The sequence below is a fragment of the Malus domestica genome, chromosome 12, assembly GCF_042453785.1.
Source record: "Malus domestica chromosome 12, GDT2T_hap1".
In the NCBI taxonomy this organism is placed as follows: Eukaryota; Viridiplantae; Streptophyta; class Magnoliopsida; order Rosales; family Rosaceae; genus Malus; species Malus domestica.
The window spans coordinates 4,761,474-4,901,380 of NC_091672.1; the positions used below are offsets into that span (position 1 = coordinate 4,761,474).

The window sequence follows — 139,907 nt, forward strand, 5'->3', positions numbered from 1 at the left end:
AGTGGTATTTTGGAGACTGTTTGCATGAGTCTGACATAAGAAGAAGACAAATAGTTTTTATTTAGTGCATACGCTGGCATCCACATCTAGTAGGATTGGTTCTTTTGCAACTAAAGCTTTTAAGGAGTATGATGTTCACTTGCTACCATGGGGATTAGTTGCAGCTTGCATATCCGATGATTATATAGTGTACATACAAGAGATTGATTATGATATTAGTAATGTAGATGATCCACTGACTTACAAAAATGGTAAATGAAGGGGAGTCACTCATCTTTTTGGAAAGTTGCTATGGATGATTAATGGACTTAAATGGACATAAACAATGTGTGGAATTTGGTTGCAGGAACCGCCGATATTAAAGCTATAGATTGTATTGCTACAATGATCTTCATGGCATCAAATGCAAGTTAGTGCCTCTGCTGCTCAAGCGGTGGATTCTACAAATATAAACCTTTTATGTAAGTTATTAGGGTTAATGAATGGTCATTTAATGTCCATGCACATATTAGGGTTTGATGGTCATGATCCTTGATTAAGCCTACAACTAAGTGCACAATTTAACTCGAAACTTCATCAAATGGAAGTTAAAAGAGCATTCTTGAATGGAGGATTAGATGAACATATTTTCATGAAACAACCACTTGGATTCATTGAAAGGGGGAAGGAAAATTGGTTATGTAAGCTTAACAAGTCAATTTATAGACTGCAACAGGCTTCAAGACAATCGTACAAGAAGTCTGATCAAGTTGTGACTGATTTTGGATTCATTGAGAATAAGATGGACAATTGCATTTACAAAAAGGGTAAAGTCTCATTTCATTTTCATGGTACTTTATGTGGATGATACATTACTTGCTAGCACAAATGTTCAAATGCTTACAGAAACCGAAAGTCATGTTATCAATTAGTTTTGACATGAAAGACTTGGGAGTGGCTCACTATGTATTAGGGACTGTGATTCGAAGAAAGAGACACCAAAGAGTTCTTGGTCTAGCATAAAATAATTATATCAGTAGAATGTTAAAGAGGTTTAATATAAAGAATGGTAGTGTTGGAGATGTTTCAATTAGAAAAGAAGATAAACTCTCTACCAAACAATGTCCCATAACTGAATTTGAAGTGCAACAAATGAGAGACAACCTTATGCTTCCTTGGTTGACAGTGTAAGGTATACTCAGGTATGCACTAGGCCTGACTTAAAATTTTCACTTAGTGTTTTGGGAAGGTTTCAATCGAATCAAGGGTTATCTCACTGAAATGTTGGAAAGAAAGTATTAGGTATTTAAAGAAGACACAATCTCATGTATTGTGCTACCACTATGTTGGTAATCTAGGGTTGACATGTTACACTGATGATGATCTTAGATGATGTATTGATGATAGAATGTCAACTAGTGCTTAAATTTTTATGCTAGCTAGAGTGCAGTTTCATGGATAAGCAAGAATTAACAAACAAAGGCAGTGTCAACTATGGAGTATGAGTATATTAGATGTTTTGAAGCAACAAGACAAGTAAAAGTAGTAAGAAGCGTTGAAAGACTAGTGAAGATTTTTTTTGTGATAACACATCTGCAGTGTTCTTTGCTAAGAACAATGAGAGGTCGAAGCATCAAGGTTGATGGACATTAAGTATTTAAAGGTGCAAGATAAAATGAAGGAAAGTATCATAGATAATGAGCGCATCAGCACTCATGATATGATAGCCGATCCTTTTACATGAGCCTTTTACACGAGTTTTAATAAACATGTTACAAGAATGGGTTTACATGATTCATTTGATTATGTTTGAATGTGGGAGTGAGGCAATCATGATCAATGTCTTACTGTTATTTTGATGTCTTATGAATTACTGAATTGATCCAATAATCATTCATTATGAAGGGTACAACATCGAAATATGTAAATTATGTATGTTAATCTTTGCAAAATTAACATGTTAAGATACTTATATGTTAAAGTGTTTTAGGACCAAAGAAATGTGGGAGTACTGGTAGTATACTATAATGATCCCAAAATAATGATCCCTCGAGGATAATACTTATATTTTGATATGATTAGTTAGTGATTCTAGAGGACTGATGCAATTATTGATGTCAAGGTCTCTAAAGTTCAACTGACGTATCAACTTGATAAGCTATCAAGAGTCATTTTGATATATAACTTAGTGATCACATTTACTTATGTTATTGTAATGAAGATTAAATGTTTGATGTCACTCATGTGGGAGAATCTAAGAAATTTTTAGGTGATTATTATCAAACATCAATAGGATGCAATAATATAAGTATAATGAGTTGTATTTAAGTTGGACTCGATTAAGGTTTTGTAACCGGATTAAAACCATCTTGGAGGGAAACTTAATTACTACAATTAAGTTTGAAATAGAGCAGTTATAATTTGAGCAATAACTGTTAACAACCACTTCCTTAATGGGTGGAAGCAGTTGCAATGCATAAACACTGATGCTTGGTCCCTTTTCTCGGTAACACATGGTTCTCCAATATGTGTTGGCTTGTCCCATTGAAAGTCTGGAAACCTTATAGTAGTTTCAAGAGAAGAGAAGGCTAACATCTTATTACAACACCATGTCTTCAAGTGCAGGTTAGTCTAAAGTCTACTATATAAATGATATTAAGGTTCATGTTCTTCATGCATTGTCATTAATGATAAACGTAGTCTAGGATTTGGTTGATTCGATTTCTGGAATGGCTTACATGTTTAACCCAACAAGCTCTCATGTGTCATTGATTATTAGATTGACTACCGTCTGCAAGTTTCCTCCAATGGCAAATGAGAGTTTGAAGGGTGCAATCTCTAAACTGCTGGGTAGATACAAATGCCTCAACATTTTCATGTTTGAAAAAATATTCCACATTCTCATCGATGTCTCACCATGAAGATCCAAAGTTTCCAAGCATACCAAATTAGCGAAAGATGACGACAACTTGGAAAAATGAGTACCCTTTAAACTCAAAAACTGCAAGTGCATTAGCTCACCAACATTGCTTGTCACTTTGAGTTTTTGACACATGTATTCTAGCTTTTACACCCTTAGCATTTTTAACTTCTTGGCCAATGACGAAAACAATGTTCTATTGACATCACAGTAACGTTTGCATTTACGGACACGGTCACGGTCGTGAAAGTAAAACAACGACCTAACATGCTTTTCACTTTTGGTAGAAGCATACATATAGTTTGCCTCGTCCCAATAAATGGTGAGTCTTCGAACTTTGCCCCCTGTTGCTGGCTTGGTATATGTGTCTCTAGAAAAATTGGAAGTATGCATGAAGTTAACCTCTGTCGCTTTTAATATGCACATGTCTCGCATTAGATCATGCAAATGACAAGTCTTGACCTTCATGCCAAAGGAATCCATCTGACCGACTTGAACCAAACACAAGCATTCCAACTAAATCAAGCACTCGTATGCGACGTCTTCCACCGTTTTACCCGCAGACACCTTCAGCAATCCATAACTGAGTCAATGGTTCCTCCAATATTTCACAATGCTCGGGGAAAAGAGGCCAAATACAGAAAGTAAGGCTTTAAATGGTGTGGTAAGCTGTCATAACTCAGCCCCATGACCCATGAGACACCCGCATAGTGATGGTCGCCCTTGTAAGCTCGTTCTTCATACATGCCTCTCCCAACAAATACATCAACGTGCTTGTTCACAATAGTCCACTCCTCAAATGAGATTTTTTTTAGATAGGAGCCCTGCAAGCATGGTAATGGCTAAGGGCAAAACCTCACATTGCGCAAGTATCTGCTTCCCTAGTTTTTGCTTCATCGAATTGAGATTGGACTTTGAAAATATTACAAACTATGTTAACCATAACTCTTAGTCCTAAGACATTATATGTTGGCAGTGCACTTTGCTTTATTCATTTTGACACTAGAATTCAAAAAACAAAAAAATAAAACAAAATGATACATAAGCTTTATAGTCTAGTAACCTATCTCTCTTTCAATCAATAAAACCCGTCACTAAGAAACGCATCTACATCGATTTCAGTTTGAAGCCCTCATTCATGAGTAACACAATAAATATATAGTTGATGAAATAGAAGAAGGGGAAAATTGTAAAGATTTTATAACAACATGGTGTGTGCTATTATTGCAAAACTTTTACACACAAGAGTATCTAGTCTCTCTAGGTATAAGACTGTATTCTAAGTTTATCCATAACCTGGTTCAACAAAGCATTTATAACATTGGCTTAAATGCAATATGAGGAATCGTTTAGCGTAATTTTTCAAACACAAAAAATAATGGGTTGGCAAACCCCTCATACTGCAACAAATAAGAGAACATGGTAAATTTTACAAAGCATCAGACCATACTAAGGCTGGGTTCGGTTGGCAAATCGTGCCAAATTCCTTATGCCACATACCAACCACATATACATAATTACCGAAAATCAGTTACCGTTAGTCAATCGTCTTCTTGCGGTTACCAAAAATTGATTCAGCCAAAATTATTGGTTGGTTCGGTTGGTAAATGGCATAACCGATGGTTTGCAAATAAGCTACAAAAACAACAGCTCAAGACCATGCACCAACCCGTAAACAACAAACCAGAAAAGAGAAAAAGAAGTTGTTGCTGCAATTTTTCAATTGATGATAAGCCAACACAATCATGACTTAATAAGCCAACAACAATGTCAACAAACATAATCCAAATAGTTATAAGTTCACATACTCAAAAGTCTAACTAATATAATTGTCTAAGTTCAATTGTAGCAACTAATGCATAAACAAAAAAAATTCAAAACTCAAAAGTATGGTTTTGGTTATAAGATCCCCTTATTATAATCCCAAAACAAATAACTTGTTGTCTTGATAATGCAACATCACTAAAGTAGCATCAACCAATGCATGTGAAATGTTCCATGAATCAATTCTTTGAAGCACTTGGAATTGATGTTCCTGCTTGAGATGTAGAACCATAAACTATTTCAATTCAAATGTTACAAAAAGAAAAGTATGATTAAAATAAGAAGTAATATTGAATAATAAATTAAAAATATCAATAAATATTGGATTGAAGTACTATAATTAGAATTAGAAAAAATATAGCAATACTTACATTTTTCCAGTTCTTCACATGTCAAGCATGTAAAAAATACTAAAAATATCGAAATATAATATATATTGGTAGGTATGGCATACTGCCGGTATATAAAATCCAAAACCAAAGCCATACCATTAATTGTTGGTTCGGTATAATGCCAACCAATTATGAAAAAATGCCAAAACTATATCATACCATTATGAACCAACATGTATGGTTCGGTCAGTAAATCGGTTTATCATAAAATTTCCCCCCCTAGACCATACATGTCACTTTTATCTACTCTTTATCAAGAAAAATCCATTGCCAAAATGGAATGTGGGAATGTTTATTGATAAGGTTAAATTGATTCTAGACCCAAAAACAACCTTACTTATAAGAAAACTAAGCATATTCCACAAACAAAAACCAAAATAATGATAAAACCAGAAAGCACAGTAGAGCTGAGTGAGGAATTACTTGTACACTCCGTTACTATCCTCTAAAAAAAACTCCTAGCTTTCATCTTCACTTAACAGACGAGATTTGTGATTCAAACCATTTATGTCAACATAGGGAGCCACTTCTGAGCAACAAGTGGTGAGTAGTGTTTGGCTTTTTATTTTTGCACTTACTGGAAATCTAGATTTCAAAGACTTCTATGCATCACAACTCCATACGTCATCAAGCAACACCAAGCATTTCCTTTATAGTTGGATGGTGCAAAGCTTCCAAACTATTTCAGCATTTGTTATTTTCAAAATGTCTTGTTTTAGCTCATTAGTCCCAGAAGTGAGCCCAATCAGAACATCTTCCCAAACTTTCCTACTTTGACAATGTTGAGTTACACACACCCAAGCAAACCTATCAAAGTAGCCTCTAACCTTAGCATGATAATAAACACGTTTTGCAAGAGTGGTATTGCCAGACCGTCCCATGCCATAAATGGATACAACTCAGTTGAGTTTTTCTTTTTTCACCAAATACTCAACCAATGTCTCTTCATCTTTCCCTAATCCAACAAATCCATGTTCAATGACGTGAGGATAAGTTTGCCTCATTTCTGGAGCCAAGTTGCACCTTTGTACTCCATGCCATTTACTTCCTTTATGCTATAATTTTGCAGGTGCAACCTCATTGCAGAAAGGTCTTCCGTAATCTTCACAGAGTGCTGCATACATTTTCCCCTCTTAGCGGCAACTTCCATTGCAAAACTTGCAATGACGTCCTCCAAATCATAAGCCATATCTCTTACCTTTGCAACCTAAATCTGTACTGATTCGTGCTTTTCTTGTCTTGCATCTGCGTCTTTCAAGAATGCCTTTATAAATAATAGTTTAGTTTTTGCAACTTGAACTTGATGGCTGACATCACTCAAGAACTTCACTTCCCTAAGCATGGGGCCTTTGAGTACTTCGACGACCCTTAAAACGACTACCTCTACCATATTTCTGATCTTCTTGCCAAAAGAAGGGGAAAACAGACAAAACAAATAAAATCCTTGGGTTAGAAACTGAGAAAGACTAAAATAAAACACACCACAAAAAACAACTTATTCAAGAATTGTACTTGTTGAACTCTAAATCAACTCAACTACACTGAGTCTAAAACCAGAGGGAGTCCAACAACGAAGAAGAGAAAGCATATCAAATCGTCATTGTGCACACATAACCAGTGGCAAAGCCAGAAATTTAAGACAATGGGGTCAAAAAATAGCTTTCACAAATCGATCATACTTTCATTTATAATTGTCCACAACATGTTCTCATATTTTGAAAACATCGTATTACAACATCATTATTAATAGAATCATATACCTCTTTCTCAAAGTCCACAACCAAACTATCATTCAACTATTGATCACTCATCCTATTACAATGTGGATTCTTCACAATTTTCATCACCGAAAAAGCTCTTTCAATTGAAACAGTCACAACAGGTAAAATTAATGTCAATTTCACTAGCAAGTACACCAAGGGATACTGTCCATCTCTATTGGTCTCCACCAACTTTTGTGAAGGGCTATTAATTGCTTTCTTCATTATGCAAATGCATATCAAAAGTATAATTCTTTAGTTCATCTGCAAGAAGTGTGAGCTCCATATCAGAAAAATCTTTTGGATAAAATTGAGCAAGTTGAGCTAACTTTTCAATGTCAAAAATTGAGAATGAGTCATCTGGGCTTAAGCATGCAACACAAAGAAGCAACTATGTACTTGTCTCATAAAAATGACCGTTCAACTCTTAAAGTTGCTTATCAATAACATCAATAAAGAGATCAACACAGTAGTGATGAAGGTTTGTCAAATTTTGAACTCTACGTCGTGACCTCCCTCGAGTTACAAAGATATCATTCCTATCAGAAATATCAATATCATGCTTGCCACAAAAACAATAAACTTTATCAAGCCAAGTATCCCATCCATTATCCATCATTACTTGTAGTTGTTGCTTACATGCTTTGACTAAGGTCATAGCACTCATTATATTGAGATCTTCATTTTGCAATGCATGTGACAACATATTTGTGATTCCAAATATTTCTTTCATAAAAAAAGACTAGAGACAAAATCAAAAGATTCAACAAAACATCTGCTTCACCTCTTTGATCAAGACTTACATCATCATCTACAATCATCTCAAGCATCTCAATTACAGAATAAAACATATTAATCAAGCTTACCAAGGTACCATAGTGTGAGCCCCAACGTGTATCACTTGCACGTTTAAGACTAGTTTCTTGGTTTAAGCCTTGCCCACTTGGAAGCTCATAATTTTGAATAGCTTCCATAACTTTGGCTTGTTGTCGTTCTCTAACCATGTTTCGACGTTTACATGATGCTCCGATAATAGTAACAACATTATTAACCAAGTACAAAAAAAAAACCAATTTGAATATGATTTTTCGCCACGGCTACAAGAGCAAGTTGAAGTTGATGTGCAAAGCAATGAATATAAAATGCACTTTCATTTTCTTTCAAAATAAGTGTCTTAAGGCCATTAAACTCACCTTGCATATTGCTAGCCCCATCATTGTACACACAATCTAGATATGCTTAATCCGTTTATAAAGAAGAACTGATCAATTGCCTCTTTAAGTGAAAAAAACAGTGGTATTAGGAACATACTTTATGCCCACAAATCTTTCAACTACTTGTCCGTTGGTATTCACATAGCGAAGTACAACTACCAATTGCTCCTTGACTGATATATCACGCGATTCATCAACCAAAACAGAAAAGAAAGCATCATCACCAATATCAAACATGATAGCATTGGTGGTTTCACATGTTCCTGCATACACAAGATCTTTTTGAATATCATGTGATGTTAACTTGAGATTTTTAGGAGCTTTTTTAAACACCACATCTTTAATACCCTCATTATGTTATGCAAGAAACTTCAAAAGCTCAAGAAAATTACCCTTATTGCTTGAATCTTCACTTTCATCATGACCGCAAAAAGCAAGACCTTGTCGCAATAAAAAGCGAATGCAATCAAGTGATGCATTCAAATGAGTGCGATAATCAATATGTGTTTGATCCGACTGCTTGTGGACAATTGTTTGAATCTGTTGATTCTGATTCATTAAAGCTTCACAATGAAGTAAAGCTTGGTTGTGAGCACTATTAGGACCTCTAACATGAACTCGAAGTCGACATTTTTTCTTTCAATTATGAAAACCTTTGCTAGTAAAATTGTCATTACCTGCATGGTCTGGAATCTCTAGCTTGAAGAGATAACAACTTCGACAAAAAACAGCATTTTTGGATATGTTATACTCCAACTAAGTAAGATCGGACCATTTCAGATTGAAATGGCATTGTACTCCTACAAATGACGTATATGGAAATTGATGGGTTCGAGGTTGAACCAATTCCCTTTGTAAATAAGCTCTACGGACCTGATCTCTAATATTTGGATCATATTTTGATATTTGGAATCGAAGCCCAGGATCTCCTGGAAGATTTGCTAGTATACTTTCTATGTTATTTTCATTTGAACTTTCAGGAATATCCGTTGTAGAGGGTGAGAGGTTATCTTTAGTTGATTTTCTCTTAAAATACCTTTTCATAATTGTTTTAAATAATACCAAAGAGAATCAACAATATAATATAAATTTAATCAAATTAACAACAATTGAGAAGCAGAGTTCATAGATCAATACAAACCCCACAAACCTTAAGATAAACCCCATTTAACTTTCACATAGCAATAGAAACCCCACAATTTTTTTTTTGCCGGCACCCAGGGTCCCAAACCTCATTCCCCAAATCTTTTTGTCCACAAACCTTAAGATAAACCCCACAATTTTTTTTGCCGACACCCAGGGTCCCAGACTTCCTTCCCCAATTCTTTTTGTCGACACTATCCCTCCAATCCTCATCCTTTCACTGTTAGATTATACCCACGAATTCAAACCCATAAACATGTCTCACAGAGTCATAGTCATTGCAAACCTCATCCTTCACTCTTCCCAATTGTCCCTCCCCTTTCCCGTTTGTTTTGTTTCTCTTTTGGGTTCAGTTATAAATCCATTCAATTATGCAATTCATATTTCATTTTACATGTGATTGAATTTGTCTTATTCCTTTACACTATGTTTGGATGAAGAAATTGATTACTAAGGAATTTTAAAATGATGGAATTTTATTCTATAGAATTTGTGAATTTTCTTGTTTGGCTAACCTAAAAGAACAATGGAATTGAATACGGAATTTGTTGTTTTTAAACTCTCAATCATAGAAATTGGAAAATGACACCTATTTACATGGAATTTAAACTTGGGAATTGGAGGTCCCAAATTCCAAGGTTTTTTTCATTCGGAAATTCTAAATTTCTATGTTTATGAATCCAAACAAGGGAATTGGTGCATGTCAATTTATAAATTATGTCTTTAATCCAAATTCCAAGTTTATTTCCCTCATCCAAACATAGTGTTTATTTTCCATTTGATTGCCTTATCTTTTTCCTGCTACAACTTCATCGTATGTTAAAATCTTATATTGTTATCATTCATTTTGGTTTAGAATTACAATACAGGAATTAACATGAGTGAATTAATTCAATTTTTCTTATGATGGTTTCAAATTTCCCACCCCTCTTTCACTCAGATTCTCCCCTCCCCAAATTTAAAAACCCAAACATATAAATAATGAAATTTCAGACAAGAGAAGCTTACCAGAGGAAGGATGCCGAGCCAGAAGAACGCAAGCTGAAGAACAAGAGAGATCGCTGGGTTCTGGTGTGGATTGGGTTCTGGAAAAAGTCACTTTTCTAATTGCGTGAGAAATGGGTTCTGGGAAAAGTCACTTTTCTGATAGCGTGAGAAAGGAAGAGGGCAGGACTGGCAACTTGAAAAGTTTATTAAAGGGGTAAAATATTTTTTAAAGGGATAAGTTATAAATCTATTGGGCTCAACGGAGCCCAATGCCCCCACATTGGCTTTGCTAGTGCACATAACAAGTTACAAAACTGAAGATCTAACTAGAAACGAAGAGCAATTTCAAACCATTAGCAGACCCAAAACTTCAAGGGTCAACTTTAGACCTCCCTAGATGATTTTAGGAACTTGTACAGGAAACAAAAAACAAAGAAAGAAGAAGCATATCACTATGAAACATACCCTAATAATCAGTTAAGAAGGGAGAAAAGATGAAAGTGATAGGGTTTTTTTTTTTTTTTTTTTGGTTGGAAATCGTGATAGGGTTTAGGTTTAAGCCAAAACCCCAGACAAAATGTCAAAACAAAAACCACAATCAGTTAAGTTCCAGGGAAACATTATCCATATACCAGTCAAGTACAGATCATTTTATGAAATTGGAGCAAAAGGGACCAACGTATTGGGCTTCCCATAGTTCTTTCAAACTAATCACTTTCAGTAAGAAAAAAAAAGACTAAACAACCACGAGTGTACAAACACAAACAATAACAAAAATTTGAACCTGCTATAGAACTGGAATGAGATCGAAACTTACTAAGTTGTCCGGACACCTCATGTATTTGTTATGAATGCTAAAAACCCTTTAAACTAAAATTCAACCCAAACTGTCTACAGTAACAGGGGCATGATCATTGACTGATAAGGAACATATTGAATGTCCAGAAGGGTATACAGCAGCACAGCAGATTTTAGATTATCCTCGGGATAAAAGTTCCATCTATCAATTAGTGTACAAACAATACAAGATTAACTGATAATAAAATGGGTTAATGGACCATGCAAAGGTAATGTGCATTGAAGTAAAGCTTATGCAAACGGTTTGACATCTCTGATAAAGATTTAATTATTCTTTTCTCATACATAGGATAGGGATTTAGTACAAACAATGCCAAAAGAAGAAAGAAAAAACATGCATCTTTGTATGGGTGTGTGTCTATACTATATAGATTGTGTGAATGAAATAAGAACTGAATTTACTTTGAGGCAATACATACCAATTCCCAGGGTGACAGAAGCTGCTGACGCAAGATTGAGAACAAAAGATAAGTTTTATAGTAGTTGATCTAAAAACCATAAACCCTAAACCCTTATTATTTTACGAACCAACTCCTCTTGCTCTATAAATAGGACAACCCAGTAAGTGAAGTTGGTCTCCTTGAGCAAACGGCTTAAGATAAGAAAAATAAAATCACCCTTATTCCTAAATATTCAAAAAAAAATAAAAATAAAAAAAGAAAACAAGTAAGAAATGTGTGAGAGAGAGAGAGAGAGAGAGAGAGAGAGAGAGAGTACCGTCTAAACTTCCTCCAGCAGCAGCAAAGGGCCGAGAGAGTACCCTCTAAACTTCCTCCAGCAGCAGCAAAGGCCGGCGAGAATGGATGGAATTGTGGGCGAAAAGGAATTTTACAATACAACCTTCATCCTCATGAGCTAAAGACAAGAACTTGATAAAGCTACTTCTTACCCCCAACGACAAGTACAAGCCAACGACAACTTAGTACTTCTAAAACTTAGAGAATATTGAGAATGGGCTCTCAAGGATTCAGGCTGTTCAAATGATTTGAGTATGTGCATGTGGTACAATACTTTAGTGGATTTAGTATTGGGTTCTACCCATGTATTTTGAGTTCGAAATTCTCCCTACTCTTAAAATATTGTAATACTTTCAAATCTTCCTTCCACCTCTCAATAATAATAAATTATTTGAGTACGTGCATTACTTGGAGGGAAAAAATTGAGTCAAAAGTCAAATTTGAGCTTTAATGACTTTGGTCATTCAAAATTTTATGTTTTAGGATCTAGACACATCTATGTCCGTAAATTAATGACCCAATGAATCTCAAACAAGAAATAATGCAAATAAATGTATATTTGACAAACACACTCCATTTTCTCCTCCTCCTACGCATTTTTGTTTTGTTTTGTCCGTTATATTTTTCGATCGTATCAATACAAATTAAAGTTGGAGGGAATGTTTTGTTTGTTTTGTTTTGTTTTGTCCATGATGATGGTGACGATCCGGGGTCTCCACTTCAACAGGAATCTCAACCAAGGTAGCATCCGAACACCTGATCAATAAATGTATTATTAATATATAATCAAGATACTGAAGATCAAAAACCGTTCAGGTATATACTCGAATGACGACACTGAGACAGCTTGAATGAGAAACATGGCTTTTGAATAAAAAAATATATATATTTACAATACATACAGAGATTGAATGATTCTCGTCCGTGATCGTATTAATCACCATTCACTGAGTTTATTGAATGCCAACCACCCGTCCAATATTTCAGATGTTTATTATTGCAGGCTAAAGTTTGAATTTGTAGATGTTCAACAGATAAGTCACTGGACGATAGTGGAACTTTAAGTTTGCATGCAATCTACTATTAACCTTGACGAATGAATAAAGAAACTGGGCAGTCCACAGAGAAGGTCTCATGTCCATGCCCAAGATATTTGAAGGGAAGTCATGCTATGGAACCGGTTATCTGTGGCAGAAAAGGGTAACCTGAACTGGGTTGAGGATAAAGAAACTGGAAACCACGTAAAGGAATAGAGGCGATAAATAGATCATTGACAAGCGGATACTTCTATAAAAGACTAACCAACTAAACCTAGAATTTTTGTGATCTAGAAATTTCTTTGTTTGAGTATCTATTATTAGAGCATCCTAATCAACTGTTTGAAATATCCCGTAAACCCTTCCTATTCAGTAGCTGAATTTGGCACCGAATACAGCATATGAAACTGTTATCTGTAAGACTAAACTTATCATAAATATAAGTTAAGAGATTAAGCTCATGAACCACAAATTTATACAAGTATTAAAATCACAATTCGATAAACACAATGACAAACTAACCCGTAAAAACAGTAGAAGAAGAAGCCAAAGCAGACTTCTAAACAGTGCACCTTCTTCTCTCTTGCAAAACCAAAAGTACTCAAACTAACAATAGGTCTTAATTCAATATTGAGCGTATGTTTTGTGAGAGCAGTGACCACTATTTATAATAGATTAATCCAATAATTCACCTATTAGAATCACCATAGGATACCAACTATGAATCCAAACATATTATGAGTGCATCAACAAAATAGACTTTCAGTCTCACAAAGACTGATAATCTGAATTAAATCCTACAAGAATTAGGATAGTTTTAAGTTTTATAGCAAGACTTTTCTATGTCAATTAAAGCATTACGACCGACCATAATATTTAGTTTCATACTCATATTCTAACATTATCATCTTTCTTGACCAAATGCATCAGATTTTCTTCCTATAAATGTGGCTATATTAAGCTAAAATTACTTTTCCCGTAATAGTGCCAGTAGATATATCCAGTAAGAGGCAGAAATAGAACATTGTTACATCCCCCGCAGCGAAAAGAAAACTTGAAAAGCAAGAAAAGCAATACCAAACAATTACCTTTATTTCATTTTTTTTTTCTTTTATAGGTCACAGATAAGATGACCTTGAAATTTATATAGAAAGGAAAATATAACTTTTATGCAATGTCAACTTTGACTTAGTTCATTATTCCAACAACTATTATAACAAAAAAGTTCAGTGCTAACGGAAGCGGGGGGAGGAAGTGTCTTGTGTATATAAACAGTAACAATGTTCACCTGTGATTGATAAATCTTGCAACATTTCCATAAGCAGTAGCGTCCAAGCAAAGTGCCTCTTCATCTTCCAAGATACCCTTCGAACCCCAGGCCGCATCTAGTTGCACTGCGTAGTATGCATGCTTCTTACCAGTACTCGACACATTTCGCTCATGTCGTTCTGTGTTGGTTAATATCTCTCCAACATGCTCACAAACAAAAGATCCTCTTGGCAAGTCCTCCAGTGTTCTAAGACCCCATCCTTTCCCTTCAGGTGTCAAAAATACCTGAAACATATCAACAACCACTCAAATGACTCTAGCATTTAAAACTGATTTAGCTCTAGCTACGTTATTAAGTAGGGTTACAACTTACAACTGAAATTTACAGAGGATAACCTAACCTGCAACTTCACGCTGATGCCTTGCTGAACAATCCGGTTTCCACAGTTCATGTTGCATCCACATTAATGTCAGCACTCCTTTATAAATTTTGGTAACAAATGGCCTTTACATGCCACAGAACTCTTCTCGTACTTGGACTTTTCGGGAGGGCACTCTCTGCAACAGAAGTAGTGGTGTTGTTCAGGTTCCCGCTTCCACGCTATACATTCTTCCAGAAACTTCTCTTTGACCAATCCTCCTGGTGTGTAAGCAAACTGACCCTCAGTTTCAGAAGCGCAGACACAAGGCATGGGTGATGTCAGACAAGCCCCATAACAACGTGAACAGAAACCATCATGAGACATACGGCCTAGTGAAAATTTCACACAGGCATTCCTACAAACGAAACTCTGACGGATGTAAAGAAAGTTTAGCAGATCTTCAGCGTTTTTTCCATCCTCCAAGGGAATTTTCACTCTCTCCTCACCTCTAGTTATGTCTTCAATATAAATACCGGATTTTATATAACTCCAATGGAAGAATGTAGTCATGAGCAGCCTCCTCCACCTTGCGTAATTTTGAAGATTACTGGCCTTGGAAAACCATTAATCTCTTTGCAGATTCACCACAGATGCTCCTAACATCCGTAATTGAAAAACCAATTGAGCGGTGAAGACCGTTAAAACAACCAAAAGCTATATGCTTGGGTATATGGGGAATAACCTTGATAAGATTCTGAAATACAAATAATGCGCTCGGGGAACTTAGAGCATTGAAATAATTGCCTTGATAATGATATCCAAGAACATCTTGTGCAGCGGAATTCTTTAACGCTGCTACATCTCTGGAAATTGTACTTTCATCAAAAGTTGAATCAAATCCTGTTTCCGCTAAGCATTCTCCTCCCCCGTACGATTTCATGCGTGTCTCTTCCAATAATTCTAGAGCTTCATCAAAATATGGAAGGCAGAAATCAGAGTGTAGAGAAGGGTGACAAATCAAAGACATTTTGAGCTCTCCCTTTGGAGGAGATGATTCGACATCAAACAGCGACAAATCTAAAACGGTACCTCTACTGTCCACAGTGGATGATTTCACTTCTAAGAACTTCAAGCCATCGTCACCAAAATCAGGAAAAAAAAAAAAAAAAAAAAAATCTTCACACATCAGATTGAGACTTTCTTCCAGCTGTGCTTCGCAATGACACACAGAGTCGAAGTTACTACCAGTGTCCAAAACCTCTCCTTCTTGGAGTCTCTGCGACTTCTTCTCACTAGTGGCAGAGAATCTTCAGAGTCTTCAGATTCCTCATTCTGATGTGCCCTTTTCGATGGAGTTTCTTCAAGGCAAGATGTGGCACATTTCAAAGGGGACGATGATTGTTTTGTCTGTTGCCTTGTGCAATATCCCTTCATTGGAAGTTGAACATCTTCAGTTTTATCATGAGATGGAGCTGCTTTGTTCTTACATTTCACAGCCTGGCACAAAAGTATACGACTCTATAAATGCCATCTGCATTGTCAACGAGAGCGCCATGACATGAAACTTCACAACCACTTATAACATATCGAAACTCCTCTGCCCTTGTGCTCCGCTGTCTAATTAATGAAGCATGAGGACCAAGCGTAAGCATAATTAAAGACGAAATGTAATTAAAGAAATAATTTAGTTGAAATATTTTCATAGTTCCCTTCCATGACACATATACTAGATGAGCGTAATTAAAGACGAAATGTAATAAGAATTACAAGCATTCAACAAGGCAATCACGCCATGACAAAATTCGATAAGGCAGACAATACTACCTCTTCCTCTGCCTCTTCCTTGTTGTTGTTGTCATTGTCCAATAAAAACTCAAGTAGTACTCTGTACAGTCCTCCACAATAAGCTTCCAGTTGTTCTCATACAATTGCAGAAGTTCCTTAGCAGCCGCCTTCGTTCGAACTTCCGAAATGCCAAACTGCTTCATTGCATCACAGGCATCAGCCGCCATATCTTCCAATTTTTCTTCCGCATTGGCGGCATCGGTACTGAATTTCTTTAAGCTGTAACTGTCACACCCAAAAGACCCCTGATTAAATTATTAATCCTCAATGTATTATGCAGGAACGAGTGACTGGCAGATGCAACTAAATCACCAAAATTTGATCCGAAAATGGCAAATAAATTTGTGAAAAATGACCTGAAATACTTTGTAACGCCAACAAATTGAGCTAAAGCAAAAAAATCAAACTTTTAACTCCCAGAAGAGAAACAAATTAAACGACGGAGCAGCGAACTGCCAAAAAAATAAAAAATAAAATAAAAATATGATATGAAATTCTAAGCACTAGCGGAGCCAATGCGGGGGCATTGGGCTTTGTTGACCCCAATAGATTTATAACTTATCCCTTTAAAAAAAATAATTGACTTCTTTAATAAATTTTTCAAGTTGCGAGTCCTACCCTCTTCCTTTCTTACGCTATCAAAAAGGTGACTTTTCCCCGAACCCATTTCTCACGCAATCAGAAAAGTGACTTTTCCTAGAACCCAATCCACACCAGAAGCCAGCGATCTCTCTTGTTCTTTAGGTTGCGTTCTTCCGGCTCGGCGTCCTTCCTCTAGTAAGCTTCTCTTGTCTGAAATTTCATTATTTATTTGTTTGGGTTTTTAAATTTGGGGAAGGGAGAATCTGAGCGAAAGAGGGGTGGGAAATTTGAAACCATCATAAGAAAAATTGAATCAATTCACTCATGTTAATTCCTGTATTGTAATTCTAAACCAAAATGAATGATAACAATATAAGATTTTAACATACGATGAAGTTGTAGCAGGAAAAAGATAAGGCAATCAAATGGAAAATAAAGGAATAAGACAAATTCAATCACATGTAAAATGAAATTTGAATTGCATAATTGAATGGATTTATAACTGAACCCAAAGGAGAAACAAAACAAACGGGAAAGGGGAGGGACAACTGGGAAGAGCAAAGGGATGAGGTTTGCAGTGACTGTGACTCTGTGTGACATGTTTATGGGTTTGATTCAATGGGTATATTCTAACAATGAATGGATAATGACTTAAGGGATGGTGTCGACAAAAAGAATTGGGGAAGGAGGTCTGGGACCCTGGTTGTCGACAAAAAAAAATTGTGGGGTTTGTATTGCTCTGTGAAAGTTAGATTGTGGGCTTTATCTCAAGGTTTGTGGACAAAAAGATTTAGGGAAGGAGGTATGGGACCCTGGGTGTCGGCAAAAAAAATTGTGGGGTTTCTATTGCTCTGTGAAAGTTAAATTGTGGGGTTTATCTTAAGGTTTGTAGGGTTTGTATTGATCTATGAACTCTGCTTCTTAATTGTTTTTAATTTGATTAAATTTATATTATATTGTTGATTCTTTTTTGTATTATTTAAAACCGTTATGGAGAGGTATTTTAAGATAAAATCAACTAAAGATAACCTCTCACCCTCTACAATGGATATTCCTGAAAGTTCAAAGGAAAATAACATAGAAAGTATACTGGCATATCTTCCAGGAGATCCTGGGCTTCGACTCTGGATCATATGATCCAAATATTAGAGATCAGGTTCGAAGAACTTATTTACAAAGGGAATTGGTTCAACCTGGAACCCATCAATTTCCATATACGTCATTTGCAGGAGTACAATGTCATTTCAATCCGAAATGGTTCGATGACTTTCCTACTTGGTTGGAGTATAGCATATCCAAAAATGTTGTTTTTTGTCGAAGTTGTTATCTCTTCAAGCTAGAGATTCCGGACCAAACAGGTAATGACAATTTTACTAGCAAAGGTTTTCATAATTGGAAGAAAAAATGTCGACTTCGAGTTCATGTAAGAGGTCCTAATAGTGCTCACAACCAAGCTTTACTTCATTGTGAAGCTTTAATGAATCAGAATCAACATATTCAAACAATTGTCCATAAGTAGTTGGATCAAGTACGTATTGATTATCGCACTTGTTTGAATGCATCACTTGATTGCATTCGTTATTTATTGCGATAAGGTCTTGCTTTTCACGGTCATGATGAAAGTGAAGATTCAAGCAATAAAGGTAATTTTCTTGAGCTTTTGAAGTTTCTTACATATCATAATGAGGGTATTAAAGATGTGGTGTTTAAAAATTCTCCTGAAAATCTCAAGTTAACATCACCTGATATTCAAAAAGATCTTGTGTAAACAGCAGCATGTGAAACCACTAATGCTATCATGTTTGATATTGGTGATGATGCTTTCTTTTCTTTTTTGGTTGATGAATCGCGTGATATATCAGTCAAGGAGCAAATGGCAGTTGTACTTCGCAATGTGAATACCAACGGACAAGTAGTTGAAAGATTTGTGGGCATAAAACATGTTCCTAATACCACTGCTTTTTCACTTAAAGAGGCAATTGATCAATTCTTCTCTATAAACAGATTAAGCATATCTAGATTGCGTGGACAATGTTATGATGGGGCTAGCAATATGCAAGGTGAGTTTAATGGCCTTAAGACATTTATTTTGAAAGAAAATGAAAGTGCATTTTATATTCATTGCTTTGCACATCAACTTCAACTTGCTCTTGTAGCCATGGCGAAAAATCATATTCAAATTGGCTCTTTTTTCTACTTGGTTAATAATGTTGTTACTATTGTCAGAGCATCATGTAAACGTCGAGACATAGTTAGAGAAAGACAACAAGCCAAAGTTATGGAAGTATTCAAAATTATAAGCTTCCAAGTGGGCAAGGCTTGAACCAAGAAACTAGTCTTAAACATGCAAGTGATACACGTTGGGGCTCACACTATGGTACCTTGGTAAACTTGATTAATATGTTCTTTTCTATAATTGAGGTGCTTGAGATGATTTTAGATGATGGTGTACGTCTTGATCAAAAAGGTGAAGCATATGTTTTGTTGAATCTTTTGCAATCTTTTCATTTGTCTCTACTCTTTTTTTAATGAAAGAAATATTGGGAATATCAAATGTGTTGTCACATGCATTGCAAAAGAAAGATCTCGATATAGTGAGTGTTATGGCTTTAGTCAAAGCATGTAAGCAACAATTACAAGCAATGAGGGATAATGGATGGGATGCTTGGCTTGATAAAGTTTCTTGTTTTTGTGGCAAGCATGATATGGATATTCCTGATATGAATGATATCTTTGTAGCTCGAGGGAGGTCAGGGCGTAGAGTTCAAAAATTGACAAACCTTCATCACTACTATGTTGATCTCTTTATTGTTGTTATTGATAAGCAACTTCAAGAGTTGAACAATCATTTTAATGAGACAAGTATAGAGTTGCTTCTTTGTGTTGCATGCTTAAGCACAGATGACTGATTCTTAGTTTTATCCAAAAGATTTTTCTGACATGGAGCTCACACTTCTTGAAGATGAACTGAAGAATTATATTTTTATATATGTTTGCATAATGAATTTTCTGCGTTGAAAGGAATTAATAGCCTTGCACAAAAGTTGGTGGAGACAAAGAGGGATAGACAGTATCCCTTGGTGCACTTGCTAGTGAAATTAGCATTAATTTTACCTGTTGCGACTGCTTCAGTTGAAAGAGCTTTTTCAGTGATGAAAATTGTGAAAAATCCACATTGTAATAGGATGGTGATCAATGGTTGAATGATAGTTTGGTTGTGTAAATTGAAAAAGAGGTATATGATTATATTAATAATGATGTTGTAATACGACGTTTCCAAAATATAAGAACACATCGTGGACAATTATAAATGATAGTATGATCGATTTTTGAAAGCTATTTTTTGACCCCATTGTCTTAAATTCATGGCTCCTCCACTGCTTTTAAGTGACTGTCACTGTCATCAAATCATTACGAACGATACCCTAATAATCAATTAAGGGGAAAGAGAGAGATAGAGAGAGAGAGAGAGAGAAAGTACCTTCCAAACTTCCTCCATCAGCAACGTGGGCGAAAGGAGTTTGACAATACAACCGTCATCGTAATGAGCTAAAGACAAGAACTTGATAAAGCTGCTTCTTACCTCTAACTACAAGTACAAGCCAACGACAACCTAGTACTTTTAAAACTTAAGGAATATTGAGAATGGGCTCTTAGGGATTCGGGCTGTTCAAATGATTTAAGTATGTGCATGTGGTACAATACTTTAGTGGATTTAAGTATGGGCTCTTAGGGATTCGGGTTGTTCAAACGACAACCTAGTACTTTTAAAATCGATCATATTTTCATTTATAATTGTCCACGACGTGTTCTCATATTTTGGAAACATCGTATTACAACATCATTATTAATAGAATCATATACCTCTTTCTTAATGTACACAACCAAACTATCATTCAACCATTGATCACCTATCCTAACTTTTCAATGTCAAAAGCTGAGAATGAGTCATATGGGCTTAAGTATGCAACACAAAGAAGCAACTTTGTACTTGTCTCATTAAAACGATTGTTCAACTCTTGAAGTTGCTTATCAATAACATCAATAAAAAGATCAACACGGTAGTGATGAAGGTTTGTCAATTTTTGAACTCTACGCCGTGACCTCCCTCGAGCTACAAGGATATCATTCATATCAGGAATATCAATATCATGCTTGCCACAAAAACAAGAAACTTTATCAAGCCAAGCATCCCATCCATTATCCATCATTACTTGTAGTTGTTGCTTACAAGCTTTGACTAAAGCCATAGCACTCACTATATAGAGATCTTCCTTTTGCAATGCATGTGACAATACATTTGTGATTGCTAATATTTCTTTCATAAAAAAAAGACTAGAGACAAAATCAAAAGATTGCAAAAGATTCAATAAAACATCTGCTTCACCACTTTGATCAAGACTTACATCATCATCTACAATCATCTCAAGCACCTCAATTACAAAAGATAACATATTAATCAAGCTTACCAAGGTACCATAGTGTGAGCCCCAACGTGTATCACTTGCACGTTTAAGACTAGTTTCTTGATTCAAGCCTTGTCCACTTGGAAGCTCATAATTTTGAATAGCTTCCATAACTTTGGCTTGTTGTCTTTCTCTAACCATGTCTCGACATTTACATATGCTCCGACAATAGTAACAACATTATTCACCAAGTAGAAAAAAAAAAAGCCAATTTGAATATGATTTTTCGCCACGGCTATGAGAGCAAGTTAAAGTTGATGTGCAAAGCAATGAATATAAAATGCACTTTCATTTTCTTTCAAAATAAGTGTCTTAAGGCCATTAAACTCACCTTGCATATTGCTAGCCCCATCATGACCTTGTCCACGCAATCTAGATATGCTTAATCCGTTTATGGAGAAGAACTAATCAATTGCCTCTTTAAGTGAAAAAGCAGTGGTATTAGGAACATGCTTTATGCCCACAAATCTTTCAACTACTTGTCTGTTGGTATTCACATAACAAAGTACAATTGCCATTTGCTCCTTGACTGATATATCACGCGATTCATCAACCAAAACAGAAAAGAAAGCATCATCACCAATATCAAACATGATAGCATTGGTGGTTTCACATGCTGCTACATACACAAGATCTTTTTTAATATCAGGTGATGTTAACTTGAGATTTTCAGGAGCATTTTTAAACACCACACCTTTAATACCCTTATTATGATATGCAAGAAACTTTAAATGCTCAAGAAAATTACCCTTATTGCTTGAATCTTCACTTTCATCATGATCACGAAAAGCAAGACCTTGTCGCAATAAAAAGTGAATGCAATCAAGTGATGCATTCAAACGAGTGGGATAATCAATACGTGATTGATCCAACTGCTTGTGGGCAATTGTTTGAATATGTTGATTCTGATTCATTAAAGCTTCACAATGAAGTAAAGCTTGGTTGTGAGCACTATTAGGACCTCTAACATGAACTCGAAGTCAACATTTTTTCTTCCAATTATGAAAACCTTTGCTAGTAAAATTGTCATTACATGCTTGATCCGGAATCTCTAGCTTGAAGAGATAACAATTTCGACAAAAAACATTTTTGGATATGCTATACTCCAACCAAGTAGGAAAGTCATCGAACCATTTCGGATTGAAACGACGTTGTACTCCTGCAAATGACGTATATGGAAATTGATGGGTTCGAGGTTGAACCAATTCCCTTTGTAAATAAGCACTTTGGACTTGATCTCTAATATTTGGATCATATTTTGATATCCGGAGTCGAAACCCAGGATCTCTTGGAAGATTTGTCAGTATACTTTCTATGTTATTTTCATTTGAACTTTCAAGAATATCCGTTGTAGAGGGTAAGAGGTTATCTTCGATTGATTTTCTCTTAAAATACCTCTCCTTAACTGTTTTAAATAATACCAAAAAGAATCAACAATATCTTTAAATTTAATCAAATTAACAACAATTGAGAAGCAGGGTTCACAGACCAATACAAACCCCACAATTTAAGTTTCACAGAGCAATAGAAACCCTACAATTTTTTTTGCCGACACCTAGGGTCCCATACCTCCTTCCCCAAATCTTTTTGTCCACAAACCTTGAGATAAACCCCACAATCTAACTTTCACAGAGCAATACAAACCCCACAATTGTTTTTTACGACACCCAGGGTCCCAGACATCCTTCCCCAATTCTTTTTGTCGACACCATCCCTCCAATCCTCATCCCTTCACTGTTAGAATATACCCACTGAATCAAACCCATAAACATGTCTCACAGAGTCACAATCACTGCAAACCTCATCCCTTCACTCTTCTCAGTTGTCCCTCCCCTTTCCCGTTTGTTTTGTTTCTCCTTTGGGTTCAATTATAAATCCATTCAATTATGCAATTCATATTTCATTTTACATGTGATTGAATTTGTCTTATTCCTTTATTTTCCATTTGATTGCCTTATCTTTTTCCTGCTACAACTTCATCGTATGTTAAAATCTTATATTGTTATCATTCATTTTGGTTTAGAATTACAATACAGGAATTAACATGGGTGAATTGATTCAATTTTTCTTATGATGGTTTCAAATTTCCCACCCCTCTTTCGCTCAAATTCTCCCCTCCCCAAATTTAAAAACCTAAACAAATAAATAATGAAATTTTAGATAAGAGAAGCTTAACAGAGGAAGGAAGCCAGGCCAGAAGAACGCAACCTGAAGAACAAGAGAGATCGCTGGCTTCTAGTGTGGACTGGGTTCTGGAAAAATTCACTTTCGTAATTGCGTGAAAAATGGTTTCTGGGAAAAGTCACTTTTCTGATAGCGTGAGAAAGGAAGAGGGTAGGACTCGCAACTTGAAAAGTTTATTAAAGGGATCAAATATTTTTTTAAAGGGATAAGTTATAAATCTATTGAGGTCAACGCAGCCTAATGCCCCCGCATTGGCTCCGCTAGTGCGTGTATATATATCCCACTCTAGGGCTCTCCAATCTCTTCCTTTATATCCTCTTCTCCAAGCACAAACCTACCGAAGATCGCAAACTCCATAAACTCGCTCCATTTTTGCTAGAGATATGCCAGGCATTATCAGTACCGCTCTTCCAAATCAAAAACATGTTTAAAGAAGACTTGTTATCAAGAAAATAGAGAAACCAAATTCCCGGCTGGTCTCGTTTATGAAGCGGAGGGGCGGTCTTTTCAGAAAGGCTTGTCAACTCAGCGGTCTGTGTGGCGCTGAGGTGGCCGTCAGTGTCTTTTCTCCGTATGGCAGGCTGTACGTCTTTGGCCACCCATCGGTGGATTCTGTCCTCTCTCGCCTTGAACGCGTAAACACTGCCTTGCATGGCCGCCAATACATCTCTATGCATGATAGTTCTGAGGCTGAAGATCATGATACAGATAGCAGTAGTATAATCGAGTCCAATTCAATGGAATCTTGTATGGTGTCCAAAACGAGCATAGATCTTGAAAATCTTGGCTTAGATCTTGAAAAAGACACAGAGGAGATGGAGGAGGACGAGGCGAGCAAATTTTGGTGGGATCAGCCAATCGAGAATGTGAAAAAGGTAGATGAACTGAAGCAGTTCAAGAGTTCATTAGAAAAATTGAAGGCTAAGGTAATTACGCAATTGGATGAGATGGAAATGCGTGAATCGGTTGTGAGGCATTATTTGATGTGAGACCATGGCGTCGTGATGCATTACTTATTTTGTTACAATTGTTATCGAGTTCTACATTTATTTTCTCAAGGAGGAAAAGGAGAGCTTTCATTGACTAGGGCTACCTTTTGTACAAGTGTCGTTATTAAACGTTTGATTCTTTTTACTGCATATATAGAGTATTTAATCTTTTGTAAACTAATTAGATTAAGGGATTAAGTAAGAAATTGCATGTGTATGTAAAACCCTAATCGCAATCGTACCTTGGAATCCTACAGATAGCAATAATATTACGGCAGTCGAATTCTCGGGCAATTCCAACACCAAAAAAGAAGGGAAAACTTCGCTTTCTCTTTATACAAGGGAATACAGGCCGAGAGTATTTGTAAGACACACGAAATTGATATACCACTTGATGCACATTATAACCCATGTACAATATTAGATTCCTCTATTATTGTAGCCAATTCTTAATAAGTGTGTTAGTTTTTCATATGCATACTTATCAATCAAATAAAAAACCAATAAATGATCTCTTCCGGGTGTGCTTTTCTTTTACTAATTAATTAATGAAGTTTAAGCGATGTTCTTTTTTGGTGTCTATTTTGCTTGTTTACCGTAAAAATGTAAATTAACGTTTGTTTTTTTTTTAAATACTCGTAGTTGACCTATTTTTCGTTTACATACATGAACGTAATATCGGTACCGTATAAATTAACAAGTACAATAGGGCCAATAAATAAGAACTTTTTTTATAAGTACTAAATAAAATCTCAACATTGTTAATAAAATGACCTACTTGACATCAATTTGGCGCCCTATGACCAAAGAGTTCCCGTAAATGAATAATTGTTAACTTGATAATTTAATACACGTAAGGACAACTAGTGTAATAATTTGTAAAATTACAGATTATTTCTAACAATTTTAAAGGACGGACATAAATGTTGTGCTACGACTTAGACCTATTGTTCAAATCGTTCAGAGAGGAGAGTAATACACAAACTACGACGGAGACGATGGCGGCGGCTGAGGAGGACCGAATTGAAGAAGGGAATTGGGATGCTCTTAAAAAAGTGGTTCGGTCCCTTAGGATGCTCTACGTGGTTGTTGTACTAGCGAAGGCCAGGGGCGAGACTAGGATGTTTGAGCACACCTTCGGAGATCTCGAAAACACACTAGACAAGTTCAAATCGTGCAAACCGTTCACACCATTCGCGGAAGAATCAGTAACTCAAATGAGGAATTAGAGAATCTCAGAGCACAACTGGAGACGGGTTTAGAGCTCGTCGAAAAATGCTCTAAGGTTCATTGGTGGGCTATCTTCAAATGGTTTGACTACGCCAGAAAACTTGACGCAGTGTATCGGTTTTTATTTGACACAATGCTGAATAAACTGAGAGAGTGGAATGAAAGAACGCGCATGGAGAGACGTGGAATATAAGTGTGGCAACGGTGTTGACAATAAGGATTAGCGCGCATTTGCTTTGGTTTTCTCGGATTGAGGATTGTTTGTATTCGTTATTTTACAATCAGTCTGACAATTAGATGTAGTAGTTATATAGTTTTCTTGGCATTTTTTCTTTCAGGTTCGCATTCGTAATTTTGGGATCAGTTTTATTTATTGCAGACTCTGATTTTTAACCTGTAATTCTTACACAAATTATAAACATTCATCTAAACATCATATTGTTCGGTGCAATTTTAACCCAAACTGGTATTTAATTTGGCATGGTTGATCGTTTTCTTGGTTTAACTCGTTAACTGTCTCCATGGATTACTTGAGTCACTCGGAAAGAGTGTAACGCTTGTTACTGATGCTTAAAGTAATATGGAGATCGGTGCTGCAGAGAGAGTTTTAATGAACTAAAGAGGAGCTAAAGGCATGATATAAAGAAAACTTCTGCAAGTTGAAGTGGCTGATCGATGTCTTGTTTCATTAAGGCTCTGGAGTTTGGTGTTCAAGTTGGAAAGAAAAATCGCGTCTTCCAATTTCCATCAACGACAGAAGCGAATTTTTTTTAGTCAAGTCTCAATCTCGTTGAAAATATCCATCAGGAGAAGCAAAATTTCTTTGTTGACCTCCCAATTTTTTGCGACAACATATGCTATTTCCGGCCTTGCAAACAATGGGCTGCACCAAGACCTGTGTGGCTATTTTGTTAGAAGATTTTATTAGTGGCGTAATTAGGCTGCATGATGTCTCTGTAAGTTCTAAAGAGAGCTAAACACTTGGATGGATCTTATTATAGACACGTGAGACTATTAGAGATTAACAGTAACTATGTTTGTAAGCTGATAAGGAATATGTATTAAGGTTTGTAGCTTAAACAGTCATGATAGAATTACAACTCTTATATAGAATATGAATAATAAGTGATAACAGTGATAAAGTTAGATTAATAAGGAGTCACACAATGGGTAGTGTCCTTATTGATTACTGCTGTTGATATTATAAATACTTGGGGTCCCTGCACTCTCTTCTTACGCAAACAACCCTAAAGCTCAGGCCCCATTCACTGAGATAATTACATACAGCAGAAGAAGAGTCGCAGAAGATCCTTTGTACTCTTCGACATGTCTCCAACAGGTTAGTAGTTATATTGGTTATGTGTTTGTATTATTCCGCTGCCATATGTTATACTTGATTATGAATCTTACAGTCTCTGTGTTCATTGGACTTCAGAGAAAACTCCTCCCCCTCCCCATCTGCTAATATCCCATTTGTGGATAGGCCTCTTCCGAGTCTGTGTACCCGTCACAATGGAAAAGAATTCGTCCCAAGGACACACTGAAAGAACACAAGGGAATGGAATTGTGGAAGAAAAAGGATTGACAGTACTAGCATAGAGACTAGAATTTTGCTTGATTCACGACTTTTACTTGAAGAAAAAGCAAGTATAATTGTATAGCAAGGAGCTCTTTCTACAAATATTGCTAGCATTGTTCAATGTGCCCAATTTACGACTTACGAGATATACAAAACTATACCTTGTAAAGGTAATGGGAGGAGGAAGAAAGATAGATCACTATGGACGAAGCTTTCTCCACAACCACTTCTTTCGCAGGGCGGGGTGCAATGCTAAAAACATCCTGGCTCTCTTCTCATCCTTCAAAATGTCAATAGCATTTAGGACATCAATAACTTTCTCTAGGGATACAGATGCCTCTTTCTTCAGTTTCTTCTTCAACGGTTACTCTGCAACTGCCATATCTCCTAGAGCATTGGCCGCAACTCCATCCATACTTTATGGTTTCTTAGACTGTTGTAAGGTTTGTGTGCTTACAGGACGTGCCTTTCCTTTTGATCTGAAAAATTCTTGACATCACTTCAACCCATTGACTTCTTCTGAGCATCTCCGTAAATTTTCTTGGCAATGGTTCCCTTGTAAAGAGCTCGATTGCAGCTTGATGGAACTTTTTCAAAAATCTAGCGTCATTTCCACGCATGATACACAAATCGGAATAATATGACATAACTTTATTTCTGTCCATGTGCAAACTGGGATGTGCCTGCATTTATAACAAAGTAAGGTACGAGCAATAGAATGTCTCCATTAAATCACTAATCAAGAACAATTCAAATATACCTGGATATACTTGTTCCAGACCGGATCATCAGCCACCACCTTCTGTTGTGTTTCATCCCAAGTAAAACCCTTTTGATCAAGCGGAATGTTAACGCTACTGTAATGTTTCCTGAACACATTGTACCGATTTTTCAATACCGCCCTACCATGCTGAAACCCGAATTTCTCATTAAAGCATGTGATCATGGTAATCCATGATTTTTTCTTGAAAGTGCGACCAACCTTATTTCCTTTGCGCACTTCATCTAACATTAGTTCAACGAAAAATTGGTCCATAGTCTGTGACCAGTCAATTTTTTTAGGATCACATCTTTCTTTCTCACACATTACATCACCATCATCATGTTTACTCTGTCTCCGTCTCTATTCCCCCCTCCGTAGACAGAACTGCTACGACTCCACAGCTGCCACCACTGTCATCACCGTGCCGCCCGGCACCACAAGGTCCACAACCAAATTTTCAAACGAGCTCCACCATTTCCTTGTTACATTGCTCCTTTCCCCACCGAGACTGTCTTAACATAACCTTCTTCACCATTTTCTTCTGAACTGCTCCTTTCCTTTCGACTAAATTCTCATTTTTTTTCCATCTTACGTAATTTTCGCACACTTCTTTTCTCTTGTTGCGCACCACAGTTTATTAATTTCTATCCCTCAATTCTCATTTGGTATGTGCAGGAAAAGAAAAATGATGCACGGATATCACTTCTCATTTCTTTCATTGTCAATGCTCTCTTTAATCTTATCAAAAGGAGGACACAACTAAGCATATAAGAAATGTGAGTGCGCATATCCTCAAATTATTTTACAGATTCTTTTCATCTAATTATCCAGTGATTCCAGTCACATGCTCAACATCCAAATCTTTTATTCTATCCGACATATGGAATAATATTCGAAAAATCCATCTGTTTTGTGTTTTTATTATTTATTTTTATGCGAGTGAGAAAGAAATCGATTTGTTTTTCTCACCGACTCACAACGACAACATTCTTTTGGTTTTATGTACACACCAGGAAACATTCACGTGTATTAGGTAAGAACTTCACCTTATTCACAACATTCTATTCCAACATGTTGAGGCCCTTAGATTTCAAATGCCTTATTAGGTAAGAATATCATCTACGGTACAATGATGTATTTCTTCCGCAATACTATAACATGTTCAATAGAGTTTAGGATAATATTTATCTCCGCCTTATATTCAGCTCTTGCGAATAACGTACGTTTATTGTAGATGCAAAATCATTTTCCTCATGAATTGGAGATTTATTTTCAACACTCCCCGCGTGTGGCGATTTTCAAGCCAAACGTGTGGACAATACAAACAGAGGTAATGTGGAGCATGCATCGCCTTTGGACTTCCTACATACAACTTGCTCTGATATCATAAAAAAAGTTGAGGTTCAAAAACATAATCAAAATTGTTCGATTTATTAATCTTTTTTGGAAGATCCTCTCTACAAAGCATCATTCGAGCCAAATGTTGTTTAGTCATATACACTTATGCAACAAATTGATAATATAAATAGCAAGTAACATATGCATAGTAAACTGCCGATTTATTTAAAACCTTAAATAACTAAATGATTTTTCAAAAATGATAATTAAATAATAGTTGAAAAAAATTAAACAATTATAAAAATTTATACAATAAAAATACGTTATTACCTAACTTAACTAGTAGGCAATGCAAAATGTTCCAATTGAATACACCCATGGTTTGCTTCAATTGCGCGTAGGGGACCGAATCTAGTAGTGGCTTCCTATTCCGTCCAACCGCACCTCACCGCCACGTCAATGAATGTCTTACGTCCATAACTAGTTGACGAATAAATCAACGTGTCAAACACCCTCTCGGCTCTTGCTAAAATCACCGGAGATGGATTGTCTGCTCCCCCCATTTTCATACCCTTCTCATCTCTTCCTGTTTTATGTGATCACGGGTTAAGTCACGTCAACATTTTATATCCCTATTACTTTTTATTTTATTATTTTTATAAAAAATCAATATAAAATGTTGACGTGACTTAACCATGACTACACCGGATAAGATGGGAAAAGTATAGAAATAGGAGCGCACACAATCCACCTCCAACATCACCATGTCAACTGTATTTTATGCATTGCACCCCACGGATTTTGAATATTGACATAAATATTGATAATTGTTACCTTAAAATTATTATTTTTCACTGCAAAAAATTAATATTTGAAGGAAAAATATATTTGTAAACAGTAAATAATGAGCTTTTTGAAATTTTAATAGCAATTTTTTAAATATATGCCAAATAGTTTGCTCTATTTAGGTGAACTGACAAAAGAAAAAAATACTATAGAGTTTGTTTACTTACTAAGTAATGAGAAACTAAAGAATCAATTCACTTTGGAATAGACAAGGTGAAGAAAGAGAATTGGATTAACACCTCCCCCTGGTTAATCAAATTGCTGAAATTAATTTATTTAATTACGGGTTTTAAGTAATATCATTGTCGGTTATATATAAGTAAAGGACGGAATCCATTCCCTTTCTTTTCATTTTGCATTACTAATAAGTAAATGAGCCCCAAGTGTATTTAGATGTGAATGTGATGCGACAATCTCTAAAATAGTTCAACCATACATGTAACCATTTATTTCTTTTCTCCTTTTATCTACTACGCTTGTTTGTCTCCCCTAATTCACTTTTTATTTTCTTAGTTTGTCTAAAAAGTGCTTTTAAAATAATTGAAAACGTTTTTGATGAAATTATTTTTGGAACCAATTCTTAGTAAAAATACAAATGAATCCCAAAAAAACGCTTAACGTACTGCATGCAAAAGACACATAGTTGATGCTTCTTCTCGATAACATTTAAATTTTAAAGTACTTTGAAACCTAAAAACATATTTTTTTTTAAACACTTTCGATTATTTTGAATGCAATTCTAAACGAGCTCTTAAGAAAATAAATTCGATAAAATTGTTACGGATCAAAAACCCTCTACCCAGTATCATTTTATAAAAAGAAAAACAAATATGATTTCTAATTTATGATATGTTTTTTAGCATGTAGTTTTAGACTTTTAGCTATCTGCTATGCGTCTGCAATCCGGTACGCCCGAGGACCTATTTTTTCCATGTTTGAAATCCGTCCGGGGGTATAAAAAATCAGCTGGCCTTCTCTCCTTTTCAGTGCTCCGAATTATTACTTTTCCATTGAGATCTGCACAAAATCCTCAAGATTTCAGTATTCGAATTCTGGGTTCTCTTCAGACTTCACAGTTGTGAACTGGGCAGCCACTGCATCTGGTTACAGAGCTTCCTGTGAGTTAAAGTCTCAAACTTTTGATTGAAATTTCTTATGGGTTTTTATCGTTTTTTTTTTTATCTCTGCTGCTGTTTTGGTTTGTTCTTTTGTTGATTTTCATCCGATGTTTATATGTGTAGGCACTCGAATTAGAGTTTTGTGTTTTTATTTCGATCCCCCGGCTGCTCAAAACTGAATTTGTTGTTGTTGTGAATATTGGAATTTGTTGATACGAGCGATAATCTACGCTAAATTCATCTAAACTACGGAAAAGAGAGAGTGAACATTGTTCTATGCAATAAGAAAAACCGGTATTGGTATTGAACCTGAATACCCAATATGGAATACTCAAAAGAAGTATTGGAGTTGAATGTTTGTGGTTGCTCAATATGCTTATAAATTTCAATATATAACAGTTTGTTTAATGAAAGGTTAAGTGATTGTCTTTTTTTTTTTGGCACGTGTGATATTTGAAGCTTTTTCTTGATTATTACAGACTCTAATTTTTGTTTTTGTATATAATTATATGTTAAGGGAATGAAGTTGCAAAATATTGGGAATATCTGGCTTGATTGATAGCATAACTTTCTTAGCGAGGGATCTTCGCATTTTTTTGGAGATTCGAAGATGAAGAAACCGCAAAAGATCACTCAGTACAGGGAGAGGCTGGACAGGACACTGGCATCTCCTAGTCTAAGTGATGAGGAAGCATTAAAAACCCTTGTCAAGAATCAGCTGATTCGTTCTTTGGAAAATGAAAATGAAGGTTGCTAGTTCTTAACAAATTCCTTTTTGAGTTTGACATATTTAATCCGGCACCAATCATGCGCCACTGATGTCTTAAAGTGATGTAAGAAATATGTGAACACTTAATAATTTTAGATTTATGGCTCCTGTAGGATGCAATGAGAATATGGTTGAAGAAAAGACGGCTGAAGTATCCAATTTACTGGATATGTTAAGGAGCGCTTCCCTTATTAATGACAAGGGATTGAAAACCTGTGAGACCACAACCCAACCCGAATGGAAAGTATGTTATCGAATCTGCATTATGTTCTTCAAATCCTGCTTTGCTCTGTAACTGTTTTCGTAGTTATAATACTTTTCTCCATCCCTTATATGTATATATGTGTGTGTGTATGTGTATGTGTATGTGCGCGCCTCTCCCTCATGGCCTCAACTATAAATTTGCTTCTGTAGAATCAATTCTCTTCGTTTTAATAAGTGAGAGAATTAAGGCTGCTGAGTTTTGTTGTTATCATGCACAAAGGGAAAGTGGTTCTGACTCTCTCTTTTCAATACGCACAACTTCTAAAACTTAACATCGTCATGAACATTGTAAAGTTCTAATTTTTGACCTTCGCTTGTTTGGAAAATGGTTTTTATTGTTGTTGAAATTTAATGCTATTCATTTACATCAATATATTTGAAATTTTAAGGGGGTTTATTCAATTGGGATGTTGATCAGTAGTCATTAAATGTTATTTCATTTATATTAATGATTATTAGGTTTTTCTATTCTTTAATCAACAAGGCGTGGTGACCCCTGTGTGATGACACTGACGTTCAAAATATACTTCTGCTTACAGTTAAAACACGATAATGAAGAGTTCCGTGTGATGTATCGTGAGGGAATTGAAGGCAGTCCCTTTCATACATTACTTGCTGAAGGCTATGTAGACGGGCCTGTAGATGTCTGTAAGTGAAACCAAAATACTTGAAAGTTCATACGCCTCATTAACAAATATTGAACTTTAAAAGAGTGTTTTTGAGACAAACAAGGTTCCTTTTGTTGTAGGTTTATGCATCTCGTGGGAGTCAGACCTTTACAAGAAATGGTAAGTCATTTCAATCACTGCATGTGCACTTGATTTATGCATATATTTTGTAATGAGATATGGTCTGCTTGATGGAATTTATACTGAAAAATTTGTTTTCTGTGAGAAATGGGCTACAAGTTTGCAACAACGGTGTCGTTAAGGAGCTAAAAGACCTGTACTGAAGGAATTTAACTCATTTAGACAATAATTGGGTTTATTTTAACTTCCTCCAGGTGGCCTGAGTCTACAGTTCCAACTTTCAAAATCCTCTCTAGCAAATGTTTGAAGAAGGTCAGGATCGGTGAACAGATATCTTTAGTGAGGTTTGTCTAAGATAAAACATAAAACTATATCATGTGTTAAAAATTTTCTTATTTGATTTCTCACTGCCGAGAATATTTCCATATGGAATGCTGAGTTTTGTTTATATTTTTGGAAGAAAGGATGAAAATTCCATGGCCACTTTCAGCTAGGGAGGCAGCTGTACACTATTTTATGTTTGAGTACTTCCAAGATGATCTGATTGTTGTGCTCTTTAAATCGGTTGGTAACCAAAATAATCATTTGGCTTCAATATTTATTTTGGTTTCCATATTCCCTATACTCCTGCAATTCAAAAATAGAAACCTGAATAAACTGATTTATTGCAAATGTCGTCTCAGATCTCCGACTTGGAAAGCATTGATGATACTCATTGTCCCACCAATGAGGCTACTGCTGGAGCAAAGGATGCTGTAAGGATAGATATGGTGGGTGGCTTTGCTTTGCAGAAGGTTACCAACGAAAGAAGTTACTTTCGGTAAGCTATGGCAACTTGAATATAATACCTGTTGAATTTGTTCTGTGGTTTGTAATTAAAGCTTTGAAGAACGTCTATTATTGTAGGACAATATCAAGTACGGATATAAAGATGGATTTCGTCCCGCCATCCCTTTTAAATTTTATCTCGAGGCAGCTCATTGGCAATGGTCTCAAACTCTACCAAAAGGTTATATGTTTCGTATTTAGTATAAACGATGCAGCTAAAGATACATAGACGTGCAAAAAATTATATACTCAAAAGAGATATTTCGAAAGGGAAGGGGAGGGTAGGGAAATTTCTTGAGGTTGCATGTTGGGCGTTCTGCCGAAACTGCATGCAAGCATCCCTTCATTCTAATGTATGGGATTCTATTTTTTTTTATTTTATGTTTCTTCACATTTTCTAATGCTAACACTCCTACGAACTTACAGGTAGTGTCTTCTAAGCTTAACTGCAATGACGATTACAGTAAGGCCTTGAGTGGCCCACTGTACTCTCATATACGTGAAGCTCTTTTTTCACATAATAAATCAAATGGGGCTTTGGAAGAAAAGAAGCTACATAATGATACATTCAGTCTCTCGGAAGAACATCTGGTAAAAGATAAGACGGATGAGAGTTTGGTAGATGTGGATCAGAAAGTCGATAATGATCACCCTGCAAGTGGAGTGGCTCCAGAAGTTGCAAAAGTTATACGAGGAGGCTCATTTGATGAGATTGAGGAGGTAGAGAGCGACGAAAGCAGGCGACATGAGGTTCAAACACCCAACAGAGTTGTTGAAAGGGAACGTGTAAATGGAAAGGGAAATGTTTTGGTCAGTTCTGAAGTGGAGCAAGCTCTAGGAACATTAGAAAAGGTAATTTATAAGGTTCGGCAAAATAGATTGAATGCTCAAAAGCGGTCGTCTTCTGGCTTCACCAATGGAATCCCGCCAAAGGAAAATAATGCAGGTAACCCAAAATCTTTAGAAGGTGGAGTTTGTGGAAGTGGTGAACATGTTCTTGAAGCATCTAAAGAAGAGTTTGTCAAGACGACTCAGCCCGAGTCTGCAAGGAATGGCTCTGTCATTCACAACTCAAGGTAATTGTGTCAATAATACTGATCATACTTTCTTCTTGGCGGTGCAAATCATATACGTCAAAATTAGCTCATAAACTTATAAAAGGTCGTACCCAGTGCACAAGGCTCCCGCTTTACGCAGGGTCTGGGAGAGGTGAATGTCGGCTAGCCTTACCCCCATTTTATGGAGAGGCTGCTCCCAAGTCTGGAACCCGAGACCTACCGCTCATGGGCGAAGGCACTTGCCATCGCACCAAGTGCGACCTCTTTCTCATAAACTTATCCTTGAACATATTTTATCGCTTCATTTAGCATTACGATAAGACACCATGATCAATCTTTTACTTCCTCTCTTGATTTTATCTCGGAGCCAAAAGGGTTAACGTTTTCATTTATTCATCTTACGTTGCAGCAATGCAGGTTCGAATTCCTTGTCCAAGGATGTTAACCCTAACAGAGCACTACCTACTTCCCTGGAGCAGGAACTTTCGGTTTCTCATGACAGTAACCAGGTTGCATTGCTTTCCTCCAATGACGGAACTACAGAGACACCTGCTGTCGATCATACTATGCATCGTTCCGACCGCATGAACTCCGAGATCAACGGCGATCAAGAAAGTCGCCCTAGTAGAACAAAAAAGCCGAGGCAGCAAAAAGCGCTTCGGTTCTGTTGCTTCAGCATCAGTTAAAGACAGATTTTTAAGAGGTGGGAAGAGGCTGAACTGTAACTGTAACTGTAACATGTTACCCATGAGAAAAACTTATATGATGCTTAAAGATATATTATACTGCTTTAGGAGACATTAAGGATGTACGATATTCTGGAATAATAATCTACAATAATAAAGTAAATCTATTTGTCACATATTGCGTTTTCGAAAAATAACTTCAACGACAACGAGAATTCACGCCCTTGACAAGTAAGTTCCCCTCCACGAAGGGTGCATACGTCCGTGATGTGTAAGTTTCCCTCCACATTACTTCATCCTTGAGGAAACCTATGCCAAGTGACTTGTTCTCCTTCATTGTAGGAGTTGCTTTGGCCCCCAAGCCTTTTAAACTCTTGTTTGATACATACATGTATATCGTGATATACAGATGGTAATATAAGATGAAATCTGATTTTCACACGTATCTTCGTTAGCCTCTCAAACATTCATCTTCATTTTGGGCAATCAAATTGAATAAATAAAACGGAAACAACGGACATGGCTAAGCATAAATGTGTAGTAGAAAAAATTGGTGTGCGTTTATCATTTCTCTATAAATGAATGTTCTTTTACTGGTTTGTGTAGCAACATAAGATATTTGCCTAATATATATGTTGAGAGTGTTACAAAATATTTATGTTATTGTCGAATTGTAATATGATCAAGTTGATTCTTTCAAATTATATGATTACTAGCCTCTTGCCACACACGCTCACGCGTCTGACAATCTACTCTTGTTATTAGAATCTCCTACATTTTTCCAACTTTTTTAGACTAAACATATGTTCATTTACAAAATTTGATTAAGACGCTTTGAACAATTGTCAATTTAGCATTTATTTACCCTAAACCTTAAAAGAAATAAATATTTAATCAATGAAATTGAAAACCGAAGTATCCATTTCAAAACGCCCTTTTTTTACTTATGATTTTATTCCTTTGATTTTTTTTATTCTTTTACTTTGATTGTCTGTTAATTTTTTTTTTATTTTAAAATATTAATTAAAAAGAGGTACTTGCGAATTATAAATAATTTATTTTTTTTGGCCTTTGTCGAATTTGTTGAAAATATCGTAAAGACTTTATGTATGAAAAACGTGTCAACCTTAAAAACACCAGGGCCTAGACTCATCTCCAAAACCGAGATTACCCTTTTTACCCTTTTCCTTGAGCCAAATTCCTCCTGTGTCCCAATGACCAGCAACTTCTCACTCCAACGGTTAGACCCTTGGAAGTTGCATTTGAACAAGTCTATATGCTCCAACAATGTCGACGAAGAAGCTGCTCACTCCTCTCTCCGCCATTCTCCGGCGAACCCTAACTCCGACTACCGCTCTTTTCACCTTCAACTCCTCAAGAAATTTCCAATCTCCCGCTTTTTTTTCGTCCAGTGTAGAAGCGGACCGCCGCCTTTTCCCGTTCGGCGGATTTGGTTTTCCCGGGAATCACAGAATTCCCGGGAAATGCTTCGTCAGCTCCCAATCGGCGGAGAAAGCCGACGCTAAGTGCTGGAACTGTAGTGCCTCGCCCGAAGCGGTGCCGTTTCTGTTGTGTTCGTCTTGTCGGTGCATTCAGCCGGTGGATCAGTCAGTGGATTACTTTCAGATATTTGGACTGTAAGTAATTAAGGCTTTAACAATAATGTTTTCTCTCCCTTTGTTATTTCTGTCTGTTTGGTTGCTGAGAAAATGAGAGAGAGGTAGAAAGAAGGTGAAAGTTTTGAACTTTTTATTGTTTCTTTTTGGTATAATATATATTGGGGGTGGGGGAAAAAGTCGAATTCGGGATCTCAGGTGTATGCGCGAATGCTCTTAACCAAACGAGCTACAATTCCTAGGGAAAAATTTGAATCTTTAATTAGTCACTGTCTGCGTGGTTATGGGAAAACAAAGCTAGTTTCTGTTATACTTATTTGAGCATTTCTCACAAACTAGAAGGATTTGTTTTCAATTTTTTTCAAATTAATATTAACAGGGAGAGAAAGTACGATACCAAAGTGGACGATTTGGAGGGGAAGTATAAAGCCTGGCAGAAAAAACTGCACCCTGATCTTGTTCATACTAAATCAGAGGTATTTGTGATACATATCTTCATTTTCAACATATGGGAAATGTAAAAGATAACACTTTTCGGATATAGTAAATGTTTTTTTTTTAAATGTTTACCATGGTTATAGAAAGAAAGAGAGTATGCAGCTGAACAGTCTGCTCGGGTGATTGATGCATACCGCACACTAAGCCAGCCCTTGGCAAGGGCAATTTACATTGTAAGTGTGATTTTTGCCTATGAGGTTATCGTTTGATGCATTTTTATTGCGTTCAAACCAATGTTCTGAGAACTGGACTAGTTTGGCAGAAAAGGGTCTTATTGAATGTGATTACTTGGTAAATAACTAAAAATATTTGTATGATACATATCAATCCTGACCCTAATACTTATTTATTTACAAAGGCTTCTATGTGTGTGTGTGTGGGTGTTGTGACCATGATACAGAGGTTCTTGACACGCATAGTTCATGTTGAGAATGAGTCCCACATTGATGGGAGGAGGGACCTTGCATGGGCTTATAAAAGGTTGAGCTACTCCTCATATTGCCAATTGGTTTTATGGAGGTTGGGCTACTACTTATATTTCCAATTGATTTTATAGTGGAACCTCAACTTTCTTTAGTTAAAACATGGATGACTTCACATTCTTCATTTGCAACAACAGCATCATGATGAATAAGCCTATCATTCAATAGTTCACGATGTGAATTTGTGTGTATATTATCATTTCCCTCTATGAGTAGGTTTCCGTAACTGCATTTAGTTTCAGGGTCCCATGATTAAAAAGATAAGGGCGAGAAGATCATCTAGGCAAAGTTTCTTGATCATCCAATTTATTAGTGTTTGCTATTCATATTCTACAAGTTTTGAAATTAAACTGTTATTTATTTATTTATTTATTTCAGCTGAAGCTTGAAGGTGTGGACGTTGATGAAGAAGAGACGCTTTCAGAATCAGAGTTGCTAACTGAGGTGATTTGAAGAAGTTGAAATCCTGTTGTATTTATACAACCTATTATCTCCTTGCAATTTTACCCATAATCTGAGTGTAGTGAAATATTGACTGAAAAAATGGTAAAGATCTTATTGCTGTAAGCTTGATGGATATTTGACATATTTGGAGTGCACATATTTGAGACGAATATCATCCATCAGAAAATTTTGTAATCTAGTTGAAGCTTATGTCGTAAAATTTTCAATTGGGATGGTTTCTTAAATTTCTTATTCTAGAATTCTTTTCCTTCAAGAAATGAATTTTTGTTATTAATATTGGAGGAAACATTTCCCGTAGACGTTTGGAGTCACTGAGTTGTTTTTCTTTTGTTTTGATGGATATGCTGAAGTTGATGGGTCATTGAGTGAGTATTAATTTGATTTTCTTATACCTTCTGGCTTGGAAAGTTCAGATTTTGGAAATCAGGGAAGCTGTTGAAGAGGCTGCTGACTCTCAGGCTTTGAATGAGATTCAATCTCAGGTATGAACCAAGACTTTTTACATACATGTGGGAATAATTAGGAAGGAACACGACAATTCTTGTCACATATCGCTTGCAGTCTAATTTGTAGAGTAATTTCCTAGAGGTTCATGGTTCTCAAAACTATCGCACATAGAAAATGCCAAAAGATAAAAAGTTAAGTGGACTAAGGTTAATTAGTGTTTTGTGATCTTCTGTTCTATTGTAACAGTTCTGATTCCTCAAGTTCCATGAAGAAGAGCTTGCATATTTACCTTTTTAGTTCACCTCTTTTGTCAATAAAAATATGCGTAATGTCGACCTTATTGCCCTTTTATTCGTTTTATTTTTTATCAACTCATCTCTGTTCTTGCTCATCTAGATGAAAGAGAAACTAAAGCATTGGTCCGACATTTTTACAAACGCATTTCGTAGCCGCAACTTTGGAGAGGCTCTAAAAGCTATCCGGAGAATGACTTACTATGAGCGTGTAAATGAAAGTGTTGTAAAGAAGCACTAATAAAGGTAAGACGATGCAACTATTTAGCTAAATCATCAATCTTCAATAGAAAAAAATGAGTGTACGAGTCAACATATAGGGCAGAAGGTGCATAATCATATCTGTGTTCACGACCATGCCCCTGGGGAAAGGGCATGGTTTTCTCTTTGGCATGGTAATGTACGAGAGCACACACACAGACAGAGACCTCATGGATATGGACCCGTAAACCTCACTTCCGACGGGATTATGGGAGAATGGAGGGTACCATTTGCTTTATATGGTTATGCTGTCATCCTGTAATGTCAAGTAGTAAAGTGAATATTTATTTGAAAAGATTGGATCTATATGTTTTCATGGTTAACATATTAACAGATGGATAATGCTAATGAGGCCATCATCCGGCAACTTTCAGGCTCTTAGGATCTCAAACAGTATGGTTCTTGAGCAAACAAAGTTTAACTGCACCATTGACAAGAAGATTTCGCAACAAAGTGTGAGTACGTTAAATTTTTGAAATGCTTGATTTTTTTTTCGGCCTATTTCTTTTGAATGAAATCTGTAAACTGAGCCTAGATTGTTCGTCTTTACAGCCAGGTTTTAATTGAAGACCTGGGTTGAAATTTTTCCCGCGTCGTTTGGATATAAATTAAACATTGGAAATACGAAGATTGAGCTGAGATTTGTTGGAGCTGCGAATATTTTTCCATCGTATGATTCTGTAATCTTATGAAGATGGTTCAGAGGCAGCTCTTAATAATCACTCATGTTTGTTACATTTCGTGTCTGTCGAATTACTTGAATTCAGTGGCTGTAAGCGTTGTTGCCTGATTCGGCTGGACGATAGAGTTGATTGCTTCGGGATTAATTTTTCATTTCGAAAATTCGTTTGATCCTCAACGTCTATGAGCCAAAACAATGTACAGAATACGAATCTTGTCCGTGCGAGGAATTTACCTGCAGTTCTTGAATCTTAACGATATGAATTCGAGGAAAATTCATGCAGAAACCAGAAGGACAAAATGTCGTTCCTGCGGGTATCCCTTTGAAGTAGGAAAGTAAATTTCTTGTTGCCCAAGCAAGCAGCCGAGTCTATAATTCTCCGACAGAAATTCAATTACATTGGAACCCTTGGAACCACATCGGTCAAGCCTCAGGACCCAATTTCAATTTGTACAGGTATGGAGACACAACCAGTTCTCCAGCAGCAGCAGCAACCGCAACTGCAACTGCATTACGTGAGGGCGATTTTTCCTTTTTTCCCCATGTAAGTTTTCATATCTGTAGCACACAAGCAATGGTTAAGCTTAAGCATATACTAGTGGATACATACATGTATCAGATAAACAAACATAGATGAAGCATGATTTTGTAATCAACTACTGATGGAAGTACCTTGCAAATCTGTCTGCATCTTTGTCATCCACGTCGTCGTCGTTTGTCATCATCATCTTCACCACCGTTCTTATTTTCTTGTTTTCAGTCTTTCTAGCCCATTTTCCCTTGCTTTCACTTTCCTCCAAAGACTTTCAAATCCTTTATCTTGAAAAACCGATCCTCTGTCGCATCATTAGCTTCACCTTCACTTTTGGTTTCCTTGGCCACAGAAGAGCTAGAGAGAATGAGAAATCTTGAAAGCTAATGTAGTCAGATCTGAAGCAACGGAGGGAAGAGTGTCACCCTGCTACTCCTATATCAACGCTGCCAGCACCTCCAAATTTGAAGTAAGGAATAGGAGGAATTATGTTAGCACCTTGCGGCTTCTTATTAAGGATAACTTTTGCTCCATTACAGTGCGAGCCAAATCTTGCTTACCTTCCCTGTTAAGCCCGTAAAATATGGTTCGAAAATTCACCACACTCGGAACAATCCCACTTTCCAACATTTCAGTTATAAGCTGCATTGCTTCTTCAGATTTGCCCACCTTACAAAGACAAGTGATGAACATCGAATACGTTCTAAAATCTGGCAATGTTCCTTTAAGTTTCATGTTGTGAAAGACATCCCAAGCTTCGGAAACCATTTCCATGTTCATGTACCCTCGAATAAGTGCAGAATAGGTAATGACTGTTGGTCTACAACCCTTCTGTTGCATTTCCTTAAAAATTTCTAAAGCCTTTCCTATCTGCTTCTCTCTCAAGTAGTGAACTATTAAGGATGTATAAACATGGACGGTTGGATTTACACCCGCCTGCTTCATTGAATCCACCTTGGCCAGTGCTGCTTCTAATTGTCCACTCCGCAGAAGTCCATGTACAAGGCTCCCATAAGTATACTGATCCAGTTTTGACCGGTCTTCCCCAACATCATCCATCAATGCTGAAGCTTCTTGTAACCTCCCGGCTCGACATAGAGCCCTAATGTACAAGGAATAACTAAGAGGAATCGAAAAACCAACTTTAGGAAGAGAATCTATGCACCTTCTGGCATCTGAGAGCTTACCAACTTCACATAAACAACCAATATACGTTTCAACCAACTCTTTGTCAGGTACATGACTGGCACGGATCATCTCCTTGAAAATTCTAATTGCTTCGTCTACCTTTCTACCTTTTCTCCCACAAAGAGATATGACTAAATACTTGTAGGTACTGAGAGTTGGGTGGCAATTACTAGACTTCATCTCACCAAAAATCCGCAGAGCAATCTCTGTCATACCTGTTCGACCATATTGCATTATCATTATTGTCCATGTATCTGGTGTGATTAAGAAACCTTTTCTTCTCATTTCATAAAAGAGGTTTCTCATGTGCTTGAAATCTTTCCCGCGCCCTGCGGTTTTGATAGCCATGTTGTAAGTGTCAGTAGTGTGGCTATAACCAGTTTGCTTTCCTACCCATGCAAAAAAATGTAATGCTACGAAACCATGCATGCTGCTATTCCTCAAAATTTCCACAACGAGTCCTGGAGTAAAATCAACAGCAGAATTCTTCAAAGCTTCCTGAACTAAGGGCCAATCTGTTGAAGAGGACAGAATTTTACAAATTTCTTGCAAACGATGCTCATCATAATCCTTTAAAAGTGGCTCCACTAATGTACAATCCATCTTTGCTGGTTGTAAGTAATTAAAGTCCGTCCCTGTACTGAGCTCCTCACCCCTAGATGCTTCATTATTAGATACCTCTTCTCTTTCTCGGGGATGAAGTTTATAGATCCTCTGCAACTGCTTTACTTTTTCAAGGTTATCAATCTCTCCCTTTTTCTCCATATGATACATAGCCATATTAAATATGTCATCTTGAATTACTATATCAGATGCTCGCATGTCATCAAAGACCTTGAGAATCTCATCTGTCCTTGAAATTCTACAAAGCTCCTTAATGAATATAGAATACGACTTCAATGTGGGCTTGATGCCTTTGTCCTTCATACTATTAAATATTTTCCATGCTTCAGATATATGGTTTTGACGAACCTGACCTGCAACCATGGCTGTGATCGCCACAATATCTGGCTCAACTCCTCTTTCCAGCATCTCATTATACAGATCACCGCCTCTTTGGAATTCATTCAACTTGAAGAGGTGTTGCATCAGTTCTGTGTAGGTAGAAGTTGTGGGCACGTATCCAGATTCTTTCATGCTATGAAACAGATCTAGCGCTTTATCAGCATCATTATTTCTTAAGTACCCATTGATGATGATCCCATAAACCTTCCCATCAACAATATTTCTCCTCTTCATGATTTCCAAAATTTCCAAAGCGTCTGTAATTCTGTCAGCCATGCACAGTCCTTTCACCAAAGTCTCAAAATACTCGGGGCCAAGCATAACCTCTTTATTCTTGAGTTCACGAATAAATTCCAAAGCTTCTCTGATTCTTCCAGATATGCAGAAACTCTTCAACACACAACCATAAACAATGTGTTCTGGAATCTGTGAAACTCTAATCATGTCATCTGAAACCAAGGCAATAGAAGCAGTATCGCCGGAGCTCGCTATACCATTTAATAACAACTTGTATAAATTTATGTCAAGTCCCATGTCCTTCTGTACCATCTCCTTGTAAAATTCCATCGCAACTTCAGGTTTTCCAGTATTACACAGTGCACGTATCATCGACCTGTAAACCACTACATCCGGTTCAAAACCTTCTTTCCTCATCTTTTCGTAGAAGAACAATGCTTTGCCCATAAACTTAGCATTTCCATACTGTGAGATGAGAATAGTCCAAGTCTTAACATCTTTCCCGCACAGATGTTTTTCCATTTCCTCCATCAACTTCTCCACCATCCCGAACTCTTTTGCATCCCCAGCTATAAACAGCATGGTATTATAGGTCTTAGTTGTATGACAAAACCCTTCTTTGAGCTTCACCCAATTGAAGAACCTCCAAGCCAAATGTGGCACTTTAAAGCACCTCTTCAACACTTTGTCAACAATATCTGAATCCAACGGAAAACCCAATTTTTCTAACATCTCCTCCATTGAAACCAAACCACTCTCCGCCCTGACAATCTTCATAACCTCCTGAACCACGGGGCTAACATCACTTTCAGCCAAATTTTCCACCTGTGCATCCTCCAAACCTGTTATATCTTTCTTTTCTTGCAGTACACTCTCCTCGGCATTTTTACAAACAGTTTGCGTGCAAGGTTGGCAATCTTCCCCAGCCTCACCAACCCTCCCCGGGGTTTCCTCCGAAATAAAAAACCCAGATGGGGTTTTATCCGCAGTAACGTTTTCAGCTCCCAAAATCTCAGTAATTTCAGCAAAGAGCGAGCCAAATCCGCCGTTTTCTGGTGCTGGTTTGGAGTGGGTTTTCTTATTAGGCTTTGATGGCTGAGCAACAGTTGCAAAACGATCAATCTTGTACACGTTTGAGAAGCGGAAATGGATAATCTTGCAGGTTGAGCTCGAACACAAGCGTTGTAGTTTGATTAAGCTTCTCATGCTTCCCCTTCAAATTGTATTCTGCGCGGGATTTCAGTCTTAAACTCTTAATTAGCATAGATCGACACGAAAATAAGGAGGAAGAAAGCAGCGGATACGATGATAACTAAGAGCTTAATAAATTAATATTTTACATACTAAACAAAGGCGCTCGTGGCCTAATGGATAAGGCATTTGACTTCTAATCAAAGGATTGTGGGTTCGAGTCCCACCGAGCGTGCGGGAATTTTGATTTTTTTTTTTATACTGTTACGGTTTCGCTGCATTATTAATGTGATATATTACGTGTTGTTTTATTATTAATGTACGTTATTTTTTAAATTATTGTACATACTTATATTAAAAGAAAGTATAATAATAACGGTTTTACAACATCGTCATTGCGGTATACGTACATACCGTTAATGATAATTACGTGTCATTTCATTATTAATGTACATTGTTTTTGAAATTACTGTACGTACTTATCTTTTTTTAGTATATTGATATTTGTATAATGAGGAGGGGGAGTTCGGTTAAGCCACACAATAGGTAACTTAATTTGGTATCGAATTCATCATCCATGAGATTCGAACCTAGATCCTCTCACTTTCGATTAAAGAAGAATACTACCATATCGTAGTACTAAGTGACATGTACTTACATTTCTTAAAAGAAAATATAAGAATAACGGCTTGACTGTATCACCAATGAGATATTGTCATTCTACATGGCATCCATTTTTGGCGGGCCGAAAACCTCTTCTCCAACAAAGCCCACAACCGCCCAATTAAAGCCCAACAAGCAGCCTTGGAGCCGAAGTGAATCGATCTTCCCAAACCTTCCACCGACTTAAGCAAAAATCGCAGAGATTTTCTGGAGTTGGCGCGAACAGAGAGGTACAGAAGAAAGATGGGATGGGTGTGGAGGGACGACGAAGAAGGCGACAGCAATTCTTCGGCGATTGACATAAACCCTAGATCGGATGGGGAGCGATGCTCGACGAGAAAGGTGGTGAAGACGCAGTGCAAGACTGAGGAGGTGGAGCCTGGAAAGTTCATGAGGAAGTGCGAGAAGACTGAGCAGCTTCTCAGGGACTGCGCCGGCCGGTAAATCCCAATCTCTTTCTTCATCGATTTCTCCATTCCCCTAAAACCCAATGACAAATTGGGAATATTTTTATCTAGGGTTTCTGTGAATTGATAGAAATTGTCTGATGATGTCACTTTGATTTAGTCTGGATTTAATTGTTCAGCAGAATTTTGTCATATCTATGTCAATTTTAGTTTTTTATTTTTTATTTTTTATTTTTTATTTTTTTGAGGATTTTGTGGGGTGTTATTGTTGGGATTTATGCCTTAGGATAGAAAAATGTTGAACTTTATGATATTTGTTGGATTATAGGAATGTTGGTTTTTCTGTAGTTTTATGACAACGCAGTACGAAATTGAATCCAATTTGTATGTTGTTTATAATTAAGAAAAATATATATGGAAATATGAGACGAGAGATTAGAATGGGCCTGTCTTTAATCTTTATGCCTTCGTGTATAGCTTGTTCGAGTGCCCGAGGTTTATAGGTTAGTGAAGTATAAATAGCGCGTGGTTATTTGCAGGGTTGGTTGAATCTTACTCTTGTTAATAAGAGTGCACATAAGACTTCTGATTTGATTGTATTGATTCTGCATACAGAAAGAGTTGTGGCGTTCATTAGATTATGTCAGATGAATATGCTTTGAGGTCATTTTACGGTTATGCAAAATAGGTCTTTGCGGTTCTTGTTAGAGAATGGTATCAGTTTCAGCAGTTCTTTGTGCTGTTTGTTCCGTGATAAATTGTCCGAGTTTAATTTGAAGCGAGTAGAATTGGTTTAGCAGTGGATAAAACATTTTATGCTTGTGCGAAAACAGTTACATTGACATTAAAGATGAACACTATAATATATTGGTACGAGGATGAGCTACCTCTGTAGTGAAACATTTATGAGCACCATGTCTCCAACTGTCTTTTGCAGCCTCCGGGACGTAATTGGAGCTATCTAGCACATACAAAAAACTTTTCTTTTTCTTCCCTTGTTTGAGTATGGGCGGTTTTTACGTTGCTATAACATTGACCAATGTAGAACCAATTGCTGAGTACTATGTTTTTGTTAGGCCTGTTGAAGTGGTGCAATCCAACAAAGAGTGCACAGAAGATAACGTCACCGATGAGATGCTAAAACGGTCTGTCACCTTTGGGTCATCACAGCATGGAGCGTTTGACTTCCCAGGGTTACAAAGTGACATTGAAGACATTGAACGCAACTTTATGGGTGGCCTCAACCGTTTCTTTGAAGCAGCGGAGGAGTTGAAGAGTGGCTTCTTGAGTGCTTTTGGGACTCCACACATCTTTGATGAGGGACCTTCCTGCCCACTACCATCTAGGAGGCGAGAGGTGCCCATTGAAGGTCATCGTCAGCAGGAAGCTTTTCCTAAAGCAAGTGACGGCGATTCAGGACAAGTTGATCTCTCTGGGTTGGTGAGAGATGTTTGAAGAAGAGTTGTCCATTGTCCGTGATGTGTTTGAAGAATGACTACATCCGTTTCCCTGTTAGTATCGTATTTTCCGTTTCTCCTTAATATAGAATACAACATGAAATTTCTCGTTTATAGTAGAGAAGATCCTATGAAGGATTGTGTCCTGCAAGCCCATCTAAAGAATAATGTGTCCATCTTTATAAAGCAATGGTTTTGCTAATTGGTTTTAGTTTTAGCATGAATCATCTTCCTGTAATGTTAGAGCAGTTCCACCGGGAGGTGGTTAGGCCGGCACTCAGCCAAAAAACAAGGTTGGCACTCAGCCAATCCACTCCAACCCGTTCCATTGCCTGGCACCCAGCCCAAGCTGGTCTCCAGGCTAGTCCAAAATTGACAGACCTTGGGACCGGTCCATTTGACGTAAAGCTTGGTGTCGAGGGGCATATGACATCCGGATGAAGCGACGGAGGGAGAAGGACAAGAGGGAAGGAGCTACGAAGGGAGAAGGACGGGAGGATGAAGCGACGGCGTTGGAGGTGTGGAGATGTAGGAGGACGAAGCAACGGCGTTGAAGGACATGAGGTGTGGAGATGCATGAGCTGTAGAGGAGCTTGTTGTTGAGGTCGGCTTGGGATTTGAAGGATAGGAGGGCAACGGTATCGGAGGATGGGAGGAGGAGGTTTGGAGACGGCGGTGGGAATGGATTATCTGTGCTGGGGTGGATGGCGTGCAGGAATGGAAGGGAAGGGAAGTGTGGAAGATGAGAAAATAAAATATTTTAACAATATTATTATTATTTTATTTTTTTATAAAGTCAAAAATTAAAAATAAAATTATTATTTTTTATTATTTTATAATAAAAAATAATAATATTTTAATAAATTTACTAGGCTATTTTTTTAGGGGTGGAGATGCTTTGGTCTATTATTGTTCACTAGAGTCTATTACTGTTCACTTGAGTGGATAAATGCGTTGGGTGCTGGCGCAAAGTCTTTAGGGGTGAACTTGCTCTTAGAGAAATCTTATTTGCTGATTGCATTAGCTGATCATATCGTATATTTTGAAACCATGTGTCTACCTCTTTCATCGATGATGGGAGAGATAGACACGTGGTTGTATACAAATTGGTTGTGATAGGGCACATTTTCTCGATTCAAGTACATAATTTTATGACATCTGAGTCTAAGGACAATGACATATTATGCTTTTCTTGTTTCCTTTTCACACGCTTCACATTAAATATACATATTCATGTTGAATGAGAATCCTCTGTTTATTTATAGACAGGGCCGTATCTGAGATTTTAGGGGTCCTATGTGAAATTTATAAAAACACCCTTCCTTAAGATAATCTTAAAAAATGTAGGACAATATATTGACGCTATAAAACAATCACTTAAATCAAAACAAAGTTTAGCACTCACTGATTGCAAGTTTAAAAATGTCATTAATAATAAGTAAAAAGAGTTACAAACATAACGTTCACTAAATAATCAAAAGCAGTTCAATCTTAAACAACCAAACAAGAAAACAAACTTCAAAAACTCTTTAAAGTTTCACTTGAATATGTCACATTATTATATGATAATATTGAAAAAATACCATCTTTTATGGTGTATTATTGGCACTCAAACTATCTTATTGTACTCTAAATTTTTATATTTAGAAAGGAAAAAAATTACACTTAAGATGAGATTAAAGTGCTAACAAAATCAATTTTTGAATATAGAATATTATTTCATAACAAAAGCAATTTTAAATATATAATATTATTACATATAAATATTAGGTGACAAAAATTTTGGGGGTCCCTTCAAATTTAGGGTCCTGTGCGACTGCACCTTTCACACCCCCTCAACGTCCCCTTTGTTCCTAGAATGCGTCAATGCATGCAAAACATTGTCGCATGAGCAACTAGATTTAAATATTTTAGATGAAACCATTATATCTGACTGTCTATTGGACAACAAAACACAATTTAATGTTACTGGTTGCATACAACTACGTGTCTATCTTCCTCTCGTCACATCAATAGGTCGACGTCTGACGTTTTAATGTTTCGTTGATTCATTTCACAAGATAAATAAACTTTCATGTTGATTTGTTTCACATTATAAATAAACTTTCATATTGATTCGTTTCACATTATAAATAAACTTTCATGTGGAATGAGATTGGGGGAGTCCTCTGATTGGTAGATGCAACTATGCAAGTCTTGTACGAAGTTTCCATATACCCTACCAACCAATACCAGTACCAGAAGGCTGATAGTGGTGCAACACAACTTTGTAATCCATGATTGACCAACGAAAAGCAGCCGACCTCGTGGAGTCGGTCAAACATGTTCCTACGACTACGAGATTAAGTATGCCTATTGCTTATACTATACTCTTCCTCCCCTAAACCCATGTAATTAAGTTATATGGTATCCGCAATCGTGATTTCTTTGGAGTAAGTATGGACCAGTTCAACATGTCACGCGGTGAGTTGGGCAACATATACCATCCAATGAAAGCCTATGACGTGTAATAAGCTCTTATTGCGATTAAAATTTACGCAACTCAATCTGCCACGTGAAAGGAAATCATCACTCAATTTGTGGCTGGTCTGACGAGCAAAAGTGGTAATTAAATTAATTTTTCTCTACCGGATAGAAGAAATCTCACCGGCTACGGCCTGCTGCCGGCGGTGGAGTGCCCAGCCCACGCAATGACCCCCCGAGATGACCAAATCGGCTGCCAGGCGTACTTACAGTTGTCAGACCCCATTGTGGCGTGCCGGTCATATCCTACCAACCTTAAACCCTCCAAAGCGCAAAGATCCCAGCCGTCCATTCCACTTCAGTGGCCATCGGGAAGGTGAAAATTTCTGTGTGTTTTAGTCAAAATTGTTAAAAATTAACAACAAAAAAAAAAAAAAGAGAAGAAACGCGTCTTGAAACATTCCAACAGAAAAACCTACCCCCTCTCTCTCTCATACCACAATTTCCTTCCTTCTCCGTTCGTGTGCGGACTGCGATTATATAGTATGGAAAAGGGTAGAGAAAATCCAAATACTCTCTCTCCACTATCTAAATAACCACACGAAACGACTGTTTTTTGTCACTCTCTCTCTCTCTCTCTCTCTCTCTCTCTCTCTCTCTCTTCATAATCTGAAACTTTCTTCCTTGTTGACGCGGAACTTATCAATATTTTCAGCCCAAAATATTGGGTTTTTGTTGAATTTTCGGTTACGGTCTCGGGCAGTCGTCTTCTCTGTTGTGTATACATTGGAGGGTTGATTGGTTCTGAGGAAATATCATACTCTTTCTCCTTTTGGTTAGTTCATTTTGGAGTTTCTGTCTATTTTGAGGCTCTTCCTGGGGTTAAAAGGTTGCACCTTTTTCCCAGAGAACCTCGACGGTACGAGGGAATTACAACTTTTGTTTGAGAAGATGGTGATATTTCTTTGATTCAAGTATTTATTGTTCTTAAAGTGATTGGAATTAATGCTCCATTTTTGGTCCTTCCATTTTAATATCCATTTCCTTTTTGGGAGAAAAGAGAGGGGATTTTGCCCCTTGTATGATATGTGTCTGCATTTGGAATTCTGATGAGAATTGAGACATCGCTATCCAGATGGGGAACAACTGCGTCGGATCAACGAAGAACACACTCATCCATTCAGTCTCGAATTCACTCTGGTGGTCTCGATCAACGGGCGGTTTTTCCAGTAGGGGAATCAATAGTACTGATGAAATGCCGCAATTGAGTAAGAATCCGTCAGAAGCTACTCTTTATGTTCAAAACAAGGCCCCAGAAGCAGTTAAGATAGCGGAGGAAGAGTATAAATCCGTGCAGGCTACAAGTCGGAAGGAGAAGGTTCATCCAGACAAGCCTAAGGAACCGGCACTGCCTCGGAAACACAAGGAGGAGACGTTACTTGTGAGGCAAGTAACACTTCCCAAGGTAGAGGTTAAACTAGCACCACCAACAATTCACATGGGAGAGGCTAGACCGGTCCAAGTAGTAGCGAAAAAGGAAGAGACTAACATGGGAGAGGCTAGACCGGTACAAGTAGTAGCGAAAAAGGAAAAGACTAAGCCAGCAGTGCCAGCGAAACCCAAGAAGCCCTATAATGTCAAGAGGGTAGCAAGTGCAGGGCTTCAGGCCGAGTCTGTCTTGCAAACAAAAACAGGGCACTTGAAGGAGTACTACAATTTGGGCCAAAAGCTCGGACACGGGCAGTTTGGAACGACTTTTCTGTGTGTGGAGAAAGCGACTGGAAAGGAGTATGCTTGTAAATCCATCGCTAAAAGGAAACTCCTGACTACAGAAGATGTGGAGGATGTGAGGAGAGAAATTCAGATTATGCATCACTTGGCGGGGAATCAAAATGTAATCACAATTAAAGCAACATATGAGGATGCTGTTGCAGTTCATGTTGTCATGGAATTATGTGCAGGGGGTGAGCTTTTCGATAGGATTATCCAGCGAGGGCATTACACCGAAAGAAAGGCAGCTCAACTGACGAGGACTATAGTTGGAGTTGTAGAAGCTTGCCATTCTTTGGGTGTCATGCATCGTGATCTTAAGCCGGAGAACTTTCTTTTTGTCAACGAGCAGGAGGATTCACCGCTTAAGGCTATCGATTTTGGACTATCAATATTCTTTAAGCCAGGTACGTCTTACAATTTGCTTTTTCTCACCTTACTGATCCATCTTATGTTCATTGTTTTTCTTTCGATCCATCTCATTTCCATTTATGATTTTGCCTATAGTAACTTAGATCATTTTAAAATCGATACCTTTGACATTTCGGGAATTTATCATGCGAAACTCCAATCAGATTGGTATTAGTATCTGAATGATGTCAAGCACGTCCTGTTATGTATATAATATTTCTTTTACTTTGTCAAACCATTTCCAGCTCTCAGTTATTAGTTGACTTTTAGGTAATTTTCTGGTGCTACATACAAATTTTCTGTGTCTTTTATGTTACTGATACAATTAATTTACAGGGGAGATATTCGGTGATGTGGTTGGAAGCCCCTATTATGTTGCCCCAGAAGTCCTGCGCAAGCACTATGGTCCCGAAGCAGATGTTTGGAGTGCCGGTGTTATCATTTACATCCTCTTAAGTGGGGTGCCTCCGTTTTGGGGTGGTAAGAGTTTTAATCTGCCTACCGGACAAACTTTTTTCTTCTTGTCTGGACTATGTGTGTAATTTTCACAAAGCACTCTTGCTCTTTCCCCTCTTCTTATTCTTTCTATTCATTTCAAACAGAAACTGAGCAAGAGATATTTGAAGAGGTGCTGCATGGCGATCTTGACTTCTCATCGGATCCCTGGCCTAGAATTTCTGAAAGTGCCAAAGATCTAGTTAAGAGAATGCTCGTAAGAAACCCAAAAAAGCGGCTAACTGCTCATCAAGTTCTCTGTAAGTTTATATGAATGTACATAGTATTAAGAAAGTGACACTGTAATCCCCTTGTCAATAGTATGCTTGACGCACGCATTTGCTCTTGATTTTATGCATTCACTTACATTTCTCTTATAATCAGATCCTCCGTGCAATACGTTTAACTTAGAACATGGAATGAATTGCACCATTGACATGATTGATTAAAATTAAACTTTGGGGGTGAAACTTTTATAAGTGAAAAGAATTGGTTTCATTCTGTTGGAGGATTACATCAGCAGTGCAAACCAATAATGTATGTTCTGATTTCTTGCAGGCCACCCATGGGTTCAGGTTGATGGAGTGGCTCCAGACAAGGCTCTTGATTCCGCTGTTTTAAGTCGCTTGAAGCAGTTTTCTGCAATGAACAAAATTAAGAAAATGGCTCTTAGAGTAAGTCTTGCATTTACCATTTATACTTAAAACTTTATTATAAATCATTGTGAGTACTCTCCTCTAAAATCGACTTTATTGTGTGCAGGTCATTGCAGAGAACCTCTCGGAAGAAGAAATTGCTGGTTTAACAGAAATGTTCAAGATGATAGATACTGACAATAGTGGTCAAATTACTTTTGATGAACTCAGAGATGGACTCAAAAGATTTGGAGCTAATCTAAATGAGTCCGAAATATATGATCTTATGCAAGCTGTAAGTATTATATCAGGACTATTGTTCACTGCCTTTAGGTCTTCGGAAAACGATCCTTTCAGGCATGAGGAAAACTTAAAAATTCTAGACAGTCTATGACCCATCTTGTTAGTAGATTACGAGAATGCTTGCATTATTTTTCCTAGAATCTGTTCGCTATTCTATGATTGCTTATGTGGCCTACGGTGTTAATCCTTAAGTAATGCGAGAGTAAACTAGCATATCAATTTCCTTTCTTCGATTGAAGCAGATTATTTTTGTAACTTATGAGGATTTATCTCTTGCTATTCTTGTTTTGTTGTTCTTATATGAACGCTACTTGTTCTGAAATGCAGGCAGATATTGATAATAGTGGCACAATTGATTACGGAGAGTTTATAGCAGCAACATTGCATCTAAACAAGATAGAGAGAGAAGACCACTTATTTGCAGCTTTCTCATATTTTGACAAGGACGGCAGTGGCTACATCACTCAAGACGAACTTCAACAAGCCTGCGAGGAGTTTGGCATTGTCGATATTCACTTGGAAGAATTGATCCGAGAAGTAGATCAGGACAATGTAAGTACACGACGTTCCCAAATCATAGGATTGATGCTAAAAACAAAATGGAAACTTGTTCAAGTACTTACTGTACTTGTTTGTTTTTTCAGGACGGGCAAATAGACTACAACGAGTTCGTTGCCATGATGAAGAAAGGCAATGCAGATTTTGATAAGAAGGGGGTTCACACCAATGCCCTCAGCGTTGGATTTAGGGAGGCACTCTCTGTTTGTTAATAATGGCTCCCTTTCTCCTTCCACCTTTTGTGAATTTCTGCAGCTTTTGAAGATTTGCAGAGCTGAATTAAGGTCTTCGGTAAATATGAATAGGTGCCATCAAACTTGACGTTTGAATTTATTTATTAGTATTCAACTAATTTGTATCAAAACAGATGGTACGTACAATTTTAGGCTATCTTCTCATGTAATATACGATAGAAAAAACTTACTGTACATAAACACATGCGTAACCTCTCTGGTTATTAGTGTTTTTTTTTATCGTGTTATTGGTTTTTATTACTCGATCAAAGAGGAAGGTAAGACTCCCAACTCAGTTCAACTCAAGGTTGTATATAGCTTTGAATTATGGTGTTTGGAAGCATTCAAGGGCGGAATGCATGACATCAGTAGTGAGGTGAATATTCTTAATTGATGGAGTTACAAAACCCTTTGCTTACAATTTCATTTTTGTTTTCTTTATGGAATATATTTTCTATTATATATGGACAGTTAATCATGAAGATACTATTTGTTATTAAAACCGTTGATTAGTTTGACACGTATGAATAACTAAATAATCTCTAAATTGAATGATGTTTTGCAGACATAATATTTAGATGATAATAACGATAATGAACAATTCCAATTACGTTGTTCGTACAGTGAACACAAACATTATCGTTCTTCGAAAATCTCACTACTTCTGCTTTCCTGTTTCTTGGTTTTGCTGATTTTATTATTAACTTTTTTGTGTTGCCACGTAAGTAGATATATCGGTAACATTGAACTAACAGTCAAACAAACACAACAACAAACATGTATGTATTTTAGAATTAAAACATAGCTACATGCAAAACATGCCAGTGTTATGTGGCAAGAAAATTATTGCCCATTATAAAACCCTAAATTGAAAATCACTGTTTGAAAACAACACAACAACAGACATATATTACATGCATTTGGGCTGCAAGTCGCGACGGGCACGATTGCATTATTTATTGAGAGGGAGGGAGTACTGCATCTGATGAAGATGTAGAAACCATTGTTATTTTGGTCCGGATGATGGAGAGTATCGTGCGTGCATGCATGCATGCATGATGAATTATCAACATCAAGCGGTTCTGTGAGGGAATGGAAGTCGAAGTAACTGACTCCGGAAGTAACTGACTCCGGTGTAATCATCAACTTTCTAATGTTTTAATACCGGCTCACATGATCTTTTTTATGATTATGCCGGCGATGATAGGTGTCAGTCTGAATGTAGGAGAAGGGAACATCGCATGTACCCTGCCTAGCTTGGAGGCTCAGTTTTACCTTCTTCTTTGGTGGTATTTCAACCGGGACTTGATAGTTCACATTATCTTCTGTCGTGATTGAGTCCCCCCAAGCGTATATATAGCTACCCTCGACGGAAACTTCGACCCTACCTTCTAAGAGGAAAGGAACCCCGGTTTCAAAGGTGGTCTCCTTTATCGAAAAGCCATTGTCCCATCTGCTGGTCTTGGAGACTTTGTGGCAGAAGCTGACAATTACAGTGACGGGAAGATGGGTTACGTTAGAAAACACAAATTCCAATAGAAAAATAGAAAACACAAACTAAAAGCTATTTGATCTACAGGATTCACTCTCCACTATATTGGAAGAAATTCTACGTTCGAATCACAATGGTCTTAATCATTTGCAAACATCATTATTTCACATTATGCATGAGAAGAGTTCTACGTACTGTAAAGTTAATTTGTTGTTTAACTGTTGTTTTCGTGCACCTCAAGTTTATGGATGTTATGCGTTCATCAAGAGGGCAGACCCTGCTCTACTAATTTCCAACCAGTACTATTTGACATGATAAAAGCTCGATCACCAGCTCAAAAGTATACATGTAAGTGTTGTCGGTGCCACAAATTTCGAGCTTCAGCTCTTAAGTTCAATATTTTTAGAGCAAATGATACAGCCTTGCGGAAATTGTGGGATTGGCTTAAGTGGGGCATTCAACTTATTAATTAATTTTGCACAAATAGTCTTTGTATAGATCACCACCTAGGATCCAGATTCTCTCCCCTCTATTTTTTTCCTCCATTCCAGTCTTTTCTTATTTGAACGTTCACAATTAAGTTACATTAACATCTTGTGTTATCTTTTCTGTAAAGAGAGAGAAATAAAAAGAGGAAAGAGATAGAATCCTACTTCCCGATATCAGGTTTAAGATTGGTCACAAATTCGATATATAGAATAAGAGTACTACTCAACTTTTCTTTATTAATTTAACTTGGAACTGCTTTCAATATTAAAAAGACAAATATCAATAAATCAAGAGCTAGTTAGTAAGTGTTGCTCAATTTAAGACCGAAAAAATGAAGACGAGGAAGAAATAATCTTGGGCTTAAAATGTAATTACCCTTATAAATGTGAACAAATACATACCTCACATAACATACGCCTAAAGTAGAAAATGATGCTTCGGGATGCAAAGGGGGACATGGACCTTGTGGTGCCCAGTGGCCAATATACAAAGTTGTCGAAAAACTGCAGTTTAGACTACAAACAACTCATGAGCTTCAAATTATGGAGCAAAGGCAAATTCTGTGTCAGTTTTTGGCCGCAGGGGCCATCCTTCTGAGACTTTTATGGTCCTGTCTCTTTTTGTTTTCTTATGTTTTGGTCTCACTGTGAAATGTGGGTTCTTGTTGTTTGTTTTTCCTTGAGATTGCACATGTTATGTATACTTTTGTTTTTATAAGCTTACAATTGTTTTGCAATTTCGAAAGATTTTTTGTGGTCGTGATTACCACACAAAAAGTTTAGAGGGAGTATTTTTGTTCCTTCACTTTTTCTTACCATTTTTTTTTTTGTTTTTGGGCTTTCTATTAAACTTCTTTTTTTTTTTTTTTTACGGAAGCGATGGAGCATCTTATAACCAAAAACAACCAATTACAAGAGGTGCTCTATGGATTCATTTATCTAGTGACTAATTTCTTGAATTTGATGCACTTTCATCAAACCATTTGTCACACGTACAATAGACGCAACAAACTAGCACTGGAACCCTCACACAAAGCCATCAAAATAATGAGGCCTCACAAATCACCACATGTAGCGACACAAACAACACCTACTAACTAACCCTCACTTTCTTACTCTGTCAAAGTTTCATTTGGTCCAAATTTTATTTTTACCCTTTTTTTGGTGTTCTTAAATTCAATGCACTTTCATCAAACCATTTTAGTAGATTTAGTTAAAATTAAACAATGGTTGGTTCCTTCCTTATGAATTATGACACATATATGAAAAACAACTTATTCAAAATGTGAAATTTATTCTCACGTGTCAAAATGTAATATGTTTATAAAGTAGAAAAACACATTCTATGATAGATGATAAGTAAATGATTCCATAGTTAGGGAGATTTGAAAGATGTCAGATGGTGGAAGGGTTTTTTATAGTCGTATCCGATCAGTATCAACTGTAGCAGTATTATCTTTTAACTAAGTTAAAACAAATGTTACTAGACTAAATAATGATCAGTGCACTGTCTTCGATTGCTAAAATAAAAATAAAAATATTGTCAATGAATCAAATATGTGGAGATTGCATGAAAATGCAATGAGGGCCAAGAGGGCAAAGTGCCAAATCACAAATGCCGAGGACAATTGAGAATCCAGCCTAGCCGTTGAATGCAACGCACCAACCACAAAATCCCGACCATAAACCCAAACAATTCCATGTTCTTCCTTGATTGATCCCCAAATGGACGGCCGAGATTATCAGGCAAGTTAAAAGCAGCCGTCGGATGGCCATCTCGCACGCACGTAGATACAGCTCACGCGCGGTTGGTGGACGTGGTAGGGTGTCCAGGTTGGCCTAACGTGAGACCAATCATGCCGCTCGGCCCTGCCACGTCATCGGGAAAGACAGCACCACCTGTGAACCCCACACACAATAAAAACGCAGACCCAACGTTCTCCAACAGTAACTCTCCTCCGGCTGTTTTCAATCATTGGTTGATTTGTCCTTTGACCATTTTGCCCCTTCCAGTTTATTCTATTCGATCATGCTGCCTGACCATTTTGCCCTTTTTCTTTCTATGTTTGAATCATAAAGGCTCAACCGATCATTAAATCCTTAAATTATTACATGAGTAAAAATTAAGTTTATAAATTACTTTTGGATAAAAGAAGTCTAACATTTCAAAAACTGTTAATTTCATCCTTACTATTATACTTAAAGTTATTTTATTTAATTTTTCGTCAATTTAAGTCACGCTATACATTTTAGATGGTAATACTATCTTCTTCTTTTTTCTTATAAGCCCTTAACGTTGCATATAAATTACGAATTTAACATCTAGTTTACTCTCCAAAGTTAACTTCATACAGTAATTCTTCAAAAGGTAAGTCCTTAAACTCATGAAAAAACTATCAATCTCCCTCCAAAGTGTATCGCATGCATGTCACATGATTTAAATTGACGAAAAATTGAATAGAATAGTTTCAAATCTAATATTAGGGATGTAATTGGTTGATTTTAATTAGTTTAAGAACTGATTTTTTTTCAAAAAAAAAATGTTTACAAATTTAATTTTCACTCGAATGATAATTTAAAGACTAAATCAACAATTCTCTCGGTCATGAATAATATGATGAAACTTAATTTTCTTGGATTTGATAGTCACATAACATTCAAAGTGTAGGCAAGGGAAAAAGATAGTTAATTTGTCTTATTATTTTTAATTACTTTGAGTAATCTCCAACTAATATTTTAGTAGATGATAATAAAAAACACTCTTAACCTTTGATTAATTTTTTCTTTGCGTAATATTTTAATTAATTAATATATATTTTTGTTTGTAATCTAACCATCAAGTAATTTGCTTTGTTTGGTATTGACAAGATATATTAATCAGATTGTCTATCATATCACACCCACTATTAGATGGAGACAGACAATGAAATAAGAAAATCCCCTAATTGATTGTTTAATGCTCTTAATCATCCCATTGGGGTCATGGTGAGATAGTCTACACAATCATGTAAGGTAGAGAACTTGCTTATTCACTTCTTCCATTTTAATTAGGTTTTCAATTAAGCTTTCATTTATGGATAAATTGCATTTTACATCCTTGTAGTTTAGGACAAACTATAAGGGTACCCTTGTAATTTGGTTTCTGTCATTTAGAAATTGACACATTATTATCCTGAAGTTACAAGTTGTTACATTATTGATCCTTTAATTCATTGAACTAGTGTCGAAGACGATCTGCACTAACTGAAACTGAACCGAGGGCTGTTAGAATGGTCAAGTTGAAACTAATCTCGACGAAGAACTAATAACAAAATAATGTTGGTGTTGTAGTGGTTTGGTGCCAAACATTCTACGTAGGAAGTTTAGGGTACGAATTGTCAGAATTCGTACTTCTAAGTTTTGACACATTAAGGTCTTGGAATTTGCTTGATAAATGTTCGAGCTCGTTTAGTACAGAATTGAATTGAAACTGGTTTATAAATGAAAATTATGTAACGATTTGATAGTCAGCAACTCAAAATTCTCAAAAGATGTGGTCGATTTTTGCTGGATACTAGAAGTCCACCAAGAATTTCAATATTTCAGTATAAAAAAATCAGGAAACTGTGCACTAGTTGAATACTAGAAGTCCATAATGAGTCCCAATATTCAATAACAACTAAAAATCCTCAAATTATTCAATAGTTTGTCATCGAATATAGTTTCAATAGTAAAGCAACATCATCATTATAAGTTGTCATAATTTCCAGCACCACCGTCATTCATGGTAAGGAATATCACAAGAATAGAGAATTTCACTGTATTTAGTAATGTAGGCAACAATACTACCCTTATCAAGATCCGCAATATCTTTCTCTAATAACTTTTTAATTAGTATTTTCTTATATAACATAAATTCCTCTAGCAATGTGTCTTCAAGTAACATCTAGCAATGTGTCTTCAAGTAACATCTCACTTGCACCTACGTAAATCTTATAACCAATTTAACGGTCGAAAAAACTTGTCATCGTTAGAAAACAATTTTTCCCTTCAAAATATAATCCGTATTTCCATAAATGGTAAACGAAATCCTTAACATTTCGCAGAATCCACAACTCAATTGCATCCTAATGTGCATTTTCTAACCTTAACAAGATAAACTCTTGACACCCTCGATCTTCTTCACACATCCCCTTTCCCTCCATCACCATTCAGAATTCAAAAAGTTGCTAGTAACTTCCATAGTGGCAGTTTAGTCATTTTTCTTCACTGTTTCCAATCTCTATCCACTTCATTGACACAGCCATCTCTCTCTCCCTCCCTCGGATTTCTCGAACCCAACCAGAGCGTGCATCACCAACTCCCTCCTTAGCTTTCAAGTTCCAACCATCAGAAGCACTTACCATCACAAAGTGCTTCTAATCCAAAAGCACAATCAATATATTTCTCTGCTCTGTTCTTATCTTCTTCTCTCATAATTCAGCAGTGGAATTTTGCTTCCATTGCTATTTGGTCTTGCTATCAATCACTCTTTCAAGTACTTATTTAAATCGTTTAGTCCCAAATTCAACAAATCAGGTTCGAAAACTGCCTGATAATTTCTGTAAGTGTTTATTTTATATGATCTTAAAGATTATGCCTTAAATTCTTAACCTTTAAAATGCTTATTTTGTTGGGTTTCTGCGTTTTCTTTGTTTCTGTTGCTTACCCTTTTCTGGGTATGTTTTGAGACATTGCATATGTTGATAATTTTCTAGAAAATGTGAGTGCACAAGAACTAAATCATGAGCCTCAGAGTGTTGTTTTTTGGTAATTAATTCTTCAAAAAAAAACTGTAGTGACAATCTCAGTTGACTAATTATACAATTGGTTTAGTTGGTTAGATTTCTTTTTCTTTTGAAGTAATTCCGAGCCGCTTATTTTCTACAAAAGGCTTGATGGGATTTTGGATTTTGTAAACGTGATGGAGTGTTGAGTGTAAAGGGGTTAGCTTCCATTGCTGTGCAGATGTTTGGTTTTTGAACGAATTTCGCAGAACTGTTGGAATGTTGAGGATTATGTGTTGTGGATCTGGAATGATATACATTATGATCTCAGAATTATCAAGCGTTTCATGACTGAAATGATAGGAACTCTTTCCCAGTGGCATGTTAGGATCGTTTCATCATAAAACATTTCATGGTGTTTTTGGTTTGTAGTTTGTCATGCCACAAATTATGCTTTAAATTTCTCTTTTTGATGGAGGGATAAATCCAGCCAAATAGAAAATGAATATTTCGAGGGTATGTACTCGTCTTGTTCTTTGGTACATTGGGAAATATCAAAGTAAATCCTTACCTTTCGAGAACCTGAAACGATAAGTGTTGGTTTGGGAGTGCTTATTTAGAAGTGATTTTGGTATTTTAAAAGTTTCATCAAAGGCCCTGAGTGATTCTCGCTTGGGAATGATTTATTCTCATTGAAAGCACTTTTAAATTTTTGCCAAACACTCTAGAAGTTATTTTGGCACTCCCGAAAATGATAGGAATTGTTATGACATATGAGTTCTTCTGGGGAGGATAGGATAACCACTCATGTTCGTTGCCTGCGTAACTATGTAAAATTCTGGATGTCTTAGTATTGTTATTTCCTACATGTCTTGCTGGTATATACTCAAGGTTCTAAAAGACGCCAAGCGCTAGTCAGGCAGTTGGCTGGGGTTAGCGCCTAGGTGGATTTAATTAAACTTATTATATATCGTTATAAATAAGTGCCTATTTATACTTAAAAAAATACATAATTGTATTGATACATAAATTGCAAAATAAAATGACATATAAATTATGAAGTATTAGAAAAGTGTATATACTGAATGATATAACTTATTTATGCATTTATTACGTAAGTATATAACTTCAGTTATATCATTCATGTTAATCAAAATGGTATTAAAGATAAGTTCTTGGTGATTTTGTTTCCTCAACTTTGCTGTGTCATTGTTCGATATTATTATTAGTTATATAATTTATTGGACAAGCCAAATGTATATCTCTTGCATGGTAGAACTGTTGTTTGACTTTGCTTACTTTGCATTTTATTTCTTGAAGTATTTCACAATGGAGTCTGAAAATGGGGTTACATTCGACGATGAGAGTTGTGTTATCGAGGAAAAACATGTAGATGTATCAGTACCGAGTTTGAGCAAAGAGGGAAAGAATGCTGATGGTAATGCTGAAGTTCCTGCCGTGAATGGAATATCTGAACCTGTGACAAAAGATGAAGGCATTAACTCTTCTGAAGTTGCAGTTGCAGCCTCTGCGACTGTTCCGCCTGGTAAAAATTCAAAAGCTGCAAAGGTACCGCATGCCAGAATTCCTTGTCATTTGAGCTATTTCTCTTATCAATTTTCATGACACACATGTACCGATGCTCTTTCCTACTTGTGTTTTCTATTCAGAATCCTCATGCTCCGAACAATGGTTTTTCAAAGAGCAAACCGGCCAAAGAAAAACCTACTGTGAAGGGCGCAACTCCATTCCCTCGTAAGGAGAGGGCATTGCTTTCTCAGAGTCTTTCTTTCCCGGCAAGAGGATCTCATGCAGATCCTATGAAGAAGAGCATTGATGTGTACCCAGTGAAAACAGAAATCAAACATGCTCGAGGAGCAACCAAAGCTGAGGCTCCCATTTCAGTTTCTCGTCTGAATAATCCAACTAGGCGGGCATCCACAGGAGTTCATTCAAATGATGGGAACACAACTGGAGATTCCATTAAGAGGACTTCTTTGGCATCAATACCCAGCATTAGATCCTCTTCAGTAAGACTTTTTCAAGTTTTTACTTCTATAGTTTACTCCTCTTATTAGCCATCTTAAATGTAGCTAATGCCTGCTCTTAATTGCATCAGTCCGGCAAGTCTGGTTCTGTGGATACATCCGCCAATAACCCATCTAATGGGATCCGGTAGGTTACAACCGCTATTCAGTACGCGAGTGTACTTAACCTTTATATTTTTTGTTCAAACATTATAGATCGTTGTACTGTTTACTTATGCGTAATTTGTGCATAGGAAAAGATTTCTTCACTGGAAACTTAATTCGGCTTAATGATATTGATTAGCCATTTTATGTGATAACAGATCAGTTGATCAAAGTTTAAATGCTGTAAAAACAACTCTGCCAATCAAAGAGGATGATGATGCTCACTCCGTTGCTTCGTATGCCTCATATCCCAGAGCATTAATTGTTTCACATCCCTTAATCTTTGCTGCCAGTATCTAAATTATTTAATTTGTTGTACTGATACCTACATGAATTCTGTGTTATGTCAAAAGGACTACACCTAGCGGGCGGAGGATCAGTGCTTCTGGATTTTCCTTTAGGTTGGAAGAACGTGCTGAAAAACGGAAGGAGGTTGGTAAAACATGTCTATAGTTTCTGATAAAGTTTACTGCTATTTTCAAAAGCTTAAAAATTCAGGATGCGAGCCAGAAATCGTTTTATATTCTAAAACATGCCCTGTCATGTGGGTCTCTATCCACTATTAGAGCGCTGCCGTAGCATCCTCCCAATATTGGAATTCCACATATTGGGAGGATGCAATTGCAGGCATTTTGGATGCAGGATATTCTGCTCAACAATTATTTCTTATATTAACAGTTTTATTTTCAACTCGTATCACTAATGAACCTTATTTGTTGTTCATCAGTCACTAATGAACCTTATTCGTTGTTCATCAGTTTTTTACGAAGCTGGAAGAGAAGATACAGGCTAAGGAAGAAGAAAAAAATAACTCGCAAGCAAAATCAAAGGTGTGGAGACTAGTTTACAGCACTCCGACGATTGTACTTTTGTTCTTCATATATCAACTTGTTTATTTCCAATATTTCCAACTTCTGTTTCATAATTCCGTTTCAGCATATTCATTATATTTTCCATATGCTTATTTTGCAGGAAAGCCAGGAAGCTGAGATCAAGCGACTAAGGAAGAGCCTGACGTTTAAGGCGGCGCCCATGCCAAGTTTCTATAAAGAGCCTCCTCCGAAAGTTGAACTCAAGAAGGTAACTGTTAGACTCTTCTCCCACCTGTGCTTCATGTTGTTTGCTTTTGTATAACAACATTGTATGTGACTCTTCTCTGTCCATCAATTTAGATTCCAACCACACGGCCAAAATCTCCAAAACTTGGACGGAACAAGAGCTCCATTTCTTCGCTAAACAGTTCTTCAGAAGGTGCTGGGGCATCTCTTAGCCCACGTCTGAATCAAGAACTGAATATTTCAAAGAAAGGATTAAAGACTAAAAGCGAAAAGGACGTCATAGATCCAAAGAAGCCTATTAGAAAGTCTCAAACTAGGCTTCCTTCTCAGGAAAATGCTGCTACTAAAACTGAAGCAAAGCCTGCGAAGTCACCACCAAAGGGTACCAAAGAAGAAACACAAGACCAGAAAGCGCACACCGGAAAAACTGAAGAAGCTCAGGACCAGTCAGGGCATCTTTCCGAATTCCAAGATGAGATAGAGCCTGAAGTGAGTGTTGGCCAGATCAAAGAACCAGTCCTTGGTGCACCTATCCCGGAGATCATGCCTCATGAAGTTTCGGTTGGAGTTTAACGACATTTGTGATGCCGAAGCATTGTGTTCATAGAGTCTTGAAAGGTTTAAGTTGCATATTGTTGTGAATACAGAACCATCATGGGATGCTCATGAAAGTCGTATATTGATGTCTCTAAAGGTCAAATGTAGTTTGTTTTTTTATCAGTCATCAAATTACTGTGGAAATTTGAAGACAATGATCTATGGATTATGAGTCTTTCATGTATAATTGATGATTGCTTTTTATCCCTACATATCAAAAGGCTAAAGACTTTATGTTTCAAAATGCAATTGTTGGAACTCAGAACGATTTTTCTTGACTACCTGCTTACACTCAGTGACGACACATATTTGACAATTGAATCCAATGGTTAACATTGAGTAATCGAGGATCATTGGATCAAATCCAAAACAGTCAAACATGCGTCGACACTAAACTTGCAAGTACTAAGCACTTGAGGTAAATAATTTGAAACCATTTTTAGGTTATTGTTCTTCCCACTTTCCAAATTTGCATTAAACACCAGAACTAAGGATTATTTATATGCCTTTGACCTTGGAAGCCATTCTTAAGACACTGCAAGTTTCTTGAACCAGTGATAAAGCTCATCAGGAAATGAACAAGCTCCATCCTCTATGAAACACAACTAAATTGGTTGGGGATTACTGATTAGGCCTCCCACTGTATTGTCACTAAGCTACACAATGTGTCAAACACTAGGTATCAAACTCAACACAATATTATACGTTCTCATCAAACGCGCGAGTTGAACTGTAAACTTTTCACTTACAAAATAAGCATTACTACACCGCAGTTCTAGTTATGAGCAGTTTGATAAGAAACATTCACTGCAATCAAAATACACAACATAAAAAGTCTATCCGCTCGCATTATCGTGTGGAGAGGCTAGTTAGAGAATGATGCGATTATTTGTTGATAAAAAGCAAAATAGTCTGTGAAACATCCAAACCCAAGCTGAAATATAAAGTGTTGAATCATTGCACAATAACAAGTAAACAAATTCTACTGTAACCAAAAGCGATTCCGAATTGTCATCCTATCTGCTAAAACCAAAACATAAGCGTACAGAACTTATTAGAGATCAACCAATCTTCGTTAACATTTGAAGTGCACCTTTTTTTTCATCTCCTCTTCCTATCAAAACAAAACCAGAACCATCCAGCAGTTGGGGTCAATGCACGGATCTTACTTCAAAGCAATCTCTGGAGTTTTTCCTTGTCCAAACGTGTCTTGCAAGAAAATCGGAGTTCGTATTGGGCTCCAAATATGCGCTGGCGCTTTAACCAAAAGAACTTCTTTTGCAACTCATGTGTTTCTGTGTTTATGACCAGAAACTGTTTCTTGACATTCATTTCAAACTGTTCTCTGGACTTTTTATCAACATGAGGTGATCGTAACACAGTGTACAAGACTCTTGATTCCGGCAGTGCAATCTTCCTTGTGTAAGGTGGAAGTCCCCAGTTGATGTTTTCCGTCAATGGGCGACCAAATGATCGAATGGCTATGCATATCTTGGCGGCCATTACTTTAGATGACGGTCTTTCTCCTTGGACGAGGCCTTTAACAATTACTAAACAATCTTAGTCATAGAAATCACCATGACACAAGGTAGATAATGATTTAAATATAAAAGAACAAAAATTTATATCCAATCTGGAAATTTCGTGATAAATGCTGGGATATGAAATGAAAATAAACTCACAAATCAGAGCATATACATATCTATCACAATTTTCAACAAATCATCCTTTGACAAGTATCGAAAACAGTGGTGAAACCAAGAATTTAGCTCGGGACATTGAACGCCAAAAATTAAATCTTAACTAACGGTATTTCATTCAAGGATCAAGGTTGAAAACAATATCACAAGTCATAACTTTCGACGCATTTTCATACTGTGAACGTTGCATCCTACCTCATTGTCTAACAAGAACCAAGAAAAAATGGTTAACATTTGGTAATACAACAACAACAACAACAAAGCCTTTTCCCACTAAGTGGAGTCGGCTATATGAATTCTAGAACGCCATTGTGCTCGGTACTGTGTCACGTTAACATTTGGTAATGGCAGTAACTAAAAATCAAGCAATACCATATTAACTGTTTTGTAATCCTACTCCCTTTTGAGAAGTGATATATCAATATAGCCACAAATTTAGATTAAAAATGTGATCTTTATATGACATTTGCTCGAATTTTTCCATATGTTTCTACAAATCAAGTTATAAAAATCAGATAAATAAAATTAGCAAGAAAAATGAAAGGAGAAAAAGGATATGAATCACTAAATCAGTCGTACAAAGTCCAAAACTTGTCTTATTCAATTCAAAAACCTAACTGAAATTCAAGGCAAATTCTTATAAACAAAACAACTTTAACAAAGAATTAAGAACTGAAATTAAAAAAATAAATGGAACGACAAGGATAAGCTGTCAGGGCGGGAAGTTGCAGAGATGGGCGAGAGAGATAAACCCTAACCTGGATGTGGGAGTTTCAGACGGCGGGCGACAAGAAAATGGCTCCAGGAGGGAGGGGCGCGCTGAATCGGTGAGGCCAAGGGAACGGCGCAGGGTAGAAGAACCTGTTAACCAAACGTACATAGCTTATTCGACCAAAAGAAAATATGATGTGGCTCACATGTGAGCCCCACATGTATAATTTAATAAAGCCACGTGGATTAAGAAAAATGAAACTAAAGTTAAGAATTGGCGTCTAAACTTTTGCTCTAATTTAATTTTGAGATTTGACTAAAATACTTGTAGTTAATCTAATCACTATTTGCATATGAGATTTTTCAGTGTGCTGAAAATACGATCTGGTACACTAGGTGTTATAATATAAGTGGTTGAATTTTTTTTTCAAGTATCCAACCACTTGTATTATGACACCTGGCGTATCTGTTCGTGTTTCCGACACACTAATATAGTTCTCCATCTTGATGGTCATATGGTGCTGTACCGTCAGATGTTGATTACATTGAAGCATTCATGTAATCAATAGTAAGGTTTTTGTAACCCATGGCGGTCTTTTCAGCGTTGATGGAGTGAAATTGAGCGACATTAGAGCGATTAATCGGTTTTGGTGAACCTCCGGAGGAAGGGTTTATGTGTGGTTTTCTGTGGAGTGATCCACAAGCTAGGCCTGGAAGAGGTCCGAGCAGGCGAGGTGTAGGTGTTTCTTTTGGTGGCGACGGGACGCGGGAAAATGCGATCTCACCAAGTGAAGGATGAGGGATACGAGTTTGAAGCCTCACATTGTTACTTTCTCGGAGTGCCACGTCCAGACATCAAACCAATGGCATATGCAAATGCAATTGACTTCTTCTGATTCTTTCAGTGATTTTTCGCTGTCCGACGACAACTTTCCGGTTGAGTACAACTTTGTCTCCAGAAGGCTGCTACCGGAGAAGATAAGTGTGCTTCCACCATGGCAACCCCTCTAAAAGAATCAGGTGAGTCTCCAAGTAATGATATCCATGGAGGGTTGCCATTAGTGCAAACGATACATCAAAAGTTCGAAACATGTGTAGAGTGTCAATGAGATTGCATAATTTGAATTAAGGATCAAATCAACCGCATCCAACGGTATAAAATTACAGGATCCATACTAACAGATGACTGGTTTCGTAACATAAAAGGACAGAGACGTGTCTCGCATTCAAGGGTATATCCGAAAAATTCTAAATAATGGGCAAAAAACAAATACGCGTACAAAATTCTCCTCCCTGCATAAATTTTTCTCGCAGCCTCTTAACGGTTAGCCTTGGCAACTCTTTCAATCTCATCCTTCTTCTTGATTGCATAACTGCACAAAAAACACCACCAATCGTCAGCGAACAAACAATAAAAAAGGGAAAGAAATGCAATCGGACTGTAAATAACTTTGGAGAAAATAACATGTAATAGGCAAATAAGCACAGTACCTGTTAGAGGAACCTTTGGCAGCATTAATAAGCTCATCAGCCAAACACTCAGCAATAGTTTTGACGTTCCTGAAAGCAGACTCACGAGCACCAGTTGTGAGGAGATAGATAGCCTGATTTACACGTCTCAAAGGTGAGATATCCACAGCTTGACGCCTAACAACTCCAGCAGATCCAATACGAGTTGCATCTTCACGTGGACCACTGATCGGCAGAAAGAAGACACACAGCATGAGGAAAAAAAAACAAGGATATGCAAATACAGAACTGAAAGAAGAAGAAAGGTCACATCCTTCGTAATCCCAAGTTCCCAACAGATGTAAAAATCAACATGTAATCAGGAAAACTATACTAAAGGGCACATAAGCTTCCCCTTAAGCATCAAACAAGGGACAGAGGGCAACATATATTATTACTATGAGAAAGATATTAACTTATTGGCGTCTGTACCTGTTAACAACAGCATCAACAATAACTTGGATTGGGTTCAGATCAGTTAGCAAATGGATAATTTCCATCGCGTGCCTAATAATCCTGACAGCCATAAGTTTCTTTCCATTGTTTCTCCCGTGCATCATGAGTGAGTTTGTAAGCCTCTCCACAATAGGGCACTGAGCTTTCCTGAATCGTTTTACCGAGTATCTTCCAGCAGTGTGAGGTACATAAGTTGCATGCTTGGAAGGTGCAACTCCAATGTAATCCGCCAGTGAAATGTCACTGACCTAAAAGTGGCAATTCATATTATAATTAGCAGCCGTGAGTATAACAAATTAATCAATATATTCAACAAAAAAATGAAATTTATCACAGGATTAGGGTCCGAGGACACATGCTTTTAACACACATTTTGTCACCCATTTTCTAGGGTCCATTTTGTAATGTATTTCAACCATCCAAACCATATATATGTTAGTACATCATTCATAGATCATTCATTTTAAGAAAATAGACAAATCCAAAACCATTAAGACATACATTTGTAGTGAAGAAAATAGACGAATCGAGATCTACAAAGAAACACTAAATTTAAGCCAACGGTCATATGGTTACAGATTTGGGTACTTTTTGGTAGAAATGAACTTTGAGGTAAGACATACAAGACAGACAATTGGATGATCTTTGAGGTAAGACATAAAAGATAGACAGTTGGATCGTTTAAACACATTACGGAGTGTGCCCCACAAAAATACGTGTCAAATGTGTGTGTTACCGGATCCCAACTTGACACATAATTACCAATTAATCGATAGCAACAATCAATGGTCATGAAGAGAATCAACATATATACGAAATTAACTAAACTGTACATACACTTTTACGGCATCAAATACATGTGACAAGAACAAACTTATACGTACGGCGCATCTAAGAAACAAAAGGAGGCCACGGATGTCTAAAATTTCTGAAAAGCAAGACAGCAACCAACAAAGATTTACACGACAAGCACAGATCCTCGAGGGCTAACCAACCATCGGTTCACTCTGAAACATTATCTCATACCTCAGAGTATGTCTACATCAAACCTAATGTACCTCTAAATATATGCGATCAATAATTACAATCCACCTAAACTTATTTTTACCAAACTCAACCACATTTCATCAAATTCATCAGAGATTCTGGAAAAACAAAGTACAAAATTTAAGCGAAAACGCCAGAAACCTGGACATCGTCGAAGCTCCAGCGGTTGAAGAGCTTGACATCATAGTGCGGCTGCGTTGGTTCCATTACAGGAGCAGCTACATCAGCAGCGGCCATGGTTTCTGTACAATCGCAATTCAAGCTACAACAGTAAGAAAACTCAATGCTCTAAACCCAAGTTTGATTAAAACACCTTCACCCAGAAAATGGGATTACAGAAACCTGATAACCATTTGACAATGCCTGCCTCAAATGTTCCAAATGCTGAACAAATTAATTAATTACGGTGGCTTAACCCATATATTTATACAAATCAAGTTATAAAAAAATTAGACAAATAAAATTAGGAAGCAAAATAAAAGGATAAATCACAAACTTTTAATCACATTAAGAACAATATTTACGATTCTTTAATCTCTAATTTCAATTCAGAAACCCAACTGAAAATTGAAGCATAATTCTCAAAAAAACAATGACATAGCGAAGCATTAATAAAAATTAAAATTAAAAAAAATTAAGAAAATTAAAAAGTTCATAGTAAGTAGCAGATTCCATGAAACTGACCTGGAGGTTGGAGTTTCAGAGGAGGGTGGGAGAGCTTGGAGAAGACAATAAAACGGCGCGGGATACAAATGATCTACTAGGGTTTTGGTTTTTTTTTTTTGGTCAACTACTAGGGTTTGGGTTTTGGTGTTACTGTTTTACCCTTCCCTATTGTATATATTTTCACTTCTTTTAATTAATTCTTGAAATTATTTTTCCCCATCCAAACTCATGAGAGATTTTTCGATGTACCTAGACAAGTCCCATAACAATACATTACATGTCATGATGTAAGTGGAAGGATATTGAGAAATATGCATTAAAGTGAGACATATCAATCATGTCGTCTACTTATATTGTAAGACATGCGTCTCATTTTACACGTTTATTAAACACCGAAAGTGACTATTTAGCACAAGGTGTTTGGTGCCCTTAAGTATTAAATAGGCATCAGTTAAATTAATCTTGTCCCACTTATTTTATACACCTCATAACAACTAACTTATACACTCCAAATCTTTGTATAATTTAGTCAGATTTACGCTAAAAAAAAAAAAAAAAACTTGTTTTTCTCATACGCATCATTGGCAAATTGGAAATGAATCCAATCAGAGGAGTGGCAATGGCAGCATTAGAAAAAACAAAACTCGATTGGCTATACCAGAGATTCCACCACCACCCTTCTCTTTTTCATCTTCTTCTTCAATTTGATTCAATGGAATGACCAAGTTTTTCTCCATTTTGTTTCCTATGGGGGCGTGCGGAGGTGGAGAATAATTTGTATAGTACGAGTTCACCGTCACGATACTGTCCCGTGCCAATAACAATAGAAGATGTAGATTATTAGCACGGGTGAGTCGGTGACCCAGCTCACTCATGCTCAGCCATAATAAAGTGTTATCATTCCCCAATTATTATGATGATGTACTGGGTTTTTATTTTGCTTGCATTTTACTGGATTTAGAGGTCTATTCGCCTCGGCCTAGGTCCATTTTGGTTATAGCCCAATGCACTAGAATTTTAAGCCATCTTTGTTTTTGTGCTTTGAAGCCCATTCAAAATTCAATATGAATATGCAAGGCGTTATTTATTGCGTTATGCTTTACACATACTCGTTTTTATTTCTTACATCTCTTTTAATTTATTTTCTTAAAAAGTTTACATATCTTCATTTTCAAGCAACGATACAGTATTACATTGTAGGTTCCCTTGAAAGAAAGGTTATTAGACTTTGAGCTTGTGATTGCCGGCTGGTAAAAAATTTCTAACTCTACCCTTGTTGATTAGGTAAGGTACGTTAAAGTTCTTAATACAATCACCCATTAACGATTTGACACAATCATTGAATGTCATTACAGCATATCTAATTGTCACTAGGTGATTGTACTAAAACATCCAAGCCAAGTCCCTAATAAAAGTTTCAAACAAATTTAGTTTGCATCTTGTGACTTTGTCTTCAAATCAACATATTTACATGCGTATTCGGTCATTATGCAAATAAATGTAGAGTCATGAAAACAATTAACCAGTTGAAAATCTCTGAAGAAGAGAAAACCCAGTTAATCCAAGTCTTAGAGCTCAGAGACACAGACCATAGTCAATCCGAAGATGATTTAGGTTCTAATTCGTCTTCTTCCAATAATTCCTCAAGTAGTCTTTTAGCCCCCAACATTAAAATATGATGCACTGATACTTGTTGTAAAAAGATTTCAGTCCTCAATAAACAAGAAGAACAAGAAGATCTTCTTATCGAGTTAATCAGCAAAGTAAATGATCCTGAATTAAAGTAATTTTATTTAAAGAAACTTAAGAAGTTAGTCTCCCCTGAAGAAGCCAGTACTAGTCAACCCTAAGTGGCCCCAAAAATCTGTCTTGCATAACCCTGGAAAGGTTTAACAAGGCTAAGAAAGAAATTACGGTCAAAGATCTACAAAGAGAAGTCAACAAAATTAAGGAAGAAATTAAGTCCTTAAAATCATAAAACATAGAAATTCGCTCACATCTCAGTAGTATCCAAACACAAGCACTCTTTAGCAATAATGATGAAGAACACAATAATTCTTCCTCAGACTAAGAATCAGAATCCAAGTTCATAGAAAATCCAAGAGAAAACCTAGTTTTAGGATTACTACAAAAAAATTAGGATCCAGAAATGGTATTCTAAAATAAAAATAATAATTGAAGATTTCCAGTTAGAAATAATTGCCTTAATTGACTTAGGTGCAGACTTGTATTGTATTTAAGAAGGTTTAATTCCCACTAAGTAGTTCCATAAATCAACATAAATTCTTAGTGCAGCAAATTAGTCACCAATGCAGTTAAAATATGAAATCCCAAAAGTCCATGTTTGTCAAAACAATGTTTGTTTTAAAACTCCATTTGTTTTGATAAAAAAAAACATTTCAAACCCAGTCATTTTAGGTCTCCCATTTATAGCTCTCCTATATCCTTTTCAGGTACACCATAACTGTATAACCACCAAAATGTTAGGACAAAAAAATCACATTTGAGTTCTGCACAAAAACAGATCTCAAAAAATTAAGACAATTACAAAAAGATAGTATCTCGAAAACCATCAATCTAGTCACCAAAAAATCACAACAAATTAATTTCTTAAAAGAAGAAATTAATTACAAAAGAATCGAAGAACAATTAACAAACAAATCTTTGTTACAAACCATTGACAACTTTCAAAAGAAACTTGTTAAGGAAATTTGTTCTGTCATTCCCAATGCTTTATGGCATAGAAAACAATACATTGTTAAACGTCCTTATAATAAGGAATTTAATGAAAAGAAAATTCCAACAAAAGCCAAACCAATTCAAATGAGTCAAGAAGTTATGGAATTCTGCAAAACAAAAATTCAAGAACTTCTCAATAAAGGAATCATTAGGAAAATCAAATCACCCTGGTCTTGTCCTGCTTTCTATGTCCAAAAGAATGCTGAATTAGAAAGAGGAACGCCTAGGTTAGTCATTAATTACAAACCTCTTAATGAAGTCCTAGAATGAATACGATATCCAATTCCTAACCAAAGAGACTTAATTAAAAGACTTAGTCAAGTTGTAATCTTCTTAAAATACGACATGAAATCTAGATTTTGGCAGATTCAAATTCATGAGAATGATAAATACAAAACTGCATTTGTCAGTCATTTCGGTCATTATGAATGTAATGTAATGTCATTCGATCTTAAAAATGCACACAACGAATTTCAGAACATCATGAATGAAATATTTAATCAATACAGTCATTTCTTAATTGTTTATATTGACAATGTTCTCATTTATTCCAAATCAATAGATGAGCATTGGACACTTAAATATGTTTGGTAGGATAATTAAGTCAAATGGGTTAGTTGTTTCATAAACCAAAATTACGTTATTCCAAACCAAAATTAGGTTTTTAGGATACAATATCAACCAATAGATAGAGTAATTCAATTTGCAGATAAGTTCACTACTACAATATTAGCTTTAGCTGGCGGATGATGGTGGCGGATATTAGAAAAATCATGTCGGATAAATTATATCCGACACATCTTTTAATTTGTGGCGGATATTAGGAAAATCATGTCGGTTATATCCGACATAAATTCCTGGCGGATATCAAAAAAATATTGTTGGTTATAACCGACAGAATTTTTTAATCCTTTTTTTAAATATTTTTGACATATTCTGGCGGTTTTTAAGTTAATGGTGACGGTTATAACCGACAGAAATGAAAATTTTATTATTTTAAAATGTTATATTGATTAAAAATAAATAAATAAATAAACAAATATTTTAAATAAATAAATAAATAGACAACCTAACATACAAAAGCAATGGGGAGGATCTCAGTTCGCAACCCTAGAGACATAGGATTATGTCTCCTGCCTTGAGCCCAGAGCCAAATAGTTCCATACCACTTCATTTCAAAACCCCCGCTCGGGCAGATAAAGGAAGCTCCAGATTTACACACTTGTCATGCATCCGAGTATGGAGCTCCTTAGGATTCTAAAATAAAAACTAAAATATGCTCCATTTCAGAGTGTTCATTTAGAAACCCTAAGGCCCCTCTCACATATGGCGCATCTCTCTCTCTCTCTCTGATCTCTCAGACCCATTTCTTTCCAAAATGAAAAATAGCTCGCCTTCTCTCTGTTCTCTCAGACCCTTACCCCTATGCCGCTCAGCCACACACAAGTGCGAGACCTTTTCTCTCCCAGCAACACAACCACACGCACTTTCCTTTGCAAAAACCCCAAAACCAACGCCTCTGCCATGGAAATGGTAGCACATTTGAAGCTCAAATCTTCCCACAAAGGTAATCTTCATCCCTGGCCTTGTTTAATAGGTGCACAATTGTTGATTTTTTTTTTCGGAAAAGAGGAACATTAACTCATGATGATCTGCTTCATTTGCGAGGATGTGGGTTCGCCGACGAAACCTAAAGAAAATAAAGAACAACATTCAAACGGCTCAGATCCAAGACATAAAGGGTAAAATTACTAGTCTCCATAACTGATCTCTCGCTACATGTAATTATAATGGTATGGTATGTGTGCAGAACACTCGAAACCATGACAGATCCGAGAGAAAGAACGCTTAAACTGGAGATCCCTTGGACAGAAGGCAGGACACATCTCAAATGCCTTGATCTGTCAATTTGGAAGGTATAACCACTTGGAGAGCGAACGGGCGACGAGGATATGGAAAATGTAGAAATATTTTTTGAGATCGAGCTCCGGTGAGGTTTCGGATGGTGAATGCAGGGGATATGGAAAACGTTGAAATATTTTTTTTTATTATTAATATATGTTCTGTCGGTTTTATCCAACAATTTTTTTTTCTTATAATAAATTTCTTGTCGGTTATAGCCGACAGAAGTCCTGGCGGTTATTTCTTTTCTGTTGGTTTTATCCGACAGAAATTCTTTTAGTTATTTATTATAAATATATATCATGTCGACTATAACCGACAGGATTTCTGTCGATTTGGGAGTAGTTTCTGTCGGAAAATTCATTTTCTAACGTTGGCAAATCTGTCAGTTATTATATCCACCACTGCATCATTTTCTGACGGATTTTGCTTAAAATCCGACAGTAATATGCGTTTTTTGTCGGTTTTTGAACCATCAGTTATAGATAATTTTGTAGTAGTGGTTCCCAGATGAAATCATTGACAAAACCCAATTACAGAGATTTCTACGATCTTTAAATTATGTTGCAGAATTTTATCCTCATCTTAGGCAACAATGCAAACTCCTGTTTGATCTTCTAAAACAAAATTCTTCACCTTGGTCCAATACTCATACTTCCATTGTCAAACAAATTAAATCACATGTTAAGACTTTGCCTTGTCTTGGCATTCCAACTCCCAATTGATTCAAAATTGTTGAAATTGATGCCTCTGAAATTGGTTACGAAGGTATTATCAAACAGTCAATTTCCTCCTGATCTCCTGAACAAATTGTTCGTTTCCATTCAGGAGTATGGAATCCAACACAAAGTAATTATGGTACTATTAAGAAAGAAATATTATCTATGGTATTATGTATTGGTAAATTCAAAGATGATTTATTAAATCAAAAATTTTTAGTCAGAGTTAATTGCAAATCTGCAAAACATGTTTTACAAAAAGAAGTTCAAAACATTGCATCGAAACAATTTTTTGCACGATGGCAAGCAATATTAAGTATTTTTATTTTGAAATCGAATACATCAAAGGTCAAAATTGCATCCTTGATTTCCTAACCATAGAATTTTTGTAGGAGAATAATGACAGCAAGAGGACCTGATCAGATGAGGCTTCCAGCCATTCTATCACCACCACCAGTAAAACAAGAATCAGGCCCAGATTCTTCATCGGCCTTAGCCATTACCAACCGTTTCACTCTCTTAGGTTCTACAATAGGAAACCTTAGGCCAAATTACCAATCACCACGTCCCAATTACCAAACAACATTAGTCAGTCAATATGATCTTTATTCAACCCTAACATACCAATCATCATCATCACAACCAGTTAGTTATACCAAAACATCACCATACGTCAAGAAAAATCCCAGTGAATATCTTTTCAGTATCCCTTTCAATCTCAATCAAGAACAAGCACCAGAAAAATTAGCCAAAACAGCTTTCCACCCAATTTCCATATCATCCTACAGTACCACATAAGACACTGAAATACTATCAAGCCATTCTTAGTGAAACCGAGTCAATTTCAATCAAACATCTCTAAAACAAAAACCATGAAAACGAAATCCTCTACCATTCTTTTTACATTGGAAAATTTTTAACCAAATCAGATTGGGGAATCCCCATTTACAAAAGCAAACCCCTTCACACCCAATATGTTCAAATTCTCAATAACCATTACAATTACTTTGATTACATTGATGCATGGACTAACATTGATGCATGGACTAACATCTTTCTCCATCAAACAGAAGACTTTAGTCATTCATGGTTCATTAATTTTAACAAGAGTTTTAAATTAAATTTTCCTACATGGTTCCCTAAATGGTGGTCAATTCAAGGCCCAACAACTAGTCTCATACCATAAGAGCTTATGCAAGTCCTCTATGCTAGTTTCCAAAACAAATTTGACAGAAGCCGATTCAACTACAGAATTACACTTCTCCCAATTTTCATGGCTAGATACAAAGTCCTATGGATCATGAAGTCGAAACCGGTGAAGTCAATAGAATTAGATTAGTGAAGTGGTGAGATAAATTCAACCATCAAAAGACCATCAGTCTGGTCCTCACAGAATTTCCCATTACTCCATCTCTAGTTATTCCGACGCAACTAGCACAACCATCTTTGCCAGCCATACCAGAACAATCATTATCAGGCATTAGTCCATCATCATCACTCAATGGAAGAGCCAAGCCATCCAAGTTAACTAGCTCAAAAAGCAAAGAAAAAGCCACCCAACTCAAAGACCTAACTCACCAATTATTTGCAGAGGCAGTGATGCTCCATACTGAAGAAGAAGAAGTCGTAGACTTCGAATCTTTAGACGCATCCTCATAGCAACCAGCCAACTCAGCAAGCCAAAAGACACAGTCAGCCAAATGGGTCGACTACCAAGATACCCAAGACCTTTTTGCATAAATCTATGTGAACACAGTTAATCACCATGTGAAAATTAAAGTCTTCAAGTCACCATGACAATTACCATCTTTTCAAAATCACCATGTGAAGCCAAAGTCACCATGTGAAATTTTCAGACAAAGTTCCATCAATAATTCCGACATTGCAAGGAATCACTCAATCACCTGCACATTGCACAGTAAAAGTAGCAATTCTTCCAACAAGACCACTATCCATTAACAGTAAAAGCAATTCACCATTCATCTCGTGCTTCCACAGTAAAGCAATCAATTATTCAAGTTTCTTTTCCAAGTCTATATGAAGATGAATCAGTTGGAGAAGACTTCAAGTTTGGAATTTCCACAATTTTTCAGTAAAAGCTTTCTTTGAGTTCACATTGTACCCAAGGAAATAAAAAATTGTAAACACTTCTAATTTTCAAGTGTCAAGGATGTTTGCGTGCACCAATATCCTTTTCATCAGCCATTTTCTATTTGCTAACTCAATCGTCAGTAAATCAATTGTAAGTTCCAGTATAAGTTTTGCAATAAAACTTAATTTCAAATTATATTTGCATCATTATTTTGAATTCATTATTTTTATTATGAAGAATATTTTCATAACAACTGATTTTGAATGACATAAAATCCTTATTCACAGTCAATTCACCGAATATCTTAAATTCAAGGTAAACACAGACCAATCATTTGTTCAATGCTTTCTATTTGTTTACAACAGTGGGTTTTATGGCATATTTAATCTTGGTTATCCTCCACATCAAATTACCAATAATTCAATTAACAGTTCATTCAATTATGATCATCATTGCCCTTGGTTTAATTATCTTCATCGTTATTATCATTAGACCTTATATATGTATATATCTCTCAAGAATAAGGCTTTGCTTTGACCCTAATCAAAGGAGCCCTACCGAGATCTTGATTCCATTTCCCACTGCCCTTGCCTAGAGTTGCCCTTGGGTACAACTTGTCGAATTTTGAGAAAAGATCTTGGAATTTTTTCTGACAAAAATAGAATATATTGTCTAAAAGAGGTAAGAATTGATGGTGGCCTTGTCCCATCTTAGAAAGTAAAAACTTGTCCCAAATTTATGCTTATGTGTTAAACTGTAAGTAACAGGTAAGTGAGAATGACTACTTTCTATGAATTAAACCAAAGTGTTTTCTTATCATCAAAGAGAGTTCTTATCAGAACACCAAAAAAAAATGTCTTATCAAATTGCAATTTGATCTTTATATTTTTACAAGGGAAAAGTTTTCAATACGCTTTTGCAGTACTAATAACAGCTATCTATGTTAACATCGACACAACACGGAGTTTTAACATTTTAGGTCAAAATTGGTTAAACAAAATTCATCAAAAGATATGAAAGAGTAGATGGACTCACCAATTTTACTTTGAAAATTGTAGAGCCTACCTTTTATCATTTATGTATAGAAAAAAATCGTTTAACACACCTTAATGAAAAAGATAAAGAAAATAAAATATAAGAGAGTTGCTCTTTTGTTTTTCTGCTTTTGATTTAGTTTTTTTTTTTTAATTTGTTCTAACAATGTTTGGCCACATGTTTAATAAAGTTTAAGCTTTCATTAGGTCAAAATCTGGCTAACATGAACCCCTTAACAACTAGTTTGTGATGTCAAAAGAAATGCCAAATGTCAAATAATTTAGTGTATTAGCATGGATTTGGATCCCATCCGGATCTAAATTGTGGGAATCCTAGGAATCCTCACATTTTAGCCATTCATCGTACATCGTGCGGCCAAAAATCATTTGACTTTTTTATTTAAAATTAAACACAAATAGTACCTGACGAAAACTGGTCGTACAATGTACGATGAACGGTTAGAATATGAGGATCCTTAAGATCCCCACAAAATAGATCCGGATAGGATCCTTGTCTGTGTTAGCCTAATGGTTCTACTAAGCATAACTTTAACCAAGTACATCTCTAGCTTTGACTTTTTTTGTTGGTAATCAAATATATTATACATAAGGTGTGATATCCACACACCTCATTTTACTTCTCACACACCTTTTCAATTTTTGGTCGTCAGATCAAATGAATTGAAGAAGATTAATGAATATAAATTATCAAAAGATGTGTGAAAAGTAAAATGGGGTGTGTGGATAGCACACCCCATTATACATATACTAAAACTCAGTTCGGATGGCACTATTTTTCATTGTTCGTGAACAATTAAATGATGGAAATGCCCTTTGTTTCTTCTAATCCCACGTTTTGTTGTTTGCTTGGTACAGCAAAATTCCGATTTTGCCCTTTTTTGCCACGGGTAGCTCATAGTTTAACCCTCTATTTTGTTTCTTTTTCTCGATGTTTTCTTTCGGCTTCCACTTCTTTCTTTCTTGGCCACACATCGATCATCGTTGAAGGCTCCGCTCAGACTTTCTTCTCGACTTTTCCTTCCGTTTCCATTTCTCTCTCTACGGTCTTCTCTTTTCTCCTCTCCTCATCTCTCCATTCCGTTTACCTTTTCACTGCCATCAACCCTCGCTTCCTTTTTCTCTCGCTCACAGCCACCGCAAAACCCCTCAAGCCCTCATACCCTCAAATCCATTACCATTGGTCCCTCAACTCGTCAAAATGTGTAGCTATGATCATTTTCTTTAACTTCGTCAAAATTTTGTCAAAATGAGTTATGTTGGAAGGACCATTGCTACAATTAGGGTCCCTCAACTCATCAAAACGTGTAGCTATAGTCCATTTTGTCAACTTCGTCCGAATTTTGTCAAAACGAGTTATGTTGGAAGGACCATTGCTACAATTGGGTTAAAGTTGAGGGATCATTTCTCCAATTAGATTAAACTTGAGGGACCAATGGTAAGGAATTTTTAGTTCAAGGATCATAGTTGCACGTTTTGATAAGTTAAGGGACCAATGGTAATGAAATTTTAGTTGAGAGACCATTGCTCCAATTGAGTTAAAGTTAAGGGACCATTGCTGCAATTTACTCTTATCCTAAACCTAATTATTCTAATTTGAATGGAGTCTACTCTAACAGATACGAATTTGTATTATGTTATCAAATTTTATTTTTCCAATTTTTGATTTTGGGGTTTTGCAGGAAGTGCTAATATACTAGTTTTGTGGAATTTTTGTTCTTTGCAAGGTTTTTCTGGCTGATATAATACTTTTGCCATCACTTTCCAGGTATGATTATGTTTATGTTTTTTTCTATTTCCAAATTATTTATTCTGAATATTTAAGGTATATAAACTTAAATTGGTATTACTTGAATTGGAAGAAGGGTTTCTTAAACGAAAAACAATATGACATGAAGCTTGATGATCTAATTGCACATTGAGTTTTTTGGGTAAGGGATTTCGGGTTTTCCACCAAGTCTCTCTCTTATTTTTAGTTTTTGAGTTGCATGTAATACTTTATGGTCAATGAATATTGGTGTGTGTGTGTATATATATATGTATGTATGTATAAAACTTAGAACCTATCAGACTGTTCCTATTGCTTTCCCCTGCCTCTTCTCTAAAGAAGAAAAATGTGTTAAACTAAAAGCTAAGCATTTCAATACTTTTATGATTGTATCCTAATATCACCAGTACCACTACTTCCCTTTAAGCCCTTTCAGTTGTCATTGAATTGCATACCGTTCTGAGATTTATCTCCAAATCCTGCCAGTAGCTTAATTGTTTGGATTACTCAGAAACCCCTTATGTGATGAACCATATGAAAAGAATCAGTTTAAATCAAATAATTGTGAGATAAACTTATTGAATATTGACTCTTTATCAATTGGTATTTTCTATAGGTGGCATGATGCGACAGTCACATCAGAGTTCCATCGTGCTTGAAGTGGGCTACTCGCAGAGCCATGTTCGCTGTATTATATTCAAGATTTGATTTTCTAATGCACTTGCTATACACATTAACCACAAAATTTATTTAAAAATCTTTATTATTGATTTTTGCATTATTTGTTGGGACACATCCATTCCACTCTGTGCTTATAATTTTTAATGCAAGGAAAACAAGCAAGTTGGGAAATATTTTTGAGTTCCTTAAAAAAAATTAAGATTACTGATTTATTTCCCTTATTTCAATGTTAATGCAGCTATGTCTAATCTACTTAACTAATGGAAATGACCTAGCGTTTGGCTGTGGTATAGTTTTGGTTGGTAAGTTCCTACTGTGACTCATGTGAATCTGTTGCAGAGTGGTTTTAGTGTGTGAATTTCATCTTTCAAGCATTACCTAAATTGCTTGAGTGCTTGAGTGCTTGAGTGCTTCAATGTTTGAATTTGATCTTTCAAATTGTATTTGCATTGCGGCCCATTAGGGAAATTTTTATTCAAATGTAATGGATGCCTTTGGTTAATAATGCATATCAAGACCTTTGAATCTATTGATTCAGATGTTTGAACACAGTTGAAGCACACTATCTTGTTTTTGCAGTTTGATTAGCAGTTGTTAATTAGAGTTGCCTAATTTTTTTTACTAAGAGTTTAAGGCCAATTAACAAAAGTATTGAGTGATATGTAAGAGTCTAGAAGCAAACCTTTTGGAGAAGTTGAAGTCATTTAGAGTAAACTAATAAAATTTGACTATCCTGGCCAACATGTTTATTTTTTACTATTGACAATTTCGCAATCATATTTACTGATTGCAAGAACTGGTTGCATTTGAAACTCGCAGCATCGCGCAGACAATTTTTGCTAGTGTTTGTACCATACTTGACCAATCCCGAAACTATTGAGCACCGGTCAACGTTATACTGTCAAAGACCCAGAAGAGTTTCCCTCCAACCAGGAGGCCAATCACAATGCGACACGTGTCGACATCAGAAGCCAATCATAGCGCGACACGTGTCAACATCAGAAGCCAATCACAACACGACACATGTCAATGTTAGAATGAAACTAGAAACTCTCTTCTATAAATAGAGATCATTCTCTCACAATATTTCCTAATGTCATTTATACTACATCATTCACTAGTACTCATTAAAGAAGAGCTTGAACCTATGTACTTGTGTAACCATTCACAATTAATGATAACTCCTCTACTCCGTGGACGTAGCCAATCTGGGTGAACCACATACATCTTGTGTTTGCTTCCCTATCTCTATCCATTTACATACTTATCCATACTAGTGACCGGAGCAATCTAGCGAAGGTCACAAACTTAACACTTTCTGTTGTACCAAAGTCCTCGCTGATTTTGTGCATCAACAGCTAGTATAAACTAAATTCCAATGAAAATATGGTGTTTCTTTTTATTTTCATTTTTTGGTAATATGGTCTGTAAATTAATTTTCCAAAGTAGGCCCTGAAATTTCGTAAACATTTCGTTAACTCGACATAAAATGATACAAAAATAACAGTTTCCAAGTCAATCTGTCAACAAGTCAAGTCGTTATCAAGATCAGGCATTAAGAACTCGATAAGATAACAGGTGTAACAAAAAAATGACCTGAACACGACCCTTTTCCAGGTCTAGACATTAGACATGAAAATTTCTTACATGACCCTGTAACTTGACATAAAACGACACGATCCGTTAACGAATCGGGTCGTTATAGAGTCAATTGTTAAGAACCCATTAAGATAACACAACACGACCCGCTATAATAACAAGTATGACACAAGAATGACACGAACAAGATAAACACGAACCGTTTTCTAGGTATACCTCAATGAAATTAAAACAAAAATTTGTTCCTAGCTTTGACTATTGCTAAAGGGTCCTACTACATAATTTGGAAGGGTGACCGGTTGGTAGCAGCTGCCACTGATCAATCAATGATGCTAAAAAGGTTGAAATTTTGTTGCTCTGAAATTTGAGTTTCTTATCTTTATTCTTTAGGTAGACTTTAGCTTTAAACCATTTTGTGTTCTTTCTTCTTTCTTCGTAGGCACGAGTTGAAGGGCATCAAACTCTGTTTTCTACTTGCCCGTGAGTAAAGACTAAACCACTTTAAATGTGACATGTGTTGTTAAAACATGTGTTGCAACAGTGTGAACGACGAAGTTGTGTTTTTGCGTTAATATTTACAAATTGAAAAACAAAATCATTTTTTTCAGTTGGACATTTCGTCGAACATTTGGTATGCCTGTCATATTCTATCGAGTTATGATACGTGCATGTCGACTGATATCTATATATGTCGAGCTCTTCCAAAAGGCCATGCTGAGTTTTGTATAGATAGATTGAGTGTTGCCGACTCATCTTGTTGTGGATGTCGACGCTTCCTTCTGAGTGCTAATGAGATATGTTGAACATGCATTCTATCGAACACTTAATGAGCACAAATAAATTTCGTACTAGACATTCGAACAATATCTGGAAGACCTTTACCATTATTTGTTTCTAGCTTCCGAAAGGTCTTGATGAGCACAAATAAATTAACGCACGTGTTGCAATATAGTGAAGACGGAGTTTGAGTTTTAAGATCAATATTGATAAATAAAACACGTATTGTAACATGAGTAAATTGAGTAATATTAAAACCATGAACATCATTATATAACGGTCAATTTCCACCTTTAGACAATAAAATGTAAAATTACATGTTCCACGTGGGGACAAGAGAGTAGTGACTCCACATCTAAAGGATCTTGGGAATATGTTCCTTTTAAAAATCGAGTTTAATATGGTTAAGTTTGATTAGAAAGAACAAAAAGAAATCTTATAATATTATAATATATAATGAGCATGCGAAGAAGGGGTTTTATTTAATTAAACAACTACCATAATTGACCAAAATCTTTTTATTTATTTATTTTTCTCAATTGATTACACAGTGACAAATAATACCAACTAATCATACCATGCAACACCACCAACTTGTGATGCCTGGATTTAAATCCTGTAGCCAACCACCACCTCAATATTCTAAATTAATGCAAAAGAAAGTTGAGGTCTAAATTCATATAACAAAAAGGTCAATTCATTTATTTCTATTATTTGGAAGAAATATTGGCAAAAAAAGACTAACACAAATAATGGCAAAATGCTATTTGCACTTTAATGTTTTTGTAGCTAAATTTCAAGTACATAATAACTCCTCAAAGAAATTTGAGTGAAGTTTGGACATATACCAACTAATTAATTCGTAGCCTAGTTCTTTTATCGAGGTGTCGAGTTTGAATTTTCCTCTTGTATCAAAAAGTTCAACCTCAATATGTTGGAAAATAGTAGCTTAAAATTAGTGGTAGTGCATGAAAATTTCCCGGTAAGCAGTCGGTGAACTAGAGCGACCAGTCGGCGTAGTTATTCAAAAAGTGATGCACCTGTCTTAGGTGATCCGACGCCTGTGTCACATTGTTAGTTTCATGCTTCAAGTTCGCGTGGATTTGATTCCTGTTCATAGACAAAATTACACCGTAGAGGATTCCGAGTTTATAATTTGTATTAATGCAAATGGTGGATTGCTAGAGTGGTGACACATCGGCAGACGGTGCTAAAAGGACACAAGAACTTTGGTTGTTTGATGCGCAAGCAAACAGGTTGAAGTTTTGATTCACAAGCAAAGCGATGGAACAAAAAGGATGTTGTTCATGCAAACATAGTAACCCAAAACAAAAGAATCGGAAAAAAATAAAGATAATAATTAAAGAATGAGTATGTAATTACAGTTTTGATAACAAATCAGGGGGAGAGAAATCAAGAGGGCCGGGATATGGAGATTCTTTTGTTTGGAAGGGATATCCAAAGAAATCCCGCAAGCCAAACGCTCCCTCTGTTTATACATTCATTCATTCATGCTTCAATTCATTTATATAACATGCAGACTCATATCATCGATCATCCTACACTGCCATGCTTACCAAAACTCTGTTTTACCCCAAAAAAACCAAACGTGTTTCGAAAATCAAATTACAAGGAATGCAGAAGAAAGAACGGTGTTTACCATTATCGATTACTGTTTACAAATTTAGTTTGCATCTTATGACTTTGTCTTCAAATCAACACATTTACATGCATGTATTTTGTTATTTTTAATAAATGAGATGTTCTATGTAGTTGCCTATTGGGATCTTAACATTTGCTTTACAAAATCTTGGTATTTATATGTACGTAAGTGTGTGTGTGTGTATTAAATCAATGGCTAAGGAATAAGGCTTTGATTTGACCCTAATCAAAGGAGCCCTAGCTAAGTTCGATAAAACGAGATCTTGATTCCATTTCTCACTGCCCTTGCTGGGTACAGCTTGTCGAATTTTGAGAAAAGATTTTGGAATTTTTTTTCCAGGCAAAAATAAAAGATATTGTCTAAAAGAGGTAAGAATTGATGGTGGCCTTGTCCCATATTAGAAAGTAAAAACATGTGCCAAGTTTATGCGCATGTGTTAAACTGTAAGTAGCAAGTAAGTGAGAATGACTACTTCAACGGATTAAACCAAAGTGTTTTCTTATCATCAAAGGGAGTTCTTATCAGAAAAAAATCATCTTATCAAACTGCAATTTGTTCTTTATACTTTTACAAGGGAAAAGTTTTAAATAGACTTTTGCAATCAAATATACATAAAAAAAATTTAAAAAAAACTAATTTCCAATGGAAAAGATGTTCTTTTTTTATTTTCATTTTTTGATAAATATGGTCTCTAAATTAATTTTTCAAAGTAGGTCTGGAAATTTTTTAAACAACCTGTTAACTCGATATAAAATGATACGAAAATAACATGTTTCAGGTCAATTCATCAACGAGTCGAGTTGTTATCGAGTCACCTGTTAATAAATCGATAAGATAACATGTATGACAAAAAAAATGACACAAACACGATCCGTTTTCCAGGTCTAGACATTAGACATGATAATTTATTGCATGACCTGTAAACTCGAAACGAAACGACACTATCCGTTCACGGATTGGGTCACCTTTTAAGAACTCGTTAAGATAATGAGTTTGACATGACACAACCCACTATAATAACAAATATGACACAAAATTAATTCGAACATAATAAACACGATCCGTTTACCAGATATATCCCAAAGAAATTAAAACAAAAATTTGTTCCTAACTTTGACTATTGCTACAGGGTCCTACTACATAACTTGGAAGGGTGACCGGTCGGTAGCAGCTGCCACTGATGAATGATGCTAAAAAGGTTGAATTTATCGGTTCAAAACCCCATTTTGTTCCTCTGAAATTTGGGTTTCTTATATTTATTCTTTAGGTAGACTTTAGCTTTAAACCAGTTTTTGTTCTTTCTTCTTTCTTCATTGGCACGAGTTGAAGGGCATCGAACTTTCCTTTCTACAAGCCCATGAGTAATGACTAAACCACTTTTAATGTGACACGTGATGTTATTAACACACTGTGTTGCAACAATGTGAACGATGAATTTGTGTTTTTGCATTAATATTTTACAAAATGAAAAACAAAACTATTTTTTTTAGGGGTTTTTGAACATTAATCCTTGTAAAAGATTAAAATTTAAAAAAAAACTTGATGCTAGATTAAATATTCAATTTAATCCCTTGAGTGTACTTTTATCAAAATTTACATTCAATTTTTGTTATTTAATGTGTATTTTTATTTAATCTCTCCATATTAAATTTTAATTTTATTAATATGCACATATTTAGTTTTTTTTTAATTAGAAATGAATGTAAATGAGAAAATATTAAAAAAAAATTTGTAAATATAAATACATAAGTGTTCAGAAATGATTGTGCCAAAATATATAAAATTGACTTTTTTGTACCAAAATATTTGTACCTACATGATTGTACCGAAATATATTATAATGAACCTAAATGTATGTACCGAAATGTATTATATTGAATTAATGTACCTAAATGTCAATACCGAAATGTATGTACCTAAATGTCAATACCAAAAATGTATGTACCTAAATATCAATACCAAAATGTATGTACCTAAATGTATTTACCGAAATATAATAACCGAATTAATGTACCTAAAAGTTAATACTCAAATGTGTGTACCAAAGTGTACGTAACGAAATACATTATATTGACCGAAATGCATTATATTGAATCAATGTAACTACATGTTTGTATCGATGGATATACCAAAATATTCAAATGTATTAATATACCTAAATAAAGAACATACAAAATTGTTATCGGAATATATATTATAAAAAAATTAGTTGCCTAAATGTAGACATTAAAATATATTATGATGAATGAAATAAAAATTAAATTTAAATGTAATTAATACATTAAAATAAAAATAAAAGGATAAAATAAAACATCAAAATACAACTAATAAATGATATGATTAAATGTGCTAGGGACTAAAATTGGATTTTAATCTTACATATGGTTATAATCTAAAACTCATCTTTTTTAAGGATTAAAATGAAGTTTTCTATTTTTTTTTTTCAGTTGGAAATTTTGTCGAGTGTTTGGTGTGTATGTTATATGTTATCGAGCTATAATGCATGCATGTTGGCAGAACAGAACATCTGTCGAGTTCTGCTGAAAAGCCATGTTGAGTTTTGTCGTGATCCATTGCCGAGTGTTGTCGACGCGTCATTTCGAGCGTTGACAATATATGTTGATCATACATTCCATTGAACACTTGATGAACACAAATGAATTTTGTACAAGATATTCGAACAATCCCTGAAAAACCTTTACCATTATTTGTTTCTGGCTTCTTGAGGATTTCAAGACCACCGAGGTCTCTATGGTACCATTTGATACGTGGGACGGGACGGAACGGAGTGAGATGAGGCATTCCGTCCCACGTTTGGTGTGCCTAAAACGAATGGAACGTGTTGTTCCACATGACGAATTTTGGGTGAATTTTTGTTCCGCCTCATCCCTGGAACGACTCGTTCCACATCCGTGGAACACAAAATTATAACATCTCCGTCTCCTTCTTCTTCCTCCTTGTTTCCATCTGAGGGCATCTTTGCTCCCTCTCTGTTCAGTCTCGTCCTATCCCGTCATGTCTGCATACCAAACAATACCTATATGAATTTCTCCCTGTGTGTCAAGTGGTGTAATTAACACACATGTTGCAATAGAGTGAATGCCGAATTTCCGCTTTCGGGTTGGTGTTGATAAATAAAACATGTGATGTAACCAGTGTTTAAAATATCGGTATAGGTGGAAATATCGATAGGCAAATTTGCTTAAATATCAACGGATATATCATATATCAATATCGATATCGATTGTCTTTGATGGAAATGATGGAAATTTGCTCAAAAACATGGAAATTTAAAATTATTTGTTAGGCAATGTCATATGAAGCCACAACCAGTGTTTGAAATATCCTTGATATGCTTGATATTTTCACGGAAATATCCAAAAATTCCAGGGAACGATATGGAAAAAAAGGATGAAGTCTAAAATTCACCCCATATCCACGATATTTCCAGAAATCAATCAATTTCCTCGATATTTTCAATATTTTCAAGAAATATCCAATGTTTGCAGACAATTTGCAAAAAGTTTGCAAGAAATATCTATGAGACTATGCATTCTTTAATTTTTTTTTTAATTTCTTTCTTTATGATGTTAGTTTACTTCAATAACACTTGTGCTGCTTTTATGACTAAAATTTCAATTAAGTTATGTATAATTTATTCTTTCTAGTGAAATGTTTTATTTTATTATTTGTCATTATAAAGAAGTTTTTCTTCTCACATATCACAAACTTATTGTTTCCATAGTATCTAATCATTAATTCTTGATTCATGTGTATATTGTGGCCAGTGTTTAAAATATCGATATTGGTGAATTGAATAATATTACAGAAAGGGGATCCCTTCCTCCTAATCCAACAAATCACGGGATCCGTGACGTTGAAATTTGATCTAACGGCTACAAACAGGTGTTCACTTTAAAAATTATAATAACTTTAGCTGTTAGATCAATTTTTAACTGCATGAATTCCCTAATCTGATAGATTAGGAGGAAGGGATCCGGATAGGATCCCTTTCCGTTACAGTCACTTCCATTTTTTGACAATAAAATGCAAAATTACATGTCCCACGTGGGGACAAGTGAGTGATGATTCCACATCTAAAGGATCTTTGTAATATCTTCCTTTTAAAAATCGATTTTTGTATGCTTAAGTTTGATTAGAAAGAACAAAAAGAAATCTTATGATATTTAATGAGCATTCAAAAAAGGGGTTTTATTTAATTAAGCAACTACCATAATTGACCAAAATCTTTTTATTTATTTTTTCCCCAATTGATTACACAGTGACAAATAATACCAACTAATCATACCATGCAACACCACCAACTTGTGGTGCCTGGATTTAAATCCTGTAGCCAACCACCAGCTCATTATTCTAAATTAATGCAAAAGAAATTTGAGGTCTAAATTCATATAACAAAAAGATCAATTCATTTATTTCTATTATTTTTGGAAGAAATATTGACAAAAAAAGTGACACACCCTGACCGGAGTCGAGACGTGCTGGTCGTCACGTTAGAGTGACGTAGCCATGAACGCAAAGCGGAAGCGATCAAGAGTAAGAGAAATACTAACAATTTAAAACCAAGCGACTAACAATCCCAACTAAGAAAGGATACTAGTGAGAGTTTAAGTGTATAAATACACTTTCAGAGCAATAAGAAAGTCTAGTTGCAGTCAAGTAAGACAATTACTAAGATACAACACCAGAAGGTGAATCCTACTTTTTTCGGGATATGTCAGAACACCATTGAATTCCTCGTGGCCACCAAACTCTGCTAACTAAAACCTGGAGGGGCGAAAAACAAAGTTGAGTGGGTTAGTAAAACACATTTACATGAAATCTTATTTTACTTTGAATATACTAATCCCTCACCGTAAAACAAGTATAATTTTTCCCATAATTAATATATAAGAATGTACATAAATATATATGTGTAATTATATCATTTCAATCGTGCTTCACATAATCATAAACATATGTATGCCAAGTCACGATATAATAGAGTAAGCAAATCAAGTAAGAATAATTTCTTAGAAATATAACATGTTAGCCGGAACCCTAGAGGTAGTCTATACGGCTGAATTTCATAGCTCAAAAGTCACTATAGCCGGAGTCCCTACAATGACCTATACGGCAACATATTGCACAATAGTCAGAACCAAATGCAAGGGTCTGTACGACGATAATGGGTGTAATATAATTATGCTCAATACTCCTCTCACATAATAGCCGGGCGATAAATTGCTAGTCACCTACGAGTCGGAACCATAAATAAGGTTTGTACGACAAGACTATACACCTAAATTGGATCCAATATGAGCATATGGTGCGGGATGTGACATAATAAACAGGCATGTACTTCATATCTCTGACTAAATCACAATCACCCTAGGTGCAGTTTTATGAGCTCAACATTATTCAATCACATATCACATCATTGACAATTCACATAATCAAAACATAACTCACCTGAGCTTACCTGGGCCTCCACAACACCGTGCAACAATATGCATAATTATGATAATGTATATACAAAAATTAAATATAGGCATTGGCATAGCATGGCATTTAAATCACATTTCCTTTAAATACATTTTCTGGGAAAAACATCAAGTGTATATATATACTGAAAATAACTGCCCACTCACAGATATGTCGATGGGTCGTAGCCCCCGAGCCTCAATTGATTACGCACGTCCTGAGAATAGGTCTCACCTATAGGCATAATAACCGAATAAACGTTATTTAACGCACATAACCAACAATAGGTAATAACTTCTCATATATTGCTCAATTTGGGTATATGAATATACCACAGTGACCTACACAACCTCAGGATCATCCCCAAATTTTTAGAATATTTTTCTTAGCTCCCACGCGCCGCCACACGCAGGCCAAGGCACGACCAGACGATCCCCCCACGCGCAGCCATGTGCCAGGCACACTGACGGTGTCAACTGACGCCGTTAGGTATATTCTGGAATATTCCGTTTATTCTTTAACAAAACTTAACAGCGTGACCTAACGCCGTTAGAATATTCTGTTAAACTTAACGGAATATCCTATCATCTTCTACCTTCAGCTTCGGCAACCGTCGCCGTTGCCGGAAACTAGGAAATTTTCATTTCTTTATATCTTCTTCGTTTTTAACCCAAAATTTATGAAACTTGAACCATTCTAAAGATCTCACAACAACGAACAAAACCATACCTGATTCGAGCTCTGAAACCATCGGAATCCTGTCCGAAAAAGCTTCAATAATCCCACAAACCTTAAAACTCGTCGTTCTCACGATTCCGACGTCCAATTTCTTCAAACGAAGTACTCCGAGCTTCGTAAGGACCTCCTTAAGCTCCCTATGTCCTTTAAATTCCCTAAAAATCAACATTTTACGTGAGCATGAATAGTAGCCCAAATCGGGTTTTGTGGTTCGACGTGAAATTGAAGGTAATCTTACCTGTAATTGGTACCTTTGAACTCATGAGGACCTTAGGAACACAATGGTACCATTTTTCTTCTTCGATCTATCACGTTTACAAGGAATTCTGGTTGTGTCCGTAGAAGAGAGGAAAAGAGGGAGAGTGTGAGTCTGAGAGAGAGACGGCACGGGAGTGAGAGAGAGAAAGTGAGGTGTAGTGTGTGGAACAAATCTCTCCAACCAATCAAAATTTAGTCTTTCTTAATTCCTAAGTGGTTTCAAAACCTTAGGAAATTCTAATTAAATCCAACTTAAATACAAGTCCAAGGGTAAACTAGTAATTTCACATCAACGGAAATTATTTTCCAGAACGGGCTGTCACAAAAAGACTACAACACAAATAATGGCAAAATGCTATTTACACCTTAATGTTTTTGTAGCTAAGTTTCAAGTACATAATAACACCTCAAAGAAATTTGAGTGAAGTTTGGACATATACCAACTAATTAATTCGTAGTCTATTTCTTTTATAGGTAATTTAGCCAAAAAATCAACAAAAATTTTATAATTTAATATATATATCAATGACATATTTTTATTTTGAACTTAATCAATGATATATTTTTATTAATTAGAGATAGGTCAATAATAAATGCCATATATGCCTTATGTCATTACCCGTGGGGATGGAGGACATGGTGAGAAGAGCAATCGCCAATGTAGAGAGGGCAAGCGAAAGAGGAGGAAGAAGAAAAGTGGGAGACGACGACTAAGCCCTCCATGAAGTGCCAGTATAGAGGTGGGCCCACTATGTACTTGCCTATGCACATCCCAGCTATCACCATCACTGCCTTCAGTATCAACGGACTCAATGCCATCTCTCTCTCCTCAGCTTCTGAAATTAAATTGGAATTAGCAGAATTGGGAGTCGGCGCCATCGATTCTCAAAGGCTCTACTACTGGTGTTTAGTTGGGACTTGTAGAGATCAAAGACATGTTTTTTTCTCATCTATGAAGGGCTGTGAAATTCTATAACTTCTTAAGGTCTTTACATCTGTAAAGCACAATGGGGTGATGATATTGTAAAGTCAATGTTTGAAGAAAGAATTCATTAAATCAGGAAAACATTTAGATACCAACGATGAAACTTGAGTAGGATGCAAACTTTTTTTTTTGTAGTCGACTTGATGTATCAGAGAGGAAACAGTTTTGCAAATTCTTGGAGCTTGACAATTTTGATTGCTTTTCCTCCCTTTTCACGAAACTGTTTCCGTACACGTTCGCGTTTTTTCCACCACTGTTTACATGCCTACAGTGCGAAACCAGAAAACAGACACTATGGTTAGCCATTCAAAATCAGAAAACACAGACTTCTACGATCAATAATTGAAAACCAGGAAACGGACACTGCATTGTAGTGTCTGAATCTAAATGTAAAAAACAAAATAAGAAACGGACATTGCGTTGCATTGTCTGAATCCAAATGTAGAAATCAAGAGTCGTGCGAGGTGTTAAGCATAGAAGGCATGTGAGTGATGAAAAAACATAGAACCAGGAAATTGACACTTCAACGCAGTGTCTAAATTGAAATAGAAAACAATACCAGGAAACAGACACTGCATTACAATGTTTGAATCTAAATGTAAAAAGGGGCATGTATGGGGCATGTGAGTGATGAAAAAGACAAAACTATGAAATAGACACTACAACACAGTGTCTGAATTTAAATGTAAAAAACAAAATTAGGAAATATGAGAAATTGGGTGTCAGTTGAAGTAGGTGCCAGCTGTAATGGCAGTTTCTGTAATTTTTGTTTATTTTAAATACATTTAAGTGTCACGAATACATGATTGACCTATTTATAATTAACATAAAAATTGTTGATCTACTGTCAATATGGTAACTTTGTATTGATTTTATACAAAATCACCCTTCTTTTATCGAGGTGTCAGAGTTTGTATCTTCCTCCTGTCAAAAAGTCCAACCTCAGTATGTTGGAAAAATAGTGGCTTAAAATTAGTGGTATGCATGAAAATTTCCCAATAAGCAGCCAGTGAACTAGAGTGACCGGTCGGCGTAGTTAGATTCAAAAAGTGGTGCACATGTCTCAGGTGATCCGACGCCTAAGTCAAATTGTTAGTTTCATGTTTCAAAGTTCACGTGGGTTTGATTCTTGTTCATAGACAAAATTACACCGTAGAGGATTCCGAGTTTATAATTTGTATTAATGCAAATGGTGGATTGCTCGGGTGGTGACACATCGGCAGACGGTGCTAAAAGGACACAAGAACTTTGGTTGTTTGATGCGCAAGCAAACAGGTTGAAGTTTTGATTCACAAGCAAAGCGATGGAACAAAAAGGATGTTGTTCATGCAAACATAGTAACCCAAAACAAAAGAATCAGAAAAAAATTAAGATAATAATTAAAGAATGAGTATGCAATTACAGTTTTGATAACAAATCAGGGGGAGAGAAATCAAGAGGGATATGGAGATTCTTTTGTTTGGGAGGGATATCCAAAGAAATCCCGCAAGCCAAACGCTCCCTCTGCTTATACATTCATTCATTCATTATTCAATTCATTTATATAACATGCAGACTCATATCATCGATCATCCTACACTGCCATGCTTACCAAAACTCTGTTTTACCCCAAAAAAAACCAAACGTGTTTCGAAAAACAAATTACAACGAATGCAGAAGAAAGAACGGTATTTACCATTATCGATAACTGTTTACAGTGAAATATTCATCCTTTTTTTTTCTTTCGTCGGGGGAGAAATTGTAATTTTGAGAGAGAGGGAGAGAGAGACCAGTATCTTCATTGACAAGTAGAGAAGTGTGAATCATGTCCAACAGCTCCAAGCATTCTACAAGCTACTTCCATCAATTTCCCTGAAAATTTATGTCGAAAACGGAAAAAATATAAGTCAACTGAATAAAACCTGTAATATCACATGCAAATATTTAATAAATACCAAGGAATCACCACTTGGAAAAAGGCATGAAATTCAATCCAAAAATATAAAAATTAAAACAAATTAAACAAATACAAAAAAAAGGGGGAAAATTAAATAAAAATAATATGACGGTCAGCTACTGAGCTGGGGAGGTAATGTGCTTGAATGACAGAACAAATCCTGCCAGCTGACTTTTCAATTAGTAGGAGAGATTAGATTAAGGGACAGGCTGTGGTGTGGTGGGTCATATCTCATTAGGTCACCGCTGGGTAATGCTTGGCTGGTGTCACATGGAATAAGACCATTTCATATGATTCGGAACACCCATTGGTGGAAGGGTCCCTCTCCTCCCCTGCACTCCAAGGTCCGTGATGTCAAAACTTTTATGCTTTTGCACCGACAGTTTTTGCTGCCTAACCCTAGCTTCCAAGCTTCCTCCTTCTACCCCCAAGAAACTCCATGGTCACATTTGTAGCCCTAGAATCTTAGGTATGTCCTAATATCGGCACAGACAACACGAGTAAAAGCGTCATACTTTGTGTTGCTCGTGCAAAAGTAGGGAATTGATAACCGTTGATTGATGTAAATCTTAATCGGATAGATGGTTTGAGATGGTTTACATGTTAAGAAATACTACAACATATGTAGGGTTGTTGGGTGTCACCTTCTTGGGTATGCCCGTGCCCATAAATCAAATGATAAATCTTAGAAAACCTCAATTAATCAATCAATGATCGCATCACTCCTAATCATTTGTGGCATTTAGCATGTAATAAGCTGCCCCTTTTTTTTTATGAATGAATTAGTACCAGCCCAGTGGTAAACTGATTCTCCAGAAATCAACCCACTCCGCTATCAATAAAAAACAAAACAAAATGACTAGTGAAATGTTTACTAGTTCCTAACCTAGCCTAAAAAACAAATGCATTTTTATCAGCCCCTCGCGACAATAACAAACATGAATTACATCAATCAATAAAAAACGAAACAAACAAATCGCAGAAAAACAAAGCATGCAGCTCCGGGAATTGCTAGCAACCGTCGTGAGATGTCCGCGAAAAGCTTTGGAACCGAGGATATCAACAGGGGAGGATGGGAGTGTGATCTAATCTAGGGTTCTTAGGTGCTATATCAGAAGGAGAAAGGGTGGAAGAGGGGTTTTTTTGGCTTTAAAAACATATATTTTCATCAATTATGACACACATTACAAACCTAATTACTAGCAAACCCAATTTTAAGCAAGGAATCTAAAAACAAGAAGCAAATTAGTGATGCAGAGAAAGAAAAAAGTTACTGAATATACCTCTCCTGGGCTTAGCAGCAACCTTAACAACCGGTGCAGATTTCTTCTCCGCCTTGGCCTCCTCCTCCGTAGGATAAAGCACCCCGTCAATCCCCTGCACCGATATCCTCCCGTCCGTATAAATATCGGGATCAAACAAATACGCCGAAACGTCACCCTGCCCAAATTTCACTGACCCATCAGCCTCCTGCGCCACCACCTTATGTGGCAGCCTCAGCGTGTCGTACCGCACCTTCCCGAACCTCTTTACCGAATTATACATACTCTCCTCTGTCTGGTACTCCGGTATGATGTGGTAGTACACAATCTGCTCCGGCGCCCCCGGTTCGCTCAGCTGGTCTGTCGTCAGCTTCGCCATCGCCTCGTCGTTCGGCGCCAGCACCGTCAGCACGTACCCTTCCGAAACCAACCGCCCCATCTCCGTCGCCAAAGACGTCAGATTCACCAGAATGTCCGCCATCTCATTGTATCCGCCGTAGTGGAGGAGAGTGTGGATGAAGTCCTTCACCTGGCTCTCGCCGTCGAAGTGGTGTTTGGGCCCGCCGGGTCCGGGTGCGGGAGCTGGAGCTAGAGACGGGCCGGGAGCCAAAGCGTCGTAAACCGGCAGAACTGGTGGGGCCCCGACTGGAACCGGAGGAGCCGGTTTCTTCAAGCGGTGGGTTCTGGGGTCGACCTCGGGAGCTCCCTCGGGGTGAATGGCGGATATGGTCCGAAGATTCCGTCTCCGGTTGAAGTCGTCCTCGACGGAGCGAGGGATTAAGAGGCCCTCGATCCCGTGGATGACGCCGTCGGGCCGGGTCACATCATCGGGTCGGATGATTTGCGCAGAGTTAACCGATTTGCGGCCGGTGGGCTTGTGGGTTGTCAAATGAATGTGCTCATGGTTACCGGAGAGGGTCTTGTGGTGGCGACCCGACCCGGAAGGCCACTGGGCCGACCCGATGCGGCTGGGGATAATGTGGAACATGAGCAGCGTCTGGAGGGACTTCAGATTGCCCGGTTCGAGAAGGAACCGCTTGAATTCCGGGTCGAGCTGACGCTCGAGGGCCTCGTTTTTTGGGGCGAAGATGGTGACGTTGTGGTTGCCGACGGCCTCCTCGAGGGTCTGGAGGAGGAGGGCCTTCTCGACGAGCTCGGCCAGCTCGGTGTAATGCGAGTCGAGGAGGGCGACGAGAACGGAGTTGGAGTTGACCGCCGCGGTGGAGGATTTGTTGGATGGCAATGTGGCGGCGGCGGCGGAGAGGACGAGAGCTAAGACGAAGAAGAGGCAGCGACCATAGATCTGGGAGTCCATGGCGCCCGAAAGATACGGCGAACAAGTCGGACTTGCTGCTGGGTAGCTGGCGGTGGTAATGTTGGAGTTGGAGTTTTGGTGTGGGAGTGTTTGGCGGCGGTGGGAAGTGGAAGTAGAGAAGTGGAAGAGGAGGAAGAAGAAGAAGGAATAACAGGAGTTTGGGGTTTGGGGTTTGTGAGATTAAGAGGCTTCGGAAGAAGGTGAGAGATATGAGTAGTTAATTTTATTGACAGCTAGAGGTGGGGTCCCCACGCGGAGACTTCCTCTTTCTCTCTCTAGCTTTCTCTCTCTCCTAGTACTCACCACCTGGCACCTGCTGCTGCTGCTTCTCTCTCTAAAAGCTTTGGCTTCGAATAGTTGAGTTGTGTGGAAGTGAAGCGAAGCTGGTAGGGTTGGAGTTGAAGTCGAAGCCACGCCAGTTGTTGTGTTTGATAGAAAAATGTTGTAAAAAAGAGGGGAGTTCTGTGTTTGGTTGTCAAATGAAACAAGATATAATTTTTTTTCTGTTTGATGCGATCATACTACTCACATGCACCGTTTTCCATCATATTTGACGTTTTTATTTACTAATATCTCAGTTTATAACCAAATTGCATGGTATTAATCCAATTTATATATTTTGAATTACAGGAAAAACAATTATTTTTATTTTTCAATATACATCATTAGTTTGTCCATCATCTATGAGTACAAGGCAAATTTGATACCAAATATGTTATATGTTGATGTGGTGGGTCATGACGACAGAGTCGCATGGTAGTTTTTAAGCGATACAGTATGAGAGATTCTCTCATGCAACCAAGATATAGTCTTAGTGGCGTCATCATCTAACAAAAGTTTGTCATATATTCAAAAAGTGCAGTTATTCAATAGACAATTGACACGTGATAAATTGATTACATAAGAGTATACCGCATGCACTATGAGTTAAAGGTCAGCTCATGCCCACTTATAACCCAAATCTACCATAGTTGTAATGCATATATAGAAGTTATTATTGTTACTTGTTAACAATTTATAAACTTCATACATATATTAAATTTATCATGCAACTAATTACTTTAATGTGCTACTTAACTACAAGTCCGCTATACAAACTTCACACCGTTGCGTTGCATTATATCTTTTTCATTTTTCGTTTCTTTTTGGTAACGGGTCGTTTGAGGGAGTAACAAGATGTTTCATGTTTTAAATGCTTAATTAGGTCATTTTATGCTGCAAAAACACAAATTAATTAAAACTCCTTCGTAATAAAAGATTAATTAATTTTGGAAATTTTTATTTAAACCCATGCAACCTCTTTTTACATCTAACTTAAAATTTTAAATGTTCATTGTCTATTTTACTCTATTGCATGATTACAAAATGAAATTAATAACAAAACTCAAATTTATCAATAAACTCAAACACTATAATTAAATCATACGATCACTCTTTGCTTATTCTACGTTCATTTTGGCTAAACCCCTAATAGAGAAAAATAAGTTTTTCTATTGATGGATGGTGATTTTGAAGTTTTGAATCCTCCAACTAAGGTATGACTCGATTTATGAATTTTTGTTCATTTGATTTCAATTTTGTAGAGTTTAGAAGATGAGTATTTTTGTTTTAATTTTTTTTTTCAATCAGGCCCGAGCCCCCACCACATTCGGGCTCGACTCTGAGTAGCACGATATTGTCCGCTTTGGGCCCCGACCACGTCCTCACGGTTTTGTTTCTGGAAACTCACACGAGAACTTCCCAGTGGGTCACCCATCCTGGGAATGCTATCGCCCGAACTCGCTTAACTTTTAAGTTTCGATGGAACCTAAAGCCAGTGAGCTCCCAAAAAGCTTCGTGCTAGGTAGAGATGGGAATATACATATAAGGCTTACATGATCCACTCATCTAGACGATGTGGGATGTTACAATCCACCCCCCTTAGGGACCCGACGTCCTCGTCGGCACACTTCCGGGCAGAGATTGGTTCTAATATCAAATTGTCACATATCGACCCGGGCCCCCACCACATCCCCGGCTCAACTCCGCCGTAGCACGATGTTTTTCGCTTTGGGCACCGACCACGCCCTCACAGTTTTGTTTCTAGGAACTCACACGAGAACTTTCCAATGGATCACCCATCCTGGGAATGCTCTCGCTCGAACTCGCTTAACTTCGAAGTTCCGATGGAACCTAAAGCCAGTGAGCTCCCAAAAGGTCTTGTGCTAGGTAAAGATGGGAATATACATATAAGACTTACAGGATCCACTCCCCTGGGTGATGTGGGATATTACACTACAATTGGTCTCCCACTATCCATTTGCATCCCAAAAAACCAAAAAGACTTGCAGATATTGCTAAGACCTTTGATTCTTTTTGCTTCTTCTGTTTTTATATTTTTTTTTCTTCTTTGTCGGTGTAGTCTAACTACACCCCAAAATCATGGTATCAATGTATCTATTGGTGCAAATAGTATTGCCTAAAAGTCCTAATACAAAGTCTGCACCCCAAAAAACTAAAAAAACTTGCAGATATCGCCTTTCTTACTCTTAATCCACTACCACACAACAAGTTCATCATGCTGCCTCTGTGTCCCATCAGCATGAACTTTGGCCATTTGTATCCCCATTTCGTTTCTTCACCCTCATCTTTCACACCTATTCACACAAACCAAAAAAAAAATTAGAAAAAAAAACCCCCAATTCCAAAAGTCAGATTCCTCTTGGTTTATTGTTTCTTGAATTCCAAGTAATTAATTTGATGGCAAATGCCGAGACCTTGAGCCAACCACGGAGAATGTACAGCCAATGCGGCAACATTTTCTGTGACTTGATCGAGGTTTGTAACATCAGAAACATGAACGGCCTTAAGAGCCATTGATTTTTATCTTGCAAATTTGCAGACTTGAAAAAATGCAAGCTATGGGAATTCAAGAAAAATGAGGACACTAAGAAAAAATGGCACTCGGTTTTGAAGAACACAGAGGACAGAGCGTAGGGGTTTTGCACACCTAGAGAGCTGACAAAGGAATTAAACGTTGCATTTCCAGTACCATGCGTGAAAATTTCCCTACGTGAAGACCTGAGAAATGAAAAATAAGTGAGCAGCCATCAATGGTATTCCAAGAACCAACGGCCTCTGATTTGGCTTTATAGGGGTATATTAGGTTTTAAATTTGGGTTTAAAAATATATTAATAGTTTTGTTAAAAATCAAATGAGTGCAAAGAATAAGTTGAGTGTAGAAATAAGTTAGATAGATTTAAATAAAATTTTCCTTAGTTTTTTATTATTTTATAATCTTCCAGAGTTTATGTGAGCAGGTGAGAAGGGAGAAGCCGAAGCCGAAGCCGAAGCTTAAGCTTGTGGGCAGCTAAAACGGCTTCACGGCAAGCCGTCGGTGTCCTCCGATTTTACAAAGAAGAAAATTACGAAGAAGGCCCAAAAGTTGTACGCTAAGCAACAAAAACACCCTCCACGTCACTCTCGAAAAGCGCGCGTGTCACACTTTTCTTTCTCTCGTCTCGTTTATTATTAAAGTCCAGGACGGTGACGTTTTCTCCACTGGCAGATTGCTTGTCAGCCTCATCTGTCCATAAAATTCCATTGTCCACATAAACAAAATGTTACAAATACATACACCCGAGGATTTCACAATGTCTCGGTGTGCTAAATCAAAATTATAAATTACTTAATACTACGATTTAACAATTTTTTTTTTTTACTTGTAAGTAAAAGATTTTAGATTCAATTCTTATCAAATACGCATTTAAATCACATTATTATGATAGATTCATTGTAAAGCTTAGCTCACTCATTCTCCCATCGTTGATACTATTGTTAGTTCAATAAAAAAAATCAAAATTATAAAACTAAAGTATGAAAAAACTAATATGAAATTTTAATTATTTGTTTGTGATGATAATCTCTTGTGAACTTTTATAATTTGTCATTTAGTCCCCTAATAATGCTTTAATTTTTCCCAAATTTTTTTTTTTTACAACCAAACCAAGTTATAGGTAATTTAAAATTTTCTTAGTTAAAGTTAAATTTAGTAAAATATTGCTTGTACTAATAAAAAAAATTCTTAAGCCCCTATTAGTAATATTCCATAGAAAAGAAGCTCTAAAGCCTACTACAAACATATGTAATGTAGTTCGATAACACATAATCAGATTTTTAGGGTTAGCTGAAGCGATGTGTGAGCATGAGATAATAAATTAAAGCTACAATAAGTTTGGATTTGTTTCTGGACAAGGATTGTTTGCCCTTCCACTTCCGATGTCTTTTCGTGCCATCTTGTTTTGTGTGGTCACAATTAAGTCACGTTAATATTTTATATTGTTTTTTAGAGATAATAAGACAAAAATGAATAGTAATATAAAATATTAACGTAACTTAACCGTGACCACATAAACAGGAGAGCATCGGAAGTGGGAGGGAAGACAATCATTGTTCTTTGTTTCTTCCCAGTGTAACAAAAAGTAATTTTTCATGTCATCATCAATTTAAAGAGAATGATTGACAAAAACGTCGTATGTATTAACTATGTAAAGACTTATTTTATACAAGATATTATTAAGAAATTAGTTGGTACAAAGTACTAATCAGGAGTTAAATACACACAAAAATACGAATGATTTTTGCAAATGATAGTGTTGTTTAGATAATTTTTGCCATTGATATTTTCAACTTACTCGATTCGACAGTTGAAAATTAAAAAAGTATGTGATAACTAAAAATAAATATGCGGAAAGCACTACTGTTTTGCAAATTGTAAGAGACAATCGAGTTAAAAACAACATTTTAGCCTTTTTAAGCATGGAAGTTACCAAATAAAAACCTTTAATTTTTGAAGAGCACACATGCCACACCAACTATTTTGCTTAATTTGTACCCGACTTTTTCTAACTTTTTCTAGAATGTATCTTTTTCTATGCACCAATTGTTGTGTAACGCATAGTTGGAAAATGATATACAAACTTTTGATGGGTTTCCTGCACTTATTTCATATACTATAACTTTGAGGTTGAGTGTCCCCCTAACTTGGAGATAGTCTTTTTTCTTTTTAGTTCTTTTTAATTTTAGGGCCTAATGATTTAGGAAAAAGAAGATTGAAGTGGAGTTTCCATTAGGGTTATGCACCCCTCCTTACTTTGGGAATAAGTTTTTGTCTAAACTTGCAATCGTTGGATTTCTCTGGTGGATAAGAGATAAGTATTTAATAGTCTGGACTACTCGGTAATTCAGCGTTATATTATTAGATTAACAAATAAGTAAAAATAATATTTTCTCAATTCATTCATGATTGTTCATTTACTATTCAATAGTTCGGACTATTGAAGAAAATTGATGGATAAGATATATCTCTTCGTTCAACTGTATCTTGAATTCGAACTCTATTCATTCGCTTAATATGCAGTTTGGAGTAGAAATATTACTTCTATTAAAAAAGTTTTTCATGACCATTATGTCTTTAATGCTAACAATATTTGTGGCGAACAACATGTAGACCAATAATGATTTCAAAATTGTATTAAATAAGGTGTATTTATTATGTTTTTGTTTTTGTTTTGCTAGATCATATTGTTTGACCTTTTAGTGCAGAATGAAAATACATTTCTTGCTCACAAAATTGGTTTAAAATAAAGAAGACCACGTAATTATACCGTATTAGTGCACCATCACATGTATAAATCATTTGCCATATGTGATGATACATCAATGTAGTACAAAATGTCTGTCTAAACCATCCTTTACAAAAGGAGATGACTATCCGTAAAAATGTATGACTACTTAGACTAAATTATACTTGGTGTAAATATATCGTTGTTTAAAAAAAAAAATCCCGAAACATTCTCTGAAAACTTAAACATCAAACGCTCTAAGTGCGATGCTCTAGGAGTCACAATGAAGACTAGAGATTTGACACTCAGATAGTTGATCCAAATGTACGCATGAACAATTTGCCTCCTGAGACTAATCTCGAGTCTCCGTATAGTCTCGTAAACATAAAAAATCGCCACTTAACCTCCTGAAACTCACAATCCGTCTCACTTTGCCTTGTTTTCGTCCACTCATCTAATATCCATACAGTCGGGTTACATGCAGGGAGACCGTCAACAATTTCGCACCCGCAACCCTCCCCCACCTCACTCATGCTGATGGAACCCACACATTCAATAAAAAACGTGCAACATGTCTGGCCAATTAAAATTTAAAAACAAACACACAGAAGGAAATCAACAACCACGCCGACGGAAGAGCATCCATCTGGACAGACATTTTATACATGGAAAAGTGAAACAGAATGCGAGTTTAAACTCCTTTCACGAAGTGAAACGGAATGCGAGTTTCAAGAAGTTAAGTGACGATTTTACAACGAGACTAAATGAAAGAAAGAAAGAAAGAAGAATAGAAGCATTATTTAAATATGGGCTATGTTGTAGCTCATATGTGAAAGGGTCAAACATGAGACGTTAGTAAGAAAATGGTAATGGTGAAATTTAAATATATACATATACATTTCTATTATAACAAATGTCTTGAGGAGCGAATCCAATTTTGTGGGATGTGAGACGGCAAGTCCATCAGCATGCAAAGCCGGAAATCCAGCTAGCTATCTCACATCCCTCAAAACGACATCCCGCTCCTCAAGTTGTCCCTGTATTAGACAAAATAACAGAAGGAAAGACAAATCAACCTAGAAAGCATTTTGGCACCTTAACTAAAGGGTGGGTAGACTTTACTTTCCACTAATTTCCATCCTAAAATGTTTAAAGAAAAAAGAACTGGTCCTCATAAGGGTGTTAACGAAAATTTCAGTGCTCGATTCAAACGAATAATGTGTAACGGCATATCGGAAAGGCTTCCATAACATTCCTCCTTAGCATCCAAACTAATTCAGTGCCAATATAGACGATCCAGACATAATTAAAGCACTATATGTTGGGTCGTACCCAGTGCACAAGGCTCCCGCTTTACGCAGGGTCTGGGAGAGGTGAATGTCGGCTAGCCTTACCCCCATTTATGGAGAGGCTGCTCCCAAGTCTCGAACCCGAGACCTACCGCTCATGGGCGAAGGCACTTGCCATCGCACCAAGTGCGACCTCTAAAGCACTATATGTTGGGTAATATATAAAAATATATACACAGATAATACCCGTTTATAATATATCTGTCCAGATCGATGCTCTTCTGTCGAGACCTTCTCTTCTTTATTCGAATTCAGACCACAATCGAGATAGTTTCCAAATACCCAAATTCCTTAACTCCGGCCTGAAGTGCAAGAGCATCTCGTCCTCAGCATCCCATGTCTGGAGAAAAGGGTAACAACCTTAAAGGCACACGAAACTCAGATAACTTGGATCAATATGATAGGTGTACATATATACATTAAGCAAGCAGATTTGAAACTTTGAAAAACTTCAAGCGAATTAGTTGAATTAAGGTCTTTCGTTTGATCACAGATTTCTTCATTTCTCACTCACGCGAAAAGGAAAAAAAGACATGGTTGAACAAATGGCAGCGGAAATAACTGTCAACCTAATTGACAAAGCAGCCAGCTAGACGGCATACGGTTAAATCAGGCATGAACACGTGATTAAGAGTAAGGACTCGTTTGGAAGTGCTTCTAAAAGGACTGAAAGAGTTTTTGGTGAAATTGATTATGGGTTCCAAAATCCCTTTTGCACTGGTCAGGTGATGGGCTTGCGGCACTGCACACACAAACAAATATTGCATGCAAGCGCAGAATTCAAATCAAAATTGTATATTCTCGCTACATACGGTGTGCCTAATAAGCACCAATGGTGATGGAAACAAGACGTAAATAAGGTGGCATTGGTGATGAAACCTCGATACCAGAATAATAAAATTCAAACCAACATTATTACTCACCTTAATTATGAAATGCTGAGGATAGATGCATTGCTTAAACAATGAATAGCAGATCAATGTGAAGCAGAACCCGCGGCACATGTAGTACCAGGCCTATTGTTGTCACTCAAAGGGTTTTCTCCATGAATCTCTGCACGGTTCTGGTTGCCCTGCTCTGCAGCAGAACCATCCGCAGTCTGATTCACTCCAGAAGACTGGTTGTCTGGACTATTATCTCTTGTCTCAAGGCGCTCCATCATTCGAGATACGGTGGCAATTCCAGCATTAACCTCTCTACGGACTTCAGAACTAAGTTCCGACATAGAAGTGCTACGAGAGAACAGCCTCTCCTTCAATCCTCGTGTATTCCTCGAAAACGATTCCTTGTACCTAGGTACACTTGCAACAAACAAATGAGGATGGTAAAAGAGCAAACCCACTGTATACACACAAAAGCATTAAACTACTAAGGTGATGTCCAAAATGGAAGAGTGGTTACTTTATATCATACCTCATTGACATAGAATTAAACTTAGATTTCAGAGACTCTGAAAGAGAGTGAAGTTCTGATGGTCCTGCTCTGTCCTGATTCAAAGAGGAGGCATGGCTAGTAGAGCTCCTACAAAAAGATACTAAATAGTCATACAAATGCCTTGCATAGAAGTGCATACAGTATACTGATCTAGACAATAACATAAATGCAACAATAGAAAATGATTATTACAAATTGCTAGAGGAATTTCCTTGACGATTTCTATGCATGCGTGAAGACCCAGATGGCGAGGAAGAATTTCCATCCGTATGAACAGAAGGATATTGTGCGCTCATTCGTGATGTTTCGTCTCCATCTGATGTAAGTGGGGTAGATGGACTTGCTACAGTTATTTCAGCTGGTTCAGTGTCTCCTCCAGGGGCATGAACAGGACCAAGAGGAGATGACCTAGAATGAGTAGAAGGTACTGAGATGTGTGGATGACCACGAGCAGATAATCGGCTCCTATGGCCTTCCCTTCTACCATGGTGGTGGGCCCTTCCCATAGAAGCAGCAGCAGCCAAGTGCTGAATTATGCGCTCTTCAAGTTCAGCATTGGTAGTACCCACAGGTAACTGCATTCCATTGCATAAACACATTTTTTTTGTCAATAAATTGCATCAACACATTGAAAACCATGATGAAACAATCTTAAAATTTATACTTTTAGGGGGCGTTTGATTGACCAGACTAGGACTGGATTGGGCTATTTAACACAAAATCTAACTTGGACCAAACATGGGGTTAATTAAGAACTGGATAAGTTGGGATTATACCTCCTCTATGTGGGTTTATTTTAGATCATTTAACATGAGGGGCCTAAACAGAACCAACCCAACCCAAGGCAAGCCAAACCAATCCAATCCAATCCCTATAATTAGTCCAAGCCAAGTCAATCCTACGTATCAAACGTTATTCCAACAACAAAAACCAAAGAAAGAAGATGACGGACATGCTGAAATTGAAAATCGCCAAGGGTGGGATGATGAAATATGGGTGCATTTCTTGCGGTCTCTCTAATTCTTCTCTCCCTTTCTACTCCCTCCAGTAATTCTTGGCTGCCAATATACGTATGCATTTCAGTTAACTCCAGGTCAATAAATATAACATGTCAAAATAAAAAATGACAAAAAACGAACCTGCAAGGATCCTTCAAGCTAATGGGTTGCCAACACATGGGACATTGAGAGCTTCGTTGGCACCTATATGAATGTATAATATTGTTAGACTCTGAGAGTGTAGTGTCTACCTTCCCCCAACAACATTATACGCTGGTAATTCATTCCCAATCAATAGTTATTGATGATCTAAGTATGCCTTGTAAACGCGTCTGTATGTGCATGGAGAATCTTCGTGCAAGATAAAACTTGAAACCCAAACATTGTCTTAAAGCAAAGTAAGAAACTAAGTGGATATCTCATTAGCAGACAAAATCCAAAATATTAACATCTTCATGAAGTCATAGTTTAAACTTTAAATTTACATTTGCTGGGAAATGGAACTATGCATTGAAGGAAAACATATCAGCCAAGTCACCGGAACCCATAGAGAACGGAGCTATCGCCACAGCCAATTCATATATCTTCACCCCAACCACAATTTAAAGAATATTAATCAACCCTTCCACCCCCATTATTCCCAGTGTCGCATCTCCTTCTCCTTCCATATTTCTAATCTTAATCTTCGCTAAGTAAAGATGGTGGTGCAGTGTCCTAAAAAAATTTGTACTGCTTGGTGCAAAAAACTGGCCTCACATGGAGGTCAAAACTAGACTCGCTGAAAAGTTAAAATAAGTGTAAATGAAAGATCAATACAAATTAATTAATAAAAAGTAAGATAATTGATTTTAATAAGAGCCATAATTGAAACTAAAATGCTTTATACCACTCAAGGATGCAGTGGAGGTGAAACTCATGCTTGCAACAAGTAACCTGCAAAGCAAGACACAGAATGGAATTAACGGTACATCTATATAAGATCAACGCATGAAGACATAAGATTCTCATGTGTGAGGAGAAAACAAAAAGAAGGATACGCTTCTTGATATATTACCACTGAAGGATCACCATCACAAAACTCCTCAAGGCATATGCTGCAGGCCTCGCCATAAGCCTCTTGTATTCCCCCTTCCACAAATGCAGCAGCTGATATCATATGACTTTCAGCCTCTGCCTCCATTTTATCTGGAATCTTTTAACACACAAAACCAATTTCAACAATGATCAGTAGAGTGCATGGTTTGTGAAAAGTAGCATAATTAAATCCCAAACGGAATGAGCATCTATTCTCAAAGAGTTAACCGATCTCAGTCCTAAATATTTTTGAAGGAAAACAAGTAACACATTTGCAGCTGCAGGCTAAGTTAAAAAATTCTCATGAGTAGCCAAAATTACAAAAAACCAGCTCAGGGAACCTCAACCTCTGGCGATACGAATATCTTAGGTCTTATCCTATTTAGCTTTATCTCGGAACCCATCCACTGTTAATTTTTTGGAAAATTGTTTCTTAGTTTACTACTGTAACCATTCCGACCTTCCTCTAGTTCCCCTTTTCTATTTATGACAACTAGACATTCATAAAATCGATCTGAAAAAGTAGAATTTCTTTCAATGCTTAATTATATCTATGAAACCTGAGATGGATAAATTCACACGCTGTATCATCAACCCTAAAAATCAAGACCACTCCATTATTCTGTTTGGAAATTTGGATATAGAAAATCTCTTCTTTCTTAAGAAGTTGACTGACTTAGGTAAAATTTTATATATGTTTTAAAGGATCTGGAAATGTTTCATGTAGCATGCAGAACTCAAAGCAAAAAAACTATATATTTCATAGTTGTATCAGAGATTAACAAACGCTCTGGAATGTACTGTGCCGATATTATTCCATAAGAGAATAGAAACCTTACAAATTGCCTCTAGATATTTCAAAATTCAACAGTCTCTAACATATATCCTCATGGTAGTTGGGCAGGTGTATCCTCCACAACTATAATAAAACATCCATTTACCATTCTGCCCACCAGCAGAGAAACTACCTATAGCTAATTTCATATCAAACCATGAATAAATTTGGGAAAATCGTTGTTCATAATCCCCTTTACCCAAGCTCAAATCTCCCTTCCTGTAGTTTAGATATCACTTGAATACCAAAAAAAAATAGTTCATGTAAAAACTCCTTTACACAGGATGACATTTTGTTTAACATACACACATATCATCATTCATCCATCCATTCCATCTATTTGCTTATTCGAATATACAAATACATACGCACATATATGAAACCAAGAGGAAACACAAACTTAATAATCAAATCCCCTGCACCCAAGTTTAAATTCCCCTTCCCGTAGTTTTTATTAGATTAGAACATCAAAGCATAGCTTCATGTAAAAAAAAAACTCCTTCAAACAGGATAACATTTTGTTTAACACACACACATATCATCAATAATCCATCCATTCCATGATTCCATCCATAGGTTCATTCAAATACACATACATATTAAATTATATGAAGCCCAGATGAAATAATACTCTGAATAACCAAATAAAAGCAACAACATAATTGAACAAAAAATCAAAATTTCAATCCTAAGAACAAAAAAGATTAAAACTTCAATCAAATTCCAAATAAAAATTGATGGGTTTTGATGGGTTTTGATGGGTTTACCTCCATTAAGGGGATTAGAGATGGTAGTCAAGAAGTTCAGAGAACAGCCACGAAATTGCAGCAGATCGAGCTCTGAATTTCCCAACCAGAAAACCCCACTAGAGGTTCATAGCCAGCAAGCCGGCAGCCAAACGAAATGAACCAGCCTACAATTCAGCGGTGCACAATTGATTGATCAATGGTGAAAAAACAGAAGGAAACAAAAATAAATTGAAATTAATGGTGTTTATTTCCACCTTTTTCACCTTCAAATTTTGGGTGTGCAGTTGCTGGTTCCTGGTTGTTTTGATTTGTTTGGGAAAATTCAGGTTTTATATTGCTGTATTTTTCAGGTAAACAATGTCAGTTTCACAATGAATATAATATGTTTCAACAAACATATTCATTTCACCTAATTATATGTTAAAATATTAAGATTAGGAACATCATTTAGTTTCTAAATATACAACTTTTTCTTTTATGTTCCTTCCCCACTCCCCACTTTTGGGGTGTTTCTTGCTTTATTTGTCTTGTCTTTTACGTGCTTTGGAATACAGAACCCACCCCCACAAACCACGACATATCACAATGGGCACCGAAGGCCTCCAGATTCGACGCCCGCCATTGGATCAGTATCCGAGTGTTTTATTAAGATTCTCTTATCTTTATGGGATCCTTTGAAAAAGTATTCAGCTCAATTGATTCTATGTACATCCAAGTTTCGTTTTTAAATATCCTTATTATTCTGGGCGCTCAATTTATTCTAATATAATTTTTTCAACACTCAAAATAATTTACAAAACTTTGAAGAATTCGCTTCCTTTACTTTTTATGAACTTATTTTTCTTTGGACGCCCATTTTTCTTTCTTTTTTTTACACTCCTTTTTCTTGTATTAATTATGAAGACTTTCTCTTAATTTTATAATTTCCGTTGATGGCATATGTCTTTGTTCAATATGTGATTGATTGCATGGTTCTTTTATTTCTTGAAGCAAAATTTGCACTATAGCCAGACGCAATATGAAGAACAGTTGCTAAGGTTAAATAAGCACGGTAAGTAAAGTTCAACAGTCGCAAAGTTCATCAGTCGCTTGGTTGCCACGTTATGTGTTTCAAAACCCTATGGTTATCCAAAGAAAATAATTGTTTTGTTAAGAAATCACTCAATCTTTTGTGCTAATTTTATATATAGGCATGAGAATTTTTTTTTTAAAATAAACTTGATGAATGTTTAGAGACGAAACTTGTAGTCACTCTTATTTTTCTTAAATATTAGGCCCACACCCTAGTGATTTGTTTTTATTTTGTACGTTTTGTGTTTTGTGATTAATAATTTAGTAGTTGGATTTGTTTCTCTTTTATATTAATACCTTGAAGATGTTAGCTTATCCTATTATGTTCGTTTTTATTTGATGGACAATTGACATATAGGATAATATAATTTATCCAATACAAGATTCGTATGGTATGTAATCATATATACCAACTCATTAATGGTATTTAACAGAAGACATTCAAAGTATTTCAGCAAACGTAAGCTAGTTATTAGTTTATTGATAATTTTCGTCTCAATTTAGAAGTCATCATAAGCTCGAATTTGTCATTTGTCTAAATAGTAACTAGTTATTAGATTGTGAATTTCTTCCCAAACAAATAAAATCTTCATCATGAACAACGACGACGCAAAAGATCTTGGGAGCATTATAAATCGTGATGGCTTATGGCGACAATAGTGCTTACTATTGAACATGTTTTTAATGAAAGATGAAATGTTGAGGTCTTTTTTTTGTTGCTAGATACTTAAACATATGCAGTATTTTTGGTTGCTTGCTACCGAACACTGAGACTCGTGATGTACTTCTAGTATTTAGCATCCGACAACCGAATATTTTGAGAATTTTTTGTTGATAGCTACCGAACCTTTGCGTAGTTTTCAGTTAATTGCCATCGATAGGAGTAATTTTCATATGGACCACATCGAAAACAAGCTTTTCAATTCCAATTAAAAAGAACTTTGAAATCAAATTTCAAACTTTTCTTATTATACTTTCATTTTAACACATAGTTGTACGATTAAAATACAAAGTTATTTAGTAAAAATGATTTAAATATGTACTAATTAGTCATATAAATTGGAAAGGGATCCTCTCCGGATCACTTCCTCCTAATCCACCAAGTTCGGAGATCCAAACCATTGAAATTTGATCTAACCGGCTACAAATAGGGACCCACTCTAAAACTTATAATAACTTAAACCGTTGGATCAAATTTCAATGGTCCGGATCCCTGAACTTGATGGATTAGGAGGAAGGGATCCAGAGATTATCCATTTCCATATAAATTGTTTCAGACCTAATAAATTGTATATTTTATTAATTAAGTTTATGTCAATAAGGAAATGTCATATGAATTTCGGGCCCATATAATTAGAAAATTATTTTTCCTCCATTCGTAATTCGAGAAGTAATATAATGACTATCTCTTATGCAACCTCGCTTAATAAGGCCATTTCTTTGCCGTTTCCTTTAGGAGGACGGCAACCACCACCGCATATATGCTATATGCATGGGACAAGGAAGACGCCTCAAATCCTTGAAGCTCAAATCAAACACTACATTGCACTGCATATACAAATTCTGTATTTGTTGATAATAAATTTGACGTTGATGGGAGGAGAAATATTGTATGTACTTATAAGTAGTCGGATTATTACTCATTTTTCAATTGATTTTATGATTGAACCTCAATTTCTTTCATGGTATCAGAGCAGGTTGTCCTGTGTGTGAAGTCAATGGCTACGCATACTCCATGTCACCCAATTTATCTTTTCCACGTCTTAGGCTTGAAAATTCGCCACACGTGAAGCAGCGTGTCGAGAATGAATCTCACGTTAATAGGAGAAGGGATCTTGCATGTGCTTATAAGTAGTTGAACTATTTTCCATGTTGCCAATTAGTTTTATTGTGGGACCTCAACTTTCTTTAGTATTGCAATTTATGTTTTATGAGAAATGCTAAGGAGGCTCTCAAAAGTGGGACTATTTGACATGTCATCTTTTTGGCACAATTCTCGTGCCAACATTACAAAACATTATGCTAAAAAGATGAGGTGGCGGAGAGTCCATAGAGACTCCCACTTTGAGGATAAATTTTTAGTTGTGACGGGAACACAAATGGTACACCACTTGTTTTAATAGGAGTGGTGATAATTTTTATTTTTTAAGTTATTAACTTTTTAGTACACATATCCCACAATTTGTATAATGACACGTGGTGTACCACCCCGTGTACCAGTCACACTGAAAAATCTCTCCACTTTGAGAGTCTCCTTAGCATTTCTCATGTTTTATTGTAGTAAAATTAGTCACATGTAACATTCGAATATTCGATTTGACTAATTTGACTATAAGAAAATAGCAACTTAAACACTAAGATTGAATTTAATGATTTTTCATAACATAAATTGTAATCCAATGTATGAATTGTGACAACCTGTCCCGAATTAAAATATATTTTAACCTCGAAAGTGTAGAAATGACGATTATGCCCTCGAGGCGATGTGATGTGGATGTATGCATATGATTTTAAATATTTTTTTTTGTTGAAGTAATTAAATCATACTCGACGTCACGAGAGTGTTGACGTGAGTTTGTAACGAAAATATTACGAATAAACGAATGTGTAATCGGGCCAAAGGAATTGACCAATAATCATATCTCTCATAAGTTTGGACCTAATTAGAATTTTGGGGTTAGTTTTGGACTAATTGTTAGCCCTAGAATCCTATGGCCCAATCAAGGCCTTTCCCTTTTATTTTGGCCTATCCCGTGACAAACATACACACAACCACACATGTACAACCTCACTATCCCTCTCCTTTTTTTCTTGAACATTCTCTCGTCCGTACACCTGAGACCTCCAACTCTCTAACACCTCCAAAACTTCACGGATCGAACACGAGCTTCATGTCATCATGTTTTCCGTGGTCTCTCGAGTATAGTGACACCTTTGGAACGAAGAACAGTTCATGGGAACCCGAGAACTTAGGAGCTCTGGTGGGGTACTCTGTTTTCCCAACGTGATCGTCGAGGTTTTTCTTGGTTTTGAGACTCAAAAAGGTATCCACGCAACTTCTCTAGTATTTTAGACTAGTTTTGGTTAAGGTCGAACGCCATAATAAGCTCTTTAGTGGGATTGCAAGTTTAGCCGGAATTTCGAGGGATTTTCCGATAATTTCTTATCGAATTTAGGATCCCAAATAGGTAAGATCGTGTTCTACTAGTTTAGGACTTCAATTTGATATAAAATTCGTGAAATTTAGTGTTGAAATGACTGAGATATTGAGATTCAAAGTTTTTCCAGTTTCCAGCGACGTAGCGGCGGATTCTGGCAAACCACCAGAGAAGACAAAGCATATTCTGTCAACTTTGATAGAATGTTATTAATGGCGTCAGGTATATTTAATGGAATATTCTATTATTTAACTGAATATTCCATAACGGCGTTAGGGTTACCGTCAGCGTGCTAGGCGTGTGTGGTTGTGCCTTGCTCGACGCGTGACGGCGCGTGGGACATCGAAATTTTTTTCTAAAAATTTGGGGATGTTTGTGGTGTTGAGTAGGCCACGATGGTATATTCAAACACCCAAATTGAACAACGTATGAGGAATTATTACACGGTTTTAGTTATGTACTTAAAATTGATGTTAAAATAGTTGTTTCACATATAGGTGAGACGTTTCCGAAGGATAAGTGCAGTTAGGCAAGACTCGGGGGTTACGACCCAGCTACATACCAGTGAGTGGGATTTTGATTGTCTATATATACGTATATATGCTTTATGCTTTCCCAGAATAGTTTTAAATGGTTTTTATGTTTTAAAATACCATGTCAGATTTGCTTTATATTTTAGCATATGATTTAGTATAGCTTTGCATAATATTGCATGCTATTGCAAAGGCCAAGGTAAGTTCAGATGAGTACATATTATTGGTATGATTACATAGTAGTTAGTGAAGAATGGTTATGCGTAGAATTCATTGTCCTGCACCCCAGTGTTAATGCTCCGCTCGAGGCCAGGGCATAGCCTTCACGTGATCGTTCACCTCCTGCACCACACGCTCACCTTGGATCCAAGGGAGGTGCCAGCCTGTCGTATAGACCACCTTAGGTGGTTCTGATTCGTAGGTGACTTGCGATACTTCGCACAGCCTTCACGTGATTGTAGCACTTGAGCATATTCATTTACACCTAACCTGTCGTACATACCACATTAGGTGATTCCGACTAGTGTGCAGGACTTGACTGATGAGTTATAGACTCAGTTGTACAGGTCACGTTAGGTGACTCCGGCTGATATGTCATTTTATATTGATTCATTTCACTTGGCTTAGTTATGCATTGTGGAGATGATTAACATGGCATACATGAGGTTTTTGCTACTTTCGAGCAGGGTTCTTATATATGTATGTGGTACTAATTTTTTGGAAATCATACGGGTTTTACGGTGAGGGATTATTACTTTTGTAAAGATAAATTGTTTTGAAAAGCTTTGTTTTTTCCCACTCACACTTTTTGTTTTGCGCCCCTTCAGGTTCTAGATAGAAGTTCTTACTGGTGGCTCACGAGGACTCCACGGCGGTTCTGACAGACATCCATCAGTGTAGGGTTTCTTTTATGATCTGTATATTTAGTAATTAGACTTCTGGACCGCATTCTGATACCTACACTCTGGTTGTGTTTGTATTTACACTCTAAACACTTTCTCTCGTACTTATATGCTAGTCTAGTGTAAATTAGTTAGTTGGTTTTTGTTTACCCACATTTTTATATATCATTCACTTCCGCATAGCGCACATGGCTACGTCACCTTCACGTGACGGCCAGCCTGACTCGATTGGGGTCGGGGTGTGTCATAAATCTGTATTGATCTATTTCAAAATATGATAAAAGAGAGGTGGCAAATTTTGTAATTTTATATACTTCGAGTGCATTATTGTACCACATCACTTGATTGACCAATTTATAGTTAATATAAATAGTATTAATATATTGTTAATATCGTAAACTTTTTTTTAAAATACTTTATATACCAATATTTTTGTTTAAGAAGGATTTAGTGTAAATGACATAATACGTCAATCGTACATTATCTTCATCCATATGAGTCAAATTTGAAACTTTTTCTTGCTCGAATAAAATCATCACTAAACCATAGTGCGACCTTATTATATTTCCCTAATTTATATTGTTGATAGTTGTATCATCTGTAATTACAAACACAAACCAAAAAAATGATGTGGTACCCTAAAAACATAAAATAAAAATAAAAATAAAAACAAAATAATGGGTTGGCCAGCAGAAAAAACAGCCTCATGTGCAGCTTCTTAGTTTGAGCATCTTACATCGTTTCAAAGTACTCTTATGCTTGCCACTTTCGAGTCACCCGGCAGACTAGTCCTTGTCTCTCCTCGGCGGCTAGGCCCTTCAAAGAGGACCCAGACATTTTGTCGATCAAGAACAAGAACAAACAATCTCCGTCCTTATTGACTGCTAATCATCTTTTGCCACGGATAAGTGTGTAGCCTCTACTATTAGCCACCAATAATAATACAAAAGCCATATGTACTTAATTCAGTCAAGGGAACGAAATCTCTATCAGAAACCCTACCAAATTTAATGAGTTTGCTTATGGTTATGGCAGTTCGACCATTCTTTTCCTACCTAGCGTATGACCAAATAATGGGATAGATGGGGGCAAATGATATTTACACCATACATCTGTCTTATGAGAGTGGAATTTTATTCGATAACTGTTGTCACTTAGACTTATACGTAAAATATATCGCTTTCAAAAACTGGATACTAAATAGTGGATTTCGTCGGATCGGATAATCATTGACTAACGAGGGTGTTTACAAGAATAACTTTGGGGGTTCAAACTCTCCCCCTCTCTTTATACTAGTTTATAATAAAAATATCGCTCGTATTGGAAAAAAAATGTGTTTTTGGATGAACAAGCTGCTGGAGTTGTTAACTTTGTTCATACATTGATGAGAAAGACTTGGCTCTTCTCAAAATACTTAGTGGCCTATTAAAAAACTGTGTACTTATGAATATTGCTTCCTTATAAATCTGTTCGGAAAATCATCTCTATCAAAAATTCAATTAAAACTAAAATCGTTTAGTCATCGAACTGTCTGAAAATAGATTGATGGATTTGATAAAACCATTACAAGTCGTCTATCTATATTTTACAATTGATTGATTAAACGATCTTAGTTTTAATTGATTCTTTATAGATATGATCTTTATAATTTACAATACGAATGTTCCATTCATAAGCATAAAATTGTTTGAATAAGCTACACAGTATTTTATGAAAACTTCCCCTCCACCTTATCGATACAATGGCTGGAAAATATAGGTTCTAGTTAAGCCCTTGCTTTTGAAGAACATAAATTAAAGGGTTCCAACAGCTCGCACAGATTGAAGGATTAAAACATAATATTTTTGGTCTTCTTAATTATAAAGTGTTACTGTTTTTATGGGGGTCACAACTCATGACTATTAAGTGATGAGAAAAAGGCAAAAGCTGGGACAAGTTCTTCGTTATTTGGTCCATTTAGATCTTTGAAATAATTTTGGAAGCTGGAGTGTAGAAAACGAAAGAAAACGAAAGAAAATGAAAGATATCATTTTAGAATTGATTTTAAAACTTTTAAAAGTGGTAAAGCTTGGTTTGAAAAAATTGAACAAAACTTCGCACAATTTCCTTTCATTGACCATGATGAATACAAGATCTCTACCAATATGAAGTGCACCCTCAAAAACCCTCCTATATATGTGTTTGCAAGTGAATTTTATGTTTACGTATGCTTATAAGCAGTTGAACTACTCTTCATATTACTAATTGATTTTGTAATGAAACTTTTACTTTCTTCATTATGGTTGGGTTGAATTTGGATAAAAATAAATAAATAAATTATTCCTAGCTTCCCACTTTTATTTTGTGTATTTTGAACACCACCCATGAAGGCGAGTAAATTTTTAGTTTATTAAAAAATCACCACATTTTGTTATTATTCAGTTGAAACTGTAACACTTTATCGTCTATTATTGATATACCATAAATTAATAAAGGAGCTTGTAGCTCACTTAGTTAAAGCATTCACCTTGCACAACCGAAGTCTTGGATTTGATTTTCTTCTTTGCATTATTGCTTGTATATTAATATACATCGAAACATCATATCAATATTATAACACATGAAATTAATCTCAAAATTTCTCCAGGAATGCAAAGTTTTATATGGTCCCATGTCACCTAAAATCTTCGAAACTTCAAATTGTGGAATATTCCAGTAGGATAAAGGACAAGGACATAGATGTCCTAGGAAGCAAGTGGCCCTAATCCTCTCTATTATCCACTAATAAAGTTTCCTGCATGTATGATTGTCACTGCTTAATTTCACCCAAGACCAAAAGCAGCTCCAGATTTTATAATCTCGCGTGAACCAAAAGAGTTTGTAAAGCTAGTCAAACCTCTTTCTCGAATTTGTTTTACATTTTCACATTAGTAAATTAGGATACCCGTCTTTTGTAGGGTGCCCTTCTTTTGTGGGACAGAGACAAAAGGGACAGCTTACACGCCCACGCCTGCAATTCTGACATGAACTCACGAGTCGCTATGACAGTGTATGGCTGCAGTTTTGACCGAAAGCTGATGCCTCTCACCATAAAATTCACCGTTTACAATTCTCACCGACGCTCCGCTCAAAAGGTGATGATGGCTATGTTATTATTGATTAATTTGTTTCTTGTAAATTTTACCATCCAAAATTATACTAATTTAATACAACAATACGTAGTTCAAGTGATTAAAAATATTTGTCATGCATAATACCTTCTTTTTAGTTCCGGTTGAGTTTTTATCATTTGAGTGTCGGGTTCAGTAATATTTCTCTTCACTTATAAGTGAAAAGTTTTACGTTCAATTATCACCAAAGACGAATTTAAACCACATTACTATTAGCCAATGTGAGACTAAGCCCACCACTCCCCCTAATAACGTTAGTTAAAAAAAATTAAAAAATTAAAATTTGTGTATGTGCATTAGAGATTGTGGAGGTCAGAACTCTAATGTTATTTTTCTTGTTGAAATGACATATTTTCTGTTAGCGTGAGCTAATACAAAATCTTTCTTAAATCTAAGCGATCTTTTCGTAGGCGTTTGCCTCCGATCCAATTGGGGGATCAAATTGATTATATAAACATGCTTCTTAGCAAAAATTATTGCAGTAGGATAATGGTTAGAGAATTTTAAAGATATTTTGACATTAAGATTTCAAGCGTGTAGGCTAGGCCTGGCATTTTGGACCCAACCCGTTAACCCGACCCGACCCAACCCGTTAATATTTGTATTTGGATGGATGTTTAACGGGTCGGGTCGTTAACGGGTGAACCCGTTAACAACCCGTTAAATAACGGGTCACTTTGGGTCAACCCGTTAGACCCGTTAGGACCCGTTAACACCCGTTAGCACCCGTTAGTTGAGGATATTTTAGTAATTTTAGTAAAATCTTAATGACAAAAAATAAACTTTATGCAAAATATAAAAATAAAAATAATTGTTAACGGGTGAAACGGGTGACCCGTTAGTTTAACGGGTCGGGTTCGGGTGACCCGTTAGCTTAACGGGTTGGGTTCGGGTGACCCGTTAACTTAACGGGTCGGGTTGAACCCGACCCAAACCCAATAAATCCGACCCGTTTACAGGTCTAGTGTAGGCTTAGCTCATGACCCACTAATGTTACATTCAGACCAAAATATAATTTTCAAGTTGACTCAAAAATGTATTTAAATTGTTATAAGTTTTTTATCTACCATTATTTTATTATTATTTTTAATGGTTGAAGACGTTTCAAATCCGTTATTAAAGAAAAAGTTCAAGAGGGAGCGTGTTGTGACTGTGAGGTTATGTTTGGAGTGAGGAAGCTTCAACCTGCAAAGGATTGATGTCAAGTTAGTCAGAGATTGATTACAAAATGTCAAGGATTATTTGAAATGCATTGTATGAGCGTAAAGACGAGAGATTGCGAACCTCTTTCACATGCTTTTTGATGTTCATACGCATTTTCAATATCTCGTATGTAATATTTAACAATCTATTTTTACCGACTTAACCAAATTCTTTAGGACCTAAAAAATTTCTCACCTAAACATAGCCTGAGATATTTCCTTTACTTTTGTGGGAGTGTGAATTTGACCAAAGTGTGCAAAGAAAATTGTGTCAAAAGGTGAAGCAACATAGAATTTGAACAAAGCAGAGAAAAAATGGATAAACAAGATCTATGGAAAAGAAGGAAAATCTATCTGCGTATCCAAGGCCAAGAGTAACGCCACATACATATGGACCTACCAAGTTCCCCATGTTTTCATTTTCAACATCCAACTCTATGCCACTCCCAAATGAGCATTTTAAGGGTTACGATCATTGCCTACCGTGATAGGAGGACATAATAAAACTTCACCTTGAAACCCTTTACACACAAGCAATCAAATGGTTTTTGTGTTTCTATCTTCTTTTGAGAAAAACTATTAATCCATAAGTAAATCTTCCAAACAATTTGTACTTTCTATTCTCACCTGTGGCGAAGTCATGAATTGTTGGAAGCGGAAGGGCGAAATGTAAAAGGGTAAAAGCAATAGTGAAGTTAGAAATTGTGTGACAAACAAAAAAAGGACAACCAATGCACATGTGAACCCTAAAGTACTTGAGTTATTTCTTCAAACAAACTCAAATTATTCAACAAAGGCAGTAGTAATCTTGTGAAAACAAACCAATCTTTTGCCCATCTTCTGGACATTATCCTCTTGCTACTCACGGTACATGAAGAAGAATTCCAATAGCACTTCCGGATTGACAATACCCACATTCTCGTTCTTAGGCTTGATTTCCGTTGACCAGAGATGCGGGTGCACCTCCTTGCGCATCTGTGGCTTCACCACTGACCCTTGCCTTTATATAATCTCGGTTAAGATATTTATGACTATGAACATTGTATAAATTGTTAGCTAATTTAACAATGGTCATATTTATACTTTTTGTGTTAGTAAAACATCACTTGTGTTAGTAAAACATACAAATACGAACATTCCTTCTCCCTCAAAGATACCACCTTCCCCCTTAACCCCCACAGAAAAAGTCAGCAAAAAAAAAACCTCAAAAACATGGTTCCAAAGAATTATCTGGAACCATCCCAAAGACCAAAATATGGTTCCAAATAATTATCTAGAACCTCCCAAAGACCAATTTTGTAGATCCAACATGGTCTTTTTTGTTTTCTTTGCTGAGACAATTTGAATTTAATCTAGAAGATATGTTACGAATTATATAAAACCAATAAAAAATAAAGCAAAAATACGCCCGCAGTGTATTAATTCCATTAATCTTTGAAACCTTCAACATTCTTTTTTTTTTTTTTTTTAAATGTGCACAAGATCCACATTTAACCCCAAAGTCAAACAACATGACAATCAAACAATCTCTTACAAAACCACCACCCTGAAAAACCAAATTTCGGTGATTTACATCATTTTTATCTTTCACATCACATGACGAATAAATTACCGGTCACACGGTGATTTACATCATTTTTATCTTTCACATCATATGAATAAATTATCGGTCACACAGCAGAATACCGCATTTTCCACATCCCCATATATACATAGATTTAACCACATTAAATTAAATTAAATTAGAAGAATAAAAAAAAAAGCCCCTCAACTTTGGCAAACCCAAAACCAAGTAGACATAAGGCACCACCCAGCAGCCAACCAATCAAAAACACAGACGAAACCCAAATAATCTCAGTAAATTTTATTTTGGGGGGTATTCTGGTCATTTGACTGGTCGTTAAATATTTTGATTTAATTATTTACCAGTGAGAACCTTGGACGGTTCCCTCTGGGATGGGCTTCGCCAAAACCCCGTACTGTAAAACCGGTCCCACATCTCCTTCTCGAGCTGCATCACATCCTCATCATACGACTCGTCGTCGGAAATCTTCTGCGACATGTCGTTGATCCCCGCCACGCACTCCAAACCCACCGTGTCAAACTGGAGCTCCGAGCCGGCGAATCCGCAACTGCACTTGCGATGTTGCAGCCCCTTCTTGATGAGCCTCTGGCGGCGCCTCTTCTTCAGAACGCGGCGGCAGAGCCCCGCCGGGACCTTATAGATCACGAGGACTAGGAGGTTGGCGAGGCCGCACGGGCAGCAACAGCACACGGCGGCGCAATCGGCGGCTGTGCCGCCTGCGACTTCAGCCAATCGGGCGCTGCTGGTTGAGACTTGGGTCCGGAGCAGCGGTTGCCGGCGCGGGGACGAAGTCTGCCGGAGAAATAGCTGCCGCGATGAGGTTATCGATGCTGACATAATTCAAATTTTTAAAAAAATTGGGAAAATAGATAACGGAAAATGGAGAAAATTCTTATCTGGGTTTTTCAGATTGAACGATTTCTGGCAAAACCCAGAATTTAATTTCGAATTCCGATGCGGGAATCTCAAGAATTTTGCATAATCAGATTCTCAGGAGAAATGGGAAGAAAGGGAATGATTTTTTGGTGTTTGGTTTTGCCGGGAAAAAAGAAAAGAAAAAGAAAAAGCAAGGGTCTTGGATCCTCAGACAAGGAAGAAGAAGAAATCTGATAAGGAGAAATAAAATTCCTTGCTCGAGGATCACCGGCGACCCTTGTCGCATGCAAAAGGTTCAAAGATTGAGTAATAAGAATACTACGAGCGGGGACTCCATGGGAGGGGGGAGGTTGTGGGAAATGGGGTGGCAGTGCGGGGAGGAGTGAGACGGCAAAGATGATGTGTGTGGGGAGCTGTATAGGTGATATCAGGAGGGCCAAAAAACGGATGGAGGTGGAGGAGTTTGGGAAACGAGTATTGCGGTGGGGTGGAAGTTGTTGTGGAGGTTTTTGGTTATTTTCGAAGGGTTATGGGGCTTTTCTTGGAGGGGTTTCTTGCTTTATTTGATTGTTGGGGGGAGAAGGGAAGGGGGGTTTCTTGGTTTTTTCTTAAGGGGGTTACAAAAATGGCAAACAATGGGTTGGAAGAGACAGAGAGAGACAGAGAGATGGGTGTTGTTATTTGGAGGAAGTGTGTGAAGTGGATTAGTGGGGGTATTTATTTAAGTTCACGAATGGTTAAGAAGAGTAACCGAAAGGCAGAACATAAAATAATAGAAGGGTAACCGAAAGAAAAGAAAGACAAACAAGAAGGGTGAGGCAGCTCGAGGAGCGATGGAGAGAGAGAGTAGCAATCAAATACGGAATTAGATTCTCTTCTGATCTACTCATTGGTGATCCAGATAATCAATTAATGCCAATCGTTCGTTAAAGATCGTACGGTTATAATTGAATGTTTTTTTATATTTTTTAAAAGTAAAGCAAGTTTGTTTTGCATGAAAAATATAAAAAAAAAAAATTATAGTTTCACGATCGTTGATGAACGGTTGTTATTAATTGATACCCGAAATCCCCAATAAAAGGATCCGAAGAGGATCTAATTCCATCAAATACAAGTGAGAAATTTTGTGGAGTTGGATTTTTGTCTTTGTTTTTGCAAAGAACCAATTTGAGGCCTTTCGATTATGGTAGAATGAGTGAATGTGATATTAATGTATTAAGCTCAGAAATTATAATTTTACAATTGACGAGAAAATTTGAATATAATATTAATATAATTAACTCATAAACTTGATATATTACCCTAACCAGTGGCGAAACCATGATTTGTCGAGGAAAGGGATGAAATTCAAAAGAGTGTAATGTTCAATCGAAGCAGTTGTTTTCACATTAGAGAATGCAAAGTTTTGAGTCAATATTCATAGTAGAAAATAGTTTATTCACCAAAGCGGTTGTAAGCAATAATATCAAAGTCAATGTGAGCAAAAAGTACAACAAATTTAGTTTTCAAAAAAGTAACACAAAAAAAATGAAAACAAAATAATTATCAAACAATTTTTTGTTTTTAATATAATAACAGCTACGTTTATAATTAATACAAGTTTCTTTGGTTTTAGGATAAAATAAAATTATTAGGGCACTAGTTTTATATATAATAGACATGTGGGTGGGACGAGTTTGTGGGGTTTTAGAAGTGAAAAAGGAAAACAAACAACCATGCAACCCTTCCCCAAAAGAGAAAAAGAGAAAGCAAAACTCTTCTTCTTCTTCGCGAGCTGAAGCCACTCGTCATCGACTGTGCATCTAAACCCAGCCAGTAGAACCTGCCCAGATAATTGGGGGGTCCCCATCCTTCCAACCTCTCCCCTTTGTCTTCATTATTCCTCTGCAAATTCAACCAAACTATTGCCCTTCCTCTGCAAATTCGACCAAGACAGTGCACGGGCTAAAACCAATTTTTATAGGTGCCATGAATTCCGACGAGAGCGGAGGGGTTGAACCAGCGCTCCTAAACGTATTTTCCGACTAGGGAAGGGGCGGTCGCCACTCCTCACCCTCACATAGCTTCGCCATTGACCCTAACTATGTTAAACATTTAGTCCACTAAACTTTCAAGATGTGCTTAAAAAATCCTGCATAATATAAATGTTTTGTTGTCAAATTATTGTTCGATCAACTTCTTAATTGAATGCGTATGTAATTTTATATATGAGTGATTTCTCGTAATTTTATTTAATTCCGTACGTATGTCAAACACCTAACGTAATGTGTGTGCGTTGTTGTTGGTATGATTTGACTGATCTCCTAAAACCAATCCAGTACAAAAACAGTGTTATGTTTGCTATGTGCCGTCATGACTCATTCATTTTGGCATTAAGACTATTAGTTTATTTGTTAATCAATTTATTTTTTATTTTTTGAATATATCAATATTTTAGGGAGTTCGGCTAATCACGTTTATTTATGGATTAATGAAATAAACAAGGCAAACTCCATTCCGCGTACTTAATCCAATGACGTGTAATTTCCGCGGTTTATGTGAGTGGGAATGGGAATAGAGACCCTCATCACGTATAGGGTACCTGTCCTGATGTGACTAGCACTGTGTCACGAACCAACCATAGCTATTTCATTTTTCTTTTTACTTTTTTTTCCTAGACAATTACTTGCAATTTACTAGAAATTATGGTGGGAGCAATTTTACTCACCATCATAATTATAATTTGTAGTATGTACTCATAACATCTAATTATTTGTTACGTATGTGTATTCACCATACATTTAATTATTTGTTATGTATTTTTTCATTTAGTTTTACTTAACTTTTATATTAAATGTTACTTTTTCATTTTTGAAAAAAATTAGCCAAGATTAAGATAAAGAGCACATGACAGATGATTAGGTATATACAATGGTGAGCAAAAATGTTCCAATTGTGGTTCAAATACAATTATTTGGAGAAGTAATTGCCCATAAGGGTAGTCAAGAACTAGAGTCTGAATATTGGGATTGGATTCTCTTCCCTCCAAATCTCTATCTTCTTCTTTTTTCCCTCCTATTTGAACGGTCACAAATAAGCTACGTTAGCATCTTGTGTTAACCTAATTATAAAGAGAGAACGACAAAAATAAAGTATGAGAGGAAAGGAGGGAATGTGAGAGAATTTGGATGGGAGATAATCATACTCCTTGAATATCCTGCACAATTTTCTATAGTTAGTTACATTGTTATAGACATTGTACAAACACTTGAAGTCTACTGCAAAAAACTAAGCCATTTATTTCGAAATCAAATATTCTGCACATAGGTGTAGTCTTTCTGTGGCCCTAGTAATTATTTGACATATATTAAATATATGACAACAAAGTTTAGAAAAATTAAAGTTTTAAATACGTGTCAGTCAATGATTGAGGCCATAGAGATGCCACATGCGTTTTGGATGCAGAAAATTTGATCTTATTTATTTGCAATAGTTTTGACACAAGGTTTCACATCATCTTTGCATCAAAGGGAAGAAATGATTTTTTTTTTTTTTTTTTTTTTCAAAATCACATACCAATCTCCTACCAAATTTGAAATCGCATTGCCTAATATTTACAAGTTACTAATCCAACCATTTTCATTTTTTATCTTATAGTTTAGATTTCAATTTTTTTCTGTTTGACACACCTCGACCGGGAATATCCACTTGAACTCTGAATCGAGCTGTGCTGGTCGACACCTCGAAGATGACGAAGTCATAAACTGTAGTGTGGTGGAATATGTGGATAAATTTAAACTTAAAATACCTAAATATAAGAGTGCGCTGTGTGCAGGAATGAACCCATTTCATTCCAAAATTGAACCAAAATGAAGATAAGATGGTAGGGATTTGAATGATACCATTTTGGTTCTCAGCTGTGGACGGAAAGTGGTCGGAAAAAGGCCTGCAAGATAAGGGTCCGTCGGAAATTGGGAAATAGTTTTCCCGAATTATTTATGTTACAAAAACCTACCCAAAATCAATTACCACACTTAGATTTACACTAAGCAATTAGAGATATTCATCCCAAGGTATTTTTCCGACTCACTTTCACCCAAAATTTGCGACATCTCGTCAACACTGGTGGTGGATGGTTCGATTGCATCTGTGCAGTAAACGTAGGGAGAATAGAGAAGGTCTTGAGGTTTGAGATGAAGAGAAGAGGGAGAGCTGGTGGGGTTAGGTGGTCGCTGGCCTCGGCGCAGATGGTTGCAATCTCACGGCAATAGAGAGAGGGAGAGTTAGAGAGAGTGAGAACAGGAGGCGATGAGAGAAAGAGAGAGTTTGAGTGATGAGATCTGGAGAGTGAAAAAGAGAGGGAGAAAGGACACGTGGCGCAAAATGGGTGGAGAACTTGTGTGGGTGTGGGTCCCACGGACCAGAAAAATTATACAATATTCAAAATATCCACTCATAAAGTATTAAAATATTAAAATACCGAAAATTCAAATTTCACAAAACATCCTCGAGTTTCGTAGTTCCGTAAAATCTTAGTCGTAACTCCAAATTTGATCCCGCTTGCGCCTACGCGTTCGTATTGCCAAGTACTTCGAGAATATGCTAAAATAGTAGCTTATACAGGTCACGAAAAGACGGTTAATGAAAGTCAACGATCTCGCCTCTAAGGATATTTTCGTCAATTCGCTATTTTAAAATTTATAAAGTCGTAAAATTAGGGACGGGTTGTCAGGTCAACTACGTTAAAACTTTATAATTTCACTAAATGGATGACAAAAACGAACTCGGGACATCTCAGTTGACTTTTAGGATTAACCGTTGATTGTTCCGTTAACTTTTTACAAAATTTGTCGGGGACCCTCCTTAGCGTATTTCGACTTCCCGATTTCAAATCCGCCGTCTGTTTTATGAAATTCGACTGTTTTAAGATAGTTCATTTGTTAGCCGTACTTTGTACGAAAACGCGTAATTACATTAGTACGTTATATTACCTAAAGGGTTTCGTTTCTAGGCGAAATGCTTTGCAAGGATTCTCAATGCTACGATGCGGTTTCAACTCGACGACATGATCTGTGAGTGGGTCTTTCTTTTGATATATATATATATATATATTGGTTATTTTCTATATATACATTCATTAACGAATTTCCTACGTGATTGCCATAATTAAATTAACATTCGTAAGAAATACCTTATTGTTGGGAAATGATGAAATAATCCTACGAGATGCGCATGTAAGCTTACTATAAAGGGATGCCTTAATTATATTTATGTCACGAATAGTATAATATTGGCTAGAATTGTTGAATGGTTGTGGCATGATTATAGTTATGTTATTTGCTCATCATACATTGCTGCACCTGGTGTTAGTGCTCGCCCAAGGCCAGGGCCAGGGCCAGTCTTTCAAGTGTATGTTCACATCCACACCGCATGCTTGCCTTGGATCTAAGTAGGTGCCAGTCCTACGTACAGGTTGCAATAGGCAACTCCGACTCATATGTGACCGCGAATAACACCAGTCTTCACATGATTGTAGCACTAGAGCGTATATCATTATTACACCTAGTCATGTTCATGTCAGAATAGTTTTGCATGAACTCGTGTGTTAGCATGTGTTGATAAGCACTTGGTTTGATATGTTTACTTATGCGGAAGTATACGAATACTGACGTCATGCACTTATATATAAACTATTGTGCTGTATTGGCAATCTTGTGATTTTGCAGGTTACGGTAGGTATTTTCATACTATACGTAGTATGTATATTTTTGAAACTATGCTTGTTTTACTGCGAGGGGTTATAACGCTTTCAGAAAGATTTTTATAAAACTTTATTTTTAGGCCCACTCACCTTTATTTTTCGCCCCTCCAGGTTTAACAACTGAACTTTCGTATCAACAAGGATTCTTGGCAAATATGGTATTGGAGACAACCTCCGATGGTATAATTCTCAATCCATTATACTATACTTTACTTATGCTCTGACGTCACGTGTGATATAGGTTCATTTCCGATCACCAGCGCTCTCTTATACTTAGGCACTTTTAGGTTTAAATTTATTCACATTTTCCACATCACTACACTTTATGACTTCGTCACCCTCTGGGTGTCAGCCAACACAACTCGATTCAGAGTCCAAGTGGACATTCCGGGTTGGGGTGTGTCACCTTCAGTTTTAGATGTTAATTTATAAATATTCATTTATTTTTTTAGCTTCTTCTATTATTTTTTGAAGTTCTAATATACCCTTAAATTTAACGGGAAAAAAAAGGATGATGTTAGTGAAAAAGATAAATGGTCGAACATATTCTTAAGTTCAAGCCGACTAAAGAAATTAATATGAGAGTTCAGAAACTTTAATGCTACAATTAAGCCTAACCTAAATACAAGAAGAAAGTTTGTACTTGGATATAGAAGAAAAACACACTATTCCAATCAACTTATCCATTTCAAGTCGAAAAAAATATTTATTTATAAGAAGAAGAAGTATAGAATATGTGCCTTTTTGAATATATTTATGTACACACGCGTACTTTATCTGCATGACCAAAAATTTGGCAAAGCAAGTTATTATCCTAATGAAAATCCCTAAAATCCAAAACGTAGGCCAAGAACGCAATTGAAGCTTTAGCACGGTACTTGTTTGTTATTAAAGTTAAGGGCGAAGACTCATGAGGGACAGGGAGTTCTTGATCTCTGTCACATTCACATTGTACACTTCTATCATCCAACATTTTATTGACTTAATTAATTTTATCCAATTGCCCCTACGAAATTGATCAATATTACGTCTACAAATTGCACAGATGATTAATCATCCAACAAAAGTCACATCATCCTTCAATTAATTAATCATTACTCCACTCTTTGAAGCACAATCCAGGAAATATCTAGATTATCTAATTTAGATAATTATTAATTCATTCTAGAAATCTCTTCTCCTGATATTGAGTGTGAAGTATCGTTTTATAATTTGAAATAAATAGAACAAAACAAATAAGTAGAGACGAAAGATTTGTAGTTTAAGTGATCAATTTTTAGAAGGAGATGGATTGTCTGCCCTCCTCATCTCATGCATTTCCCATCCCCTTCTACTTCTGTGATCACGGTTAAGTTACGTCAACATTTTATATTACTATTACTTTTTGTCTTATTATTTCTATAAAAAAAATCAATATAAAATGTTGACGTGGTTTAACCGTGACCACATAAAATAGAAAGAGATGGGATGGAGAGGGCATACAATCCATCTCCTTTTTAGAAATCTCTTCTCCTAGTTTTAAGCATAAAATATCGTTTTATAATTTGAAATAAATAGAACAAAACAAATAAGTAGAGTCGAGAGATTTTGTAGTTTAAGTGATCAATTTTTAGATATCTCCTCTCCTGGTTTTGAGCATAAAATTTCGTTTTATAATTTGAAATAAATGAAACAAAACAAATAAGTAGAGACGAGAGATTTGTAGTTTAAGTGATCAATTTTTAGAAATCTCTTCTCCTGGTTTTGAGCATACAATTTCGTTTTATAATTTGAAATAAATAGAATAAAACAAATAAATAGAAACAAGAAATTTGTAGTTTAAGGTTTCTTTTTTTTTTTCTCTATATGTAAGAGATATGTGTTTGAATTACGGAATCACATATTCTCATTCGCGGGCTATGGCCTAGCTTGGGTAACCTAGAACCCATGTATGTTTTGAGTGGTAGCTGTTGTGCTATCCACACATCTATTTTTATCTATAACGTACTTTTTGTTAATTTATGTATTTTGATCTTTTTAATTAATTCGATCAAATAGTTAAAAATTGAAAGAGGTATGTGGAAACAACAATAATCTAAGGACAACTTTATCATCTGCAATATCACCACTTTTATTGCTTAAGCTATAAACAAAAGCCATATTTCATGTTAATCGCAATGTTTCAAAGTCAACAAATTCTCAATTTAGATGATGTTGCCTTGAATTATTTTATTTTTGTGTTAATACCATTTAGTTAGTAGAAAGTTTTATATTGCTGCTTTTTGTGTTCGATTTTCTTCTAGTATCATTTGTAGATATCAAAGAGAAAAAACAAGTAAATTGATTGACTTTTTCGACTAGATATATTAAATGGTAAGGGTTCATCAAATTATAGCCACGCACACTAACACCACCACAAAACGAAAAGTATGAAACAAAATGAAGCAACTTGCTGATTAGTTATTTGATTAATGCAGATGGTGAGTCATATGAATTCCGTGAGCAACAAAATCAATATAATTGATGAGATTAGGATATATATGATATTAAATCATACTAATTTGTTTGGATTTAGGCCTCGTTTGAATGTGCTTATAATAAGACTGAAAGTTCTTTTAGAGAAAATATTTTGGGTTCTAAAAACACTTAAAGTGCTTTTCCAGAATTTATTTGCATCTTTACTAAAAATTGGTTCTAAAAACATTTTCACCAAAAACGTTTTCAATTATTTTAAAAGCACATCTAAATGAGCTCTTAGAGTTTAATTATATTGAATAAACCTTTTGTTGGGACAATAAAAAAATTGTATTAAGGTGATTGATTGTGTAAGGAGGTTTAGTTGATTTTTCCTTCTCACGGGGCACACTGTGAGTAGGTAGCGAACAGACTATTGATATGAAGAGCTAACAAATGAAAACCACGAAAACCATAAGCCCATCGAAAGGTTTTTGTAGTGGAAGAATTTTTCAATGTGAGCGAAACACAGAGCAGAATAACATATTTCATTATATAATTGGAGGGACATTTGAAGAAAAAATATAATAACATATGGTGTACCGCTCTATATTCCAAGTATACTGAAAAATCTCTCCTTGTAATGCTAACCATTGGGTGGCATGATGCAAACGAGATGGTTGTTTTCCAATGTGAGATAACACTTCACATCCTCACACATCATTTACGTGCAACACTCATATCAAACATGTAGACAACATATATGCATGTGACAGGTGAACTTGACTAACAATAAAGAAAGCAGCTCAACCTTCTGTAATACCCTAAAAGCTTGTAAGTGAAATAGAGACGAATTGTCTAATTATGTTTGGCTTGCATGAATTCTAAACTCAACATGCGAGATGCTCAACTAGCTGATAATAATTATGAAGGGTTAATGTTTTTCACACATTTTTTTCACCTCTTACAAACTTGTGTAGTTTTATGGTTGTTAGATTGAACAACTAAAGTAAAATTGACGGTCAAAATTAACGATGGGGGTGCACAAAAAAAAAAAAAAAAAACAAAAGTGTATTCTCACGAACATTCCCCATTCGCAAGGCATATATATAGACGGAGCATATATATGACATGATCCGTATGTATAATATAGGCTTATTTTGGCTTTATCCGTTGAAACTCCACTTCGCAAGGCATATTAAATAAACAGAGCACATATATATGACATGATCCGTGTATAGACTTATTTTTCGTTACACCCCTTCAAACTCCATTTTAATCTTATTTGCCCCCTGAAACTTCAATTTTACCTTTTCCCCCCCTCAAGAACCAATTTTCATTCACTTTGCCATTTTCTGTCAATAATTCTGATAGCACTTGCATGAGGTTCACTTACCCGAAAGAGGATCCGGAGGCATGAGGTTCACTTACCCGAATGAGGATCCTCTCTAGATCATCTTTGTGAAGATCCTAAGAATCCTCAAATCGTGTCCGTTTATTGTATATTGTGCGGTCAGAAATTATTTTAAATTAAATATAAATAGTACCTGACAAAAATTGATCTCACGATATACAATAAACGGACACGATTTGAGAATCTCCAAAATCTTCACAAAAAGAGGATCCTCCTGGCACTTACCCAACTTATATGATTGCCACATCATTACCAAGTCACCTAAAAAATATTTAGAAAGCTGCTGCCGTGGGCTACATGGGTTTTTCTTCTTCCACGTCATTACCAAGTCACCTTACTACCACTTTAGTGCAGAGCCACATGGGAGTAAGGACGTGCGGTTGCACTTCCGGTCTTTGGAAATTAGTGAGGATTCACCCCTTTGGTTTCTGTGAACCTACATGAAACGGTCCGTTTTCTACCTTTTTTTTTATAGGAAAATTAATGAAAATGGCTTGAAAACTTTGAGGTTTAATGATAAGGACAAAATAAAGGGTAAAGTGAATAGTACCAGGATTGACTTTTTAGTGTAAAAATGTGGTTTTTCGTTAAAGTGAACAGTACCAGGTGCTTTTTGTTAAAGTTCTCTTTTTTTATCCCCACAACACCATGATCTTCTTCTCTCCCTTCTCATAGATTCTTGCGACTGTGAATGTGACCCCCATTTGCTGAGATCTCTCTTGCACTTCAAGAACACCACCAACCGCGGTGAGTTTATCAAACCCACCATCCCCATTTTCCAAATTTTCTCTCTTCTCTCAACATATTTAATCTTTCTGCTCTTCTGCTTGTTGGGTTTTGTTTTTATTTTTAAATGGTTTAAGAAAAAGTTTTTGTGTGTTTTTTTTTTTTTTGGGGTGTGTGTGTGCGCGCATGTTTGTTTGGCAGAGTTTACTAGAAGCTTGCATGTGTACGGATTGGAAGAGAGGAAGAGAAACAAGGTGGACAGAGAGTTCGTTTTCAGAGAAATATGTGGAGCCGGGTTGTATGTGAAGCTGCCATCTGAGTCGCTTCTGAGATTGATGAAAATTTCCAGCTTCTCAAGTGCTCAAGGGGCATGTCATTGACTGTTAGGCATTTCATGAAAATGCACCTCTTGATTTTTCTATGCATTTTAGCAAAACAGTTGATGTGGCAGCCATATCAGCAAACTAGTGGGTCCCACTTATGTCACGATAGAGTACTAACAGAATTGATGGCAAAATGAAACGAAAATTGAGTTCTAAGGGACAAGGTGAAAATTTAAGTTCTAAAAAGCAAAGTAAGATTGAATTAGAATTTCAAGAAACGTAGCAAAAAAAAGAAGCCTATAATACACTCTGCCTAATTTGTTAGCAACATAGTAACGTCTGGTTTGCATGCGTGCATGCATGTCAATTCTGATCAGAATACGACATCGATATCGTGAGAACATATACACTAGGGGTGGGCAAACGGGCCCTAGGCCCGCGGGTAGGGGCGGGTAGTGTAGGTTCGGGCCGGGTACGGGCAGGGCCTTATTTATTTTGGGAACAGACGGGGCGGGCCGATTCCTAAACCTTAGAAAAATGAGGCCCCGGACCGGCCCGTTTCTAATTATAATCAATGGTTGAGATTGATTGATAACATATCATGCAATCTGAACCGTTAATTTCTAACCTAGGGTTTCACTTTCAGAGATTGTTGTTTCAGTTTCACGACCTTCACTCTCTCTCTCACTCCCTCCCACCATCCTTTGACTCGACTCGACTCCGACGACAGAGAATGCCCATCACCGCCGCTGCAATCAACACATCAGCACCACCACCACCCATTCAGCCATCCTCAGACCTCGACGACATCCGTTACTTCGTCGGCTACAATAAGTTTACTTCTGTCTTCTCCGAATTTTATTTTTGTGGATGCGGAGGATCAGTAGCACTAGAAACTGTAGGTGGGAGTAATTTGATGAATGCATGAACATTTGGGTGAAGGATTGGATGGGAGTGGGATTTGGGATTTGAGATTTCGGATTTGTGTTGCGATTTGGTTATTGATTGGAATTTGGGATTGGGATTGGGATCGGGATTTCAATTTGTGTGTTTACTGCGTTTTTTAGATTTGTGTTTACTACGTTTTTCAATCTGTGTGTTCCATATATGTGCAGCTACCCTGGAAATACACCATTACACTTAGCTGCTCGTGGTGGATCAGAGAGTAGCTTGCTTGCTTGGGTCAGAGAGTTGCTTGCTTGGGGAGCGGATTGGCTTCAAAAAGACTTTTCTTCTTGGTAACTTTCTTTAATGGGTGGTGTAATGCCTCTGAATAATTATGCATCTTACCATGTTTTTGATAGCTTTTGATAATGTTCGTGAGATTTAACTTTTCAGGTTATACTTTACATTTTTTTTTTGTTTGATGTTATAATTGTGATCTTTCTTTCTATTTCTTCCTCTTAACTTCTCCTTAATTTTGATGAAAGATACACTATAATCTGTTGGTTTATGTTGTCTGACTTCTATGCCTCTTCCCCTATCAGAAGCCATGCTTCTCCCTGTGTGTGCAATCATGCACACGTATATGCATAGTTGTAGCTGTTTGGTTGAGTATTTACTTCTATGTTCTAAATATGTCCATAAGAAGTTAAATAAACTTTGAATATGTTCTGAATATGCTCTGAATTTGGTAGAGTTGTAGCTGTTTGGTTGAGTATTTACTTCTATGTTTTGGGGTTTTTTTTTTAGGTTTGATTCTTTGATTTTTTTTATGAAGCTTGATGTGTATGACTATGTGTGTGTGTGTTGTATGCTTATTGGGTAGTTTGGAATGGAAGATATTAGTTGATGTTCTGATCAGCTCTTCTTTTTAAATCTGTGCAGTTTTTGAATTTGTGCAGTTTCTGAGTTGTGCATTTCTATGTGCATTTTCCTGATTAATTTTTCCCAATTTCTTTAACATGTTATCTGCTGTCCATTTAGGGTTTTAATTTTATTCCCTTATGAACTTTCTAGGGTGTCATTTTCTTTGATTTATTAATATGTCTTCATCTTATTGTGCACTATTATTATGGTTTATTCTCTAACAAATACCAGTCAAGCTTGTGTGCTTTACAGAAAAGTTCAGTTTTTTTTTATATTTTTCCTCATGTGGTGTATGTTCTGTTGCAGTGGACCTTCCATCCTTTCATTTTCAAGGGCAAAAAGATTTACACAATTCTCCTCTGGTGTATGGTTCTAGCATTCATATCGGTAAGTGGTGATAACAAGTTTTGAGAAGTTAGTTCTCTGATGAGCTGTGTTTAACTCCCTGTTGTGCATTTATGTGTTGTGTGATGAGCTTAGCTATGTGTTTTGATTCTGTGCAATTTTAGAATCTGTGTAAAAATGCAGTTTTAGAATCTATCTGTGCAATTTTGAAATTGTGGAGTTTTAGAATCTGTGTAAAAATGCAGTTTTAGAATCTATCTGTGCAATTTTGAAATTGTGGAGTTTTAGAATCTGTGTAAAAATGCAGTTTTAGAATCTATATGTGCAGTTTTGAAACTGTGCAGTTTTAAAATCTGTGTAAAAATGCAGTTTTGATTTTGTGCAGTTTTAGAATCTATATGTGCAGTTTCATGAAATTGGTGTGCATATTTTGAAATATCATTATTTGATTAATGAATACACTTTCATTATTTATTTTTTTACAAATTTTTACATAATGTCTCAATCTCAAAGTCAAAGTAGCCCTAGTACCAATGTAGCATCATCTACGGCTACATCACCATGTCCTCCACAACCCACATAGGAAAAAACATCAATGCCTCCCCCAAAACCCACCTCCTCTAGAAAAAGAAAAGCACCACCTATTCCAAAGACAAAACAACCAACTATATTAGCTTCAACATAGAGATCTTCTTCTTAGAGATCTTGGGTTTGGGATCATGTCACTAAGTGTATCGTTTCGGAAATACAAGCAGTAGAAAGAATGGAAAGAAAGAGATGGTGGAGGTACAAGTATTGAAGGCTAAGTGTAACTATTGTAGTGGCCTTTTTGCATGTGATACTAGTGGGGGTGGAACTAGTACTTACATTCAACATATTAATAAACATTGCAAGTCATATAAACCAACTGATGAGTTGCAAAAGGTTCTAGGCAATTCTGGACCTTCTGGGGACGTTAAAAACATGCTTGTTGCTAAAGGGTGGAGCTAAGAAGAGGCAGTGGAAGGTATTGTTGAGTTTATTGTGCTCGAGGAGGTACCTTTTAGTGTTGTGGAGACTGAGGGGTTTAGGCGGATGATGTACAAAGTTCAGCCTAGGTTGCATGTTCCATCTCGAAGAACTATTGTGAGGGACTTATTCAATATGTATGATACCATGAAAGATCAATTAAAAAGGGAGATACACAAGCATAGAGTGAGCTTGACTACTGATACATGGACAAGTGTGCAAAATTTGAACTACATGGTACTAACTGGTCATTTTGTGGATGACGAATGGAATATGCACAAAAGGATTCTAAATTTTTGTTTGATTTCAAGTCATGAAGGCAAAGAAATAGGGAAGCTAGTTGAGCAATGTTTGGTTGAGTGGGGAATTGAGAAGGTGATGTGTATCTCAGCTGACAATGCATCAGCTAATAAGGTGGCAATTGAGTATATTGTTCGTAAAATGCGGAAATGGCCTAATAGCAAAATTGTTATGAATGACAAGTTTATGCATGTGAGGTGCTTAGCCCATATTATCAACTTGGTAGTGAAAGATGGGTTGAAAAGATTAGATACAAGTGTTGATGCTCTTAGAAATGCCGTGTGGTTTGTGAGATCCAAGTCCTCGAAGGTTTAGTTATTTCAAGAAATGTGTGGAGAATGAGAAGTTGGATGGTAAGGGTCTAGTTGTTATGGATGTGCCTACTAGGTGGAATAGCACATATATGATGCTAGAATCGTGCTTGAAGTTTAAAAAAGCATTTGAAAGGATGTTCGAAGATGATGAAGCCATATATATACCCCACCTATTTTGGGGAAAATGTGCTTAATGATGAAGGAGAAAAAGTGGCGGGTAAAGGGAGGGTTGGACCACTGAAGGACAAAGATTGGGATAGTGCATAAATATTTGTGGAATTTTTGAAGGTCTTTTATCTTATAACTTTAAAAGTTAGTGCAAGTAATTATCCGACATCTAATACAGTTGTTCATGATGTTATTGCTGTGAAGAGAGAGATTGAAAAGCTTTTTTTGCCTGAATATATGCAAATTGGAGGAAGTGTAGAAGTGGTGCTACGTGACATGGCAATAAGCATGAGAGCCAAATATCGAAAGTATTTTGGTTCAATTGAGTCCCTTAATCAAATATTTGTAGTTTCCCTTGTCTTAGACCCAAGGTTCAAATTAAGGCACTACATGCACTTGTGTAGAAAGCAATTACATCTTCCTGAAGAAGAGATTCAAAAGAAAAGTAATGAAGTGAAGACATTGTTGAAGGCGATGTGTGATGAATATGCTTACCAAGCTTTCGGTTCACAAACACAACAAAAGGGTAGAGGAGATTTAGTTGTTGATGATACTACTTGTTCAAGGGTAAAACGATCATCTAGTGTGCTAACAGAAAATCCAATGATATTTAGTCAAATGATGGATGATTGGGAGAAAGAATTAGAAGACACCGATGATATTGCACTTGCACATGAGGTGGATAGGTATCTCATCGACACTGTAGAGAAAGTACAACATGGTTCATTATTTGACGTTTTGAAATGGTGGAAGTTGAAAGGGAGGAGCACATATCCCACATTTGCTTTGATAGCGAAAGATGTGTTGTTAATTCAAGTGTCAACAGTTGCCAGTGAAAGTGCATTTAGTGGAGGAAAGAGAGTAATTGACCCCTTTAGATCATCTATCCTTCATCAAACAGTGGAGTCATTGATGTGCCTCCAAAACTGGTTAAGAAGTGAACCAATTAGCAACATTGAGTATGAAGCAAGTCCGGCGAAGCTTGAATTTTATCAAGAGTGTGAAGAATGTAATTCTTTTGTTTTGTATAGTTTGGTCTATAACTTTATATTAATTTGTTTACAATTAACGTCCTTTTGTTCTTTGTTGTAGAATATAAAAGAAGAAAAGCAAATGCTAATGTTATATCTACAAGCTCAACCATCTCATCAAGTGATGCTGAAATTGAAGCTCCTCAAACAACTCAAATGAATAAAGGAAAATGAATTGCGGTAATATTTTAAACTTAAATGAATAAGCTTTACTTTTCAATGATTCAATGAGGATAATATGATGATGGACGTTAATAATATCAAGTTTATATTCTATTTTTCCTTACAGATTCAATGAGGAATGATGTTGGAACTTGGATGTGGTTTCCTATGTTCATTTGGAATTTATTGAAAATGTCATGTTTATATTGTTTTGAATTATTTGATTTTTGGACTTTGGAATTTGAATGTCTTGGACTCTCGGTTTCGAATATTTTGTATGTTGATTTGATCTTTAGATGTTGGACGATGTAATGTTATTTTGGATGTATTGAATATGTGCAATTGTAAATTTGCACAGATTGAAAATTTGTGCAATTGCAATCTGTGCTTTTTTTTATTTTTTATTTTAATCTGTGGCAATCTGTGCATTGCAAAATGCCAAACTGCAATCTATGCAAGTTGCAATCTGTGCAAATTGGAAACTGCAATATGTGCAAACTAGAAACTGCAATCTGTGTTTTGTGCAAACTGCGATTTGTGCAGTTTGCAAACTGCGATTTGTGCAGTTTGCAAACTGTAATCTGTGTGCAAACTGCAATATATGCAAATTGCAATATATTCTGTGCAATTTTTTGTGCAATTTTTTTTAAACAGCAAAAAAAAAAAAAAAAAAGGACCCATGGACCCGAACCGAACCGGCCCGTTTCAACCGGGCCGGGTAAGGTCCGGTTCCTATTTTAAGATTTGTAATGCCCGGCTCGGCCCGGCCCGTCTTCCTTTATTCCGGGTCCGGTCCGGTCCCTTCAAAAATGGGCCCGGCGCGGCCCGTGCCCACGCCTAATATACACAACACAAGCTAGTCAAGATGGATCATTTAGGAGTTAGGACTACTTAAGTATATGTTTTTATTCCAATTATAGTTAGTTAATAACAATATTGTTAAATATCCTATTGGGAAATGTGTTGAATCCTTGCATGACGGCGTGAGTTCAAATCTCATCGGTGGTTAATCTAACACCTAATTTAACTGGGTTCAAACCCCGTCGGTGGCTAATCTTAGCACCTAATTTAACAAAATTCTATCGTTTGACAAAAAAAAAAAAATTCATGCTGGGATAGTTTTCAATTAGGGTTATTTTCTATTAGGTATTTTTTTCGGTATTTTCTGTTGGATTTCTTAGGGTTGTTTAGGGTTTAAGGTTTATGGGGCTGACGTTGGTGGAGGTGGGCGGCTCCGGCCGGAATTGCTGGGTGGGTTTATTGTGTTTGTTTCAGTTTTTTATTGATATTTTTCTTTTGTCATTTTTTTTTTCAAAACTTTAAAATCATTTTAGAAACTTTAATTTTATTTTAATGCACTTGTCATGTATGCCATGTCAACTCACTAACAAAATGATGGTGCTACACACACTTTTGTAGATTAAATTTGCGCACCAAATGATGTGGCACATTTTATATTATATAAATTTTTATTACAATTGTTAATTAAATTCTAATTTGAATTAAGGTACACATTTGATTAGCGACACATCATTTGGTGCATTAATTTAGTTTGTCTAACATTATTCTGAACAAAATATTTGACGAAAATGATCTTCATCATGTTACAAGATGACATTTATTGATTTTCAACTTTAAAGACCAAATTGATAATTGGTGCTCATTTTAGAGACTATTTCTAATAAAAACCCTTCAAATTTTTATAAAATTTAATCCCTTTTATACGTTTTAGCAATATCTAGTCTTTTACAAGTTGTCATCCAATATAATAATTGTTTCTTTTTTGGTTCATTCTTTTTTTTTTTTTCTCAACACATCCAAATGTTACAAAGCACTTATAACTCAAGTGGTTAGAGTATTTATCCTTTTATTCAATGTTTTTTCAATATAACTTAGGTTTGATTTTTGTTAAAGAC

General features: G+C 36.4%; 15 protein-coding genes, 7 long non-coding RNA genes and 1 other non-coding gene across 38 annotated transcripts; 10 read left to right on the forward strand and 13 right to left on the reverse strand.

The window, feature by feature from the left end:
- Positions 1–12,236: 12,236 nt before the first annotated feature.
- Positions 12,237–16,532, reverse strand: LOC103413551 (histone-lysine N-methyltransferase SUVR4-like). Of its 2 annotated transcripts, XM_070810036.1 has the most exons (6): positions 16,307–16,532; positions 15,225–16,099; positions 14,522–15,138; positions 14,140–14,405; positions 13,374–13,433; positions 12,237–12,570 (listed from the first exon to the last, which is right to left on the reverse strand). In XM_070810036.1, the coding sequence occupies exons 3-6, from the start codon at positions 14,570–14,572 to the stop codon at positions 12,459–12,461; spliced, it is 489 nt and encodes a 162-aa protein (XP_070666137.1). In that variant the 5' UTR covers positions 14,573–15,138; positions 15,225–16,099; positions 16,307–16,532; the 3' UTR covers positions 12,237–12,458. The 2 variants fall into 2 exon arrangements, with proteins under 2 accessions (XP_070666137.1, XP_070666138.1); XM_070810037.1 differs by lacking the exon at positions 13,374–13,433 and having other exon boundaries at positions 14,522–16,099.
- Positions 14,591–16,494, reverse strand: LOC139187639 (probable inactive histone-lysine N-methyltransferase SUVR1). Its single transcript, XM_070809004.1, has 5 exons — positions 16,307–16,494; positions 15,997–16,099; positions 15,728–15,910; positions 15,091–15,608; positions 14,591–14,897 (listed from the first exon to the last, which is right to left on the reverse strand). The coding sequence occupies exons 1-5, from the start codon at positions 16,492–16,494 to the stop codon at positions 14,591–14,593; spliced, it is 1,299 nt and encodes a 432-aa protein (XP_070665105.1).
- Positions 16,533–16,958: 426 nt separating the features above from the next.
- Positions 16,959–19,786, forward strand: LOC103449626 (uncharacterized). The gene is made up of 3 exons (XR_011574219.1): positions 16,959–17,104; positions 18,015–18,969; positions 19,136–19,786. It is a non-coding gene; the product is annotated as an uncharacterized lncRNA (long non-coding RNA).
- Positions 19,787–20,820: 1,034 nt separating this feature from the next.
- LOC139189780 (uncharacterized) lies at positions 20,821–21,516 on the reverse strand. Its single transcript, XM_070809005.1, has one exon. The coding sequence runs from the start codon at positions 21,514–21,516 to the stop codon at positions 20,821–20,823; it is 696 nt and encodes a 231-aa protein (XP_070665106.1).
- A 263-nt stretch (positions 21,517–21,779) lies between these two features.
- Positions 21,780–22,289, reverse strand: LOC139189781 (uncharacterized). Its single transcript, XM_070809006.1, has one exon. The coding sequence runs from the start codon at positions 22,287–22,289 to the stop codon at positions 21,780–21,782; it is 510 nt and encodes a 169-aa protein (XP_070665107.1).
- Positions 22,290–23,145: 856 nt separating this feature from the next.
- LOC103449629 (agamous-like MADS-box protein AGL29) lies at positions 23,146–24,643 on the forward strand. Its single transcript, XM_070809007.1, has 3 exons — positions 23,146–23,215; positions 23,536–23,653; positions 23,993–24,643. Exons 1-3 carry the CDS (start codon positions 23,146–23,148, stop codon positions 24,546–24,548), a joined length of 744 nt encoding a protein of 247 aa, XP_070665108.1. The 3' UTR covers positions 24,549–24,643.
- A 2,733-nt stretch (positions 24,644–27,376) lies between these two features.
- On the reverse strand, positions 27,377–28,855 carry LOC103423241 (uncharacterized). Its single transcript, XR_011573623.1, has 2 exons — positions 28,118–28,855; positions 27,377–28,040 (listed from the first exon to the last, which is right to left on the reverse strand). It is a non-coding gene; the product is annotated as an uncharacterized lncRNA (long non-coding RNA).
- Positions 28,856–30,705: 1,850 nt separating this feature from the next.
- On the forward strand, positions 30,706–35,952 carry LOC103423226 (uncharacterized). Of its 2 annotated transcripts, none has more exons than XM_008361296.4 (11): positions 30,706–31,422; positions 31,940–32,171; positions 32,305–32,435; positions 32,995–33,103; positions 33,204–33,243; positions 33,459–33,548; positions 33,669–33,768; positions 33,888–34,024; positions 34,111–34,213; positions 34,459–35,108; positions 35,500–35,952. In XM_008361296.4, exons 2-11 carry the CDS (start codon positions 32,033–32,035, stop codon positions 35,774–35,776), a joined length of 1,776 nt encoding a protein of 591 aa, XP_008359518.2. In that variant the 5' UTR covers positions 30,706–31,422; positions 31,940–32,032; the 3' UTR covers positions 35,777–35,952. The 2 variants fall into 2 exon arrangements, with proteins under 2 accessions (XP_008359518.2, XP_008359519.2); XM_008361297.4 differs by having other exon boundaries at positions 31,160–31,422; positions 31,949–32,171.
- Positions 35,953–36,948: 996 nt separating this feature from the next.
- Positions 36,949–40,665, forward strand: LOC103449584 (iron-sulfur cluster co-chaperone protein HscB homolog). Of its 2 annotated transcripts, none has more exons than XM_029090384.2 (8): positions 36,949–37,413; positions 37,772–37,868; positions 37,974–38,063; positions 38,751–38,816; positions 39,251–39,319; positions 39,681–39,823; positions 40,213–40,293; positions 40,391–40,665. In XM_029090384.2, exons 1-6 carry the CDS (start codon positions 37,064–37,066, stop codon positions 39,816–39,818), a joined length of 810 nt encoding a protein of 269 aa, XP_028946217.1. In that variant the 5' UTR covers positions 36,949–37,063; the 3' UTR covers positions 39,819–39,823; positions 40,213–40,293; positions 40,391–40,665. The 2 variants fall into 2 exon arrangements, with proteins under 2 accessions (XP_028946217.1, XP_008387131.2); XM_008388909.4 differs by having other exon boundaries at positions 36,977–37,413; positions 40,173–40,293.
- LOC103449583 (putative pentatricopeptide repeat-containing protein At5g06400, mitochondrial) lies at positions 40,651–44,763 on the reverse strand. Its single transcript, XM_008388908.4, has 2 exons — positions 41,193–44,763; positions 40,651–41,078 (listed from the first exon to the last, which is right to left on the reverse strand). Exon 1 carries the CDS (start codon positions 44,686–44,688, stop codon positions 41,539–41,541), a length of 3,150 nt encoding a protein of 1,049 aa, XP_008387130.2. The 5' UTR covers positions 44,689–44,763; the 3' UTR covers positions 40,651–41,078; positions 41,193–41,538.
- A 72-nt stretch (positions 44,764–44,835) lies between these two features.
- Positions 44,836–44,908, forward strand: TRNAR-UCU (transfer RNA arginine (anticodon UCU)). Its single transcript has one exon. It is a non-coding gene; the product is annotated as a tRNA-Arg (tRNA).
- Positions 44,909–45,483: 575 nt separating this feature from the next.
- On the forward strand, positions 45,484–47,402 carry LOC103449585 (fra a 1-associated protein). The gene is made up of 2 exons (XM_008388912.4): positions 45,484–45,776; positions 46,820–47,402. The coding sequence occupies exons 1-2, from the start codon at positions 45,580–45,582 to the stop codon at positions 47,196–47,198; spliced, it is 576 nt and encodes a 191-aa protein (XP_008387134.2). The 5' UTR covers positions 45,484–45,579; the 3' UTR covers positions 47,199–47,402.
- Positions 47,403–50,100: 2,698 nt separating this feature from the next.
- LOC103449586 (calcium-dependent protein kinase 26-like) lies at positions 50,101–54,369 on the forward strand. Its single transcript, XM_008388913.4, has 7 exons — positions 50,101–51,840; positions 52,181–52,324; positions 52,447–52,599; positions 52,898–53,013; positions 53,102–53,269; positions 53,605–53,829; positions 53,922–54,369. The coding sequence occupies exons 1-7, from the start codon at positions 50,799–50,801 to the stop codon at positions 54,045–54,047; spliced, it is 1,974 nt and encodes a 657-aa protein (XP_008387135.2). The 5' UTR covers positions 50,101–50,798; the 3' UTR covers positions 54,048–54,369.
- Positions 54,370–60,151: 5,782 nt separating this feature from the next.
- LOC103449589 (protein WVD2-like 4) lies at positions 60,152–64,827 on the forward strand. Of its 2 annotated transcripts, none has more exons than XM_008388915.4 (9): positions 60,152–60,630; positions 62,114–62,362; positions 62,464–62,823; positions 62,913–62,968; positions 63,144–63,221; positions 63,339–63,417; positions 63,744–63,815; positions 63,958–64,065; positions 64,158–64,827. In XM_008388915.4, the coding sequence occupies exons 2-9, from the start codon at positions 62,123–62,125 to the stop codon at positions 64,614–64,616; spliced, it is 1,452 nt and encodes a 483-aa protein (XP_008387137.1). In that variant the 5' UTR covers positions 60,152–60,630; positions 62,114–62,122; the 3' UTR covers positions 64,617–64,827. The 2 variants fall into 2 exon arrangements, with proteins under 2 accessions (XP_008387137.1, XP_008387138.1); XM_008388916.4 differs by having other exon boundaries at positions 60,208–60,605.
- A 682-nt stretch (positions 64,828–65,509) lies between these two features.
- Positions 65,510–67,248, reverse strand: LOC103449588 (uncharacterized). Its single transcript, XR_531379.4, has 2 exons — positions 67,099–67,248; positions 65,510–66,178 (listed from the first exon to the last, which is right to left on the reverse strand). It is a non-coding gene; the product is annotated as an uncharacterized lncRNA (long non-coding RNA).
- An 898-nt stretch (positions 67,249–68,146) lies between these two features.
- Positions 68,147–71,052, reverse strand: LOC103449587 (small ribosomal subunit protein uS7-like). Its single transcript, XM_008388914.4, has 5 exons — positions 70,748–71,052; positions 70,205–70,305; positions 68,993–69,264; positions 68,543–68,746; positions 68,147–68,424 (listed from the first exon to the last, which is right to left on the reverse strand). Exons 2-5 carry the CDS (start codon positions 70,298–70,300, stop codon positions 68,370–68,372), a joined length of 627 nt encoding a protein of 208 aa, XP_008387136.1. The 5' UTR covers positions 70,301–70,305; positions 70,748–71,052; the 3' UTR covers positions 68,147–68,369.
- An 8,788-nt stretch (positions 71,053–79,840) lies between these two features.
- Positions 79,841–82,776, forward strand: LOC139190122 (uncharacterized). Its single transcript, XR_011574104.1, has 2 exons — positions 79,841–81,984; positions 82,502–82,776. It is a non-coding gene; the product is annotated as an uncharacterized lncRNA (long non-coding RNA).
- Positions 82,777–90,279: 7,503 nt separating this feature from the next.
- LOC139190077 (uncharacterized) lies at positions 90,280–92,314 on the reverse strand. Its single transcript, XR_011574076.1, has 4 exons — positions 92,182–92,314; positions 91,935–92,098; positions 91,373–91,439; positions 90,280–90,509 (listed from the first exon to the last, which is right to left on the reverse strand). It is a non-coding gene; the product is annotated as an uncharacterized lncRNA (long non-coding RNA).
- Positions 92,315–93,064: 750 nt separating this feature from the next.
- Positions 93,065–93,717, reverse strand: LOC139190078 (uncharacterized). The gene is made up of 3 exons (XR_011574077.1): positions 93,601–93,717; positions 93,308–93,451; positions 93,065–93,196 (listed from the first exon to the last, which is right to left on the reverse strand). It is a non-coding gene; the product is annotated as an uncharacterized lncRNA (long non-coding RNA).
- Positions 93,718–94,610: 893 nt separating this feature from the next.
- On the reverse strand, positions 94,611–97,894 carry LOC103449592 (fasciclin-like arabinogalactan protein 16). Its single transcript, XM_008388920.4, has 2 exons — positions 96,406–97,894; positions 94,611–95,037 (listed from the first exon to the last, which is right to left on the reverse strand). The coding sequence occupies exons 1-2, from the start codon at positions 97,697–97,699 to the stop codon at positions 94,964–94,966; spliced, it is 1,368 nt and encodes a 455-aa protein (XP_008387142.1). The 5' UTR covers positions 97,700–97,894; the 3' UTR covers positions 94,611–94,963.
- Positions 97,895–104,485: 6,591 nt separating this feature from the next.
- Positions 104,486–110,245, reverse strand: LOC103449590 (E3 ubiquitin-protein ligase RHF2A-like). 10 transcript variants are annotated; one of them, XM_070809798.1, is made up of 10 exons: positions 110,006–110,245; positions 109,761–109,906; positions 108,139–108,276; positions 107,971–108,017; positions 107,226–107,288; positions 107,039–107,144; positions 106,279–106,661; positions 106,066–106,173; positions 105,576–105,944; positions 104,486–104,992 (listed from the first exon to the last, which is right to left on the reverse strand). In XM_070809798.1, the coding sequence occupies exons 2-9, from the start codon at positions 109,764–109,766 to the stop codon at positions 105,629–105,631; spliced, it is 1,167 nt and encodes a 388-aa protein (XP_070665899.1). In that variant the 5' UTR covers positions 109,767–109,906; positions 110,006–110,245; the 3' UTR covers positions 104,486–104,992; positions 105,576–105,628. The 10 variants fall into 10 exon arrangements, with proteins under 10 accessions (XP_070665899.1, XP_028946252.1, XP_070665901.1 ...); XM_029090419.2 differs by having other exon boundaries at positions 109,997–110,232; XM_070809800.1 differs by having other exon boundaries at positions 104,486–105,012; positions 110,006–110,222.
- A 10,904-nt stretch (positions 110,246–121,149) lies between these two features.
- Positions 121,150–123,038, reverse strand: LOC103423227 (uncharacterized). The gene has a single exon (XM_008361298.4). The coding sequence runs from the start codon at positions 122,177–122,179 to the stop codon at positions 121,676–121,678; it is 504 nt and encodes a 167-aa protein (XP_008359520.3). The 5' UTR covers positions 122,180–123,038; the 3' UTR covers positions 121,150–121,675.
- Positions 123,039–133,501: 10,463 nt separating this feature from the next.
- On the forward strand, positions 133,502–138,324 carry LOC139190105 (uncharacterized). 3 transcript variants are annotated; one of them, XR_011574092.1, is made up of 5 exons: positions 133,502–133,756; positions 133,970–134,092; positions 134,970–135,050; positions 137,891–138,009; positions 138,119–138,324. It is a non-coding gene; the product is annotated as an uncharacterized lncRNA (long non-coding RNA). The 3 variants fall into 3 exon arrangements; XR_011574091.1 differs by having other exon boundaries at positions 133,502–133,752; XR_011574093.1 differs by having other exon boundaries at positions 133,502–133,688.
- The last annotated feature ends 1,583 nt before the right edge of the window (positions 138,325–139,907 follow it).

What these genes read in the sequence shown, in the direction of transcription:
- LOC103413551 (XM_070810036.1), bottom strand. Translation starts at nt 14,572, where the DNA reads ATGAACTGTGGAAACCGGATTGTTCAGCAAGGCATCAGCGTGAAGTTG. An exon ending in GCAAGATTTATCAATCACAG is followed by an intron (nt 13,434 to 14,139) that starts GTGAACATTGTT and finishes TGGTTTTGCAAG; the next exon opens with AGAGAAGAAGGTGCACTGTT. An exon ending in TTCTTCTACTGTTTTTACGG is followed by an intron (nt 12,571 to 13,373) that starts GTTAGTTTGTCA and finishes TTTATTGATCAG; the next exon opens with GTGTTCGGATGCTACCTTGG.
- LOC139187639 (XM_070809004.1), bottom strand. Translation starts at nt 16,494, where the DNA reads ATGGCGGCTGATGCCTGTGATGCAATGAAGCAGTTTGGCATTTCGGAA. An exon ending in AGGAAGAGGCAGAGGAAGAG is followed by an intron (nt 16,100 to 16,306) that starts GTAGTATTGTCT and finishes TTCATTAATTAG; the next exon opens with ACAGCGGAGCACAAGGGCAG. An exon ending in AGGAGAGGTTTTGGACACTG is followed by an intron (nt 15,609 to 15,727) that starts GTAGTAACTTCG and finishes GATGGCTTGAAG; the next exon opens with TTCTTAGAAGTGAAATCATC.
- LOC139189780 (XM_070809005.1), bottom strand. Translation starts at nt 21,516, where the DNA reads ATGGTTAGAGAAAGACAACAAGCCAAAGTTATGGAAGCTATTCAAAAT.
- LOC139189781 (XM_070809006.1), bottom strand. Translation starts at nt 22,289, where the DNA reads ATGAATCAGAATCAACATATTCAAACAATTGCCCACAAGCAGTTGGAT.
- LOC103449629 (XM_070809007.1), top strand. Translation starts at nt 23,146, where the DNA reads ATGTCTCACAGAGTCACAATCACTGCAAACCTCATCCCTTCACTCTTC. An exon ending in AGTTGTCCCTCCCCTTTCCC is followed by an intron (nt 23,216 to 23,535) that starts GTTTGTTTTGTT and finishes ATGAAATTTTAG; the next exon opens with ATAAGAGAAGCTTAACAGAG. An exon ending in AAATTCACTTTCGTAATTGC is followed by an intron (nt 23,654 to 23,992) that starts GTGAAAAATGGT and finishes ACATGTTTAAAG; the next exon opens with AAGACTTGTTATCAAGAAAA.
- LOC103423226 (XM_008361296.4), top strand. Translation starts at nt 32,033, where the DNA reads ATGAAGAAACCGCAAAAGATCACTCAGTACAGGGAGAGGCTGGACAGG. An exon ending in TTTGGAAAATGAAAATGAAG is followed by an intron (nt 32,172 to 32,304) that starts GTTGCTAGTTCT and finishes TGGCTCCTGTAG; the next exon opens with GATGCAATGAGAATATGGTT. An exon ending in AACGAAAGAAGTTACTTTCG is followed by an intron (nt 34,025 to 34,110) that starts GTAAGCTATGGC and finishes CTATTATTGTAG; the next exon opens with GACAATATCAAGTACGGATA.
- LOC103449584 (XM_029090384.2), top strand. Translation starts at nt 37,064, where the DNA reads ATGTCGACGAAGAAGCTGCTCACTCCTCTCTCCGCCATTCTCCGGCGA. An exon ending in TTGTTCATACTAAATCAGAG is followed by an intron (nt 37,869 to 37,973) that starts GTATTTGTGATA and finishes CCATGGTTATAG; the next exon opens with AAAGAAAGAGAGTATGCAGC. An exon ending in AATCAGAGTTGCTAACTGAG is followed by an intron (nt 38,817 to 39,250) that starts GTGATTTGAAGA and finishes TGGAAAGTTCAG; the next exon opens with ATTTTGGAAATCAGGGAAGC.
- LOC103449583 (XM_008388908.4), bottom strand. Translation starts at nt 44,688, where the DNA reads ATGAGAAGCTTAATCAAACTACAACGCTTGTGTTCGAGCTCAACCTGC.
- LOC103449585 (XM_008388912.4), top strand. Translation starts at nt 45,580, where the DNA reads ATGGGATGGGTGTGGAGGGACGACGAAGAAGGCGACAGCAATTCTTCG. An exon ending in CTCAGGGACTGCGCCGGCCG is followed by an intron (nt 45,777 to 46,819) that starts GTAAATCCCAAT and finishes TGTTTTTGTTAG; the next exon opens with GCCTGTTGAAGTGGTGCAAT.
- LOC103449586 (XM_008388913.4), top strand. Translation starts at nt 50,799, where the DNA reads ATGGGGAACAACTGCGTCGGATCAACGAAGAACACACTCATCCATTCA. An exon ending in TTAAGAAAATGGCTCTTAGA is followed by an intron (nt 53,014 to 53,101) that starts GTAAGTCTTGCA and finishes TATTGTGTGCAG; the next exon opens with GTCATTGCAGAGAACCTCTC. An exon ending in GAGAAGTAGATCAGGACAAT is followed by an intron (nt 53,830 to 53,921) that starts GTAAGTACACGA and finishes TTGTTTTTTCAG; the next exon opens with GACGGGCAAATAGACTACAA.
- LOC103449589 (XM_008388915.4), top strand. Translation starts at nt 62,123, where the DNA reads ATGGAGTCTGAAAATGGGGTTACATTCGACGATGAGAGTTGTGTTATC. An exon ending in AACCCATCTAATGGGATCCG is followed by an intron (nt 62,969 to 63,143) that starts GTAGGTTACAAC and finishes ATGTGATAACAG; the next exon opens with ATCAGTTGATCAAAGTTTAA. An exon ending in GTGCTGAAAAACGGAAGGAG is followed by an intron (nt 63,418 to 63,743) that starts GTTGGTAAAACA and finishes GTTGTTCATCAG; the next exon opens with TTTTTTACGAAGCTGGAAGA.
- LOC103449587 (XM_008388914.4), bottom strand. Translation starts at nt 70,300, where the DNA reads ATGGCCGCTGCTGATGTAGCTGCTCCTGTAATGGAACCAACGCAGCCG. An exon ending in GTTGATGCTGTTGTTAACAG is followed by an intron (nt 68,747 to 68,992) that starts GTACAGACGCCA and finishes TCTGCCGATCAG; the next exon opens with TGGTCCACGTGAAGATGCAA. An exon ending in GCCAAAGGTTCCTCTAACAG is followed by an intron (nt 68,425 to 68,542) that starts GTACTGTGCTTA and finishes TTTTTTGTGCAG; the next exon opens with TTATGCAATCAAGAAGAAGG.
- LOC103449592 (XM_008388920.4), bottom strand. Translation starts at nt 97,699, where the DNA reads ATGGACTCCCAGATCTATGGTCGCTGCCTCTTCTTCGTCTTAGCTCTC. An exon ending in TGCTGCTAAGCCCAGGAGAG is followed by an intron (nt 95,038 to 96,405) that starts GTATATTCAGTA and finishes ATAAATTTTCAG; the next exon opens with GGAAATTGATGGAAGTAGCT.
- LOC103449590 (XM_029090418.2), bottom strand. An exon ending in GCGATTTTCAATTTCAGCAT is followed by an intron (nt 106,662 to 107,038) that starts GTCCGTCATCTT and finishes AATGGAATGCAG; the next exon opens with TTACCTGTGGGTACTACCAA. An exon ending in GGAAATTCCTCTAGCAATTT is followed by an intron (nt 106,174 to 106,278) that starts GTAATAATCATT and finishes ATCTTTTTGTAG; the next exon opens with GAGCTCTACTAGCCATGCCT.
- LOC103423227 (XM_008361298.4), bottom strand. Translation starts at nt 122,179, where the DNA reads ATGTCAGCATCGATAACCTCATCGCGGCAGCTATTTCTCCGGCAGACT.